The 122,500-nt window shown below is 35.9% G+C and overlaps 7 protein-coding genes and 4 non-coding genes across 20 annotated transcripts; 5 read left to right on the plus strand and 6 right to left on the minus strand.

Moving 5' to 3' along the window:
• Positions 1–926: 926 nt before the first annotated feature.
• On the minus strand, positions 927–4,857 carry LOC127961407 (beta-1,4-glucuronyltransferase 1). Its single transcript, XM_052560493.1, has 2 exons — positions 3,148–4,857; positions 927–2,350 (listed from the first exon to the last, which is right to left on the minus strand). The coding sequence occupies exons 1-2, from the start codon at positions 4,249–4,251 to the stop codon at positions 2,159–2,161; spliced, it is 1,296 nt and encodes a 431-aa protein (XP_052416453.1). The 5' UTR covers positions 4,252–4,857; the 3' UTR covers positions 927–2,158.
• trnas-gcu (transfer RNA serine (anticodon GCU)) lies at positions 4,705–4,786 on the plus strand. Its single transcript has one exon. It is a non-coding gene; the product is annotated as a tRNA-Ser (tRNA).
• A 2,072-nt stretch (positions 4,858–6,929) lies between the features above and the next one.
• Positions 6,930–9,490, minus strand: LOC127961408 (prefoldin subunit 2). Its single transcript, XM_052560494.1, has 4 exons — positions 9,281–9,490; positions 8,111–8,199; positions 7,609–7,732; positions 6,930–7,532 (listed from the first exon to the last, which is right to left on the minus strand). Exons 1-4 carry the CDS (start codon positions 9,341–9,343, stop codon positions 7,347–7,349), a joined length of 462 nt encoding a protein of 153 aa, XP_052416454.1. The 5' UTR covers positions 9,344–9,490; the 3' UTR covers positions 6,930–7,346.
• Positions 9,491–10,830: 1,340 nt separating this feature from the next.
• On the plus strand, positions 10,831–48,316 carry LOC127961406 (H(+)/Cl(-) exchange transporter 3). Of its 6 annotated transcripts, none has more exons than XM_052560487.1 (15): positions 10,831–10,999; positions 18,637–18,812; positions 26,818–26,984; positions 28,649–28,748; positions 30,215–30,402; positions 31,480–31,602; positions 34,563–34,769; positions 34,867–34,947; positions 35,124–35,376; positions 36,838–37,130; positions 38,444–38,630; positions 39,144–39,542; positions 40,261–40,477; positions 42,270–42,345; positions 46,108–48,316. In XM_052560487.1, the coding sequence occupies exons 2-15, from the start codon at positions 18,653–18,655 to the stop codon at positions 46,270–46,272; spliced, it is 2,616 nt and encodes an 871-aa protein (XP_052416447.1). In that variant the 5' UTR covers positions 10,831–10,999; positions 18,637–18,652; the 3' UTR covers positions 46,273–48,316. The 6 variants fall into 6 exon arrangements, with proteins under 6 accessions (XP_052416447.1, XP_052416450.1, XP_052416449.1 ...); XM_052560490.1 differs by lacking the exon at positions 46,108–48,316 and adding an exon at positions 43,933–45,391; XM_052560489.1 differs by lacking the exon at positions 42,270–42,345.
• A 3,892-nt stretch (positions 48,317–52,208) lies between these two features.
• LOC127962067 (microfibrillar-associated protein 3-like) lies at positions 52,209–60,244 on the minus strand. Of its 2 annotated transcripts, none has more exons than XM_052561503.1 (3): positions 59,941–60,244; positions 58,718–59,140; positions 52,209–55,563 (listed from the first exon to the last, which is right to left on the minus strand). In XM_052561503.1, the coding sequence occupies exons 2-3, from the start codon at positions 59,037–59,039 to the stop codon at positions 54,671–54,673; spliced, it is 1,215 nt and encodes a 404-aa protein (XP_052417463.1). In that variant the 5' UTR covers positions 59,040–59,140; positions 59,941–60,244; the 3' UTR covers positions 52,209–54,670. The 2 variants fall into 2 exon arrangements, with proteins under 2 accessions (XP_052417463.1, XP_052417462.1); XM_052561502.1 differs by having other exon boundaries at positions 60,044–60,243.
• A 13,689-nt stretch (positions 60,245–73,933) lies between these two features.
• Positions 73,934–95,045, minus strand: intu (inturned planar cell polarity protein). Of its 4 annotated transcripts, none has more exons than XM_052562403.1 (16): positions 94,653–95,045; positions 91,706–92,274; positions 90,301–90,386; positions 86,053–86,238; positions 83,100–83,218; positions 82,930–83,019; positions 81,631–81,708; positions 81,360–81,543; positions 81,136–81,189; positions 80,239–80,301; positions 78,715–78,933; positions 77,756–78,259; positions 76,615–76,709; positions 75,657–75,846; positions 74,880–75,019; positions 73,934–74,664 (listed from the first exon to the last, which is right to left on the minus strand). In XM_052562403.1, the coding sequence occupies exons 1-16, from the start codon at positions 94,742–94,744 to the stop codon at positions 74,553–74,555; spliced, it is 2,781 nt and encodes a 926-aa protein (XP_052418363.1). In that variant the 5' UTR covers positions 94,745–95,045; the 3' UTR covers positions 73,934–74,552. The 4 variants fall into 4 exon arrangements, with proteins under 4 accessions (XP_052418363.1, XP_052418361.1, XP_052418362.1 ...); XM_052562401.1 differs by lacking the exon at positions 94,653–95,045 and adding an exon at positions 93,906–94,165; XM_052562402.1 differs by lacking the exon at positions 94,653–95,045 and adding an exon at positions 93,906–94,151 and having other exon boundaries at positions 83,100–83,215.
• Positions 95,046–97,036: 1,991 nt separating this feature from the next.
• Positions 97,037–97,249, plus strand: LOC127962799 (small nucleolar RNA U3). Its single transcript, XR_008154664.1, has one exon. It is a non-coding gene; the product is annotated as a small nucleolar RNA U3 (small nucleolar RNA).
• Positions 97,250–99,960: 2,711 nt separating this feature from the next.
• On the plus strand, positions 99,961–100,173 carry LOC127962801 (small nucleolar RNA U3). Its single transcript, XR_008154666.1, has one exon. It is a non-coding gene; the product is annotated as a small nucleolar RNA U3 (small nucleolar RNA).
• A 2,416-nt stretch (positions 100,174–102,589) lies between these two features.
• Positions 102,590–102,802, plus strand: LOC127962800 (small nucleolar RNA U3). The gene has a single exon (XR_008154665.1). It is a non-coding gene; the product is annotated as a small nucleolar RNA U3 (small nucleolar RNA).
• A 1,370-nt stretch (positions 102,803–104,172) lies between these two features.
• trmt10b (tRNA methyltransferase 10B) lies at positions 104,173–110,367 on the minus strand. The gene is made up of 8 exons (XM_052562187.1): positions 110,065–110,367; positions 109,886–109,991; positions 108,442–108,569; positions 108,187–108,339; positions 108,007–108,085; positions 105,023–105,090; positions 104,675–104,798; positions 104,173–104,580 (listed from the first exon to the last, which is right to left on the minus strand). Exons 1-8 carry the CDS (start codon positions 110,182–110,184, stop codon positions 104,447–104,449), a joined length of 912 nt encoding a protein of 303 aa, XP_052418147.1. The 5' UTR covers positions 110,185–110,367; the 3' UTR covers positions 104,173–104,446.
• Positions 110,368–116,671: 6,304 nt separating this feature from the next.
• On the minus strand, positions 116,672–121,847 carry LOC127961396 (interleukin-8). The gene is made up of 3 exons (XM_052560479.1): positions 121,682–121,847; positions 119,449–119,584; positions 116,672–117,254 (listed from the first exon to the last, which is right to left on the minus strand). The coding sequence occupies exons 1-3, from the start codon at positions 121,734–121,736 to the stop codon at positions 117,146–117,148; spliced, it is 300 nt and encodes a 99-aa protein (XP_052416439.1). The 5' UTR covers positions 121,737–121,847; the 3' UTR covers positions 116,672–117,145.
• Positions 121,848–122,500: the final 653 nt, after the last annotated feature.

The raw sequence follows: 122,500 nt of genomic DNA on the forward strand, positions 1-122,500 counted from the left end.
TGTCAATGCAATTCACCATATTTTTAATGTAAGAGCGCGCGCGACCATTTGGTGCCACTGGCTTTCAGGATTTATTGTTGCACAAAACAACTCGTAACTGGTAACTGGTATTTCTTATCAAATTATACTGGCCTTTATATCAAATTATAAAGGCTTTATATGGAATAGTTTCAATTTGATTTGGAATAACGCAGGACGAGAAAGACATCAACAGCCAAGTCAGATACATTTTGGCATCCTGAGTTACCATAGCAACTAATTATTTCAAACAGTGTGAACATTCCAAATAGAATTGGCTGAATGTCGGCACTTTTGTCATATGACGTCTTTAATGTATCATCTTAATTATGAATAGACTACACTTTTTATATGTATAAAAAAGATGCATATAATTCAAAGTGTAAAAAAAGTGTATTATTTTACCTTTCTTTTGTGGCCTTGGTCTATCTGTTCGCATCTGTTTATTGCTTTAGCTCCAAGATTTTTCATCAACACAGTATCAAAATTGTTATAAATATACCAAAATTGTACTTAAAGTCAAACAATGTTTCAATAAGGCCAAACAATACACAAAATAGCAGTGTTTAGTTTCTTAATGTCTCTCAACTTACATTCTTTGTATAAAAAAAACAGTCCAGATTGTAGTTCTTTCTCACTTAATTTTGTCAATAGTTTGTAATAACATTTCCATGATCATCTAGTGAAATTACTGTACATCCTGTCAAACTGATCCAAAATGATCCATTCTAACTTAATGCATTTTGGTGCTAACACATCGGTCACTTGGTAGAAACTACTGAAATTAAGACAGATGGCAAGTTTTTCCTGGCTGTAAATCACTCTAGAATAGAGCTACAGTGTTGTATTATCAGAAACAAACAAATGTCCAATAATGCATCTGCTATAGAAGACTGAAAGAGACCGACACAAATGTAGTAGATTTATTGTAACTAGATACAAAACAAACAATTCAATATTAATAATAAAAACAAAACCTTAAATAATCATTCAACAAATACTGAAACTTTTAGTTAGTTTTATAAAACACTTCACAATCTTTTTTATTATTATTCATGCTTCCAATACTACACAACACTGCAGGGTAAACAGATAAATAACCAAAATGTTGCTTTTATGGCAAAATAAATAAATAAAACAATTGGCAAAATAATATAACTAATGTAAAAATGTACTTTTAATGTACATTTTCGATGTCAGGCAAGATTTTCACATCAGAAAAAAAAAATAATATAAAGTAAAAGAAAACGGATTATATTTTCCCAAAACAAAGGACAATACATACGAGCCCCATTCAGTGTAAAACACTACATATCTTGTAAATATCTGACATCTACAGATGCCTGTTCAGTCTAATCATCTGCAGACTGTACATTCCTGCATTAATCTAGTGTTGCTTAATTGTCATCTACCCCTAATCCACAGTATAATTAAAACACTAATATGATTTTCAGACGCCGCTCCCTGTGTGTGTGTGTGTGTGATATCTTCAGGCTCTGTGAGCGTCTTTAGACTTGTTATTAGCATAAAGGTGGCCTATCGACCTTAATATGTTAATAGCTTTACAACTAATCTCTGGGTCTTTACAAGACCTCGTCTCGTCAGTAACTCTGACACGCGTCACAACATGAGAACCTGGCTTTATCCAGTGTTCAGATTTATGCTCTGGAAATGTATGCAAATTAGTCAAATTTGCATATTTAAACATACCACTTTTGGAAACTTGCAACAAACAAACTTTTTTTTTTGCAATTCTTAATGTAATCAATCAGCTAGAAAATGATGGTGATATATATTAGTTCATGTTTTGTACTCTATTCATCTGAGGTGTCTTGTCTTAAATTTGGGGAAGAAAGTGGGGTAAAATACTTTGAAAACTAGCATAAAAATCTAATAAATAAATAAATTAACTTTGAAATAAAATGTAATGAAAACAACAAAGGACCATCTTTACGTAGTTTCTCTTTAGAAGCGTGAAGGATCACAATCAGTTTATTGAGAAAACATTGAGCATTCAAGAGCATCTCCTTTGACTGTAGTTTTTGATGCTTGAAATGAGATCCAAACAGGTTCTTGTTTGAGTTGTGTGCTTCTATGATCCTCACATGAAGTCAGGATGAGCTGTGCTTTCTCTCGTCTCTCAGCAGCGGCGAGGCGAGTTCGGATACTTGGCCTTCAGACTCTCCTTGAAGCTGCGGAAGAGTATGCGGTTCTTGCGGTTCTCCTCATCTTTCCTGCGGTGAAACTCTCCCTGGACCTTAAACCCTCTGTGCACCACGAAGGCATTGCTCAGCACAGAGAAGTGGTAACCAGCGATGTGAAGCTCACAGGCCTGAAGAGAGGAGAGAAATCAGGCAGAAGGTAACCCAGTTAATTAGTGAATAACAAAAATAAATTCATATTTTACACCACAGGAGGTTTATGAACTCAGTCTACTTTCTGTTCACAATAAACAAAATATTAATTAGCTTTATTGCAAGCTTTATATTAATTTATAAAATTGTCTAACTCATGTATTAAATACTTAAAAAAAATTAATAACTTTTTTTGTAATTTTCAAGCATATACATTTTGGAGGTTAAAACGTATACAAAAATTGAAATTATTTTATTATATAAATTATTTACATATATGGCATTCTGGAAACATCATATAATATGTTTAGGATATTATATTATTTATTTTAAAAGTTATTAAATTTATGTAGAATATAAAAAATAATATCATAGTTATATAATTTATATAACTACTAATAATACTCTAAATATCACAATATAGCCTAATATACACCGAACAAAATTATAAAAGCAACACTTGTTTTTGCCCCCATTTTTCATGAGATGAACTCAAAAGATCTAAGACTTTTTTTCTATGTACACAAAATGCCCATTTCTCTCAAATATTGTTCACAGATCTGTCTAAATCTGTGTTCGTGAGCACTTCTCCTTTGCCGAGATAATCCATCCACCTCACAGTTCTAGCATATCAAGATGCTGATTAGACAGCATGATTATTGCACAGGTGTACCTTAGTCTGGCCACAATAAAAGCCAACATTAGCATGATTTATTTGGTGAATTGATTGGTTGCGTATTCACTTCCTGCAGGAGTCCACCTCTCCATCCCTCACCTGACTGATGCGGTTGAAGCCGTACTGCCTGAAGTTCTCATCGTAGAGAGGAACCGTTCGAGCGCCGATGTAGAAAGGCTCCCACGGATCGGCCCAGTTTATAGTGTACGCCACTTCCAGGGGCCCGGAGCCCCTGCTGGCCAGATTGACCCACTGCGAGTAATTGGTAGGAGCCTGACAGCGAGGGCAAAGCTCATCGTAGAACGGTCTCACCTCGCCCACCTGATAGAGCTGCAGCAGCTCCGCCTTCGTCGCAGGCATCTTACGAGTGTGTCTGATCTCGAACGCAGGGAGCACCAGGACTTCGTCCGCGGCCGGTTCACGCCTCATTAGCATTGTCACGAATTGGTGGTGCAGATTGGCACTGGGTATCATGTCGATGTCGATGACCAGGATGTAAGTGGCGTCTGTGCCACTCCGGGCCACATTGCGAAGAAGGTTATTGGGGTACGAGACATTGTTCCCAATCGCGTAGTTTTTAAACTTATTTCTGTTCGATTCGAGCTTGGCGAAGACGCCGGAGCAGCCCATCTCCTCCAGACCGGCGAAATGCTCTCGATCCTGGTCTGGGAAACTGGCCATTTCACCCGAGTGGCAAACCAGATGGAAGTCCACCAACGCTTGAACCTGCGGGCAAAACAGACTGAGGGCGTAAACGAACGCCGTCGCGAACTTGACATCCTGACCGTTGGCGAAGATCGCAACGGATAGAGGATTCTGCCAGCGCTCCAACAAAGAGCTCAGATGGTGAAGGTTGTTGATGGTCGTATGCGTGACTAGAGCCAGGTGATGCGATCTGGGATCCGCTCCTGGCTTCTGATTGGTCGAGAAGTCGCTTTTAATTAGGTTCTTATACACGCGGTACTGTCCGCTCCCATCGAAGATCCCGCCTGTGGATAAAGAATACCTGAGATGTTCCCGCCTAGGGTTCTTCTCTCCTTGGTTTGCGGTCTTTTTGGAGCCGAATAGCTCAGAATACTTGTAGCGCTGCTGTTTGCCGTGCAACTTTGAGAGAAAAGACAGATATAAAAGCTGCAACAGTGCAACGATGAGAAGGGCACTGAGCACCACCTTAAACACGGAGCATTTTTTTGAGAAATGCATTACAATTACTAGCACCTTTAGGTCAATGCTAATGAAATGAAAGTGTGCTCACACAGATCAGCAAGGGTTGGCCAGCTATGCAGCCCTCATGCATGCATTGCAGCCAGATGTAGTGCAGGTCAGTTTAAACGGGAATTGGCTTGCATGTTTGGATGCATGCATTGAAAAGACGCCTGTGGACAGCAGAAGAGAAAAGCGTTCGTGAAGCGCGCACACATTGCCCATGGCGGCGCATGTTTATTTACTCTTCCGGTTAACGTTACCGTAAACACCGTAAAACGTGCTCGGCTCACTCTACTTGTGCTCTGGCGTACCGGTTTCGACTCCATAAACACTTGCTGTTAGTATCAGCCAGAAGAAACATTAGTAAACACATTTTAATAGATTAATAAAATATAGTAGTTCTGTAGATCTGTAGAATCAAAATAGTCCTGTACATATATATGTGCATCAGACGAGGTGGCCGAGTGGTTAAGGCGATGGACTGCTAATCCATTGTGCTCTGCACGCGTGGGTTCGAATCCCATCCTCGTCGAAGATCTGTTTTTCGTTAATATTTTATTTAGGACCGGAAGTCCTGTAGTTTTGGTGTATTACGCGCTAAATGTGCTCAGCAAGCGCTAATCATGAAATGCAATGATGTTTTATGTCATAGTAATGTTTAGGTTTAAATAACAAAAATATACACCAATATATATAAAAAATGTAATTAAAAAAATTAGAGTTGTTCCGATTCCGATACTAGTATCGGAAATATCTCCGATACCACAACAAATTCTGGCATCGGCATCGGCGAGTACATGAACCCATATACCGATCCGATACCATTTTCTTAAAAAAGACCTAGTTATGACCGCAAGCTTTGCCTAACCGCTGCACGGTTCTTCTTCGCTGCTCAAAATGCATTGAAAACACAGGAAGTTGTGCTGTGTTGCCACAAGCAACCCCTGTTTAGAGCAGCGAAGAAGAAATGAAAACGCGTTAGCAGCCCTTATCTATATATGACTGGATCACTCATCACATTCTAAACTGCCAAAACACAGTGAAGCCGCTACTATATTATAGATCAGTGGTTAGCAGTATGTCTCTGTAGTACCGGTAGTTACAGACTCTCGAGTATATTCAGTACCGGCAGCTGCGTTCAGTCGCTTCCGTGTAAGTCAAAGCGCAGGGCTCCAGACAGTAGCCGAATATATACTAGTGTCTGTGAATATTAAACTGCAAAATACTATTTAAATATTACTCCCGCAAAATCTACATCTCTGTGGGTGACTGGCACAGATGCGCGAGAGCTCGCTGTTTTGTAGTCTCTGCTGTGTGTCATGAGGACACGAACGCATAAACCGTCACTTCATGAGAATTTACCGTTTCATTTGAGAATACTGTCATATCATAAACACAGACACTCAAAGATCTTCATGGCAGCCCATTAAAATAAATGTTTGGTTTACATGAGTAAATTGACAATATATAAAGCTACTGTTGTAGCCTACAGTAATAATAATACGTCTCTATAATAATAATAATTATGCCTAGATGGTTGCTTGTTTTTTACTTGTTTTGTTGTAAAGAGATTATCTGATTAATAGATCTTTTTTGTTGCAGTTTTTTTATACAGTTATATTGTAAAACTTAAATACCTTTTTTAGTTTGCGGTGTTAGATTTTTGGCTGCATTTGAAGTTCTTTTTTGCATAAGAAAATAAATAATACTGTCAAATTCATGTTAGATAATAAAAATACTGTAATAAATACAGTAGTTCACCATGTATTTGTTCATGTTTTATTGAGGGATCTGTCTGAAGCACACCATAAAAAAATTCTAGCAATTTACACAGGGCTAGTAGTATATACAGCTGTATATACAGATATACACCCAGGTATCGGATCAGTACTCGGTATCGGCCGATACCCTGAGCCCAGGTATCGGAATCGGTATCGGGAAGAGAAAAAGGGTATCGGAACATCTCTAAAAAAAATAGTATTTTAATATAAAAAGGCGATCTTGAGACGGTATTTGTGAGACTTTAGAGCCCCCTACAGTTCAGCGAGTGGAATTTCCTGTCGTAAAAACTCGACGTAATTTCTTTTACTGTCTATGATAATTACAGTGCTGTGCACTTGCGTTTGTTGCTGCCATAAAACATTCAGTCCTTTTCGCGGAATTCTTTTACTGTCTATGGGAATTCGTAACTGTTTATCAAATTGTATTAAAAAAATTAAAAATTAAATAACTTGCCTACAGCTTCTTCGAAGTAGTGTCACCCACATACTACTTTATATGCATATAGTAATTGTTTGGTATCATGGTTTATATTGTAAAATATTCTATAAGAGTCGTACAATTATTGTCACACAGAAGTCACTTTCAAAACAAAGAGAAATCATGTAGTTTAGAGATGCATAATTTAGAATTGCATTAATTATTGTCTCACATATATAAACATTTAATCTCAAACATTAGTAAAAACAATTTTACCGACATTTCTAGAAACCCCGTCAATTTGAATTATAATAGCAGAATAATTTTTAGAGTCTATGAAACATGAAGACAAATATATTATAATTTCAATTTACGCTGTTAATTATTAACTTAATTAGCAACACATGCTTTTTAATTTTGCTCCAACAAGTTTGTGAATTTATGGATAAAACAAAACACGCCACACTGTGAACACATGTCATTGACTTTTGTATTTTTAATTCAATAACTAAAACCACAAAAACAAAAACAAACACAGAAAGTCTTCAGGTCCAGCATACGAGACAGCCGTCGTCTCTCTCCAAATATTAATCACTAAACATGACGTCTTCCCAAAGCAGAAGAAAGTGACAGTCAAGCCTCATCTTGAATACGGTGAATTTATGCAGTCACGCTTGTTGACTATTTATTTGCAATGAACTGGAACGAAAAGCAAATAATGGAATCGATGCATTCGTCTGTAAGTGTTCGGATAGGACAGCTGTTGTTGTGAGTTGTGTTTTGATATTATGAATGTACGAGACATGCATTACTTTCCCTCTCGTTCGTGCTTTCTGACTGGCTTCTGTCAGACTGAACAGAAACATGCCAGCTCAGTTTAACCCAGTGTTTAACTATGAGACGAGCACTCCAGCGCCTCCTTTAGAGCCTCCTTCACTCTCTTTGGCTGGACTGGCGTCCGTTTTGCTCTGTTTGTCGTCCTCTCCGACCAGTCGGATGTTGTAGCGCTCGCGGTACTCCGTCAGCTCCCGTCCTTTCACCTGCATCTGTGTGTTGAGCGACTCCACGATCTTCGTGATCTGATCAGAGGGAGATATATATATAAATATAATAATGCATGGTTTCTGGAGTGTGTGTGCCTCATTAGAGTCGTACCTGTTCTTTATTGTTTTCTAGCGCAGGCAGGACTTCTTTGACAGTCCTCTCCACAAGCACGCCGCCGACTAAACGATAGCACTTCCGCGACGGATCGACTTCCTTCAGCGTTTCGATGACGAGGCTGTGAGGAGGAAGTGATGAGCGTCAGAACAAGAGCGCAGTCCATCACGTAACATCGTGTGAAAGCTGTGTGTTTGTAAGAAACAAATCCATCATCGAGATAACGTTTATGTTCAAAGTGTTGCGTTCGACTAGAATACACGTCCAGAATCCTTAATATTGATTACAGGAGAGAACTCTGCACGGATCGAGTGGAAACCAGTGCATGTGAGAGACAAATGTGATGGATTTGTTTCTTCCAAACGTGCAGGTTTTCCCTACAGGAGATGTTAGCTGCTGGACTGGAGCGGTGTGGATTATTGGGATGTTTTTATCAGCTGTCTGTCCCTGTAGAGGATCCATGAGGGAGGTGAAGGGGAGTCTCTTTTATCAAACACACCTGTGTTCATTGATCTCCATCTCAAACTCTGCAGATTTGGAGGCCATGCTGCGCTGCTCCTGTCGCATCCTCTGGAAAGTAGCCACCACCTGATTCAGACAAGCACAGGTATTAATAACACATGCATATCAATAACAAAATAAAATAAAACTAAAAGATTATGAGGGTTCATATATACAGGTGCGTTTAGAAAAATATTTCTGTCCCCTTGATGACTTGGGTTGGGGGGGGGGGTCAAGCTTAAAAAATAGTTTTTTTAGGTAATTATAATTGTTTTAAACATGATTATTAAGTATTTAATTTCCTAAATGTTATGTAAATTTTTCCACGTTATTTTAACGTTATTATTTTAACGTTTGGACTTTCATGTAATAAACATTTATAGTTATTATTACAAATTATATTTACAGTTTATATTTATTAAATAAATAAATTATCACAGTTACAATGCAATCAAATTATTAAATATAACCTTCTAAAAATATATCACTTTAAAAAAAAAATATCACTTAAAAAATAATAATAGTTTATATAATATGTATATTTAAATATTTATAAAAAAAAAGTGTGTGTGTGGGAAAGTAACAATACCTGAATTTTATATCCAAATACACACTCACACACACACGTATATATGTATGAATATATATGTATAAATGTGTATATATATATATATATATATATATATATATATATATATGTGTGTGTGTGTGTGTGTGTTTGTATATATCAAACTGACGTTAAACAGTTTAAAATCTGCGTTAGACTAGGGGAAATGTCATTTATGAATATGAATTCGTCAGGAATGTCTCTAAATGAAGAGACCTGTGTCCTGTAAGTGCTGTCTGAAGGAACAGTGACAGAAGATGCACTTCCTTTAAAGAGACAGGAGAGCACGTGCTAGTGCAAAGATTATAACTGCAGTATCTCTCATGCAGATGATCTGAAGCTTGACTATGAAGCAGCTCGCGCGTGTCTCAATCTGTACCGACAACAATACAGATTCACACAGCACATCTACAGCGCGAGCGACGCGACAGAACCCAAACACCTCCAGCAGCACTGAGGGCGTCAGGTGCGCGCGGCTTTTGTTTACAGCAGACGCGTTTCTCGCTCGCGGCGGCGATGAAGCGTTCATGCGTTACTGTAATAAACCCGACGCGTCGTTACCTGCTCAGCAGACGGAGAGGACTGCTTTCCGCCGCTTTTACTGCTAGCGCTGTTCGCCGCCATGATAAACTACACACACAGTCCCGCAGTCAGGACCCCACCGGTCACATGACGGGCTCGCCGCGAACACTCCTGACTGAAATTACCGCTCTCTTTTTTTAAACCACACATAAAATACGCATATCCACCGGCAAGATATTTTACACGTTTCTGATGACGGTTTCTTATGAAGGGTAACTTCCACAGGAGGCGCTTTGGCGAATCCCACATTCAAATCAAAGGCGTTTAAGTCTTACTGAAGACATTTATATAATAACAATCATAATATTTTTAAATTAGTCGACTATATCAGAAATATATGGAAATCTAGATTTAAATTTAATATTTAAATAAATGTCTAGTTTTTTAAATAAGTGATCGCAACGACTCTCCTATTATTGGCCCTTCCTGCTCTGCGCTGAGAAAAGTCACAGGTCACACGTGAAAGCGCTGATTTATTCTGGATTTTAAAACTTAAACTAGATTTTTGATTAATAATATGCATCGCTAAGAACTCCATTTGGATAACCCTAAAAGCAATTTTCTGAGTATTAATGTATTTATTTATTTTGCACCCTCAGATTCCAGTATCTCGGCTAAATATTGTCCTGTCCCAACAAATATTTATTATTACAGCTTTTAGATGATGTACGAATTTCAATTTTCATTTTAACATCAGATCCTCTTTAATGATTTGTGAATCTCCATGAGAAACGTGTTAATCAATAAATGCTTTTACTTCATTTGTTGTAATTGCAATATAAATAGCCTGCAGTTTTATTAATGTCCGCGTGGTGGACATTACCACGTTGAGTCTAACATTGAGTGTAGATAAAGGAAAAATGCATTAATTACTAATGCAAGTATAACTCAACACACTTGTCACCTCTAATTCTCTTTAATGAATTAAATATCTTTATTTTATTTATTTTGTGCTTTTTATTTTATTCATGTAATCTTCATATTTTTATTTTGAGGAGTTTTCATGGAACTATACAATATTCACACCTAGATTATGCACCATTTATTTCTATATTATTAATCTTTAAAAACACAATTTTATGAATCATGATGATAAATTAATATGATGCATTGGTTTTTCATATTTCAAAAGTACTGTAATACATTTAATTAAAAAATAAATAATAAACCAGTTTAAATGAAAGGCAGAAAATACTGTCATGTTTAAATAGAGAAAATACTCATATGCAATATTTATTTATTTTTTTAAAATCTATGATGATTCATTAATAATTTTAATTAATTATGAATTACTCCCATCGTGTTTTTTTCACAAATTAAAATGTAAGTATATTTAATTTTCAGAAACATATTGTCACAATGAAAAACATTTTTTTTAATTTATTATATTTGTATTGTTTGTTTTTTACATTTAAATGATATTGAATACATTTTAAATCAGATTATATTTATTGATTAATTATTATTATTATTTTGCGTGTAAATACACGGAAGACGCGCGGATCTCGTTTGTCTCTGATGGAGGAGGAGGCGGATGGGACACCGGAAGTGAACGTCATCGACGCACGAACGGGCCAAAACAAGCAGCGCCAGCACAAGAGTGACAGTTGATTCTTGAGAGGAAGATGTCGTTGCGTGTTTTATCCGATCTTCTGGGATGATCTGTGTCTTCAGAGGTCGTTTCGAGGCATCGAAGAGGTAAGCCGCTCACATCTGTGTCGCGTTCCCGCTCCCAACGCTCGGTTCAGAAGCACCTGTCGGTTGATTTCATCGCGATGATCAGAGATGTCCCCAGCGCGAGCGTGTTTCAGCGCCTCAGTCTCATCTGAACAGAAGAGAGATGCTGCAGATGTCCAGTCAGATACTTTATGATGCTGTAGGGTTATTAAAAGCGGTTCAGTTACACGACATGACGCTAGAGACGCACACACAGCACTTTCTTAGGTGAGATGTGCTTCGCGTGTGTGTGTGTGTGTGTGTGTGTGTGTGTGTGTGTGAGATCATTAACATGCGTGTCACTGATGCGGAGGCCTCCAGCAGACGAGTGTGTGAACACTTCACAACATGACTGTAAGTCCACAGATACACAGCTCATAACTCCAGCACACATGTGCATCAGATCAAACAGAGGAGAGTTCACTCGAGGAAACAGGAAGTTACAAACCTCTCTCACTTTCCTTTGCAGAAAGTGCTTACTTAAGGTTTTATTGAGTTTTTGTCATTTTCTCCCCATGCATTTACGATAAACTAAACTTTTAAGCCTCTAAAGATTGCCTGTATAGTTCATATGAATCATTTCAAAATATTTCGAGAAAAAATAACTGTTATTTTTTTATTTATAAACAATCAATTAGTAATACATTTAGACAACAATAACATGTTATAACAATAACAATTTAATATAATACACTTAAATAATATAATTTTATAAAATAAAACAAATATGTACTAATTAAAGTAGTAAATGCTAATGCAAACTAATGCAGCTAACAATACAGTGCTGGATTGAGTGGAAAAAAATATATTTTGAACTTAATAGAAACACTTTCTTTTTTTAAAAATAAAGTTGGACTTATATAACATTCGTGAGAGAAGTATCTAAGTCATATTTCTACACTAATTGTTCAGACTGGTTTGTGAAGTGCATCGGACATTTATGATCTTATGAAGAGTGTACCAAGACAAAACAGAGAGAGAGAGAGAAGTTCAGTAAATATGAGTTTGATTTGAGTCTGAATCTCATGCCGTGCTCAGATCATATGACTTAATGGATTCAGGTCAAACATTTCATGGATTAAAACCATAAAAAATGTGTTTTACTTGATATAATTGATAACTTTAAATAAATATTGCAAAACCAAAAAAATTAATAATTATAATGAAAATAATATTTTTATATTAACACATTAAGATATTAATTACTACATTATATATATATATATATATATATATTTCTTAAATATTAAAAGCATAAGCAGTTTATTTCAGCTAACTGCAAAGACAGCATTATTAATTTTTATTTAATTTAACTTGATATATTAAAATTAGTCAAAGTCAAACTAATGAATAAAAATCACTAAAAACTATAAAATATATATTTTTTTAAACTAATAAAAATGACAAAAAGCTACAAACATATCACTAAAATTTGATCTAAAATTAAAGTCAAAACAAAATCAAAAAACAATATCTAATTCCAAATATTAACAGAAACTAAAACCGTACTGTATGTGTGATGTCAGGGGTCACAGTAATATTTAGACTTTATTCACATGGAGGAGCCAGAAGTGTTGATTTGACAGGTTGTGTTGTGTTTGAGTGGTGTGTAGTACATCTGTAAATGAAGTTTTCTGGTGTCAGCAGTAAATATAAGCCTCTTCCTCTTTCGTCTTCGAGCGTCTTCCTGCTCTGAGAGGAACTTCAGACGCCGGTCACTAGCATCACTCAGCTGTCGTCAGATAACTGTTTTTGATGGCTGTGGAGTGTATGATGTCTAGAGGTTCATTAGTGTGCTTCTCTGCCGTATCCGTGTCATTTTTACTGACGGTGGAGTAAATAAATGCTAGTGATCCCATCATTTCACACGCATCTGAAACCGCTGATTCATCTCTAAGCAACAGTCACCTAGGTGATACTTCCATGACAACAGAGAGAGAGAGAGACACACACACACACACACACACACACACACACACATAATTTGAGTGAAAATGTATTTACCAAGAAAGTGGCAAGATGAAAACCACTATTTTCTGTTTCAAACTTTCACATAGCATCTTTAAGTTATAAATTAATAACATAAAAAATTCAAATCCAGGTTTTGATTTTCAGAGATTTATTATAAAATGTTATTATTTGTTTCCTCCAAATGCAATAAATCCATGATACTTTTTTTTTCTTCAAAATGCAGTAAATCCATTGAATCAATATGAATGTTATTTTTCATATTGAAACTGATGAAGATGCACAACAAAGTGAGTTGATGCACACATGACAGCCTCTGAGAGTCTGAACTTATACAGACACTGGACTAATCATACATTCATCAGTCATCGCTTCAGAAAGGAATATAATGGGTCATCTTGTTAATGCTTAGTATAAATTAATTACAGCAATAAAAATACATTTCTTCATGAGCAAAAACATGACATCAATATCACACTCTAGACCACAGAAATTACAAAAGTGCAATCATCTTTGCCATGTTACATTCATTTAGTTGACTAGTACTATGTGTTGTATTAACGGAAACATAAATTAATGAAAACACTAAGACTGACAAGCTACAGGATATCTCGTTCATAATCGAATGTGATTCGTCTAATGAACACGGTATAGTGTAGCTTGATCTATGGCTCTGTGTATTAATGCATCTGAATAATTTCCATCTGAAAGCACGTGATGGAGATTTACCGGTGCTATTAATCACAGAACCAGTTTTACTGATGAGATGTGCTTGACATCACATGCGATTTATTGTGCTGCCATTGTTTATTGATCACAAAATACAACGTAGTTCAGGAAAACTAGGATATGGAGTGTATTCAAAGGACCGTCATTACTGTTTACACTGCGTGGAATGGTTCGCTGTGATTGGTTGTCACTGTTTACAGTGCTTGGAATGGTGCGCTGCGATTGGTCGTCACTGTTTACAGTGCGTGGAATGGTGTGCTGTGATTGGTTGAGCTGATATATCGCAATCTGTAAAAAAAAAAGGAGATTGGCATTTGTCCGTTTTGGAATAAAAGGAGAAAACATGACATGATAACTCGGCGAATATCACAATTTGCTTAAAATAAAAAATTTACTTTTCAATACCGACCAGATACAATTATGATTTCGGCAGAAATATAATTAAACAAAAAAATTGTGTTTATTGTGTTTTGGAACCAAACTCTTAATTGATGTATATATATATATATATATATTGTTTTCTCTGTGCCTTTATTGTTATAGTTGTGGTGTGGGTCTATTTTAAAATTGAGAAAAATTATCTTTATAGATATTGTGCTTGCGTGTGATCGGGCCTTAAAGGGTTAGTTCACACACCTTTCACCTTTCTGGATATGGACAGTAGAGCGTACACACAGCTTCAATGGAGGGACTGAGAGCTCTTGGGCTAAATCTAAAATATCTTTAACTGTGTTCAGGAGATAAACAGAGGTCTCAGGGGTTTGATGAGGGTGAGATATTAATGACATAATTTTAATATATGGGTGAACTATCCCTTTAAGGGTTTGGATTCAGAGCAGATTCAGACTCAATCACACAGCTGGACTAAATCCTTTAACAATCAGTGTGTGTGTAAGAACAAATCAGAGAATGGAGCAAAGCAGTACCTGACATCATATGATTCTTTTTCTGATGTGTAACTACTAGGACTGTCAGTTAAACTTGATTAACTAGCTATGATAAAATAACAGGATTAAAATATTTTAAAGCAGACATATCATGTTGTATTGTCCCACATAGTTTGTGAAATCTGAAAGTACGTGTGTGATTGAGAGACTGATCTGATTCAGATTCACACTCTGTTCCTGCTGTGACATCACCGTGTCGTTACCATGGCGACACGCTCCGTGTGATCAGGATTAGTGATGATGTCACCAGCACAGCATGAAGGCAAGCCTGCGACCTTTAGCCAAAAACACTCACAGAAAGGAGACCAGAGGTGTTTTATATTTTATATTATATGTCAATAGAGGAGAGGTTTCACTACACTTGAATAAACCGCTTTTCAGAGGAAACCGCTCATCATTTAATGAATCAACAGACTACCTGCTAATCTTCAACATGTTTCATGTTTGAGTTTACTTAAAATAAATAGCTGTTTTATAAGAGAAATATCATTTAAACTAATAAAACAATATACAACAAGATGAGTATCTGAATATTTAATAATAATAATACATAGAAGTAATAGAAGTGAGTAGAGCGAGAGAGCTGAGTGTTTATCAGCGCTGGGATTCCTCCTGAACTCCCGGATGTTTCTGGGCGTAAGAAAACACTCAAATTGAGGTAAATGAGTTGAATTGCTTGTTTGAGCTGGATGTGAGCTGGCCGTCCTCCAGACAGTTCGACTCCTTGTGCTCGAGTCCTGCAGACCAACATCAGCTAGATCCCTCGATCTCATGAATTGATTTCTAAATTAATCTCTTACTCTGAACATCCTCTTCATTCAGATGCACAGCAGCAATAGAGCGATGTCTGAAGATCATGTGACGCTGGAGACTGGAGGAATGATGCTGGAAATACAGCGGAGCATCACAGAAATAAATTACATTTGACAGTATATTACATTACAAAACTGTTATTTGAAATTGTAATAATATGTAACAATATTACTGTTTTTACTGTATTTTTTAAGTAAATGCAGCCTTGGGGAATAGAAGAGACTTAATAAGAATAATACATTTTTATTTATTATTATTTAACAACAATATATATTGTCTTTTATTATTATTATTATTATTATTATTATTATTATTATTGATAGTATTATTATTCAAACATATATGACAAATAATTTTATTTATTTAATTATTTACTATTGCTATTATGTTACACAGTAAAAATTATATTTTTATTATGTAAATAATTAAACCGCAAAACTAATATTTATATACAGTACGATGTATTATTATTTTGCTATGTACGATCTTATTATTATTATTATTATTATTATTGCTATTGTTCTTGTTGGTGTTGGTGTTGTTTACTCCCCAAAATTACATATTTGTAATTTAAATTTTTTAAACGATAATAAAATCAATTACAATATACTAATAATAATGTATCATACCTGTGAGATGCAATAATTTTTTTTTAGTTTATTTATTAATTTGATTAATAATAATAGACCCATTTTATTCATATCAAACTGTCTTTTCGATTATGAAGAAATGTCCTTACAGATCAGTGGTTCATTATTTCCTCTGGTATTATTAATAATGTGAGGCTTGTGACTGTAACTCTGCACACGAGGACTCAGGGTTCGTCTCAGAGATAAGAGGACAAAACTAGAAGAGGGAGAAACAAACAGATGGAGGAGGAAACACAGGGAGAAGAAACACTGAGAAGGAAACTCTGGTTATGGATCATTATGAGACGATTGGAGAACAAACACACACAGACTCCAGCTTCAGCAGAATAGTTTGTCTGTTTATGTCTATATTTAGCTGTTCAAAAGCACTGTCTGATATAAAATATAATTAAAGTGTGTCATATTCAGAGAAGTGTGTGACTTTGTACTTTGTACTTTTCATACACTGAACTGAATGATTAAACATTAAACAGTAAATGTGACTCTCGCTCTGTTACACACACACACACACACACACACACACACACACACACACACACACTCTGTTTTCTCTCTCTCTGTGTGTGTGAATGTTTAATACTCTGTCCAGCAGAAGGCAGCAGTGATTTAATCACAATCATGATCTCACAGCGCTCCTCTGATTTGATTTATGCATGTATGAATAATAATGTATTATTGATTATTACCAGCATTTGTATCGCTATGCATGCATGATAAATAATCTTAATTTGTTTTTGGTATTTTATATTAAATATTTAAAATATGTGATTTATAACATTTGTAATAATATTTTTGTGTATTAATAACAATAATCAAATATAATAATAATTTTTGTTATTATGTAAACCTGTATAACAATTATTTGATTATATTTTATATATATTTTAATATTTTATATTATTCTTGCTATAATTATTCAGACTTGCATGACACAAATAGTAATATTTGTGTATTTATGATGCAATAATAACAGTAATAAAAGTAATAATAATATTAGTAATAATAATAAACGTTTTATTATTAGTAGCAGTAGCAGTATTACTTATATTTTATTAATATTACGTATACATAATAATAAAATTATTGTTGTTATATTCAAACTTTTATAACATTTATATGCATTTTATAAATTTATAAATTATCTATTATTAATAATTTATATCATTGCTATTATTATTAAAACTTGCACGACACAATTAGTAATATTTATGTATTTATTAATAAAGATGATAGTATAGTAATTGTTATTATTTTTGTGATTATGATGATGAGTTGATAATTATTTATTAACAAAAATAATGTCTATGTATTATTTATATTATTAACAACAATATGTAATATTATTATTATTATTATTCATGCCTGTATGACACAATTGATTTATTTTGTCTGTTTATTCCCAGATTATTTATTTAATAATTAGAATTTTTATTATAATAATAATAATAATAATAATAATAATTCTATAAAAACACAAGGGACTGAATCAGAGACTCTGATCTGGATCCGTGGCTCATGTTTACAGGACACACGAGAAGCTTCCTGTTGTAAAATGAGCTGTCTGCTGTTGCATGTTGCATCGTTTATTGTTACTAGAGTAAAGCTTGGCATTAAACACAGCTGTCATCAACAGTAATGCTTTATTACAGCGGTTTCTGTCAGTAATGAACACTGGTGACGGGTCTGTAAGATCATTTTAATAGAAATGTTTGCTTTTATTCAGCAAGGAGGAATCATAAATAAATCACGTCATAGATATTTATAACCATTTATTTCTGTAATGTTTCTATAGTATGATTTAAATGTTCAAAATTAGTTTTATACCTGTTTAAATAACCAAACAAAATGTCAATTCATGTCTTAAAATGTGGTTAATAATAATGTAGCAGTTTTAAATCAATTTGACTTTAAATGTTATTAATAATTTGTTATTTTAATTTAACAACTTCATTTAAAAATATAAATTAACAGTGTTTTGTGTGTCCCTGGAGCACAAAACCAGTCTTAAGTAGCTGTGGTGTATTTGTAGAAATAACCAGACATGCATTGTATGGGTCAAAATTATAGATTTTTCTTTATAGATATTAAGTAAAGATCATGTTCCATTACGATATTTAGTAAATTTCCTACTATAAATTGATCAAAACTTCATTTTTGATTAGTGATATGCATTGCTAAGAATTAATTTGGACAACTTTAAAGGTGATTTTTCTCAATATATAGATTTTTTTTTTTTTGCAACCTCAGATTCCAGATTTTAAAATAGTTGTATTTCAGGAAAATATGGTCCGATTCTAATAAAACATGCATCAAACGAAAGCTTATTTATACAGCTTTCAGATTTTGTAGAAATCTCAATTGCAACAAAATTGACCCTTATGACTGGTTTTGTGCTCCAGGGTCTGTGTAGAAGAGAGATGTTCCCGCTCTGTGTGAGTTCTTCCTTCTGTTGGATGGAGGTTGTGGCTCCTCGTGAGCTGCGGTCAGCTGACGTCTGTGTTGCTCTTCTCAGGCTGTCGTGTTGCTAAATGGAGTCGGAGCAGTTGTTCAACAGAGGTTTGGGCAGGAACAGCTACAACAGCATCACCAGCGCCAGCAGCGACGAGGAGCTCCTCGATGGAGCCGGCGTCATCATGGACTTCCACACCACCGAAGACGACAACCTGCTGGACGGGGACACGTCTCCAGGTACAGCAGACGCACATCTGATGCTCTCTCACCGTCTCAGTCATGATCCAACCTGCTTTTGATTGAATAAAATTGACTTTCTGAGCAGATTCATGCCTCTTTCTCTCTTTGGGTGCTTTTTAGTGATAGTGCTATTATTATTTTTTTTGTGCTAATGCTCGTTGCTTGTCTCATATATATATTATAGATATTAGTTAACTAGATTAGCACCTCTGAAACAACTTTCCTTTTCTGATGACATCATCAAGCCCTCTTGTGGTTTTGGCCCCTCCCCTCCAGCCATCTGGAGCTATTATAATACATAACACCTCATTTTCATGATCCAGTCTTTATTTTTTAATATTGAATATTTTGTTTCACTCAGAAATACAGCACATTTTGGAAATGATATGGAATCTGAACGCAGTTTGATATTATTAAATGTGTGTTAGTATCTTTACAGTGACTGTTGTCTACAACACTGTGTCCAGCATAACTGCATGAGAAATGCTGCATGAACCACAGCTCAGCCACAAGTTGTTATTTTTAACATGCATGATGTGATATCATTTGTGGTTGATATGCATGTGTAATATTTGCACATGTTCATATTTCCGGTGCTAAAGTTCAGGTGTTACCTTTCAAAGGTTTGGGGACAGTACATTTTTATGTTTTTTTGACAGGAGTCTGTTTTGCTCATCAAGGCTAAATTTATTTGATTAAAAAACAGTAAAATCCGAAAATTTTTGAAATATTGTTACCATAAAAAAAGAAAAGTTTTCTATTTGAATACATAGTAATGTATTCTTTGATGAATAGGAACTTCAGAATAATCGCATTCATTTGAAATATAAATATTTTGTAACATGATTTCTGAGATGTGGAATCTAGTCATAAAAAGGAAATTTGTAACATTTTTTAAACATCAATACAGTAAAAGTATATACAGTAAAAGTATATAGTGATTTTAGCGACTGTCGCCTCATGTGAGTACATGAACACATAAACATAATCAAAAGAGAGTCACTTAATGAGCATTTTACCATTTATTGAGTAAAACTATCATTATATCAAATATACACAGAAACCTAAAATTATTATTAAAACTTTATTTTTAAAGACTTATAGTCAAGGCACCCTTATTCATATAGCGCTTTTAACAATACAGATTGTGACAAAGCAACTGAACAACATTAAAGAGCCAGTAAGATGAAAATTCTAAGCTTCCTATCACTGTTTATAAGTCATGTACATTACGTTTAAATCCATCCAAGGTTAAAAAACATTGTCATTTTGTCAAAATATCATTTTAAAATGACCTCAATTCTCAGAGATCCCCAAACGGTTCGCGTGAAGCTGTTCAAAAGATTCAGTTTCCTTAAACCACACCTTTCGGTAGCATACTGTGTTCTGATTGGTCAACTAACATAATTTTGATTTCCCATCTGTGTGGCTCTTTAAATAGGAAAATAGTGTCAATAATGCAAAAAGATATTTCATCATTGAATTCATTGATGTCATCATCCAGCTCAGTTCAGTTTAAATATTATTTGTGCAATATATTAGGCAGATATCGCTGGAAATTAAGTACTACTACTACTAATGTTATTATTCAAACATTATTTTTAAAGACATATTTACCTGAATTTAAACCAGAATTAAAACCACATAGTCATAAGACTAAACAACAATGGAAAAATATTATAAATGATTATTATAAAGGATTATATGATTAAATGGAATAATGAAATGATTAAATTATAAATTATTATAAATGAATGAAGAATAAATTAATATAATAGAAAGTAAAACACAACACACATGCATGATTGCTTTCTTGAAGCAAAACACACACAGTTTGCACTCAAGGATCCTCAGATCCTTCATAATTCATACTTGCTGAATAAAAGTTATTTCAAACGGTAGGGTTTTGTGCCACTTTACTGAGTGTGACTCGTCGGACGTCAACAGCCTGGTGATTTTGGTGGTTTGGCACACAAATGCACTGCTATTGGGTTTCTGACTGCAGGACACACGGCTTCTTCTGTGAGTGTGTGTCATTATTAAAGCAGTGGGATGACAACATGCATGAAAACATTGTGGTAGAGTTTTGCGCTAAGAGGTCATGAGATCTGAGAAAGGCAGCTCATTATTCATGAGTGTCTCTGCAGCAGCAGAGTATTAAAGTCCTGCAGACTTTTGTTTGCTGGATCACACTTAACAAGAGCTTTTGTGTACGTGTAACAGCAAGGAGTCGCCTTTCAGTGTCATTCTCAAACAAACTCTCATTCAGAAACATTTAACTACTGGGGTGCCTCAGGGCTCAGTTCTTGGACCACTTCTCTTTTCAGTCTAAATGGCATGATTAGGTTCTGACATTGAGAAACATGGTTTTTCATATAACTGCTATGCTGATGACACTCAACTGTACCTGTACGTCTACCTCTCATTACATCTGATGATCCGACGGTAGCTGCTTGCATCTCTGCTTGTCTAACACAAAGTCTCTCTGAAACTTATTCACACAGCTATCGGCCCCGCCCCACTCATCACAAACTTGATGCAGTTAGACTTTTGAGTCATCTCAACAATAGTTTTCTAGTTCTTCTCAGTAAAGATACTTTAAGTTGGTGTAAATTTATTCACTCATGCAATGCTGATTGTCTTATTTTGCTAAGAGAAACATTCTTGTCACAGCAACTGAAACATCAATTTATTTCCTTATTCATATAGCGCTTTTAACAATACAGATTCACATTCTACACAAACTACTGTGCGGCTCTGGACTCTGAGCATAACTTGTTTTTCTATAACAAACTATTAAATATTTGACAATAGTTTGATTTATATTAAATTGAATTACATTAATGTTATAAGCGGAGATTTAGGCTACAATAAATATTTTAACTGCTACCATGTGAAAGGTACACTGATGTAAAAAGCACCTTATTTGTTTAAAGTGTTTGCAAACCAAATGTTATCATACTTTCATTCATTTAGCAGTAGGCCTACTTTTAAATGGAAGAAAAGTGCACAATACACTATTTTTGAACTCATTATTAGTTTTTCGCATAATGCGATTAATTGCAATTAATCAAAGGCAATAGTGCGATTAATCGTGATTTTAAAAAATGTAACCGTTGCGCTAATAAAAGGCACCACATTACAGATTTTGTTTATTAACGAATGACAAACTTAGTATAGAACGTAGACAACATTGTCTTTGCTTGTAAAACAATTGAATCTACAGTAAGTAACTGAACATCCTCTAGGCCTCAAAACTAAACACAAACCTCTGCAATCATAGTTAAAAAATGAGCTCTTTAAATCACAGTACAACAAATAATGAATAATAATGACAAAACAACAACAAAAAAGTTTAAATTAAGTCAGCAAACATCAAAACAATAATCCTATAATAGTAAATGCATCATTTATTCATGCTGCACTGCATGCTGGGAACTTACAAAGCCTTGATATTTCAACAATATGCAATTCTTTGTTCAGACAAGTTGTCTGACTTTGTTTGACTCGTTGGCACAACATTTGGGGTAATTGTGTTGGCCTGACAAGGGTTTTTATGTAGTTTCAAGAAAAGAGCATTTTGTAGTATTTGAGAATCAAAAGGTTTTGTGAAAAACTGGAAAATGTGCAGTTGCATTTGTTACGGTGTGGAGAATGATGGGAAATCAGGTGTAATTAGCGTGACATAACGAGCCAGTTCGACAAGAAACATCTGAGTGAAATATGTCTTGGCTTAAAAGAAAGAAATGGCGCATGGGAACCAGTCCGGCTGCCCTGTCAGCATGAAGGCGGCGCTTCAGGAAGTTTGGGCTGACTTGCACCGGTTGTTGTGTGTGACAGCGTGTCAGATGCGGGTCGTGAGGGTGTTTGGTTTCCAGTGAGCGGTTGTGTGTGTGTGTGTGTGTGTGTGTAGGGCACTGATGTCATGTCAAGCTGAAAACACTAACCGGACTGAGACTGTGATTGCTGCTTTGATTTAAACACCATAATAAAAGCCAGTGGGTGACTGATCACATGTTCCAGAGCGGTTACCTGGCAGCAGCAGGACTATTGTTCAGGTAAATGGAGATTTTGTGGTGTGTGTGTGTTTGGTCACGTTTGGTTTGCTGTGTTCGCTGCTGATTCTTGCTCTGTCCTAGATACTGGAGTGAATCTATGAGATTATTTTGAGGCGGTCTACTTTGTTGGGCACTGAAATAAGGCACCAGGTGTGTGTGTGTGTGTGTGTGTGTGTGTGTGTAACAGGTGGCAGTGAACAGATGTAGTTGAGTTTATTTAATGATGAACTTTGGCTATGTTCAGCAGAAAACTACCTTTCCTTCTTGAATCACTGTGCAAAACATCAAATTTAAGATTCTCTAGTGCGTTTGTGTGTGTGTGTGTGTGTGTTTGTGTGTTGATTTCTGTACGTTAAATTAGTAAATTATTATACTAATGTATGTATAATTTATTATTTTATAAATGTGAATCTTATTGCATAATTGCATGATCTAATTGCATAATTAAATGATTAGGATATATATATATATATATATATATATATATATATATATATATATATATATATATATATATATATAGGGATTATTAATCATTTAATTACACAATAAGCATTTATATAAATATTTAATAATATTAAAATATATAATAATTTATAACTATATAGTTAGGTGTAATAAGTGCATTATTATGATTATATTATTTTATATAATATAAATTTGATAATATAAATTAATCTATAATAAGCTAATAAGTATAATATGCATATTTTATGATTATTTAACATTATAAATTATATTATATAAACTATACGTGTGTGGGTGGGTGTAAAAGTTCTTAAATAATAATTTTATATGCACTTACTATTTATTTAAATATTTATTATTATTATTATGGTTGTTAAAAAAATGTTAAATTTATATTTTAAAAAAATGTGTCTTGAATAATTTCTGTAATAATTTATAGAATGAAGTGTTATAAAAACTTGCTTTGTGTACTGTGTTATTCTTAACGACACTTGCCATGGCACTTGCTTATTATTGTTCTTTTGTTGGTTTTGATTGCTTCTCATCATTTGTAAGTCGAATTGGATAAATGTATGCAAGTGTGTGTGTGTGTGTGTTTTGAAATGGTCAAAGGCTTTTGAGTGCTGCTTTCATGTCGTAGTTTGGCTGAAATATCTCAGATATTCAAGAAGCGCTTATATGTATTTTGTGCACATTATTGATGTTTTTTTACGTATGAAATTGGAAGGCATCGTAGTATTATTCCAGCGTTTTATGAGGGGCACAGTAAACACAACGCGCTGACGTCACTAGCTGTCGCAGAGACGCGCTGGAGTGACGCAATCACGCTCGTGTCCTGCTCATGGCTGACGCCGCCGTCGCCGCTGCTCGAGCTCGCCCGTGATCCGCGGATCGCTGTGATCGGTATGGAGGAGGAGGACTCCGTCGACCCGTATCTCCCGTATGACGGCGGAGGGGACACGATCCCCCTGCACGAGCTCCGCGGCGCAGGTACACGCTCGCTGCACGCGATCAATGTCACCGATGCTCTGGGTGTGTTTGTTTGTGTGACAGCTTTCCACGCAATAATTAGCGCATGATGCATTGCAGTCATCGTAAACGTGTCGCATTCGTCACACACACACACACGCAGCGAGACAACACACATTCATATCTATATGTAATATGTGTGTTAATGCTGCGTGTATGATATCAGAATTAATAACATGCGTGTTTTCTTGATTCTTTATGTCGTGCGTATCTTCTGTGGCTTGCACTTGTTCTGCTTTACCACAGGCCCAAGATCAGTTAAATCAGCCTTTACTTTATAGCAAATATCTTAACATATTATGAACACTGTGTTATTGTGCTATCCCAAGGTGCCTGTTGTGTATTTCTGATGTCTGGGATAATGTATAAATATAAACCATAAACCTAAAACAGAAAAATAATCAATATATATTTTAAAGAATGATGAAAATAAGGAATCAAAATCCTAAAACTTAAAAATGTTAAATCTAATTTATAATCTGGATCTGGGTTATAATTGTCTCTGGGTGAAGCTGCAGTAAAGCCGGCTGAGATGTTGCATTCGTCTGTCATTCATAATTCATAACTCATATTGGTTTCAACAGGAGAGACTTGTTGCTGTAGTGTGCGTGCAGTAATGCATTAATGCAGGATGAAAGCCGCAGGACTTGAGGAATAATCCATCACGTTCTCTGAGAGGTGCCTCGCACCGATCCTCGTATGTCTGTGAAATCTGTCACTAGTCTTCATGATGTTCTCTCTACGTGTGCTTGGATCTTCTGCTCACGCCACGCATCACATGCATCTTAACCACTGATCTATAATATGCAGGAGAAATGACTTTAGCTTTGAAAAGAGCATCAGCTGTTGATGAGTCAGTAATGTAGAGCAGAGCACTAATATTTGACTGAATCGCTTCCTAATCACCATTGATTGGCTGGCAATGTTGTCTTTTAGTCAAACCCTGCAGAGGCTGAGCCAAACACTTAACCCTAAACCGGTTTCTAAAGAAAGTGTGATTTGTTGTGCATCGACGAATTGGTTAACCGAGTCATTTCTTCTCATCCCTCTGATTTATAGATTGCTAGTAAAGCTGTAAGCTAATGCTATGAACTATGCAAGCATGTATTCTCAATGAGCATTTTTGTTTATACTTCAAGCATTAAAAGGTCTGGCGGTGCAGATGTCCTGCGTTGTTGTTGTTGTTGTTGCTGTTTTGTGTCTTTTAGTTTAGTTTTTAATTATTAGTGAGGCATATTTTCATTGCAATGCTGGTCTAGATGTTGATCTCTGCTGTTTTCTCCTCGTCACATGACGTGCAAATACATGTTTATATTTGTAAGATGTTACACATTTTGTAAAAACAAACAAATAATGTAAGGGTTTCCAGTAGGTCATTTATGCGCGTGATCTGGTTCGGTGTCAGCTGTGTTTTGCTTTGGTTTGTCTCTAGAAAAGGGAAGCGTGTACAAATGTGTGTTTCTCTAGCGTGTGAGGTTGTGTCGTTGGTTCGTGCCTGGCTAGGTCTGAGTGCAAAAGCTGATTAGCTGCTGATTATCAGCTGACGAAACACGCGTCCAGACGACCCAGATCTCTGCTTTCATTAAGTGCAGCCAACAAAAAAGCTGTTGTAAAGACTGTTGGACATGGGTTCTGCTGCCTCAGAGAGTCCAGTCACTCACTTGAGTGATTCATTAAGGTTTGCTCAGTTCACTAGCCACGGCTAAGAAATGCTAAACAGTAGGAGTGTAATGATTCACTTCTTTTCCTTATGCAATGATTACGAATCCTGCTGATGCAAATGCAGTAATCTTAAAACAAACAAAAAATTGATTTTTTAATCATTAATCGTTAGCTTCAGTCAAGATAATTCACTCACCCTCAGGCCAGAGTTTGTTTGTTCATCAGAACAGATTTGGAGAAATGTAGCATTACATCACTTGCTCATCAATAGATGCTCTGCAGTGAATGGGTGCCATCAGAATGAGAGTCCAAACAGCTGACGAAAACATCACAATAATCCACTCAAGTCCATTAAGACATTTTTATCTTCAAACTCAAACGGAGTCATATTTTAGGCAGATGCATTTGAAGATAAAAATGTCTTCATGATGCATTTGTTTATTGCAAACATGTATCTTTTCGCTTCACAAGTCATCAACTGATGGACTGGAGTGATGTGGATTATTGTGATGTTTTTATCAGCTGTTTGGACTCATTCTGACGGCACCCATTCACTGCAGAGCACCCATTGGTGAGCAAGTGATGTTATGCTACATTAAACATTAGGAGAAGCATTTCAGTAATCCTTTGAATGCATTTAGAAAATGAGAATTAAATTGAATCTTGTGAATCAGATTAAACTGAATCGTTCTGAAAACCTGTGAATTGATTCGACCCAAAGATTCACAACAACTACGGCTCTTCTGAAAGCAGTTCTCTCTGTGTGTGTGTGTGTGTGTGTTTAGGGTCGAACTACGCCATGTCTAACGGAGGGGGCGGAGCTGGGGCCAGTAGCTCCACCCACCTGCTGGATCTGCTGGAGGAGCCCATTCCAGGTGTGGGAACCTACGACGACTTCCACACCATCGACTGGGTCCGAGAGAAGTGCAAAGACCGAGAGCGACACCGCAAGGTAACGCACCCGCTGCTATCAGTGCCCTCTGTGGCTGTGACAGAAACATTCAGTAGTTTGATGGCACACTAATACTATATACTAGTGGTCCACCAATATTGGTTTTTGAGAAGTTTGAAATCATTTGACAATGGATTAAAAAATAAATGTGTAAAATAACATAATAATATAAGTGTGTATTTGCTTAATGCTGACAGCAAACGAGAAAGTATTGTAATGTTTGCCTTTCTATTACTAATAATATAAAAGCAATCATTATAATAATACTTGTATACATTAATTCCTTTGTTTAACCATTCTATCTGAGTATTAGACAGACATCTATTCGTATTAGACAGAATTGTTAACAACGACAAAATAAAAGTCCCACCTCAAACACATCGGCCAAGCAGAAAAACTTATCGGTTGATACCGATATTTAAAAAATGCCAAATATCGGCCGATATATTCATCGACCACTACTATATCCACCTTTTTCCTCAACGCGGAAGTAAGCGTATGGGTGAGACTTTCGTTTCATTAGCAGATATAGGTAAATAACGAGGAGAATAACAACCGTTTGCAGTATAAACCAGTGTGTTCTTAAGATAACAGATGAAAATAATATGATAGGACACATCAATTGTCAGTATCAAGCAGCAAAACTTACTGATTTGTATAGCTAAAAATAGCTGGACGCAAATGAGACCGGAAGCTACACCCATATAATTTACAAATGGCGGCACCCATTTTCACGTCAGGAAAAAGGTGGATACAGTTGTCAACCTTTGAAGTGGATTAAAAAAAAATCATTAAAATTGTCCTAAAACTGAAAACCACTGTGTTCTTGTGTTAGGACAACTTTGATTTGATTTTATTTTTTCACTTCAAATGTACTTTATCACAATATAGGTAATTTTTAAAAAATATTCTAATGAATTAAAAACTTCACAGAGGAACCCAATTTCATTCATTCATTTATTATTGAACACAGTCTCAATTAGTTTATTCATTAATTTAAATTTTGGTTGTTTATTTCTATTTATTTATGCATGCATTCATGGAAACTTGAAGTCAATCTTAAGGTTTTTTTTTTTACTTGCTTTTTTATTAATGTTAAATAATAATTTGATTCATTATTTACTAAATTAAACAATTTTTAATAGATTTTTGTTTATTTACTTGAATAACTTTGAATATATATATATTTTTTTGCTTTTGGAAACTACCTCAATCATTTAATGTGTTATTTTTATTTATTTTTTTCAGTGTGCATTTATTTTCTTGTCAAAACTTCATGGATACAAAGACAGGATCAATCATAATGAATTAATAATAAAATTGCATCTTATATAATATTTGTAAAATCAGTAATACAAAAAATACGATGTAAAGTAGTTTTCTCCTTGTTCATCAAAGTCTAGTCATTTATTTCTGATTTATTATTGATTAATTATAATTATTTAATATAGTTTATTTTATTTGTTTGTTACGGTGCTGGTGCCGCTCTAAGCTAATTTTCTAGAGCACATATATTCAAGCTTAAAACATTTGAATGGAGGTTATTTTAGGCAAATGAACTTCCTGCTTAGCTGGAAGTGATACTGTGGTTTGCAAACTGACCAGCTGCAGGGATCACGTCTGCAGATCCAGAATCAGCTATCATGGTTTCTCCATCTGTGTAGATCAACAGTAAAAAGAAGGAATCGGCATGGGAATTCACCAAGAGTCTGTACGACGCCTGGTCCGGGTGGCTAGTGGTCACGCTAACTGGACTAGCATCAGGTAAACACACACACACACACAATCTTACAGTTTCACTCTAGCAGCCATTCTTTCATTCACTTTCACACTGAGCCGCCCACTATATAGTCTCTCTCTCTCTCTCACACACACACACACACACACACACACACACTGCATCAAAGGAAACTGAGGTCGTCAGATACTAGCGTAAACGACACTGTAACTCAGAATATCACTGACTGGAGACACTCATTGTATGTAGATGAGCTGAGTGAAGCTAGTCTGCAGTTGTGGAGATTCACAAGGGAGTTTTGTTACAGTGGTTGAAGATATTTCTCTGTAAATGCAGTCCCCGGATGATGTTTGGGGTGACTCAGAAGCAGAAACGGCTCTGTTGTCAGACTCGTTCAGAGCAGTGGTGGTTAATGCAGGTCCTGAGGACACACTGCTGTCTCTCTCGGTTCACTTCACGGAGCACGACTCAGTTTCTACTGGCCCTGACACAAAAAATAAAATATAGATGTTGCTCTCATTGTGTTTGACCCTGTTCTCTTGTATTATAATAAATACGCACAAATGACACCAATATTTTAGATGGCAGTTCAATTTTACAATTCTCGATTCAGAATAAAAATACAAATGAATCAATGCTTTAGGTTTTTAGGTGTTCAACTACAGAAGTTTAATAATCAAATGTACAGCAACATTGCATTTTCTTCACTGTATACATTAGATCTAGATTAATAATTGTTAAAGCTACAAAAGTTATTCAGCTAATACCAGTGAGTTTTTTTTTTTCGTATTAACATTAAGGACACATCTGTTTTAACATAAATTACCTTTGAAAACGTTTCTCTTCTGATCACCGAGGCTGCATTTATTTGATCAAAAATAGAGTGAATGAGAATTAATAATGTGAAATATTAATATAGTTTAAAATAACTGTTTTCTATTGCAATATATGTTAAAATGTAATTAAAAAAAATGTTCCTCCACCAACCTCAGTATCGTGGTCACACACACACACACACACACACACACGCACACCCCTTGAGCTGTAAGTCATGGTTTAATCTTCTGAACACATTATGCTGAGCTTGGCTTATTTCTGAATTCACCCTGAGCTTGAGCATTTGTGCTTTTAGTTATTTGCTATTTACATTTATGTTTTCTGTTATTTAGCCTTATTTTAATGTCATTTGTTCTACTGTTGTTGTTTTTTTTCATCCTTTCACACATTAAGGCCTGTGAAGGTCTTCAATCAGAGCAGAAGGTCTTGAATTCATGAAGTCATGCCATTAAATGAATATCTTCCTCCGTACTTATGTTTTTCCAAACAAATGTCTAAACAATCTTACGTTTTTTTTTTTATGCATTCTCAAAAATAAATGAATGTAAACAACTGTAGTATGAAGAGGGTGTGAATACTTTCTGAATGCACGGAGCAGATTTCTATAATTTGGCATCTAGATCATAAACTCTGCTCTTCTCCCTGGTTCCCTCAGGAGCGTTAGCTGGAGTGATCGACATCGCGGCCGACTGGCTGAACGATCTGAAGGAGGGCGTGTGTCTCAGTGCCATGTGGTTTAATCACGAGCAGTGCTGCTGGGACTCCAACGAGACCACCTTCGCCGAGAGAGACAAGTGTCCTCAGTGGAAGACGTGGGCCGAGCTGATTCTGGGTCAGGCCGAGGTCAGTGTCACGCTCTGCACACACTGCTTTCAAACCTTTGACGTCTGTACGGTTTCTTAAGAGAGGAATGGAGACTCCTATACATCAGGGATGCATTCAATTGATCTGAAGTAATGGTAAAACATTTATAATGTCAAAAACATTATATGAACATTGTTCTTTGAACTGTTTTTTAACATTGATAATAATCAGAAATGTGTCGAGCAGTAAATAAGAATGATTTCTGAAGATCATGTGACACTGAAGACTGGAGGAATGATGCTGGAAATTCAGCTTTACATCACAGGAGTAAATTATATTTTGAAATATATTAAAATATAAAGTAGTTATTTTAAATAGTAAAAATATTTCACAATTTAACTGTAGTAATTTAACAGTACAAAGCATGTCATGTTATATTAATAATGCCTTCCTTTCTTGCTGGTTAGCAACAGCAAATTGAATGCACCGCACTGGTGTCACATGATGACATGAGAAATGCAGATATACACGTTGACGCAGGAAGGACAGCATATCATAGCCCTCAGGTCCTACGCCTTCCATAGATGGTATAAATACATTTAGGCCGTGCAACTCAATGATTGTGTGTGAAGAGACTTTTAACCAGCATAACAAGAAATGCTTTTGAACCCAATCACCGACCCTGCCTTTAAAACTGGTTTCACCTCATATGTTTTACAATTTGGTGACCAGTTTTTCTAGTGGGACATTATTGACATGTTACAGCTAATCCCTAGGCTAACATTTTTATATTATTATAAAACAAACTTACTAAGACAGGTTGACAAATCTCGAATTAAATCATTTCTTTAAAATGGTCTTTCAGTTCAGTAAAAGGCTACTGAAGACTCGATGATGCTGAAAATTCAGCTTTTCGTCACGGGAATAAATTGCATTTTAAAATACATTCACATAGAAATCAGTTATTTGAAATCATAATAATATTTCACAATATTACTGATTTTACTGTAATTTTAATTAAATAAATGCAGTCTTGGTGAACTGAAGAGACTTTAGTTCACACAGATGAATGGATGCTGATGGTTTTATTAATGGCTCTGGTGTTTTGTGCTCTAGGGTCCAGGCTCTTATATAATGAACTACTTCATGTTCACGTTTTGGGCGCTGTCCTTCGCCTTCCTGGCCGTGTCTCTGGTGAAGGTGTTTGCTCCGTACGCCTGCGGCTCTGGAATACCTGAGGTAATCCTCCACATCACCCGTTTAGATCAGACATTGTCTTCAGACAGGTTTAACCTCCGATTTCACAATCAGTCAGATTTTTGGGAAACCAGTTTTGCTTGTCAGACATTATCGATGTATTAATCATTTTTTATTATTATTAAAAAAGGTTGCCAAATGCTATATTAAATGACTAGCTGTTTGAACTCTCTTTGAGCTTGAGGAGAAGGTCTTTCCTTGACCCGGACAGATGAAAGCGTTCATGCTTTATTTGCTGTGAGTGTTTGTTATAAGCAGCAGATGACGGCATGTTCTTAAGAGCTCAGGTGACCGATGGGAATGATTTCCTCAGTCTCTAGCGTAACTAAAAGAGTTATGTAAGTTTTACAAGAGCTCAGTTTAGTCCAGAGTGGTTTTATTCTGTCAAACAAAGAGAAGACATTTTCCATGAATACTGGACGATGTTTATGAAAGGTGTGCAGCCTTGTCTTGTCCACCGTGTTGCTTTATTTTTATTCAATGATTTAAAATTACATTAATTTATATTTAGAATCTAAATATATGCAGGGTATCAGGGGTGCATCATTGATAAAAAAAAGATGCATATAATTGTTTTTATTTTTATAAAACACGGTTGATAATCAAACTGTTGATTTTTCTTTAATGATAAACATGTATTTCCTGTAAAGTAGAGAGAAGTATTTTTATGATCATTTTTCTCAGCTCGGCAAATAGTCAACACAATATATGGAAATAATTTAATTAATTTAATTCTAAACTCATCTTAAAAAAAAAAAAAAAAAAACTTAATGAAATTTTTTTTAAGATTGAAAAAAAATTACTATTTATAGGCATGTTAAAAAATAATAAATATAAATAAAATGACAATTACTAAAACTTTTAATTCAATTTAAATGAAAAAAAAATATAAATTATATATATATATATATATATATATATATATATATATATATATATATATATATATATATATATATATATATATATATATATATATAAATTAGTGGTGGGCCGTTATCGCGGTTAACGTGCTTGCGTTAACGCGAGACTCTTATCGGGCGATAAAAAAAATATCGCCGTTAATCTATTCTCACCTTGATATTTTTTTAACTGACTCGCTGAGGACAGCCTAAAAAGATGCTCAGGACAGTTGACGGGCCACTGCTGCGCATCGTCACGAAAGTTTATCTTTCTCACGTGTTGTTAAGCCGTACCGCTTGTCGATTTAAACATTAAAGCATCCAAAAACTAAACGAGGAAAAGCAGAACAGAGTTGCGCGTGCCGTTAGATGCGCACGAGAGAGAGAGCCGCGTATCACAGACAGCGACACTGAACCGAGCTCTCTTCTGCGAAGTTCACCTCGAAGTTCCTCCTGCACCTGAACAAACAAATGCAAATCACAGTTTGAACAAACAAAAAGATGTGAAAGAGCCCAATTCAGCACCACAGTGTTCTGGTGTTCAGGGCTCGCTCAGAGAAAGGCATCTCAAAACACTAGAACATCGAATTTGCTTATTTTTGCTCTTGTGCCGACAAATACATACAAAATATGTCAAAATATCCACCTTGGAAATTATGCTCGGAAAAACTGTCAGTTATTTCTTAAGTACTATAGCCATCTAGTGGCTATTGATATTATTGTTTTTTGTTAATTTAATACCAAAATGAGACACCAGGTGACAGCAAAGTCACATCATCTTTAGGTTTTAGCTCTAAGAACTTATTGAAATGATATTTTAATATAGTTAAAAAAATGTAAAAAAAACAAACATTAAAATAAGCATAATTTACATAGAAAATATGGTACTTTTTGAGGTAAATAAATTCAAAAATAGATTTTTTTTTAAAAGGCATATATGGATAGACAAAACTTTATCGAAGACAGTGATATAACATTTATAATAAATAAAAAATAGGATCACACCTGAGTCCTCTGTGCCCACATTTGTCCACACTTACAGGATTAAGGGCTATGAAGTGAATACGGTTTGAGGGTTAAGAGAAAGTAAACAGTTGAGGAAAAAAATGGGATGTGTATTATATTGGATGCGTTCATGGTCTCTTAAAGTGACCGCGCCTAATTTAGCCACTGGCTGCTGTAATGTTAATCCAAGAAAATGAAAACGAAAATCACTCACTGCTCTTGACTCAATTACTTTGTAGTTTTAACAGTCAAACCAAAAATTATTCAGAAACCAGATATAATTTTTTATATGTATAGCAAAACTGTAATAATGTGAGAAATGTTGGAGGTGTCTGAATAAATGTAGGTCTGATTGTATATTTCATTTTTACATTGAAGACTATCCAGTGCTATTATTTGGTTTCTGTACCTTGACACCTACAAACTTGAAAAAAAACTTCAACATTGGTGTGAAACAGGCGTAATGTTGTTTGCACCTTGTGCAATGTGGAATAAGTTTACAGCTTTTTCAAGCAATTTGTGATGTATTTTGGAAACAGGAGATGAGCCCCTTTTCTAATGCACCATGATTTACTGTTTGTCAATTTTATTTGGGTATCACACATATTCAGAACGCCTTCGGCAGAATTCGAATGAGCCATTTTAATCTAGATTAATTTCAAGATCACAGTGAGATTAATCTAGATTAAAAAAAATGTATCTATGCCCACCTCTAATATAAATAGATCCCTGGCTATTATTTGTCCCTCCATTATACTGTAGAAAGCATCAAAATGCTGTTTCTCAGATCACAATTTTAAGGAATTATTAAATTTTTTTGCGCATTTGTGAGAAATTCAAGTGTAATTTTAATTAAAGAATACATATTGAACAGTTATCAAAAACATTAGATTTGTGCCTCTAATGCAGTAAAAGTCATTTCCAGTGGAAAGGGTCTGATGATATTTGATGGTAATCGCTCATTGATGATGTGTATCGTGTGTTTTGTACTCATAGCTGACGTCTTGGTCTCTCTCTCTCTCTTCTGTCCTGCAGATCAAAACCATCCTGAGCGGCTTCATCATCCGTGGGTATCTGGGCAAGTGGACGCTGATGATAAAGACCATCACTCTGGTTCTGGCCGTGGCGTCGGGCCTCAGTCTGGGGAAGGAAGGTCCTCTGGTCCACGTGGCCTGCTGCTGCGGAAACATCTTTTCCTACCTCTTCCCCAAATACAGCAAAAACGAGGCCAAGAAAAGAGAGGTCGGACACCATTAGTGGCTAAACAGAAACCTTTCGTCCTGTGTCTCTTCCGTCCGTGACTCTGTGTGTGTGTGTGTGTGTGTGTCTCTGCGAGCAGGTTTTGTCTGCGGCGTCGGCTGCTGGTGTGTCTGTGGCTTTCGGGGCTCCTATAGGAGGAGTTCTCTTCAGTCTGGAGGAGGTCAGTCTATTAAAATTGTGAAGTATTATTAGAATTAAAAAGAACCGTTTTCTGTGTGAATATACTATGGCTGCACGATTAATTGAATCGAATAGCTCTGCCATTATGAAAGACATGAGAACACATGACAATATCACATTTAATAACGCTTTAACTTCCCTCTCTCTCTCTCTCAGGTGAGTTATTACTTCCCTCTGAAGACTCTGTGGCGCTCGTTCTTCGCGGCTCTGGTGGCGGCGTTCGTGCTGCGCTCCATCAACCCGTTCGGAAACAGTCGTCTGGTGCTGTTTTACGTGGAGTACCACACGCCCTGGTACCTGTTCGAGCTCTTCCCCTTCATCCTCCTGGGGGTGTTCGGAGGCCTGTGGGGGGCATTCTTCATCCGGGCCAACATCGCCTGGTGCCGCCGCCGCAAGTCCACACGCTTCGGTACATACATGACGCTCGCATTAGTGCCAGTGTTTTAGTTACATTCATACACCCAGACCCGGTTTCACAGACGGGGCTTAGACTAAACCAGGATTAGGCTAAAGTTCAATTAGGACATTTAAGTCATTTTTTATTAATAATCCTTAGAAAAAACATTACTGGTGTGCATCTTGAGACAAAACAAAGGCAGTGATATGTTTTAAGATCAGTCAGTGCACGTTTCTTTCAGCTGAAACAGCAATGACTTCTGTTTTAGTCTGGGACTACTATGGCCAATTAGCTGCGTTTATGAATCCACTCAAATGTTAGCGGGAAATTTATGTTTTGTAGTGATGACACTACATACACGATTAAGGGTTTTGTTAAGAATTAGTGGCCAGTTTATTTAAAATTTATGACCAAACAAAAACAAATAATAGGTATTTTTATTTAATGGCCATAAAAGGTTAATAAAATCTGCTCTCTCCATTTTGTTTATTACAGATTATAGATAGTTTTTGTAATTTTGTTGTTTTGTCATTTTTATTCGTTTTTGTTTTTCAAAATACGTCTGTTTGTTTTAAGTTTTTATTTTTAGTTAATTCTTTTTCATTTACTTTAGTTTAAAATAAACTTGGACTTAAACTACACAAAAATGTTTAGTAGTTAAAGTAGTTAAAAACTTAAACTACTGTGAAAACTTAAAGGGGGGGGTGAAATGCTCGTTTTCACTCAATATCCTGTTAATCTTGAGTACCTATAGAGTAGTACTGCATCCTTCATAAATCCAAAAAGTCTTTATTTTTATTATATTTATAAGAGAAAGATAGTCTGTACCGATTTTTCCCGGAAAAACACGAACGGCTGGAGGCGTGACGTGTGGGCGGAGCTAAAGAATCACGAGCGCCAGTAGGCTTTTGTGTTGAGAGCGTTTGGAAGCTGTGACATTACCGTGAGGAAAAAACCATCATCCAAAACAAACCATGGCTTACAGTCTGATTCAGCCATTTATTTATGATCCAGAATCAGATCCAGAGGCTGAAACTGAACGAGAGCAGCAGCAGCAATGTAAACGTGCAGTGAAGTCTGTGCTGTGCTATACGGGAGCGCGCGCTCTTGCTGCAGAAGTGCCTTAGGACCCATTTAAGGAAATTCCGCTCCATCTAACGTCACACAGAGCCATACTCGAAAAAAACTTTCCGAAACTTGAGACAAACCGGAAGGAGTATTTTGGGAACAGAAATACTCCTTCAAACATACAACTTAATTTTTGAAACTTTGTCCATGTTTAGCATGGGAATCCAACTCTTTAACAGAGTAAAAAACGCAGTATGCATGAAATAGCATTTCACCCCCCCTTTAAATAAAATGAATTTTAAGGTTTATATATATATATATATATATATATATATATATTTTATATTTTATTTTAAGCCATGTTTTTTGTATATAGGAATAATTTTATAAGAGCATGTTTTTTAGGTAGGTATCCGGTGTTGGAGGTGATCACGGTCGCTGCCATCACGGCCATCGTGGCGTTCCCGAACCCGTACACGCGGCAGAACACCAGCGAGCTGATCAAAGAGCTGTTCACGGACTGCGGCCCGCTGGAGTCGTCCCAGCTCTGCCAGTACCGCAGCCAGATGAACGGCAGTCAGGCGTACCCCGCGGGATCGGACGCCGCCGCCACCCCCGGAGTCTACTCGGCCATGTGGCAGCTCAGCCTGGCGCTCATCTTCAAAATCATCATGACCATCTTCACCTTTGGACTCAAGGTCAGAAAACAATGCCTATGTTTGCATTTCTGTTGTGATGTCACTATTTTATGTATCTCTGAGGGGAACTGTCTTTAGCATTTATTTACTTAAGTTTATGTGGTATTTTCTTGCCTCTTGTCTCTGCACGATGCATATTAAATTAGTGTTTATAAGCGCAGCTCTGCTTTGTTTACAGCGGTAACCGGGGAAACACCGTATCGTTGCTGTTCATAAGCTCAGCTCTGCTTTGTTTACAGCGGTAACCAGGGCAACACCATATCGTTGCTGTTCATAAGCTCAGCTCTGCTTTGTTTACAGTGGTAACCAGGGAAACACCGTATCGTTGCTGTTCATGAGCGCAGCTCTGCTTTGTTTACAGCGGTAACCAGGGCAACACCGTTTCATTGCTGTTCATAAGCTCAGCTCTGCTTTGTTTACAGCGGTAACCAGGGCAACACCGTATGTTGCTGTTCATAAGCTCAGCTCTGCTTTGTTTACAGCGGTAACCAGGGCAACACCATATCGTTGCTGTTCATAAGCTCAGCTCTGCTTTGTTTACAGTGGTAACCAGGGAAACACCGTATCGTTGCTGTTCATGAGCGCAGCTCTGCTTTGTTTACAGCGGTAACCAGGGCAACACCGTTTCATTGCTGTTCATAAGCGCAGCTCTGCTTTGTTTACAGTGGTAACCAGGGCAACACCATATCGTTGCTGTTCATGAGCGCAGCTCTGCTTTGTTTACAGCGGTAACCAGGGCAACACCGTTTCATTGCTGTTCATAAGCGCAGCTCTGCTTTGTTTACAGTGGTAACCAGGGCAACACCGTGTCATTGCTGTTCATAAGCGCAGCTCTGCTTTGTTTACAGCGGTAACCAGGGCAACACCGTTTCATTGCGGTTCATAAGCGCAGCTCTGCTTTGTTTACAGCGGTAACCGGGGAAACACCGTATCATTGCTGTTCATAAGTGCCATCTGCTGGCAGAGAGTGAATCTGCGTCTAATTCAACTCGTCTGTTGTTTCCTGTGCAGGGCTGTACTATGCGACATTGTTGCACTTGCTACGAAATAACTGGTCTGTGCAATAGATAAATTTACCACTGTAGCACACGTACAGTAGTTTTGCATGTTCGTAACACATCTGTTAAATAGTATGAAGTAATTTTGTTGTGCTTGTTTGTGTGTTGTGTAAGATTGATTATACTTAGTTAGGGGTGTGCGATACGATGATTTTTGATCATGGACATGTCTCCGCGATTTGCTTTTCAAGAAATGCTATTGTATTGTATTGCATGTTTTTCCAGTGATGTGTCTTGTGTGTTTGCTGTGGTCAGGTGCCGTCGGGTCTGTTCATCCCCAGTATGGCCATCGGGGCGATCGCGGGGCGTATCGTGGGCATCGCTGTGGAGCAGCTGGCGTATTATCATCACGACTGGTTTCTGTTCAGAGAGTGGTGTGAGGTGGGCGCCGACTGCATCACGCCGGGACTCTATGCCATGGTGGGCGCCGCGGCCTGTCTGGGTGCGTACACATGCATGACCTTTTCTCTTCTAGAGATAGGCGATTTGGACTTAAATACATATTGCAATAATTTCCGATATTTATTGTGAGAACAATATCAATGATGATAATTCAGAGAATCTTCTGAGTCGACTAAGTGACAAAAAAAATCCTGTTACTTTAGAGAAAAGTATTATCTTTCCTATTTTTAAGTCATCTTTATGTATATATAGTGCTTTTAACCATACAGATGGTGTCAAAGCAGCTTTACAGTGTCTAAGAGGAAAAGAGTGTGGCAATAATGCAAAAGGACAATAGTAAACACACAATTTTCAGTTAAGGCAGTTCATCATTGAATTCACAGATATGTGTGACCCTGAGCACAAAACCAGTCTTAAGTCTCTGGGGTAAATTTGTAGCAATAGCAATAATACATTGTATATTTCAAAATTATCCATTATTCATTAGGATATTAAGTAAAAATAATGTTTCGCAAAGACTCTCTAATAACCTGTGGTGTTTGTGTTGGTGTAGGCGGCGTGACGCGGATGACGGTGTCTCTGGTGGTCATCGTGTTCGAGCTGACCGGTGGGCTGGAGTACATCGTTCCTCTCATGGCGGCAGTGATGACCAGCAAATGGGTCGGCGATGCTTTCGGGAGGGAGGGGATCTACGAAGCCCACATCCGTCTGAACGGTTACCCCTTCCTGGACGCGAAGGAAGAGTTCACACACACCACACTTGCGCGGGAAGTGATGCGTCCGCGGCGTAACGACCCACCGCTGGCCGTGCTGACGCAGGACGACATGACGCTCGCCGAGCTGCAGAACATCATGTCCCAAACCAGCTGCAACGGCTTCCCCGTCATCGTCTCCAAAGAGTCGCAGAGACTGGTGGGATTCGCGCTGCGCAGGGATATAACCATCGCTATAGGTGAGAGATCTTCACGACAGTCTTCAGTGTCACAGGATCCTTCAGAAAAACATTCTGATATACTGATTTGCCTCTTAAGAAACATTTATTAACATCAATGTTAAAAACATTTCTGCTGCTTCATATTTTTGTGCAAGCCGTGAAACATATTTATTCCTGATTTTTTTATGAAAATGGAAGTCTTTTTAACATTTATATATGTATTTATTGTCACTTTTGATCAATTTAATGCATCCTTGATGAATGAAATTATTTATTTTATTTAAAAATTTTTATTAAAAAAAAGAACTATTTGTTTTTAATGGCCATTAAAAGTAAAGAGAAAAAAAAATCTTAATTTTTTTAATTTGTATTTTTACATTTTTTACAGATTTGTTTAATTTATCTATTTTACATTTTAGGGCTAAAATAATACAATAAAATAACTATTAAAGATGTACTTACCCCAAACTTTATGTGAAGGTATCATTTAAAATATTTGTCCCATCATAATACACATTTTAAATAAGAATTGCTATTAAAAATAATTGAAAATAATCTTTATTCTTTGCAAAATGTTTTTTTTCCTCATCTATATATGGTGTAAAATATCTTCCAGAGATGTTTTCACGAAGTTCACCCATCATAATGTATTATCTTGCTGTAGAAACACACATCAGAGTTTCTCTGTCCACAAATAGTCCACTAAATGGACTGAATGATTTTCTCTTCTCTTCAGAAAACACTCGGCGTAAGCAGGAGGGAATAATGCTGAACTCGCGGGTATATTTTACCCAGCATGCCCCGACCCTCCCAGCCGACAGCCCTCGGCCGCTGAAGCTGCGCAGCATCCTGGACATGAGCCCCTTCACCGTCACCGACCACACGCCCATGGAGATCGTGGTGGACATCTTCCGCAAGCTCGGCCTGCGCCAGTGCCTCGTGACGCACAACGGGTGAGTCACACACACACACACACACACACACACACACACACACACACACACACGTCTGCTGATGAGCTTCACTCGAGGCGATACACGTCTGAGGATTCACATGCCTCTCAGCTGCTAGTCTCCTGCTAAACCACTGACGAAGCACACACACACACTCACGCACGCTCACACACACACACACACACACACACACACACACACACACACATTCACGGAGACTCTAATACACACTCATGCAGTCACACACTCGCACACACTCACACTCGCGCACTCACATATACACACACGCTCTCACACACTCACACTCACAGACACACACTCACACTCACAGAGCCTTCACCGGACCCAGTCGAGCTGATGATACTGAACATTCACAGTGAGTTTACCCAGGATGCAGAAATGTTTAAAGCTTTTATTTGTACATTAAGTTCACTAATAGTGTGTCTTTATATTAGATTCACAATCTCACATTGTCTTGAGACTTGTAAATATAAACAATTACAGTTGAGTTAATCTTCAGTTACAAATTTTGCATTAATTACTTTTTTTCTAAATAGTTTTCTTATGTTCATCAAGATTGGAGTAATAAATGTTATTTAAAATTGCATTGATTTCACAGTATTACTGTTTTTACTGTATTTTTGATCCAAAAAAAGTGACCAAACTTTTTCATTATTATTATAATCTCATTTAATTTAAATTTTATTTTTTACATTAATCTAAATTAAATTCATATTTATGCATTTGCTAGATTTTTTTTTTAATCCAAACCAACTTATTTACCAGAAGTTAAATTTTTACTACATGAGTGCCTTGGAGTATTTCATCTTTTTTATTACAATTTAATGTTGTAGTTTTGTCCTTTTGCTTAAAATGGGAAATGTTAAAGCGTCCTGCCTTCTGTAGCACATTCAAAATCTTGAATAAAAACAGACAGTCTTGGCTTTAATGCAATGAATGCAATGCAAAGATGTCTTGCATTTATTACTGCAATTTAAAAAGTAACATTAATTTTATAAATGCATGTTGTACTAATTATGAACAATTCATCCATGCAAACACCTCCATTCAAAAGTCTCTTGTGCTCACCAAGACTGCATTTATTTGATCAAAAATACATGAAAAACCTTTGAAGATAACGGTTTTCTATTAAAATATATATTGGCTGAAATTAACTGATTTTAAAGAAAAAGCACAGAACAAAAGCTGAATTTAACAGCCATTAATTACTCAAGTCCCTACTAAAGTTTATTTAATATGCAATTAATTTATCTTATTTCATAATCAAAGTTGCATGTAAGCATTTAAATTAAAATAAACTTTTTAATGATAGAATTTTTTTTCTACTCCAATTAAAACATGTAAATGGTGGCTGTTTTTTTGACATTTATTCAAACATACATTTTAATGGATTGTAAAAAGAGACACTGGCTGAGCCCAGACCTTATCCTGAGTTACAGATAGCACTATCTTCTCCAGAGAGACACTAATAATGTGACTGCAGAAGCGATTGAGTAGTTTTATTCCTGGACGGTAAAGTCTCCTGATTTAATCACAGATTCATGTTTGTTTCTCACACACACAGTGGAGGCTGATAATTCAAATTTGATTCTGTTCAGTTCATTTGTTGAATTGCAACTCAGCACCTGATTATTTTGATGATCTCCGTAAATTCTGTTCATATTGCTTCTGTTGTCCTGTTACTTTTATGTTGTTTTGATTTCTTTTTGTACTTGAGTTGTCAGTGTATTTTTTTGTTGCTGAGTGATGGTCGTCACGGTGTGTGTTGCAGGATTTTATTGGGCATCATCACAAAGAAGAATATTTTAGAGCATCTGGAAGAGCTCAAGCAGCACGTGGAGCCCTTGGTGATTAGCCCCGCCCATGCCCCGCCCACTCTGCCTGTTAGGCCCCGCCTCTTAGGAGGGACGCATGAAACTTGAGTGAAAAAAAAAAAAGAATGTTCTGGATGATGGTTGCCCTAAAATACCAAAGTTGCAATTTCAGCTAGTTAGAGATCAATTAAATATACATTTAGCATTTAAGTGAATTGGATAAATGTATTCTTATTTCCATTCGCTGATGTCTGCACGCGTTTTTATACCACCTAACTCTGAAATTGAGCTTTTGAAATTAAATGCAAACATGTATTTTGTGATAAAACTTATTTAGCAGTTCTTTCGAGGTGGAACTGTCCCGTATGTGGGGTCCAAACACTAAATAACGTCCATCAATTTGAGGCCAGTTACGCATAGGAGTATTTCACTCAAGAATGAAAATTTGTTGAAAATGTATTCACCCTCAGGCCATCCAAGATGCTTGTTTTATCAGAACAGATGTTGAGAAATGTAGCATTATATCTCTTGCTCTGCAATGGATGCTCTGTAGTGAATGGGTGCCGTCAGACTGAGACTCCAAACAGCAATCCACACCACTCCAGTCCATCAGTTAATGACTTGTGAAGCAAAAAGATGCATGTTTGTAGGAAACAAACCCATCATTAAGGTGTTTTAGCTTCAAGCCCTTGGTTCTAGCCAAAATATGTGTTTGGTATCAATAATATCGTTTCTCCAGTGGAAAAAGTCCATCCCTGTTGTCCCCTCACATTTTAAATTTTTAAGTTTTGAACTATTTGTTTGTAAATGATGCTTGATCTGTGCATATTTCTCTCCTGATTCAGACGAGACAACTTTTTTTTGTTTGTTTCTTGTTTTTTTACTATGGATTATAGACTTTTTATAGAAGCGAATTGTTTAATTTTAGCTGGAAGCAATGGTTTAATTATAATTCTAAATATCTTAATGTTAGATTTGTTTCTTACAAACACAGCTTTTCTATTCAAAAAGCATTAACTGATGGACTGGAGTGCTGTGGATTGCTTGTGATGTTTTTATCAGCTGTTTGGACTCATTCTGACGGCACCCATTCACTGCAGAGCATCCATTGCTGAGCAAGTGACTTAATGCTAAATTTACCCATATCCTTTCTGATGAAGAAGCAACCTCATCTACATCATAGAAGTGTTCAGCAGATTTTCAGGTTTGGGTGAACTGTTCCTTTAAGAGAGTCAATTTTGATGTCATCGTTTATAAACAACACTTTGATTAGTGAAGCAAGATTAAGATTATAAAGTATGAAGTTAAAAGCATTTTGGACCCTGCTTCCCGGACATAATTCCTCTGCAGACATCATGTTTCTTGTAAGATTTGCTTTCACTCAGATCGTTGCTCCTGTCCTCGGCCGTCCCTGCAGGGTTAGTCTAGTGTCACATTAGCCGTGGTGTCTTAGAAACGCCCCTTTCTTTCAGTTCTGTATTGTGCACGTGTACTCACAAAGCACATATAATACACATGCCGTGATGTCCTTCATCTGATTTTGATTTATTTGTTTTTTCCCCCTTTTGTTTATTGCTAAATTCCTCTCGGGGCGCCTGGTCTGCGTCCGCTGGGCTACAGATCGATGACATCTGACCCCTCGCGCAGCTCCGCCCTTAAATGATTGGCGAGTAACTGTCATGTGTAGCGGACTATTTTCTCCTTCACCAACATATGTACTCATCTCTGTAGTCATAGTAGTTATTAGGACGCTGTTTCGATTTGTTGTGACTCTAGAATCCTAGCACGTGTAGTATATAGTCAGCAGTTCCTCAAGTCCCACACCTTGTCCTCTTGTCTGACGTTCAACCTTTCCACTTTCTTCCTGTCGCAAACATCTTGCAGGCATTTCACCAACATTTCACAAAGGTTTGACAATCATTTCACGAGCGTTCCTTGCCTCTTATTTGGATGGACTCTCGCAATCCCAGCTCTTGTCAAAATTGTCACACCTTTTTTTCTGACACAAACTATCATCAGGCTTAAATCCCCTTTAAATCAAAAGCAAAATCAAGAGCATCTTTAGTTAACCTGCACTTTAATTCAAATTTCGATCCAGAAATTAGTGTTTGGGTAGAGATACTGTATCTAGAAAATAGTGTTTGGGGTAAAGCGTTATGTAATCACATTGTTTTAAAAGTAACATGCATTTTTAATATACTCTATAATGCTATATTAATGTAAGTTTTTTGCACAAATAAGATAAAAGAACAAAGTAAAAGTAACAATGTGATGTAATATATATATATTTTTTAAATGTAATACTTTAAGAATATTCTAACGCTACTTTAATACATAATTTTAACATTTTGTGAAAATAAATTAGTTTTTGGGTACAGATACTTTCCATTTAGAAAAACAGTGATGCGGGAAAAGTGTCACATAATAACGCATCACATAATCACATTAATTTAGAAGTAATGTCACTAGTTACGCAAAGTATCACAGAAGCTTCTGCATTATATTGTGAATTCAAAATTGTGCTTTTATACACTTAACTAATTAACATACAAAAGTAGGAGAATTTTAAATTTAAATTTGCTTTTTTCTAAATAAAGTAACACCTACTGTAATGCACATAATGTGATTGCTGTAGAAGCAGCCTGATGCTAGTTAGAAAAAAATTTAATTACTATTTTGAATTCACACAAAAATGCACAAGTTGCTTCTGTACATGCAAAAATGATTTTAACTAATTTAATTTATTTTGTTTAATTTATTTTTTTATACTTTTTATAATGCAGCACCTACTGTTTGCCAGTAATATGCTTACATTGCACATGACATTTTGTTGAACAACTAGCTATATTTTGAAAGTTTATAGAGGAAAAATTAGCATACAGATACACATGTATTAATAGATACCTTATTCACTTAGAAAATTACTGTTACAGGTAAAGCGTTACAAGTAACATTTAACAATCACACAGTTATTAAAGTAACATGCTGGTAGTTACATAAATTTTCACATTATTTAATTAACATTTTAATGACCAAGTTACTTTTGTACAAGTAATTAACGCACAAACGTAGGGGAAAATTAAGACTGTGATTTTTTATATATATATATATATATATATATATATAATTTATTTTATTTTTTTAAGTAATTCTTTTGTATATGTGAAACAACTACTGTAATGGAAGGACATTTCAAGACTCTGTCTTTGCTGCAAATGCGTGATCTGACAAAAAAAAAAATTCTCGCACTTTTTGTGAGTGGAGCAATGTAATGCTCATTGCACTTTTTCAAGTAACGTTCCCCAACACTGTAAACAAACAAAAAATGCACAATGTCTATACAGTCCATCCTTCGAAATATGCTCTTGAATTTGTATCAGGAAAAATAACTTCACTTTCTCATTCTCTAAGGCCAGAGTGTGTGGATGAGATGGAGGCATTCACGCACTCTTTCACTTCTGTTTTCGCGAAACACTTGCTTCTCACTGTGTAGGTGCTGTCGGCTCATAGAAATAACGTAGCGTTTCCTGCACTGTAACACAGCAGAATCTTCCACACTCTCTGCCTTCCTTCAAACCGGAGACTGTCAGCCGTCTGTTGCCAAGACTGAAGTATGGAGTCATCAGAATTGGAGCAAAGATTTGATTTGGAGTCAAAACGAGAATAGAGTTACACAAAATGCATTTCGTTGGGACATCCTTGCAAAACTTGGCAACAGAAGACGTCAGTGCTCTGCAAACGTCTCAAACATGCACTAGTAAATTTCTCTACCTCTTTTTCTCTCTCTTTTTTTAGGCGTCTCCTTGGTATTATTACAAAAAAAGATATCCTTCGTCATATGGCCCAGATGGCAAACCAAGACCCAGAGTCCATAATGTTCAACTAGCATCCTCCTCTTCCCGCTACGAGGAAGATGAGAGTGAAGAGGAGGTCCGTTTACTGGACAGCTCATCCCTCTGACCACACGCCCCTATGGTACCCTAAAACGCCCAAGTACAAAACAAAAGACACTACACCAGACGGGACCCCACCCTGGTCACATCCTCTGGATACTTGCACAAGACTCCAAAACGAGTCTTTCGAGGCAGAACCTGGTTGCTTGAAAAACTGTAAGAGTTTTGGGAGAAGCTCGAGTCTTGGACGCCCCAAAAGGAGGAACTTTCTCCAAACGCTAACACGCTAAACTAACTCTCACACGCGCATGCAAAAACACCCAAGACACCTCACGGGACCTGCTTGTTTGACCTCTTAGCCTCAAGCCTGAGAAAATGCATCCTAGAGAGGTGAAAGGTCAAGATGAACCGCTGGAAATAAAGCGAGGAGGGACCCCTCGCCGCAGACCGACATGACCCTCACTGCCCCACCACATCCCAAAATGCGACTCTATAACCTTCTTTACTTGTGTGTGTGTGTGTGTTTGTGTGAGAGATACAAGGAAGACAGTGATTGAGATCGTGTTTGAACGCGCCCCATCATTCCTATCAGGATCTGATGCTTTGAAGCCGAAGAAATGTTGTAAAGTGTATCGTACGTAATGGATACATTGCGAATGATCCATAGCATTCATCACTGCGAAAAGATCAAGCATACAAGCGTGGGTTTTGTGCTACCTAGTGAAAGGATGTTGGGAGGAGAACAGGGTGTACATCGTCTTAATTAATAGTCTTCATCTCAACACTACGACGGCCAGTCTTAACCGCAGTGGGATTGTAGGTAACGAGCCAGGTCTGGGTGCCCACACTTTATGAAGTTTTGTGCTGTTCGTTACTAGGAATGGAAAAACAAGACGCTTTTCTTTTACAGCTGCTATCTTGGCTATTATATTTAAATGTACTAAGCAACTCATAGTTTGAAAATCAAAAAATGTGACTTGACTGACTTTTTTTTTTTTTTTTACTTTGCAAACAAGAATTAATGTTTAACCTGGTGAATGTTGGCTCCAGTGCAGTTTAAATTTGCCACTCTCATTCTCTTGTATGCTCACATTTCGTCCCATGTGATATAACCCATGTGTCTACTGCGGTTCATCTTTGTCTGAATAATCAAATGTTTGATTGCCCTGAAATCATACATTAAACATCTCAAATTGTATATCCGCATCAGATCCAGGTCATATTTCCTCCCAAAATAAAACATGTATTTTGTCTAATGAAAATGAAGCCCATTTCGAGACCATCATTATTCAACTTATGCATATTTTACCCCTGAATTATTTTATGTGAAACAATATTGGTCCCAGTACTGATCCATCAAGCTAAATTGTCATAAAAACCATGTCAAAATGCATATAAAAAAAACTTGGTCCAAAAACCAAGCTTCATTAAGCTAAAAAGAATTTACCTTTTAATATAAGGCTAAAATATGACCCAGACAAAAACAACTAAACTGTTTTTGGAGATGCCAGATGATTCAGATTCAGGCACGACTGCACAGTTTCGTATTGGAACTGAAAAAGCGATAATGAAATTTGATGATGAAACTCTAGTTCATTTGTGCTTGCTACTGTTGGCCCCTTCATTTTTTCCTAAGATATCCATGGCACAGTTTTGTGTAAATTTGACACTTGTGGTAACCATTGCTGTATGTTAAACTGCATATACTAACCTACCAGCTACACTACCATCTGTTGTTTTTAAATTTCATTTTGAATTGCGTATTTGCATGGTCATTTCTTTTCCTAAACAAGGCCGAAGTGTTGTCTTTCAACTAATTGGTGAAATTCTGTCCTTTTGCTTTATTTCCATGTGACTGGCATTAGAACCTCCCCCCGCTGATTGATTGACAGTAAATGAGCTGTGTGGGCGGGGCTTCTGTGTTCTCATTTGATGTTCCTTTGTTAATCAGTGAAGAAAACAAAAATGTTGTTATATATTGATCTAATTTTTTTTATTTATACTAGTGCTAGAGTTGTACAATATGGAGAATTTTATGTATGATTGATGGTTTGATTGTACATTAAAAAAAAAAAAAAATGTAAAGATTAAATTGTTTTAAATGAAGTGTAGATCCTGTGTCTTCGTCTCTCAGACTGTGAACGGTGATGACGACCGTAAGCTCGGACCTCGAGACGCTGGGAGTCAGGGAGTATGAAATCATCAGCTTTAACGTTTATTAACTGACATGTCACAGGAAGTTAAATTTGCTGCTGTAATGTTTTTACATGAGTAAAGAGTTTGTCCGGATGCAGACGGAGAATTGCGTTCTACCTAAAAGGTAATGTTTAAAATGTGTGCACTCGAGCGTTTTTGGATCAGAACAAAAAACTAGTATTTTTACAGCTGTTATTAGAAATAAAGATACCAGCAGTATATTAAGGCAAGACACCACAGGTGAATAGGGTAAAAAAAAAAAAAAGACTGATAACTTAAAAAACAGTTTAGGAAGAAAAAAATAAGATTAATACATGTTGTATTTCAAGTTTTCTGCATTGCTATTAAATATTCAAATTATGCATTTAATTAAATGTGCATACATTTTCATTTATGATGTATTTAAAGTTAAATGTCTTTGTAGGGGGGATTTTAGATATTTTTGTAACTTCATAAATCAAACAAATTGTTTTGTTTTGTTTTTTCAACTTTTTTCACATTTTTGAACTTAAAATGTGTATGAAATCAGTCAAATGTAAATGAACAAACCACTTTTTTTTATTCACATCTATATTCCTAAGTTTTTTTTTTTTTTTACTAAGTTTGTATGTACTGCTGAGGTGAAGATATCTGAGAAATCAGAGGTTCCCAACCCTGGTCCTGGAGGCACCCCAAAACTGCAGATTTTGTTGGGATGCCTCCAGGACCAGGTTTGGAAACCACTGATCAATACTGATAAAAGTGCTTATAAAAAGCCAAAAAAAAAAAAAAAAAATAGAATAGTTGAAATAGTGTGTTGAAATAAAATGCATAAACATGCCTATATTATAGCGACAGAAAAACATTACTAGTAGATCTGGTTTCAAAAATAATAATACTACACTACTTTAGTTCCTTGTCTGGGGCAACTATATGGTTTCTAACCTGTATCAGGTTTCTGATTGGAGATAAAAAAAAGTACTAAAGACAATGTCTACTTAAATGACAGCTAATTTCACACGGTGTAATGTGATCTGAAAGCAGAATTCCCACAATCTTCTCTAAATGTGTGATGTATGAATCCGTGCAGCAGCGAGAGGTTGTACCACACCGGGAGCAAGCGTGTGGTTTCTCTGTGGTTGCACAGGTCATTAGCGTCAGCGCCAGACTTTCCTGTCTGAGGACTGACTGTCTACATTCACACACACACATCTACATTTGTATACTGAGACGAGCTACCCAAAGGCACAGAAAGGGGGAAGCCTTGTATGATGAGAGATGAAGAAAATCAATTTAAAACTGGTTTACTTTTAAGATCAGTTTATTTTGAACTCTACTTGCAAAACCAAATTAATATGGATCTCTAATTCTTGTCTTGAATACGGATGAACAAATCATTTTATGACTTCAACTACTTGATGACAAAACGAATGGTAAATGTTAACCATTTTTGGCTTTTTTATGGATTTAGTGTTAAAATGGTTTATGCATATTTCCTTGCATTTGGTGTCTGTTTTCAAGGAAATGCAAATTGCTAATTTTCATAAGCCAAAACCCATCAGTTAACTATCTTTAAATATTAAAGCCTTTTCCCATTTATTTGTAAACTAAAATGTAATTTGTAAATCATTTGAAAGATGTTTTACAACATTTAGTCAAAATTTGAGATTCAAATTGAGTTCATTTGGCATTTTACAAAACAATACATCTTCCTAGCATTCATTTTAAATGTATCTGTAGTAATCAACTTTTTCCTGTTTGGAAGTGAAGTCTCAAGCAGTACGTGAGTATTGTTTTATCACCATCTGGCTGCTCAAAGGGACTTTTCCAGTGTGTTTTTGGCTGTTCCCAGAGGAAACATCTCACATTTAAAAGCCTCTCATTTGAATGGGTTTTCAGAAGAGCTTTCAGCTTCTTTTCATCTGCAAATGCTTTGCTCTCTGAACATGTAAATGGATCATCGCAGTGTTTGAGCAGGTGGAGCTGCAGATGCTCTGGATACTGTGCAAAATCTGTAAGTCTATTTTTCCAGTATATAAGCATCAGAATGTGTTTTAAGGTGGCCTTTTTTGGTCTTTTCTTGCAAAATAGGTTTGGTAACGTGACATCCATGTTTGATATGGTTGCACAAAGACACTGCTCCCATTCTAAGTGTATTTTCTTCTTATGAGTCACTTCAAAACTCCTACCATACTGAAAGAACATAGGTTCCCTCCTGTAGACATATTAATGGCTCCTGAGGCTTTATAATTAAGACGTGAACAGTACAAATAACCACTTACCTCTAACCACTGATCTGCTAACACGAACAACTAACAAAACCTCACGAGATACATCAATATAAGATCAACTTCTGCCTAATTTTATTTTTCATTGTAATATTACATTCTAATCTACATCATTTCGTGGTTACCCAGAAACTGTAATTAGCTGTTGTTAATCCAAGATATGTCACTTAAAACGGTTTTCTACGATTTACTTTGCCGATTCAAGTAACGTTAAATCTGAAACACAGCTTTGCATTCGTTCTTCTGATCAAAGCAATATAATGGTTTTACTCGTATTATTTTAATAAAAATAATAAATATCATTTTAAAAAACCGTGTCGCCTCAGAAAAGCGCGCCATTCCGGTCAGATAATGCGCACGCACTAGTCAGTGGCTACTTGGGCGGGATTTTTACTAAGGTCAGCGTAAGGTTGATATTTTCATGCGTCATTCTACAAAACGTCTACTTTTATGGAAAGATGTCTTAAAATGTATTTCTTTTCTTTCTTTTTTTTTTTACATTTAAACTTTATTATTTCGCCTACATTATTAGATTACCCTTTGGCTTCATGAATACATATAAATGACATCTTATTTATTGTTTTTTTAATCTTTCTTGTGCATTTATTTAAAAAAAAAAAATGGCGGCCATTTTAGACGTTTTTATGAAATATTTCTTTTTTTTTCAGCACGTGGTCAGAGTTGCAGAAAAGTAATGATATTGCAACAGAGAAAGAGATTGTGTTTTATTTTAACCAGGTTTTTGTTATAACAATATTTGTAAATATTCGGAAAAAAAAGTTATAAACATTTAATGATGCAATCATTTTGTATCTTAACCCTTGAGATACAATAAAATGAAATGTGTTTAATGTAACACCAGTGATGCAATTAATCGCAGTCACATATATACAATGTAAACCTAAAGTGTTTTTCAAGTGTAAGGCAAGGGTCAGAAAAAATGACATTTCCATAGAATTACCTGTGTATAATGATGATAATTATAAATTACATACTTATAGCTTTTTTTTATTGCTGCTTAATAAATTTAATTCATTGAAATTATATTTTATTCCCTTAATTTCAGTGAATCTATTCTGTATGGCTATTACAAGTGCAAGTCCAATTAAACATTCGACCAAAATTCATAAAATACATATATTAAAAGAAAAGTCTACTTCTCTCTGAGCAACACGATGGCAATAATAGTTATTTTTTCATTTTGCATTAACTATTCCTTAAAACCAGACATTTTCATTCACATATGCAACTCTGTAAGCACTTGCACACACAAATCTGATTGAATTAAATCAATGATGCATTAAGCTCAGTACTTCAAATATCTAGATAGGGTGTTTATTCAAGCATTTCAGCACTTGAATATCCAACACCATTTAATTAACTTATCTGAATATTACATCACTAAAATACTAGACATTGTTCTTCAAACAACATGAAATGATCTGCAATAGATCAACAAGTGCCTACAGAGAGTTATGATGAAATTTTTGATGATACAAAGGCTTATCAAAGATCAGAGTCAATGAAGACAAACAGGGAATCATGGGTACACAGCAGCTTTATTTCACTACTTCTAAAACAGCGATTTGAAGAGCACCATGGCCATCGCTTCCTCACACAATCCTGACCAGGAACATTTGTAATGACGAGCGCTTAACCGGTTTAGCTAGCTATCAGCGGTGCAGAGAACTGCTAGGTGACTCCGGAAGAGCCCAAAAAAGCAAGATCAACACGGAAGAATTCCAACTTGTTTGCACAAACTAAAAGGTGAGCCTTTTAAACCGAAGCATGTCCAGTGTTTCGGACATCAGAAGAGATTAAACATTATTATCGTAACTCTCTGTTGGATTCTCAAAAAGACAGGTTGAAATAAAACAAAAACACTCAAAGAAAGAAACCTAGCTGTGCATTGGAAATCAAAAGTAATATTTACTGTTCTTCTAGTCAAGTGATAATACTATCATTACAGTAACAGTATAAGACTCCAGTGGAAACTCAACTGAATAAAATGCCTCGTAATCTCATTTACCGTGTTTACCTGATACAGAAGATAAATAACACATAGTCAGACAAGATCACACAAACACTCTCCGAGTCCAGCACTGAAGACAGATCGACATGCATTCTTCATGCATTATAAGAGGGAGCTAGATTTGAGAAATTACTGTGCACATCACTTCAGAAAACTTATTTAAAATGTTGGATTTCTATGGAATGAAAAAATGCACTTCAGCCAAATGTGTTGATTCTCATTCATTCCTGAAATGGATAATCCTGAACTACATCCACCCTATGTCTGATGATTGAGACGCAAGATGTGAGCTTTGTATCCCTCAAGAGCCCTGGTTTCTAGAGAGTATGAGGAAAAAAATATATCATGGGATTTTCTAAATAAATAGTGAACTTTACCCAAAATACATTCAGCATGAGTATTCATTGTCATGGGAAACATAACTTAAACAGGTCAATCTCACAAAGAAATGACAAGGCTATATTTTAAACCAAAATTTAAGGAGGGGAAAAATTGCATAAATTAACAATTTTTAGGACTATTAATAATTTTGGGGGTTTGTGTTTGTATTTTAGGCAAATTTTGCCTTCAACATCACACTAATGTACAGCAAAATAACAATAAGAAAATATTAATGTAAATACACAGTAAATGTAAATATTTATACTTTTTTACATAATTGCAAAAGTGCTAACAATTATTCTGTTCAATTTTAATTTAAATAGGGATGCAACGATTAACCGCGAGTTGGTTGAAAATCAATTTAAATATGTGATGATTCAAATCAGTTGAGATGCTAAACAAATCTTGATTCATTTAGGTGCAGTTTATATGAATGTATATCTGAGGGGAATGTACGGTCTTTAGGAAAGTTTAGGGTTTTTTTTTTCATCTTGCCTCTGTATAATGCACATTAAAGTTCATAAGTGCAGCACTGCTTTGTTTACATCGGTAACCATGGAAAAGCTTTAAGCTCCACTTGCTGCAGTGTTCATAAGTGCTTTGTTTACAGCGGTAACCATGGAAACACACGTTTCATGCAGATATTTAATGTATAGTTTAACAAAACTTAAGTCAAATCATTGTTTTTGCTTAAATTTTCGAAATTATACAATCTAATTTATATTAAAAACTGTTAATGTTAAGTGTATGCAGCATCTTTGTTTGGATCATGATTAAAATGCAGTGGTTGCCTCTAATTTTAAATGGAAAGAGCACAGACAGTGCCTTAATTTTGTTTTTTTTTAATACAAGAATTTATTTTTTGTTATTTGACTTGGAGCTTGTTTTAAAATTTCAATATTTCATGTTTTATTTACATTAAATTTACATTTAGTCATTTAGCAGACACTATCCAGAGCGACTTACAAATGAGGACCATAGAAGCAATCCAAACCAACGATATACAATTTCACAAAGAAATGTGCAGGATTTTGTCCGAGCAATAATAAATGGACATTTAATTTATTATTTGTTATTAATTTATTAAATCTCTTTTTGTATTTAAAAAAAAAATAGATTCAAATCATAAAATCAAAATTGTGAATTGAATTGAGTTCAGTGAACCGTTACATCCCTAAAATCAACCTAAATTAAATTCAGTCGTCACAAATATAACCAAGATGTATAATATATATATTGAGTGTTTAAAATTTGAAAAATAAATTTTTAAAATTGTACAGTAATGAGAACATTTTATGAATTACAATAGCTTCGAAAAATTGAGGGATAATTTCATTAAAATATCACAACACGGTGCAGAAACTGGAAAATAGGATTTATTTTCTTTAAGCAAGATACAATTTCTCCCCCCCAATAAATTTTTAGGTAAAATATATATATATTTTTGCGAGATTTTCCCGAACACAAATGCATCTTTTCTTAATCTTTCCTAGGATGACTAACAGAAAGCAACTTCTGAGACGAAAAACAAATCTTGACCTTTTCGTTCCCCAAGAAAATGCATAGCAAGGTCATTATCCTTCAGGATATTACACATGGCTTTCATAAATGACTTGGGTTTTCTGTGCAGCACCACCTCCTTGTACAGACTCCACCTTGTTTTCATTCTCCTCAGACTCCGCCTCCAGAGGCACCTGAGCCAATGGGGGCTCAGAGGAGACTATTTCAGAAAGAGGCGGAGCTTCCTCGCTACAGCATCCTGCAGCAGCTAACTGCGGATGAACCGAAACCTGAATGGCTATGTGTTGAGGTTGCTCGTGAAGCGATGCGTCGTCCGAGTCCACGGCGGGAGAATCGCTGCGCTCCCTCGCCCTCTCCCTCGCCCGCTCTCTTTCGTGCAAGATAGTGAAAACATCATCAGAAGTGCCAGCAGCTCCATCACCGTGACTCTCAGGTGCTTGTCGGACAAAAGTGTGTCTCATTTCCTCTACGCCGACGACCTCGAGGATCTCCTCCATGAAGGTGCGGCAGTTCATGATCAGTGGCGGCAGCGGTATGCTACGTGCTAACTCCTCGATGTAGCGCGCAAACTCCATGGTCTTGAACTGCGTGACCTTCGCCAGCTCCAGCGTTTTTGCTGAAGTAATGATAGGAATTCTCTTCGCAATCTCGAAGGCCTTCTGGAGCTTTTCCGCGCCTTCCGTGCGAAAGAACTCGTTGATGGCCTTCTCAGTTTTCTTCAGATGGCTGCTCATCATGCAAAGGCGAGTGATATTCAGAATCATGATGATGGTAAACGTCACCAGACACACCACCATGTAGTAAACACCCATATCTCCGTTGGTGAAGACCACACGCAGCGTCACTGTGCAGTTGGCCTTGCCGTGCGCATTGGAGGCCGTGCATGTGTATTTGCCGCGGTCTGAGAACGTGATGCTGGTGATGTTGAGGACGCCATTGTCCAGAATCCACCATTTACCATCTGCAGAAAAAGACCAAGAAAAATCACTTTTTTAAATTAAAAACAGATGGAGTAAACTTGAGTGAAATCCAAAGACTTTAACAACAAAATGAGGTTACTTAAAATTAATAAAAACCTTTTACTTTTGGCATAGTCTACTCCAATTTTCAGTACATTGTGGCCAAGAATGGTCGTCTTATGGTGCGTTCAACTCAAGATCACATTTAAGAGTTAGGCCTAAATGTACATGAATGTCACCACAAAGTTAAATTAACAATGGTGAATTGATCTCAAATTACCCAACTTGGTGAAAGCAATGGATAAAGTATCTGTATCAATGGTAAAATTGTTACAATTATTTTTTTATTTTACCATGAAACTATCATTTCATGCGCAAATTACCATAGTACTGCTCAATAACGACAGAAAATATGATTCAATTTAGAGCATTATTAAAATAAAAAAAACTCAAATTCTTCATTTTATTTTGTAGATATAAAGTTGAAAAATCTTGTTTAATTTCATTAAAAAGTGTTTAAACCTGAAGTGATTTGAACGCATCTGAGGCTGTAATTACGACTTCCCAAAGACGACTTGAACGCACCATTAAATATAAAGAGATAGTTTGAAAAACACATAAGTGACCAGCCACTTTTTGGTTTTATGTTCAATTAGGGTCGTTTATGGGAAATAATTAATTCCAGCATAAAACAGCACAGAGAAAAAAAAAAAGTCAAATGAAAACAGAAGTGTCTATCTGTGACTGGCTATATAATTAAAAAAAACGTGAAGAAATGTGTCTAGACTTAGTAATCATAATTTCTGATCAGCCGAAAGCAATGAGTACTAAAATAACTCCAAGCAAAACCTGCGGTTCTGATCACGAATAACTAGCGTTTCTTATGATTATGTTTTAAGATCTGAGATCTAGATCTGATGCCAGTAACCTGACAAATGATTAAATACAGCGATTAACCCATCTGCAAAACTGATGAATATCATAACTCATAAACAGTTTCATAGAAGTCCACCAATCACATTAGTCTGTGCCAGATCACAATCAAGATACCAGAACAGATGCTTCTAAAATAACTGGTGCATGTTAACACCTTCTTTTTTTTTTGTAAGCCCAGTTCCTCAAGATGAAAGCACAAATGTAGTTCTGTGAACAATGCAGCCTTTGCATAACCCACAGACAACTATGCAACTACATAAAGGCCAGTTTCTGCATTGTTTGTGCAGGAACTCTTAAACTGTCCACCTTCTCTAATAGGACGCACATACATAATGCACAAGTCGCCTGTGTTTAATGTGCTGATGGGAATTTATAAACTCCAAATCAATAACTCCATTTTTGGCCCCAGTCCACCAACGCATCACTTACTGATAGCAACCTGAGGTCTTTTAATCGTTATGAAACAATTCAGCAATGCATTATGCATAAAGTAAATCATCTGATCTTTAACTGCTGGCTATTAGCTGTGCAAAGTCAATAGTATGAAATTAAAATGTACTATATTGAGTTTAATAATTGAAATCCTGGTCTTATTGTGAATTTACAACATGCAATGATAAATCAAATTAGCCGTCCTTCAGCTGATGCAATCTAGGCCAAGGGTGCTGCCTATTTTTAAGAGTGCTGGTAGTCTTTCAGGAAGTAGTTAGTCCTCCACAACAAGATGGTTAAAATGAAGTTCCACTTCACATTTTTTTTAAATATCCAGTTTCACTGAAATACGACAGTAAAACAGGTTGCAAATACTTAGTACGTATTTAATGTGTATGTCAAAGCTAACAACAATGTCCAACCATCCTGGGATTTTGTTTAACAGAATCTTAGCATTACATCACTTTCTAAGCAATGGATGCTCTGCAGTGAATGGGTGCCGTCAGACTGAGACTCCAAACAGCGGATAAAAACATCACAATAATCCACACCACTCCAGTCCATCAGTTAACATCTTGTGAAGTGAAAAGCTGCATGTTTGCAAGAAACAAATAATTAAGGAGTAATAACTTTAAAACCTTAAGCTAAAATACAAGTTTATAATCCTAAATAACACATCCTTTAGTGAAAAGTCTGTATATACTTTGTTTACTTGTAAACAGTGCTTGATCTGTGCATATTTCTCTCCCGATTCAGATAAGATGACTTTAAGAGGATATAGGATTTTTGTGGATTATAGACTCTTTGAATTCAAAAGCTCCTTAATGATGCATTCGTTTCTTAATTTTTCACTTCACAAGACATAAACTGATGGACTGGAGTGCTGTGGATTAGTCATGTATTATTGCAATGTTTTTACTCTCATTCTAACGGCACCCATTCATTTCAGAGCATCCATTGAGTTGTAAATTATGTAAGGCTACATTTCTCCAAATTTGTTCTGATTAACAAACTCATCTATATCTTAGAGAGAGTCTTTTTTTTTCAGCAAATTTACATTTTTGGGTGAACTATTCCTTCAATATAAATTGAAGCCTGCGGTGTCATTCTTTTCACAAATGCTGTGCAAGATGAAACCCGTCGAATAGTCTTTAGTTCACACTAATTCTTCACACAGTAACACACCCCATCCAATTCACCCAGGCTCAACTGAATAGCATGAATGTTTCCATGTCACTTCAGTGAAAGCGTTGTTAGTATTTTTCATTACCCAAGCTTGCACGATACCATCAGTAATCCTCCAAAAGTCACTCATCATCAGGAACTCTATAACACTCCAGCTGGGAATTACGGAGACATCACCAGATTTAAAGATCAAATTGTTGCATAACGGATTCATCTCAAATAAAAAAAAGTGCATGTATTAAATAATAATGGAAAACATCCACTGTGATCATTGCCAAAATAATTATACATTAAGCATGTTTATACATAAAAAATAAAAAACATGTTAAAGAAATTTGCATCAGAATATTAGAATGACTTCTGAAGGATCACGTGACAGTGAAGACGGGAGTAATGATGCTATTATATAAAATTGTAATAATATTACAAATTAAAATGTTATATTAATGCAACTTTGGGGAGCAGAATGTACAAAAAAAAAAGAGTGTATAAATGGTGTACACCTACAAAATCAAATAAACGTATAAAGTGACCAAGTGTAGGTCCAGTGATATGAGAATGCATTGGTGTCAGAAGCTGTTTTTTTTTAAAGAATAAACGTACCACTTTTCTCAGTATCAAGCAGGTGTCCATGCGAGTTGAACCACTGGATGTCTGGAAAAGGGTCGCCGGTGATATTACAGTCAATTAAAGCACAGTTCCCCTCGCGGGCGATGATCTGGCTTACTTTGGTGAGCACCAGGGGAACCGAGCCACCTCCATCCGCCTCGGTCTCATTCTCTCTTCCATTTCCATCCACTGCAGAGATGTTCAAAGCCTCTGCCCCGCAGAAACTAATCACAGACACTAAATAAATGATCATGTATCCGTATGCCCCGTTCATTTTCTCTGGCTTTCTGTAACAACCCTCAGGATCAGGTATCATTCTCCACCGGTCCTCATGTTACGGTCACTGGTTATCTGAAAGCCGGCAAGCACAGAGAACAAAAACCACTGGTGCACATGGCCCTTCCTGCAGATGCATCACTGAGAAGACAAAACAAAAAGGGAAGAGTAATAAAAAAATATACTTGATTTGCCACAATGGCAATGGTATTCATCACGCATAAGCTGTGACTCCTCCTCTTCTTAGTGCGATCTTATCCAACAAGAATAACAAGGCGTGCAAAAATAAGAAATGACTCATATTTGTAAGGCGGAAATAATAATTTAATGCTTAAAAAGTCACAAAGCCATTTAATAGTGTTAATTTTTGACACTTAACGTTTGTTGTACATTCAAACCATTTGCAATCTTATTATTGCATTCATGAAGCAAATGAAAAACTGGACATAAACACATTACCAAACAAATGGTAACCCGCACGCATTAGCCTAATGTCATTTTAAAAGCTTCAACGCGCAACAAAGCGACAGAATCACTAAACATAAACATATAAACCAACCAAGACTAGGTTTATGTTGTTTGATAGTGACATCCACACCGTTTAAATGCCTCAATCATATCTGACACGTTAAAATGTGTTGCTAACAACAGCTAACTAACGTTAGTCATATGACGGGTCACCATCCGCAACTCAAGACGCATAAAATACAGATTTTTCCACATTCAGTGGCTTTAACTCATACAATTCAACATTTTGAAATGAAATATAACACCTAAAGCTTACATGTATTCTACGTGAATGTTATGAAACAGGCGCGTGCCCGCTGAACACACCGCTAGCCTGATAGCCAAAACAGCTGCATTTCCTTTTGTTCAATTTCGCTAAACGGTTACAAATTCGGCGATACTTGCGCGATTAGCAACGTAATAAACTAACTTACACCCGCTGTTTGTTCCCCCGCTGTTATTATCTCTCGACGTTTGTCCTGAAGCGTGTGTCGACGCTCATTTGAGGATCTGGGTTTGGTTTTAACTGTGACTTACTTGACTTAGTTGATGATCTCTCGAGAAATTCACGGATCCCAAAATGATGTACTGTGAATGAAATAAGACAGACAGAATCGAGGAAAGCGTTGTGTTCGGTCCTTAAACTCCTCCTATCATCTCTGCCTAATCTGCTTTCTGTTCCTCCCCTATCCTTTTCCCCCTTTTACTCAACTGACCCAGTTTTTTCCAGTAATTGGTTGAGAATTTGAGCTAACTTCGTCACCCAGTTTGGTTTATTTCCTCATTTACCTAGTTTTGCATACACAGAAAATGTGTGGTTTATGCTGGCCTTTTGCTGGTTTATGCTGGTCCTTTGTTGGTTTATGACGGTCCTTTGCTGGTTTATGATGGTCCTTTTCTGGATTAAGATGGGCCTTTGCTGGTTTAAAGTGATCCTTTGCTGGTTTATAACGGTCCTTTGCTGGTTTATGATGGTCCTTTGTTGGTTTATTATGGTCCTTTGTTGGTTTACTATGGTCATTTGCTGGTTTAAACTGGTTCTTTATTGGTTTATGATGGTTAAATATGGTCCTTTATTGGTTTATGCTGGTCCTTTGCTGGTTTAAGATGGTCCTTTGCTGGTTTAAACTGGTTCTTTATTGGTTTATGATGGTCCTTTGCTGGTTTAAGATAGTCCTTTACTGGTTTATGCTGGTCCTTAGCTGGTTTATGCTGGTCCTTTGCTGGTTTAAGATGGTCCTTTGCTGGTTTAAACTGGTTCTTTATTGGTTTATGATGGTCCTTTGCTGGTTTAAGATAGTCCTTTACTGGTTTATGCTGGTCCTTAGCTGGTTTAAACTGGTTTATGCTGGTCCTTAGCTGGTTTAAGCTGGTCCTTTATTGGTTTATGCTGGTCTTTGGCTGGTTTATGATTTTTGATTTTTGGCATTAAAGAAACATCAATAACTTTTTTTTTTTGTGTTCGGTCCTTAAACTCCTCCTATCATTAATCTGCTTTCTGTTCCTCCCCTATCTTTTTCCCCCTTTTACTCAACTGACCCAGTTTTTCCAGTAATTGGTTGAGAATTTGGGCTAACTTCGTCACCCAGTTTGGTTTATTTCCTCATTTACCTAGTTTTGCATACACAGAAAATGTGTGGTTTATGACGGCCCTTTGCTGGTTTATGATGGTCCTTTCTTGGATTAAGATGGTCCTTTGTTGGTTTATTATGGTCCTTTGTTGGTTTTCTATGGTCGTTTGCTGGTTTAAACTGGTTCTTTATTGGTTTATGATGGTTAAATATGGTCCTTTGCTGGATTAAGATGGGCCTTTGCTGGTTTAAAGTGGTCCTTTGCTGGTTTATAACGGCCCTTTGCTGGTTTATGATGGTCCTTTGCTGGATTAAGATGGTCCTTTGTTGGTTTATTATGGTCCTTTGTTGGTTTTCTATGGTCGTTTGCTGGTTTAAACTGGTTCTTTATTGGTTTATGATGGTTAAATATGGTCCTTTGCTGGTTTAAGATGGTCCTTTGCTGGTCATATCATTTCAAAGTACTATGTGATATCACCTCTGTACTGCTATATTTATACACATAAAGAAACAATAATCTGTGTTTAAGCGTGTGCCATTACTTTTATAATTTTTTTTGTTTACAAAATCAACCCTGTAAAGGTCAGCTGATGTGCATGGGGCAAATGGCAATGTGTATCTTTCCACTTCTGTCACACTAGATTGAACATTCAGACTTAAGAAATCCAGTTTAAGAATTAACTGCCCTTGTTGGTCAATGTTAAACCACATCACTTTGACCATATGTTATAACCAGCGTGTTACACTAATAAAAGCCCAGGAAACTCACGTACATGCTATTAATCTTGCTTTTAAAACACTTATGATTGCATAACTCAGAGTTTCTGCACAATCACACAAAGATTATAGCAGCTGTCAAAGTGTGTGTGTGAGCCCTTCGTAAACACTTTCCCTGAGTAGTGTGCACAAAGACTCTGTTGTCACTGAAACAACACACACCATGTCAAATCCAGTACTCTAATTAATTTGTTCAGAAGTTAAGGACTTACATTCTGCATTGCTAAAATCTACAAGTTCTCTATTGAAAAACATTGGAACAGATGGTTCATCCAAAAATGGAAGATTCTGTCATCACTGTATGCTTTCTTTTTATTCTGTGAAGCACCAAAGAAGATACATTGAAGAATGTGGGTAAGCAAACCGTTTTGGCTCCAATCGACTTACGGTACATATATTTCACTATCCATAATATGGAAGTCAATGGGTGTCGAAAACATTTGGTCACCAACATTCAAAATATCTTCTTTAAAAAAGATGAAAGAACTGTAATTTTTTTGGGTGGACCGTCCTAAGAAATAAAGCAAAGATTTGGTAAAAGCATAAAGCTGAGCGAGAATCATCATTATTTACAGTACAATAATGCAGTTTATCGACTTATTGAACCATTTTAGGTCCAAATGGACCAACTTGCAGTTTTCACATTTCCAGAAATGTAACGGTGTATATATGGAAGTCCAATGCGAATATAATTTTTGCATTACTATTTCAAAATTACTCCAAAAGCATGAGCAAAAAAATCCAATAATGCATTCCTATGTTTTTCCAAAATCTGAAAAAAACAAAGATGTATTCAAGTAAGTGCAGAAATTCGTCATTACAGTCTGTGATAAGAGTCCATCAGGAGTCTAATGCCATTTTAAAAGCTTCTGCGAGCAACATACACATACTACGAGAATATTAAAATAAAGGACTATTGCAATAAAATACATCCACTTGACTTTGACCTTTTCATGGTTAAATATTTTACACATTAAACCAGTTTTAAAATCCCTTGATTTCCCCCTCCTGGAAATCAGCCGCTCCCATGGCATCCTTCATAAGATCGGCCAGACTCCTGAAAGCCTGGATGAAGAGGAATGAGTCATAAATGCAAAGTAAGGCCTTATCCTGAAGTACAGATCAACATCAGATGCACTCGAGTCTATGAGGCATAATATAAAACGAGAACTTATAAGACTGATCTTAAATGCTCTAGCAACATTGTACTATACATCTATAATAAATGATAAACAATGAAATATTGCAGTAAAAAAAAATCTGAGAAGGATTTTTCTTTTCAAGAAAATTCATACTTTTAATGCAGTAAACTGATCAAAAACAGGAGCTGAGCTGTTGATGTTGAAACTCAAATAAACACACACACACACGACAACGTCTCAACAGAAACAGATGCTGTATTGAATGTGTATTGGGAGGCAAACCATGTGGTGTCTTTTCAGGATCACCCTCAGGTGCTTCAGTTCATTTATGTAAACACACACACACACACACACACACACACATCATTCAAACTTTGCTTTGGCAAAAAGCCCCAGCAAACCTGCTGCACTGTATCATAAAGCAACAGCCCTTAAAAATGACTGACTCACAGGTGATGTTTGCAGTGATGAAGGAAAGTGGTTTCATACAGAAGTGAGTATTTGTTCATGCAGCAACTGAAAACATTCATATCATCACATTCAGCCCAAATGTAAACTCTATGAGTTTTTGTGTACGTGTGAATTACACAGATGTGTGTGAGTGTGTTGAAGCTCTCTCCATTTTCACCATCTGTGTGTCTTTAACGCCCTTGAGTTTAATCCACGGGAACATGTCGGCCATGGGAGGATGCCACTCAACTACACAACACACGTAATTAAAGTAATTAAAGGAACAGATCAGCCAAAAATGACAATTTTCTGAAGATGTACTCACCCTCAGGCCATCAAAGATGTTGATGAGTTTGGTTCTTCTTCTTCAGATGTTGAGAAATCTAGCATTATATAATTTGCTCAGCAATAGATGTTCACCAGTGAATGGGTGCCGTCAGAATGAGAGTACAACATCACAATAATCCACACCACTCCAGTCCATCAGTTAATGACTTGTGAAGTGAGTTTTTGCTTTAAACTGCTAAAATATGAGTCCATAATGTTGGTTTCACCAGTTAACTTCTTGTCTGAATAAGGAGTGAAATCTGCACAGACCAAGCACTGTTTACAAGCCAAAACAGTTGATGGATCTTAATGTTTTACAAAACAGAAAAGATGTTAATTGATGCACGGCACCCATTGACTGCAGATGTTCCATTGGTGAGCAAGTGATGCAATGCTTCAGATCTAGTATACAGTTTAAATACTGTAATCTGGACTCTGACATTCAAATATATAAGAATTTACTTATTCCAAAAAAAAAAAAGCCTTGTGTTTTATCTCAATACAACATAAGATGTATGGACAACATCTGTGGCACATGGTCGATTACTAGAGAAGATCATTTAGACTTGACTCACCGTTTGCAATTTTTGTATAAAAAATGATATCAGGCATTGCATTGGGATCAATGTTAAAATAGAGTTGCACAAGACTAATATGATAGTGTCAACAACAGATGAGTCCAACCTTTGAGCCATTTATCTGCCGAGGAGAGCAAGGCATTCCTCTGAGATCTGTAAAACTCAATCACCCTGAGGAAGAGCAAAAACTAAAGACAGCCACATGCACATCTCAACTTAAATAAAACCTGTTTCAATATTTAACAGCTAACCAAAGGTCCAACTGAAGTCTATAAAAGTTTACAATATGGAATAAAATACAGTTATGAAACAACCATTTTAATATAGTAAGCAGAGCAGAACCCTGTGGTCATTTCTATAATCACACAGGAATTTGACCGAACTCTTAGAGTTGTTAAAATCACAAATCTCCGGCTCAACCTTCAATGTGCTTGAGAAGACCCTCTGGACCCCAGCTATGAAGCAGCTGAGAAACCATGAGCTGAACACACACAGAGAGAGAGGAGAGGAGAAACAAACAGACTCGGCATGTCATTACACAATATGACTAACAACAGGCTTCCTTATTCTATTTGGGCTTTAGACTCATAAACATAATATGTTTTCCTGTATTTTTCAGATCACAATATATCAGATATGGTATAGAAATGATGAAAACAAAAGAAAAACAATGCACTTTATACATTAATGTATACACTGTAAAAAAAAAAAAAAAAAAAAAAACATCAGCTGTGGTTGCTGGAATTTTACTGTAAAAAATACGGTAGCAACATTTTAGGTTTCAAAGTTTTTACTTTAATATACAGTTAAATACTGTAATTTCATTAACTAATATAATGTTAATAATGTCTTGTTAAGGTTATTCACTGTAAATGATATGGTCTTTTTCACTTCCAAAATGGTATACTACTGTAAAATTACATGTAATGTCCAATACAGTTTTTTGTCGTATACAGTAGGGGAATTTAACGTTAACCATTTAACAGGTTTTTACTATGGCATTTTGTCAGTATTTTACCGTTAAATTCACAGTACTTTTTTTGTGTCATCAATCATCTCTCTACAGCTAAAAAAAGTAAACATTATTTAAAAAAATAAAACAAATAATAGCAATTATTAATAAAGTAAATATTATCTAAGATTATTTAATATTTCTTATTTTGCAAATCATTCCACCAAAGTGAAAAACAGGAATCAACATTATTATGTATTATTTAATGTATTAAATAAATCTGAATAATTACCAGAATAAACATTACTTAATATTTATTTAACATTAATTAATGACTGGTAATCTTAATTAAATAGTATTTCGCAAATTGTCCCACCACAGTGACAAAATAGAAAACATATACACAATATATATATTAAAAAAAAATTACCTAAATATTTGAATATTTATCCAACAGTATTTAATTCATTTTTAGCAACAAAATAAAACAATGTGTTATACATTTAATATATAAAATACATCTACTGTTTAGATGAAGATGCTTTATTAATACTAATATATAAAGTAAATATTACAAGAATTACCATTCAAATAAATATTTATTATTATTTGATATTGATTAAACATGAATTAATGACTCATTATTTGTCAGACCCTCCCGGCGCAGCTGAAACAGAGTCTCGTGGCTGTTAAAGCACCTGTGAATCTCACGCTTGTTTTTCTCGCTGCATCTCTTCTCCTGAGATTCACACTGTGAGAATAATTAACAGTTCAGATTCGTCCCAAACGCACGAACAGTACAAACACACCTCCTGCTCTCATGAATCCACTCCTGCTCCTGAATATATATATATATATATATATATATATATATATATATATGAATGATTAATGGTGCAATATATTATAGGACTGGATGACAGCAGAGCAACAGAAGCAGAGAGCGGAGGATTGACTTGATTTCTTTATTACTGAGTTTTATCTTATCACAGCAGCAATAGAGAGGCTATCAGAGAGGTCAGTGAATGCTAATCTATCACACAATACAAACAGAGAGATAAATCAGAGCTATTTACTTTCTACAACTGTAGGAAGTAATACGGGTCGTCCTCAATGATAAGCAAATCATATTTCCTGGCAAGGTGCAAATTAAAAACATAACAGTAAGCACATTCAACACTGGCTGTCTGCTATTGGTCGGAAAAACAAACGGACTCATGCCATTGGTTGAGAACAAACTTAACTACAAACTTTGATAGTTGTCTTTTTTATATTAAATTTTTTTACATTAAAAAATCATTTTATAGAAAAATAACATAGTAGAATAGAACTAGATTATATTATTAATAATTTTTCGTATTGGTATTGATTTTTATATACTTGCACATAAATTTTTTTTTTTTTTTTTCAGCTGTCATTTTAATTCAGTTCAGTTCAGTCAACAGTGTATATATAAATATTATGAAATAACTTTTAGCTAAATATTTTCAGCTTTTGTTGTAAGTTCAGTTTTATTTATGTATATACTAGTATACATATTGATATTCTAAATGAGCTTTTATGTTAATATTTTTAGTTTTCTTTTAGTAGCCTATTATTTATAAACCAAGCATATACTGAGATTTTGAATTATATTTTAGTTAAACATTTTCAGTTTGTTTCGTCTTAGTATTATTTCTATACTAGTACACTAAATATATTAATATTCTGAATTAGATTTTATTTGATAATTTTTTCATTTTAGTTAAGTATTGTTTACATAAAAGTATAATACAGGCGAATACAAATTATTTTAGGATTTCCAGTATAATTTTTTAAGTGATATGCAACATACTTTTGTAATCTTTATTCATTTGGGGGGAATTTATATATATATATTTTTTGCCGATTTTCCTGAAACGTCTGCTATAGCTTTAGTTAATTTTTTATTTAAGTTTAAAAAAAAATTTGCATGTAAACTTCAAATGAATTATTTCATTTAGTTGACAAGGAACATTTTTATATTTAATTTTACATTTATTTTAATCATCATTCTTGTATTATTCTTAATGCATTATTCATTATTCTAATCATTAAAATACATTAAATATATTACCTTTTTAATATATTAAGTATAATAATATACAAATTATACAAAAAGGAAGTAAACTGTGGGTCCTGTGTGTGTATTAAATACATTTCACTAGTTCAATAATTTTCTCTGCGTCATTCCATTTTTGTTTTACACATAACTTAATTTCTGAACTTATTTCTTTAGTTTTCTTTGTATGTGTGTATAACTTGAATTGTCACCGACATCTGGTGAAATTTTCAAGTCAACAGCACCTTTAGAAACATATTTACTGAGAAAGATGTCGAGGTGTTTGTATGTGTGCACTGAGGAATGAACTCTGCTGACCTCACAGACGTCCTGTTTCCTCTCTCATGGACGCTCCGGTGGGGTTGCCTCAGTTTGGGATGTTGTACAGGGTCCCAGCGCTCCAGGAGCTTCCTCAGGTCTACAGGGATCACGTTAATGAGGTTACAGCCCAACTGTTGATGAAAGAGCTGGTAATGTTTACATGTAACGGGTCGAGAGAGAGAGAGAGAGAAAGAGAGAGAATGGACCAGCATCTAAAAAATTTGGTGATCAGAGTGAAGAGGAAAATTACCATTCGATTTGGTGCCACATAATTCAATATGCATATCCCTTGTAACATCAAGATGCTGTAAAATGTACTTGTTATGAAATACAGACATACTGGTATATTACTGTAATGATATTTAACAGTAATAGGCTATTACTGCGGACAGAAGAGGGATCTTTAAGAGTTATTTATGGTATGTTTAAAGCAATTTGTTAATCTTTTACACTTTTACATTTCCTTTTCATGATCGATGGTTGAAGGGTGAGTAAAATAATGTAAACTCATTGTACAACTGCTCATTATTGTGTTCATAGAGCGAACCTTTTGCTAATGTAAACATTAGTTACTGCTATAGATTTGAGCAAAGTGTCACGAGGCGTAGGAAAAAGGTGGATAACCAACAAAGTCTGATCACGATGTACATTAGAGATTCACGGACAGATAATAAAAGAAAAGTTATTTAATTTTTGTGCACCTGTATTAAAATGTTTGTTATAAAATTCCACAAAATAAATGTAAACTGAGTTTCTATCATAATTTAGAAGCAATCCTAATGGGTTTTTAAATAGTATTTATGATAATAATAGAAAAAATATAGAATATATATATTTGTTTTTGTGAAAACTTAAATACTGAGCCCTTTATTGACTATGGTATTCTACATGAGCTTTTTACAAAGGAGCTGAGCTCATTATTTTCTAAATATGACATTAAATATTTTTTCCTATAGACAAAAATAAATAAATAAAATAAATAAATTTTAAATTTAGCGCATATATTTTAACAAACCAAATAGAATTGATTAGTTGTGTAACAGAATCAAAGTTGTTGATTATGCAAGGTAAAAAAAAAGGGGGGGGGGGGTGATGACCGTCTCCCGCAATGCATTCTAGAGAATGTAGTTTTCTTTCTTCGAGAGAAACGTAAATAGTTGTTCAATTTTCCGTTTCAGAAGGCGAATCTTACATTGAACTATAGTCACTATTCGTTCTTTCTGGAGATTTATATTAGCTGAAAACGAACGTTCACGTTTATTAATTGCAGATGCGTACTAGAGATGCAAACGAAACTATTGTGATTGGCCAAACCTGAGCTGCGCTGAGAAAAGTAACAGGCAACACATGACCTCGTCATCGCCACAACATAACACGTCATTTACAGCTAGCAAAAACTTGTTTTAGAGGTTTGCAGCTACTAAATTATAATTATATTTTAAATGTTTTGAAAATATAACAAATATATAACAAAATAAAAACAGTATTTCAGAAAGAAAGATAATTTATTCATAAAAACAAACAGCTCCGTTGTAACATGCAACACGAACGTGTCATAGTTACGGAAGTTCTAAGCGGCCATGCATTATAATATTTTTTCTTCTTGTTTTCTCGTTATAATGACTTAATTTTCTCGTTTTCTCGACATAACGAAGTTCATTTTCTCGTTATAACGACTTCATTTTCTCGTTTTCTCGACAGAACGAAGTTCGTTTTCTCGACATAACGAAGTTCGTTTTCTCGTTATAACGACTTAATTTTCTCTAAGAAGTTACAAAACTGCGCCAGCAGGTGGCACTATAGACCTGAATATAACTGATGGGGCGTTGTAAACTATCCACTTTACTGTATGCGGACCTTCCTCATGATCGCTATACTTTGTGCAGTCTTCATTACTGACATTTAATTAATTCATGAATGTTAAATGCTTGAATCAATATGAATATTTTGTGTATTAAGTTCCTACTAGATGCATGAGTTTCACCAACGCGTTCTGTGTCAATAACTGCTATCAAAACCTAGGTTGACGTCACTGTATTCTGTTTATCTACAGTAGGACGGGATTTAACGATGTAGGCTGATGTGCTTCTTTTCCTTATAACTAATCCTTATTGTTAACCATATTGATGAGAAATGTGATATGTAAAATCCATAGGCTAATTTAATTCAGTTTTGTTCTATAATGTTGTAATCGTTTTTTTCTACACACACACACACACACACTACATGTACACATGGACGCTCTTTTCAAACAGAAGCTTGTAACACACATGGTATCTGCCACATCATATAATGAGTACTACAAATTACAAATTATATATAATTTTAATTCAAATAAAGGGAAAATGAAAAGTGAGTTTAATCAGCAGCTAATTTCGCGGTGTTGCCATTTAAACATGTTAATTACAAAAACAAAACGTTCGTTGTACTGTCTCTGGAAAAATCAACAGTGATTGATCAGCCTTTATTTATATACAGAATTGTAGACTTTATTACCTAGGCGAAGCTAAATTTGCTGAAATATAGGCTACAGTAAGAGCGCCTGCATGGCTGTCCATCAGATGCCTGTCAAAGTTGAGTTCGTTACTATAGCAACAGTAAAACTGTCATGTCATTATAAAGAGAAAACAAACTTTCGTTATGTCGAGATAACGAGAAAAATAAGTCGTTATAACGAAAAAACGAACTTCGTTATGTCGAGATAATGAGAAAATTAAGTCGTTATAACGAGAAAACAAAAAGAAAAAAAATATATAATGCATGGCCGCTTAGAACTTCCGTACATAGTTGATATTTCGTTTTATTACCGAAGGTATTATTCTTTCACAGGTTTAGTTTATACAGGTTTTGTTTATAAACAGAACGCTTTCATTCAGTAAGCGGGCAGTTTGCACATAAATTAACACATTTGCATTCATCTGATCTGATCTGCAGTTGGAGAAAACGCATTCAGCATGATTATTGTGATGATTAATTAAGGCCAGACTCATTTATTTCTCCAGGGGGAAACGCAAAGACATGACCTCATATGTATAGCTGGTAAGTCTCATTTATAGGGGAGAGAGTGATAGAATCGAGTTTTTCTTCACCCACGTGTCTCTTTGAGTAATAAAAACGCATTTCTTAACATGCACGGTAAGGTAATGACCTCATGTTAACCATGACTGACTTCATTTATTCCGTTTTTTTTTGTGTCTTTTTTTTCTTCTTCTAATTAACAATGTGCAGTTTTGGGAAGTAACTAGTTACAAATAACAAAATACATTTAATCAGTTAAAGTTAATAAGAAATAATGTATGGTTAAATTGCAGTTACTTATGCAAATGTTAACTATTAAAAAGGGGGTTAACATCTGAATAATTTTACACACACAAATTTAATTGACTTCTTTCCATAAACTGTATTGACTAAAATATGAGACACCAGTGTTTCAGGAGTTTAGGACACATGCTTATTTAATAACTGATTTATTTCCTATTTGTGTTTATGTATATGCTTTATTTTTTTTAAGATTAACTGTTAGATGCCAGTGTTTCTTGTCAAAGCAGTGCAAAGATTTGATTTCAAAAACAGTATCATAGCTATTAAACTATTATGATTTTAAATCTGCATTTAACCTGTATTTAACCAGCAAGATCAGCATTAAATCAATAGATCACCCCAAAAAATAACAAATATATTTTTGGGTGAATTATTGATAAGGCATAAAGATCTGGGCTAGTGACCAAACATTTGGATGTTCGAACCCAGAAAGAGCTGATTTGTTTGCTGTATGTTGGCTATTTATATTAGATATTGTTCTATGCAATCCAGGCAGGTGATTTTTCATAGCGCAATAACGTCTGATTTAAACTGAAGAACTCAAGTATTACGAGAACATATAATTTACCACAGTTAGTAGAAAAGTAGAGGTAGAGATGACTGTCATCAGCATAGCAGTGATATGAAAAGCCATGTTTCTGAATGACAGAACCTAGTGATGCCATGTAAACAGAGAAAAGAAGTGGTCGGAGAACTGAGCCCTGAGGCACCCCAGTAGTTAGATGTTGAGTGTAATGTGAGTCACCTTTAATAAATGAATGTTCTTCTTGTTTCGGTGGGCCCACATTCACAGTGATCTGGGACTCTCTGTGCTCAGTTTCACCTCTGAACGTAGAGAGTGATGATGAAGATGACTCTCGTGATGACGAGCCATTAGGGGAAGTTCCTATAGAACAGTACTGAACCTGGCTGGGTGACTGAAACGCTTGAAATGTATTTATTTATTTTAATTCAGTGACTTGCAGCCAGTTTTAATATGCATGAGTGTGTTTTTGTTGGTAATACTAGATGAAGACAGTTACATGGACTCGTCTCCTGTGATGGACATGGACTCGCTGCTGAATGAGGAGCAGCGATGGCTGGATGCGCTAGAGAAAGGACAGCTGGATGATAATAGAGAGCTGAAGGAAGAGATGGATGAGTCTCTGCTCACAGCAAGACAGGTGTCATATAAACCACCCTCACAATCAACTTTCATTCAACCTAATGAAAAGAACAAAAAAAAAATCTCTATAAATGAGACAGTGTTGTGAAGATACGCAAACCTTACCTTAACCCGACAAGGGTTATTATTGGTAACTAAAAGGAGAAATAATAAAAGTTAAATAATAGAACAAAATATTAGATTTAACAAATATTTTTCAGTTAGTGTTATTTCTAATTACAAGACACTTCTATTTGGAATAAATGTTGTTCTTTAGAACGTTCTATTTTTTAAAGAATCCTGAAATAAAATGCATCTCAGTTTTCACCAAAATATGAACCAGCACAACTGAATATATTCAGTTTTATTAAAAAAAAATTTACACAACAGAAATATTTATTGAGCAACAAATCAGCATATTAGAATGATATGTGACACTGAAGACTGGAGTAATGATGCTGAAAATTCAGCTTTGATCAGAGGAATACATTACATTTTACAATATATTCGCATAGAAAACAGTTATCTGAAATTCCAATAATATAATTTTTTTTTTACAACAGTTACCATATTTATTTATCAAATAAATTGGAGCTGCCCATGGTATACAAGTAGAAGGATCTGACGGCCGAAAGCAAGAAGCGTGCCCGCAAGAGACGCCTACAGGCCGCCAAGAAACCCGAGAGACTGACCAAGACCAGCAAGGCCAAGATCAAGAGCATGCAGCCTGGAGTACTACGGGAAGAACCTGAGGCTGGTGCAGGAAGTCTGTCAATGGTGTGTGTTTAGTAGGTCATTGCAATTGTGTTGAACAGCAGACACAAAATTCTTTGATTAATCAGCGTAAAATCATGCTGAACTTTATTTTGTGCAATTCATGAAACACAAGCTGTAACATTTTATGGTACGCCTCAATTTGGTAATATTAGGTTTCCTGAACTAACAACGAACAATTATTTAACTTATACATGTGAATGTATAAATATTATATACACACACACACACCCATATATCTATATAAATTAATAAATGATTTATAGTATTTTCATTGTGAGTTTGATATCTAATGTTAACAAATCCAAGTGATGCCCAAATTAAATGTGACAGTTAATTACAAATTATCATCATGAAGAATCATGACAATACATTTTTGTGCAAATAATTTTGAACTGAGAGTAACAGCATAATGGCAAATATATTTATTAATCATTCTGTAAACAACTCAAGTTGTTGCATTGAATTTGTGTGTACTAATGTTTTATAACACATTCATTCTGCTTGTGTTTGATGAATGAAGCTCACTATCATTAAAACTTATAAGCACAGTTTTATTAGTGTAAATCTGGCTTAATTTATGCATTTCAAGCCACAAAGCGTCATTCTAAACCAAAACTAAACCGAATTTATGAAAGTACAGTTTAATTTATTATCATTAGTTTGATAATAAACTTACCATAAAGTGTTTACAAAATTATTATTTTTTAAATTCAGTTCATTGCGACAATTAAGAATCGCAAATTATTTACAAAGAAATTCAGGAATCATGATAATGAATGTGTACATAGTTAATAAAACCACTTTGAATTGATATATTTCTCTGTAAAGGTTTCTGTAAAAACATTATTGCATTGAATTTGAATTATAAAATGTTTTATAATATGTTCATTCTTGTTTAATTATGTAGCAGCCTCATTGATGAAACTACCCAGACTTAAGAGCGCAGCCTTATTTTTGTACAAAGACTGAAATAAAGAACAGATGAAGTAAATCTGCTTTCATTTATTTGATAAATGATGCACATTTGTTGGATGAACAATGCATTACAAAGTTTTAACGAGGAACATGGAGTTCCACACCTTCAATAAAACACAAAATCATTTCATATCACAAAGTTCAGAAGTGTTGTTAAGGCTTTTGTCATAAAAGCTGCTTAGAAAACGATTTCACTTGATCCAGCAAGGAAAAGTCAAGTGAAAACATCATTTCATGAGTGTTCAGAAGCCTGTAGCTTGTGCTCGTTGAAGGAATCCAGCGAAGTTTGAGGTAATGAAGTTTATCATTTCAATGCATTTTACTGCCTGATTCATCAGACTGCTTCATTAGTTTATTGCTGCAGACGTTGCTGCCGGTTTTGAACTTCCATTGTGCAAAATAACATACGATTAAAACAAGGATAGTCATTTTATCTTTAAGGAATGCTTAAACCAGAAATTAAATGTCCTCCCCCTAATCCAACAAACTCATGGACATCTTGAATGGCCTGAGAGTGAGGACATCTTTGGCTGCTCTTTCCCTTTAAACATGAACCAGTAGTTTTCTGTCCGCGTCTAGTGGATTTACCTCCTAAAAGACTGCTGTCTGACGCTGGGCTGGTGTTACAGTGCTACACGGCCAAGCCGAACGACAGCCGGAAGGCCATTTCCACAGGAACTTCAGCCACGGAGTCATGGAAGCACACGTAAAACTCCTGAGGAACGGGTTCCAGGAGCATTCGCCTGCAACGCAAACGAGAGATTGGAAAACATCAGACTTCCTTCTGTATGCATGTCAGCGTCTCACACATCTAAGCTCATTTCTTATGCTTTGCATTTACAGAAAGGTGCACGATGGGAGAACGTTTGGAAATGCAGTCCGTAATGGAAGACGGTGCATGTGAGATGTGAACACGTGTGAATCATTGTGTCGATCACTTGTCTGAAGGGACACGCACCCGATCACCCAGTAGGTCATGGTGGGCGCTGGTTTCTTCTGATCGGTCCAGTTCTCCGGTTTGCACTGAAACAAAACACCATGTTCTTTGACGGGACCCAAACCCCGAGTGCTCTGCGGCCGCTCCGACCCTCGGCGCTCCTGAAACACATTTACACATGCATGAGATGACCAAACCGTGCAAATACTAATAAAGCAGAGAAATATATTATAATTAATTAATTATAATGCATTAATTAATTATGCTTAGACACTGTTTAATAGATTGGTTGAAATACACAGGAACAGGTAAGAACTACTACAAATTATGGCCAGTAATTGTAATAAAGCTTGAATGAAAAACTACAAATTAACTCAATGAAATACTGTAAAAATGATCAATTAAAAAAAAAAAAAAAATTATATATATATATATATATATTTTTTTTTTGTAAAAATGGACACTTCTAATTTAAATGAGGTATAAAAAATTAAGTTACATTTAAAAAATAAATAAATTTTACATTTTATATGAAAAAAACAAATACTCATTTTAAATTATTTAGAAAATGAAATGCACTACTGTTGATTTTTTTTTGTCTCTTATGCTCACCTAGACTAATTATTAGATCAAAAATACAGTAAAAACCATAAACAATTGTGAAATATCATTACAATTTAAAACAGCTGTTTTCTATGTGAATATCTGTTCAAATGTAATTTATTCCTGTATTTTCAGCACCATTCCTCCAGTCTTCAGTGTCACGTGATCGTCAGAAGTGATGCTGATGTGTGTTACCCGTGAGGGCAGGCTCTGCTGGAAGGCCTGGCGTATGGACAGACAGCAGTGGTAGAAGTTCTGGATGAGCTGTGGGTGGATGGAGCCGCTCAGATGATTCATTTCTCTGTGTGTGGGAGCGATGAAGATGCCCTGCACCGTCTCCATCAGCACGTAATGGAACAGTGTGTTCTCAGCGCCCGCCGTCAGTCTGTCACACACACACACACACACACACACACACACAGTGATCGCCTACACAGAACCATACTGATATAAAAATACAAAGAGTTAGAAAATAGATTCCATTGCGAGTTTAATGAAAAGCTAATAATGAATTAAATCATAAAAATGTCACATTCAAATAAAGCATTTTAAATGTATGCATTTAGAAATTAAATTCATGCCTTTAGCAGACGCTTTTATTCAAAGCAACTTACAGTGCATTCAGGCTATACATTTTTTTTTTTATCTAACATGTGTTCCCCTGGGTATCAAACCCACTACCTTTTGCGCTGCTGATGCAATGCTCTACCACTGAGCCACAGGAACATTTCAAAAAGAACAAAAAAAAAATATATATTTGATTTGTTTACCTGCATGTCATGTGACCACCGACCAACGGCAGCAACATGCAAATGAGATACTTAATTATAAAAATATTTATTTTAAAATCTCAAGAGGCACTTCAAGTAAACATATGAGGCCAAAGAGGTTTGGCCGACAAAGAAGTCTGGGAAATAACATTAATTTGTAGATTTTAATGTGTCCGAGAGAAAAAATCCTTCCAAAGTAACTCAAAGTAATCATGTTATCAATAAAAATGCAACTGTAGTCTGATTACATGGATTTTAAAATGTCCTAATTTCTGGAATCTGATTACGTAATCCAAATTTGTTTACAACCCTATATAACATATAACAAGGTAAAAATGACACAAAACCTAATAAAAGTAGTTCATACGACTGGATGAACTCACTTGAGAACGTTGTGCATCTCCTCTGTCTCTCTGTCAGTCAGACTCTTCCTCAACGAGCCCAAATAGAAAGGGTTAGGATGCTTTAACCTGGGAATCTGACCAACACACACATACACAAATTTTATTATTTTGACTTGTTTGGAATTTGGTAACAAAATAATTCAAAGAATCATAATCTGTTTAAGTAAGTATAGGGTATATGATAAAATATCAACATGAAGAAACACGCTATAAATAATAACAATCTTTAAAAAATAAATGTATAAAATCTGCATAAATGAATTTATCTGAATGAATTCATTTTCAGTATGATAAATATATACTACTATGAAATATTCCTACAACTGTATTTTAATCATGAAGTAAAATATACTTTAGAATTGAAATAGTACACTATAATACACAATACAATCAAGACATGTTCCTACCATTAAACTTCAATTATGAAGCAAAATAACTCATTTAAATATAAACTATTATAATATTTGCTATAAATATCTGCATAAATACATATATTAAAAAAATCTGCATTCATTAAAGTACAATAAAAGTATAAAATATTCCTACTGAACTTCAACAGTGAAGTGAACTCTAATGTAAAATTTAAATAATATATTAAAATATATACCATGAATAACAGATAAATTAATTCATTAAAAAAAAACACTTCCATTACATTTTCAACTGATAAGATTACAAAGATTAAATAAGTGTTTTATTTTTACTCTGAAACATGAAATGTTGAGTTTCCTGTTGGAGTTATCTACTTTTGCTATAAAACAACTTTTTATACACACACACACACACACACACACACACATATACTTCCAATGAACTTTAATTGTGTAAGCTACCTGTATTTAAGTTATAATTTAATCAAAACAACCCAACTGCAGTTTGATTATTATTACTTGGAATGCACATGAAAAAAAAAAGTTACCTATTTTTGCAAATACACTCTTCATATATTTCTACATTACTGTAGGTAGGTAATTTTATTAATGCATAATGTAATTTATTATTTTATTTGTTTGATTTCAGGACGAAATATGGCCTTTATGTTTTTTTTAGACTGACCTCTTTAAAACGCACTACTAGTGAAACAGCAGGACATGAACTGTGATTACTGTAAGAGAAAGACCTTGAAGAATCCTGCGCTGCCCAGGCTGCCGTCGGACCCTCCCGAGCCCAGGGAGTCTCTGCGTGTGCCACTAGAGGGCGTCCGGCGCACTGTGTCCGGTGTGAATGACGGCGTCCCATCAGTGTGACCCTCGCTGCCGCTGTCAGACAGACTCCTCTGTGGACTCGGCCTCCGTCCTCTCAGACTCGACGACCCTGACCCCGCCTCCCCAAACAGACTCCGCCCTATCCCGCCCGGCGACGGGGGTTTGATGGCTGCCGTCAAACGGCTGAGGATCGGCGAGTCCTGTCGGTCCCGCCTTCCGGCAGGAAGGAACCAGTCGGCACAGGAGAGGCAGGGAGTGGGCGGAGCTGAGAGCCGCTCCTCAATGGCGGCGTCCAGACTCTCCAGCTGAAGGAGTGTGGCTTTGACCTGATCCACATAGACACAGTCTGGACCTGGAGATCCCCGAGCGGGCGAAGCACAACCACCAGCCTCCAGCAACACACACTGCATGAAGTGCCTCTGGAAACATCAGTTAGAAAGAAAAAAAAAAACATGTTATACACTGGGTGTGCATTATATATATATATAACTGTTTTAAACTGCTTTCACTTTGGTAATCGGTGCTTGATCTGTGCATATTTCTCTCCTGATCCAGATGAGATGGACTTTTCCACTGGAGGAAGTGTTATTATGGATTATGGACTGGTACTTTAGCCAGAAGTAATGGTTTGAAGACGCAAAAGTCTGAATGATGGATTTGTTTCTTACAAACATGCGACTTTTCTCTTCACGAGACATTAACTGATGGACAGGAGTGGTGTGGATTACTTGTGGATTATTGTGATGTTTTTATCAGCTTTTTGGACTCTGATCTGCTGCTCGAGAAACATTTATATACTTCATACTTTGTAGAAACTACATTTTATTTTCAGTTTCTTTGATGAATATAAAGTTGAGAGAACAGCATGTCTCACCAGTCCCACTATGAGCAGGAAGTGTCTTCCGTACGGTTCACAGTATCCAGGATGTGACGCGGTGTTGTTCTGTGTCCTGCGCTGTGGAAACACCTCCCTCCACACCACCAGCTGCCCCACGCGCTGCTCCGACGCCAGCGGCAGCAGACAGTAGTGCTGACAGTACAGACACACGTCCAGAAGGTCTTCTTTCGGCAGGTGGTTCGCTATGAGATATCCCTGCCACACAAATAACAGATCTGTGTCCCTGGCCTTCAGCAGTGTACAAGAGAAAATAAACACTGCTAACTAAGCCCATTTCCACCACTGAAGAAAAAATAAAACATGACTTTTTATCAAGTTTGTATCTCACAATTCTGACATTTTACTCGCAATTGCGAGTTTATCTCACAATTATAACTTTTTTCTCATAACTGAGTTTATATCTCCCAAATCTGACGTTAGTTTTGCAACTGACTTGTTTCTTGCAATTGCAAGTTTATATTTCAGAGTTATAAATTTTTTCTCGTAATTGCGAGTTTATATCTCACAAAATGACTTTTTTCTCACATTTGCGAGTTTTTTCTCGTAACTGAGTTTATATCTCCCAATTCTGACATTAGTTTTGCAGTTCTGACTTATAAACTTGCATTGCAAGTTTTTTCTCGCAAATGCGAGTTTATATCTTACAATTATTACTTTTTTCTTACAATATCTCCCAATTGTGACATTTTTCTTGTAATTGAGTTTATATCTAATCATTCTGAATTTAGTCTTGTAATTTTACATTTTTCTTGCCATTGCAAGTTCATATTTCGTAATTCTGACTTTCTTCTTGCAATTGCGAGTTTATATCGAACAATTATGACTTTTTTCTAGCAATTTCAAGTTTATATCTCAATTCAGACATTAGTTTTGCAATTTTAACTTGTTTCTTGCAATGCAAGTTTACATCTCGGAGTAATTAATTTTTTCTCGCAATTGCGAATTTATATCTCACAATTCTGACATTTTTCTTGTAACTTTGTTTATATCTAATAATTCTGAATTAAGTCTTGCAATATGACTTTTTCTCGCAATTTCAAGTTTATATCTCACAATTCTGACTTCTTTTCTCAGAACTGAATTCACATTTGTGATTTATAAAGTGCAATTATGTAAGTTTATTATATAAGAATGCTGATAACCAAACAGTTCACGGTAGCCATTGAAACTGGGAAAATAATGCTATGCTATGGCTAACGTCAACTGATCGGTTACCAACATTTTTCAAAACATCTTCTTTGTTCGACATTTGAAAGAAATTCATAAAGGTGTGGAATCACTTGTGGGTCAGTATATGAGGACAGTATTCATCTCTTTAAGGAGAAACAGGTGGAGACTAAACTAATCAATCCTCTTCACATCATCATTCAGCTGACAGCTCCATTCACAAGAAGCAGCGCGTCACACTTCTGTCAAACTCCTTTCCAAGCACGTTTGAGTTTCAGCAGTGACACGTGACGGTGCTTGAATTTACACGTCTTCAGGAGGTTCATCACTCACCTTGTAAAACAGACAGGAGCCCAAGATGACGTACAGACGCCTCATGCCATAGAAATCCTCAGACTGACCGAGAGAACAGACACAGTGTTACTTCAGTATCATTGCTATACTATCACAGTTTATTATGGTTCTGTATTATTGGTTTTAGATTAAGTTAACGATAATAACCTTGCTTAGGACTGTACATTTATAATGAGAGAGACCATTTATAAGCTTTCCCTGCCGCAAACCGTACCCCTTCAGGTTGAAACTGTTAATCAGGCATTTAAAAGTATTTCCATCCAGTTTTTACAGAAACTCAACATCAGCCATATCAGACTCATTTCACTTTTAGTTTAAGATTTGGTGAATTTTTTTCTGCGATCTTTTGCAATTTTTATTGGATTCTACACACACAATATTAATAAAAAATTACTTTTTATTATTGTATTATTAATTATAATTATAATATATTAAGTTGAGCTTTTAATATTATTTATATTTAATATATATATATATGTATAATTTTGTTTTGATTTTTCATTAAAAAAAATTTTATGTGCTTTCGTCAATTCTACGTTTTATTTAGATTTTATATTTTAATTTCAGTAACTTATTTTTTGTGCTTTAAGTTAAATAAATAATTTTTTTTAACAAATTATAATTATTGCCTTGACAACTTTTAAGTTCTCATTTAATATTTCTATTTAGTTTATTCAATAAATATATAAATAAAGATATGCATGTTTATTTCAAGTGCCAAAACTATCTTTTAATAATTTTAGTTAAGGATAATCACTACAGTATCTCTGCAAAACACAATCTGACATCAATTCATACACTGATTTTATTCCTTAATGTTTTCCCATAGCTATCATAATAAAAATCATGTTTTCTGAGCTCAATAACTCATCTCACCATGTCACCAAAATCCGACGACTCAAAGTCTGAGAGCACAGTGTCCACTTCCACCTTGAGAAACAGCCAAAACATAATAAACACATTGATATTACCCCCATATTATACCAGTTTCATGAGGATGTTCACTGAAAGGTGAGTTACTGACAGAATTGTGTTAAACAGTCCTTTAAACGAATGCATGAGGCATTACATAGAGCTCAAGCATCTTTCAGTAGTCACACCTTTATGTCTGCAGGTAAAGTGAGCCAGCGCACGGCTGGGAGTCCGTCTAAGAACAGGCTCCCGGAGATGTCAGGGCTGGGGGGTCTGGAGCTGTCAATCAAACGCCAGGGCTGGACGAGCTGCTGGAAGAAGAGGCAGAAGAAGTGATCCAGACGAGGAGCGTTCTCCTCCTCACAGAAGCAGCTGAAGAGAGAGGTTAAACATCAGGTCATCAGCTGCTGTGTCCACACACACATAACGCTCTCCAGAAACACACACACACACACACACCTGTCAAGAGAGCCATGCATGACCTTGAGTGTTCGGACAAGTCCCTCAATCACAGTCTGCAGACACAACAGAGGAACCCTGCGGGACAGACGCACACTACACTCAGGGACTAATTCACCGCAAAACAATAATATTACTGAAAACTCATCTCAAGCGGTTAATCCTAACAGAGAAATCATCCAACACCAGCGACAAAAATGAGGAATTAAACAAAAACCATGATAAAAGCTGGCAATAAAATAAGAAGATGGAAAGATGAAAACTCCAGTTAAATTAAACAAACTTTAAAAAATAATAATAAGATTTAATATTACTGTTACTATTATTATAGTTAACCTGGATTTAAAATTAACACAAAAGGAAAGACACTCAATAAAATAAATATCCAAAAAAAAAAAAAAAATTGATGCTTTTGTATTAATTAAAAAAAAATAAAAAAAAAATAATAATAATATATATATATATATATATATATATATATATATATATATAAAATAGGTAAAAATTGATAGCCTGAATGCACTGTAAGGCACTGTAAAAGCGTCTGCTAAATGCATAAATTTATGGAGGCATTATATATAAACTAAAGCAAAACAACACTAAAGCTCAATAAAAAATTTGAAATACTATGAAACTGAAAATTGTAATAAAAATTATTTAGTAAAAATAATAATACTAATATTAATACATTTTCTTGTTGTTTAACATGAATTTAACATGAATTTAACACAACATTTAAAAATTATAATTATATATATATCTTTTTAAAAATCTAAACCAAAAAGTCTGAACATCCACTCAGAGATTAATAAAAATAAATCTAGAAATCTCATGTTTTTGTAAAATAAATAAATAAATAAATTTTATATATATATATATATTATATATATATATATATATATATATATATATATATTTTTTTTTTTTTTTTTTTTTTTTTTTTTTTAAGTATTCCTGATTACTTGAGAGACGTCATTTTTGTGTCGTTCTTCATTTTGGAGCAATAAACAGCGCTGGTCATGAACGAGCTGAACATCTGGGATCACGGATCCGGTTACTGAGATTATTGATTATTACTGAGAAGATGACGTCCAAGATCATGTGTCATCAGACGAGCTGATTATAAAGATCAATACCAATTACAATCACTGCAGTTATTATCTAGACTACAGATACTGGTGTGCGGACGGGATGATTATAGAGATTAATGTTTGGTCTTAGGAGCAGAGCTGATTATAATGAGAGTTATTATAGTTCTTATCTGGATTAGAGCGGGATGGTTATGAGGATGAGAGTCACCTGCTGGCTGGTACAGCGATCACCAGCAGACGGGAGCCTTCCTTCCAGTAGCCCACATGAACCAACTGCTGCTGGAGCCACAGAGACGAGCTACACACACACACAGTTATTTAAACTGTAATAATATTTCACTGTTTTTGAAGCATTTGTGATTAAATAAAGCCCCTGACCTGACTATCTGTCCTCCCGTGACGTTCTCCAGCATGTCACACAGCGTCAGGAAAATACCCCTCACCGCTTTGAGCTGAACCGCGGCTTCAGACGCCGGATACTGGAACAAGATCTCCTGCTGCAGAGAGGAACACAGATAATACTGGCCACGAACCATTACACAGCATGTGTGCATAATCATGAGAAACCTGAATTAATCATCTATGAATTATATTTCAGACCATTTCGCTTAAAAGTGTTTCTCTTGTCAATAATGGTACATGATAATAATTAAAATAATAATAAATATCTTAGAGAATAAATATCTTAATAAATATATTAGAGAATGAACATCTCGCAAAAATAAATAAAAAATGTGAACATTTTACCAGAAAGTGTACATTTTTTAAATAAAGATTTTAATCTTTTTTTTTTTTTTTTATAAGATCTGATGACACTTTTGTAATAATGCCTGCAAGCACATCATATAGAATATATTAATAAATAAAATAAAAATGTAAAAAAACAAAAAAACAAACAAATATGAAGCATGATTTGTTCATAATTGAGTCGGAAGTTGGTTAAATAAATAAATTAATTACAAATAAAATATTTCAGTAAAAATCTATTATAAAATTAAAAAGTAATCAACTAATAACAAATGTAACTACAAATTAAATATTATTTTGCATAAAGAAATGTAAACTAGTTTTACTGATTTTAATTTTTTTAAATAAATATCTTAGAGAATAGATATCTTAATAAATATATTAGAGAATGAACATCTCGCAAAAAAATAAATAAATAATAAATGTGAAAATTTTACCAGAAAGTGTAATTTTTTTATATACATTTTTTTATCTTTTTAAAAAAAAATGTTTTATTAGATCTGATGACACTTTTGTAATAATGCCATGCAAGCACATCATATAGAATATATCAATAAATAAAATAAAAATTTTATAAAAAACAACAACAACAACAAAAAAATAAGAAGCATGAATTGTTCATAACTGAGTCTGAGGTTTGTTAAATAAATAAATTAAAAATTTAATATTACACATTTTAAGAAGTTTGAATTGTTCATGAGATTAGGAACATTTATTAAGTAAATTTGGTACAATAAAATAAAAGAACATCAATTACATGAAATTAAAAATAAAACTATTTTTTGAAGAAGCAGGAACATGTAGGAACATGTAAATCAGCCATCTTTCATAAGTTCTGTTCTTCTTCGACGAAACACATTGACTTTAAATTACGACTAGCTCACAGCTCATAACTCTGCCCAAACCCACACATGTTCCCATGAGGAGCCGCTATTCTCCTTCGGATGCGAGACGCTTGAGGTTTGTCTGCAGGAGGGAACGAAGCCGAGGGACGCTTCTTTTGTCATTTTGATTAGTATGCGGAGCAGGAACGATTCGACCTGGCAGCGCTTTCAGACCACGAGCGCTTGAGTTTGTGCTGTCCTCCTCCACACACACACACACACACACACACATCTCTTATCTCTAAACGCTCCCGCCAGCGATCAGAGGTGGTTGTTTTGGCTCGAGGCAGCACTGCGGCCTGTGGTTTGAGAGCAGCAGCACATAAAAACACACATTATGAACACTCAAACTCACATTAGAGCTCGGCGCGGTATCAATCACTGCAGACAGAATGAGGTTTTTAAGAGAGTCCGAGCGCAAACGCTTCCACTGAGAGAGATTTAGTGCTGCTCTGAACTATCAGCACCTGGACGGAGGCATTTACACAAGCGGCTTCGATGGGTTCAACACTTCAGCCTGACAGGAGCCGTCTGGGGGCCAAAAAACTGCTTCAATCGTTGTAGAGGGTGTAAATCTGTGCAAGAGGAAGTCAGAGCTCCTCATTCCTGCAGGGTTTAGGTTTCAACGTGATCCAACACACCTGGCTGCAGTTTTCAAGCAAAGCCAGAGACTCTGATTAGTTTATCCGAGTGTGTTTAGTGTTATTAGATGGAGCTACACTTCACAGCAAAGAAAAAAAAAACTGGTAAATCAAATCCAAAATCGCTGAACTAAGCTGAGTAAAAAAATACTAAAAAAAAAATAAAAAATAAAGTAATCAAAATGAAATATTATTTTGCATAAACAAATTTGAGCTAGTTTATACAGATTTTAATTTAAAATTGCAATATACTTTATTACAAAAATATTACAAGAATATTTAGCATTAAATAACAAAGCAAAGTTTTGAAAAAAAAAAACATTTACGCTGATTTAAATAGAAATACATATTTATGATAAAATATTTAAGAAATAACTGTAATTTGTTTAATGTTTTATATTTAAATTTTTTATATTTTAATGAATCACAACAATATAATTTCACTCTCTTACAGTTTCAGTATCTTTTATTACTGAGTTCCACACATATATATATTTTTTTTCTATTTGTTTACAATATTTTTATCATGTTTAATATATGTTTAGATTGTGATTTAGTTTTTTTTTAAGGACAAAATGCGTTTAACTGTCTAGAAAAAAATAACTATAGTAAAAAATAAAAAAAACATTAATGCCTTTAAATATATTTCTATCTACAATTTTCTTATTTTAAATATGTTTTTTGTTTTTCTACACATGCTCTGTGCAGGTTTTGTGAAAGTCATCCTGCTGCATTTCCACCCAATCTTAACTTTTCATTCACATTTTGCTTCTCTTTATGAAATGAGTAATTCAAGCCTTTAAAAAGAAAACTTTCCAAAGTGCTGCCGAGTGTTTTTTCTCTCTAGCAGTGAATTATTGAGCCAGGCGCAGGCAAACGTCTCGCTCTCTTCCCCTGTTTCCTCACAGCAGAGTCATTCATGCTCAATCCTGACTGATTTCACTGGGGAAACTCTTGGATGTTGATGGATCAAGCGCTGAATAACTCCACACACTCTGCCCAGTTCTCACAAGCTGAACATGACACCGTGTTCCTCTGAATGAAGTCAAAAGCACTGACCTCGTCCTGCGGCGCATCGGAGTCCAGTTTGAGCGAGAGGTACATGATGATGTGCGGGACATGTGCGATGGACATCTGCAGCTCGACGGTGTCCTCGCCCCACAGCAGACGCACCAGCTGACTGACCACAGGAGCCGCTTTAGCTCTGCTCCCGGTGGGACAGACCGTCTCCAGAGTCAACCTCACCTGAGGAACACCGAGGAACAACCTCAAGGTCAAGCAAAATTACACTTAAAATAATAATAGAGCACATTGAGCACAGCCGTATAATAATGGTTGATATTGCCAGGGTTGTATTACTTGGCATAAATAAGTATAACTTATATTTTTGGTTCAACAGCCTGACATCAAGCTTCACTTAAGTAAATAACCTCAGAAAGGCTGAATGATGATGGTGTAAAGAGATGTGGTTGTGTAAAAAGAGATTCGCTGTGCTCTATCACACGTTGCTCTAGTAATTCAGAAACAGAAACCGTTTTTACAGTAATACAGTGCCATTCCTCCACATCTGAGCTCTTTGTGACTGATTTCTCACATGCAAATGTATGATCATGTGACACAGAAGACTGGAGTAATGATGCTGAAAATTCAGCTTTGATCACAGGAATAAACTGCATTTTAAAATAAAAAGAAACTAGCTATTTTAAACTGTAATAGTATTTCACACTCTAACTTTTTCATCAAATAAATGCATCCTTGTTGAGCAGAAGACCTGAAGCATAATCTCCACAAATAAGATTCAAGATTCAATTTAAACATGTTGCTCCAAAGCCAGCCACATATTGCTACTAACAAACAAACCGTAGCTTTCTAAGATTGTGCAGATCATAAAAGCCATGCACTCAGAGATCAAGGAGAGCAGCAGCTCACAGAGAGCGGTGTATTCACTGCACGCGGCTGTTTAACATGCAGAGCCGAGCACACACGAGTGTCTGCTGACCGCAAACATCTGGACGCAGCGCTGAGCGGGAGAAACATGACAGCCTGTCATTAGAGCAGCTTCCACACGAGCTCAGTCACATCACACCTCATCTGGAAGACATCTCTGCATGAAAGCGGCTGCTAAATGAACAAATGTAAATGTATGATGTCTTCACGGAGTAGGCCCAAAAGAGGTCTGACTTTTAAGAGCTATTATTAAAAAAAGTGTTATATATAAAAAAAATATTTCATTACTGTAAGATTTAGTCTCTTCTGCTTACCAGGGCTGCATTATTTGACCATACAATTTTCTACAATTTAAAATTTCAATTCAAATTCTAAAATATTTTTTCTTCATGTGAAGGTAAAGCTGAATTCATTTGATCAAAAATACACTATAAAAATATGAAATCAATGTCAATTTTATTTTCAGATTTTCCATTCATCAGATTATTTCCATCAAATTCAACTTCATTTATTAATTAACACCTTGGCCTTAATTTTTTAAGTCAGTTTAATATCATTCAAGTTCAAATAACTTCTCCAGCCAGTTTGATTATGAATGTTTTAAATTAAAGAAATCGTAGTGTACACTAAAAACTGTAACAATAATTATAATTAAAATATATATATTATTACAATTTAAAATATCAGTTTTCTATTTAAATAGGTTTTAAAATCTAATTTATTCCTGTGATGCAAAGCTGAATTGAGCATCATTCCTCCAGTCTTCAGTGTCACATGATCTTCAGAAATCAGTCTACGTTTCTTACTATTATCGATGTTGAAAACGGGTGATGATTAATGTTTTATTCTAGATTCTTTGATGAATAGATAGTTAAAAGGAACAGTGTTTATTTGAAATAAAAATCACTGACAATGTTATAAATGCCTATTTTGATCAGTTTAACGCATCCTTTCTATAAAACCATTACTTTCTTTAAAAGAAAAAACAAAAACATAAAAACAATCTGACCCTGTGTTGGTGTCCAAAGAAAGGCTGCTGTCAGTGGACATAATGGTTTTGTTCCTGTGGTTTAGTAACTCTTTGGATCGGTTTTCACATTGAAAGTCAAAGATCAAGCAACTCTTACCTCATAATTTCACCAGCCGAGGCAAAGCTCATTTTAAAACCCTGGCAAGCCTTTTGTAACCTCACAAGAGCACAGTTCCTCTACCCTAATATCATAATAGTCTCGGCTGTCCCATTTTGTCCGACGGTGTAATTTGCTATCGGTTCTCGGCCTTTAATCACTTTCTCCCTCTCTCCTCTCCACAGGATAATGGCTCTTTTCCTGTGGCCTACAAAAACAAGCGTTACCGTAACCGCCGTTGCTGCCGGGCGACGCAACTCTGTAATTAGGACATTCCTCTTTCAGCCAACTGAGCGCACACAACCAGCTTGAGAAGTGATCAAATGGAAAGCATTCTCAGAAAGAAGCGGCGTGCAGAAAAACATGGCTGCAGACCGTCAGTGTTTGACTGAACTCCACATCTTCTGTGAGTGACGCTTGCTTGTGAGAAACTCATCCACACACTTAAAAAATAAAGGGTTTTTATTGGCATCTATAGTTCTGTGAAGAGCTTTTAACAAGCTTTCCAATGCAAAGGCTCTTTATGGTAGATATAGTAGATTTTTTACATGTTCTTAACTTGAAGAAATATGGATCTTTAAAGAACGGTTCAAAGGTTCTGCACAGCACCAAAATGATTAATCAATGGAATTACTGAAATACCCATTTCGGGACCTTTTTTCAAGAAAGCATAGCAAAAAAAGGACTAGGCTAATATATGGCTAAAAGGCCTAAAAACACTACTTAAGATGTCGGTTTGTGTAAGAGCATCTTTTACAGGAGTGTATGTTGACTTTCTGCAATGGATTTGTTTCAAACTAGTTAAAAAGCAGATTCTTCTGTTCACCAAGGCTGCTTTCATTTGATCAAAAATACAGTGATTTCTATTTTTTCAATATTTTATAACATAATTTATTCCTGTGATCAAAGCTGAAATTTGAGCATTGCTCCAGTCTTCAGTGTCACGTGATCCTTTAGAAATATGATATACTTGTTCCCTGCCCAAGAAAAATTTCTGATTACTATCAATGTTGAAAACCATTTTGCTGCTTCATATATTTGTGGAAAACTTTTTTTTATCAGGATACTTCCAAAAAGTTCAAAAGAGCAGCATTTATTTGAAAGGTAAATCATGTCACATCACTTTTGATCAGTTGAATGCAACCTTGATGAATGAAAAAAAATATATATTCTGATCTCTATATGGCTCAAAACTCTCATCTAAGACAAAAATCTTAAAACTGATCGATCAGTCTAGTTCATGATTGCATGAATAGTGCGTGACACATTGCATGACAAAAAGTTAAGCAGTTGAGGTTATCGTTTTAAACATGCATTTCTGAAATAAAAAAATATGATTTTTGCAACTGTTTTTAGTTTATATACTTTAATTTCAAACACCAGTTGATTTGAGTTTGGAGCTCATTTGCATTGTGCATTCAGACTTCACACAGCTTCTGGCTTTAGGGTTTAGTTGAAGCGTTTTGGGTCGATATCAGTAACTATTTTAAGTCGAAAATAAAATTTAAAACTGCAAACTTATCCAACATTTTGCAACAAGCAACAGCCAACCCGCCCCAAAGAGATCAGCGGCAGCTTACGACATGAGGAAACTATCAAAGCTTAATGCACATCGACAGTCCATTAGTCTTGTTTATGACAAGATTACCGCCAATATTTCAGCATGCACATTTAACCAAATTAGGTTTAACTCTTAACAATTTGCAGAATTATTTGTTACATGTAAAAAAATACTGTTAGTCTGGAGGGTTTTCTGGAAAAGAGCGCTTACTTGCAAGCCCAAGAGGCACAGACCAGAAACCAAAACCACTTTTAGAAAGTGCTCATCTGAAACGATTATGTCTTGTTAAAAAACTCTCTCATTTCAAGCCAATTAAGTCAAATTAATCCCTTAAAAACAGACCTCAGATCTCAAAATGTAGAGTTGACCTGATGTGCCCTCAGCCTTTGTGAGTTTATGGGAGGTCTGCGGGCAGGAAAACTGAGCGTTTGTCTACAAGTGGTGAAAAGCATCTGAGATTTAAGGTTTTTCTTTGCTTTCATCCTTATATTTACCTCAGGGTTGAACTATTTGACTGCTGGAGACAACTACAGAGCCAAACAAACATCGTGAGCAATACTTTTGTTCATTTTCATTGTTCAAACTTCAAAAAGACTTTGGCTCATTGTTTCAAGCATTTAGTCTGAGAAAGATGCTAATTTGCAAGGAAAAGACACAAAAACTTGCACTTACCTGTGTGGGGCCCGGTATACATGACAAAACCCTCTCAATGTTTTCTGAAGTAACATCCACATCGTCTACAGCAACCAGGGCATCACCTACAGAAAACATGAAAAACTAACATCTGCAACTTGTCGCCTGATTCTCCAGTGTGCAAACAGCTTAGGAAAATGATATCTCTATCACAAGATAAAAACAAATGCACATCAAACAGCGCCTCCACCTGCCTTCGGTAGATTTGCACACTCTTCCCTTTGCGGCATGCAAAGATTTCCCTCAGTTATTTCAGATAAACGGTCTAATTGCTTTAGTATGGACGGGCGTTTGAGAAACAATCGTAAAAAGCTGCTGGGGAAAGAGTTTTCCGGGTGGTGTAACTCGTTTGGAATTTCTTTGGTCTGTTTTGGGTAGAAAATGACTGTGGGTTCCCCTTGAATGTCGCTTTAGGACATCAACAGAAAAACATTCACTGTAAATATAAAGTGCAATTGAAAAAACAGCTTCCAATTGCATGATTTCATTACCAAATTTGCTAGGGACATAAAACTAGAGTGTTTAACAGGCAGTCGTGAGAGAGAATATGAGTAAAACCAACCACAGCACCAAGCTGTAACTTGACTATACATGTAATTTGACTTAACAGATTAAAAAAATAGCTTTTTTTGTAGGAAACTCACCAGGTGTTTGAATGAAAGCAAGTTGTTTCCAATAAGTTTGCTAATAAGTTAATTAATTGATCTGAGAGACACCTATTTGTACAAATTGGTACGTATCTGCCAAACGCAATGTCCAAACATAACGAAACTTGAAACAAGCTGACCACAGGCCATTTTGAGGACACACACCAAATTTCGTCCAATTTCGCCTATAGGGGGCACTAAAACTGGAAAACTAGTGATGTATGCTTTCAAAACAGTGCTTTGTGAAGCTTTGAAACCTCTGTGAATCATTTGTTTCGATCCAATGGTTCAGAGTGCATATTACATTTTAAAAAATCACATTATTTCTGTAATTTCTAATGACACATTGTTTTAATAAAAAGAAAAAGAAATAGTTAATATTTTCTTACTGGCCTGTTTAGCCAAGCCCTCCATAAAACAAGCCTTGCAAAATAATAAAAGTACATGTGCTAAACAGACACTTCATATTTAATGGTACTTGATGATTTCATTGAATAGATTACACTTTCAATAAAATATTTGCACGTTTTTATGCATGTCTGGCCTGCATTTAAACAGCTTTGACCAGCAGGCATCAAATGTTTCTAGCACTCTGAAGCAGTGAATCATTTTGCGACGCAATTGATTCAATTGATTCAAAGTAAAAAAAAAATTGTACTGGACATTTGAACTGTAGTGCAAGTAAAAATACTAATACATTTTCCTAGCTGAGTCACTCACTGTCTAGCTGCGCTTACCAATAAGAATTTCGGCACACTTGCTAGCGGGACTGTGAGGGACCAGACCATGGATGATGAGTTTTCCCCCTTTTGTCCCTGGATTTCCCCCTGGACGGTGAACGACGCCCAGCAAGGCCTCTAACAAACCACCTCTCTCAGGAGACGGAGGCGAGGAACCACCGAGACGTTTGGGGTTCAGATACACGCACACGTCCTTCAGACGCTGCTGCTGGACCACGACACCTGGCCGCTGGCCCGCTTGATTCTTCAAGATGGAGGTGGGACGCTGGGAAGACCCTGCGTCTTTCCCATCAGAGGCTTTCCTTTGAGATGGTCGCCGCTTTCGCCTCAGGATCTTGGTGAACTTCTTGAGCTTTGCTTCAGTTTTCTTGCTGGAGGACGCTTGCTTTTTGCCATTGTCTGTGATGATCTCCGCCTCCTTTTCGCTGAAGCGGACGTGATTGGTGGCAGCGGAGTGACTGGCAGAGACCTGGGCCAGCAGAGCTTCTTCCTCTCCCTCACTCAGCTCCAGATAGAAGAGTTCACCATTTTTCTGGACGTCATCCAGCCATTCAGGCTCCAGGTCACTGTGACACAAAACAAAGAGTACATTAGAGCAAGTGATGAAATCCAGAAAACAGTAGCCTCAAAAAAGTATGGACAATAAAAATGTCTGACTGTCATTAATCTCAGAACTAACTTTTCTGAGTCAGCCCATCTTATTTTCCTAATATCTATCCATTCCAAAAGCTGTGAATAAATAGGAACTAACTAAAACAATTCAACCAACTACCTAAAGTAGAAATAGACTGTAGGATTTATTTTGATATTATTTACATACAACATTGTACTGGATTATGTTGTATAAGAAAATACCATGTCAGTCTTTGTACTTCAAAAATACATGTTGTGACAATCTAATGTAATTTAAATGTGTTACTTGCTGTTTCTTTGTAATTAATTGGGGATTTTACTAGTAATTTCTGGGTGAAAATGGTTTCAAAAGCCATTTTTGTGTAGTATTTATTAATATTTTTAATAAGCTTTGATTTCACATTTTCAGTTATAATTTTTTATCAAGTTTTTGTATTTTTTATGTTCTTTAGTCATTTTAATTTTTCCAAACATTCCTATTTAGCTTAATTTCTATTACTTTAGTTTAAGCAATTTTAATACTTAAAACTTTCTGTTTTGTTTTGTTAGTTGCATTTTTTATAATGATTTTAGTTTTAGTTAACAGTAACAACACTGGACATTAACTATTCACCATTATCGCAAATCTAAGGTCAAGTTTTTTTATAAAAGCATATATTAGACTTGGACAACTGATTGGTATTTACTTTGGAGGCTTTACAATTGTGACAAATTTATTTAAAAATTAACACTCTATGTAGTTTCTCAAATTATAAAAGCACAAAATGCATGAAGACATAATTATGCAAAAAAACAGACAAAATAAAGAAAATGATCAACTGCATGTCTCACAAACACAGTATAAGAAAACATTTTTTGTTTTATAGGCATGTGAAAATATTGCAGTCCCTCACTTTTTGCAACAGACTGCATTTCAGCCTCAGTAATGAAGCAATACGTGATAGAAGAATGTCTTGAAACTCAAACTAAACACTACAAAAGCAATGAGTCAGAATGCTGCGGGGAAAGCCACACATCTCAAAGCTTTGAAACCCAATCCTCTCCTTCATTCCAGAACAACTCAACTCAATGCTCAGCCAGACATTATGTTTTCTTCCCCATTTCTAAATTAAGCCACACTACTCTGGCGGTTAGCTCTTGGCAACTATGTCCATAAATTCACTAAAGATGGTGAATAGCATATAATTATTTATGATGGCTGACTTTCCAAATTGGAAACAGAAAATCCCCTTAAAAAATGAGAGAGGGCAGAGAATGGACAATGTCTATTTTCCTTTTTCATAAGCCTCTCCTTCTAGATGTGGGTCAGAAGAGACCACTCCACTGAAATGAGTGTTGAACTTAAACTAGCTCTAATATATTTTGCTATTTTAATAGACTTCAATAATAATAAAACAAAAACTAATCGGTCTAATGTGTTTACATACAGCAGGAGAATGCATCCAAGTTTACAACGATGTAAATAAAAAACGTACGTTTATAGCGAAGCATGCAAAATGCTAGATATCTAATTAGCAATCCACTTATTAATAATGACAGTTTTTGAATTTGTTTATGCTCTTACTCGGAGTAATCTGAGCAACTGTAACATGATGCATCAGAATCAGTTTCGCTCCCTCCTTCTTCCTCCGTGTTATTTTCGCGTATGTCGCACTCAAAATCCGCTTCGGTTTCATCTTTAACATGTCTAGAAGCCATTAGAGCATTTTTCTACTCAATAAACGGCGCTCGTGTCCGTTTAGATCTGTTTCAGGAGGCGCATTCTTCTTTTGAAAGGCTACAGTGTCTTGCCATGTCATCCGCATACGGGTCTCTCTAACGACCACGTGATGCGTTTCTCAAACAGCGATTGGTGGAATCGAGTCGTATCTATAGCAACAAGGAAGCTTTTGTTGAACGGCGTGGAAAGTTGTTACGCGTCGCGTTACAAACGGCGACAACACAATCGCCTAGCGACTTCAGAATCATTAATAGTGTTTTAATATAATTAATTAAGCAGAATTAAAAACAAATATCATAATAATGAAATAATAAATATTAAGAAATCTTCGTTTTAAAATTAACTAGACGTTTATAATGACAGCTGAATAAATTAGCTATTTTGTCATTTTGATATAAAGGTCGTTTAAAAGCCGTATTTAAAATATAAAAATGTGTCTGAACTCAAGTGGCCCCCCAAAACCGCACGAGGTCTTTAAATCCTGTCCGGCATGCGAGAAAAAGCTGCTCGGGATTCAACTATTCTGTCGCGGAGAAAAGCAACAAACAAACAACACACAATATATGATCAAATAAAACGAATCCTACGAACCTGTACAGAAGCACACTCCGTATAGAATCAAAATCCTCCAAGTTATTAGAGAACGACTGAAAAGATCTTCCATCCGAGCAGTTATTAAACATTATTTATGCCTCATACTTATATCAAAACGGTCTCGTCGTAGTAAATAAATGAGATCATAGAATCCTATCCGATTGTTAAATTCCTCAGTTTGAATAGATTAGCGATTCAATGAAGAAATGGTTAGGATTCTCTTTTGAAAGACTGTTATTAAGAGTTCAGGAGCTCCATTTATGACACGAGCAGACGATGGCGAGTCCAGTTTCTGTAAAGAAGCAAGGAAAGAAGTATGTGGTCTTGAGTATTTCTCCAGACGACGACAGACAGAGACTGACTGCATGAGCCGATGCTTGTCAAGGCTGATGGAGCATGTGCTTGTGTGTGTGTGTGTGTGTGTGTGTGTGTGTGTGTGAGAGAGAGAGAGAGAGAGAGAGAGAGAGAGATGCAGCTGCCTCCAATACGAAGCCAAACACAAAATAAATGTTTGATCCGTGTAAAAAGTCATAATGTTCATAATGAATTCATATATCCATCATATATCCTCAGTCTGTCTGGCATGAAATAGAAAACATATGTGGGCATAAGAGCTTAGTGCCCAAATTCACACGTTATATCTATCAACTAACTCATAAGTCCTCAAATCCCAGATCATAAGAACTATCCTCATCATACTAACACGACCCTGCTTTCTTTATTTATTCAAAGATTAAATCAGACATCTGTCATTTAGATGACTTTTAGATTCTGATCTTTGGATATCTAAAGCCACAAACAAACAAACATATAAATAGATATCAGTTTTAGATTACATTATTATTTTGATACCTGGATAACCAAGGTCATCAATAAATAGATAAATAAATAAATGAATAAAGTTTAGATCACATTTAGATTGCGATCCCTGGGTATTCTAGACCATTTTTAAAAAATAAAATAGACAATATTAAAATAAATAAATAAATACAGTTTAGATCACATTCAGATTGTCATCCATGGGTATCCAAGGCAATAAATAAATAAATAAATAATGTTTAGATCAAATTTAGATTGTGATCCCTAGGTATCCTAAACCATGTTTTTCTAAATAAAATAAACAATATTATTATAAATAAATAAATAGACAGACAGAGAGACAAATAAATAAATAAATAAATAAATAAATAAATAAATAAATAAATAAATAAATAAATAAATAAATAAATAAATACAGATTAGATCACATTTAGATTGTGATCTCTGGGTATCCAAGGGAATAAATGAATAAATAAATAAATGCATTTTAGATCACATTAGTATAATGATCCTTAGATATTCAAGGCCAAAATAAATAAATAAATAAAGTTTAGATCACATTCAGACTGTGATCCCTGGGTATCCAAGGCCATTTTTTCAAAATAAAATAAATAATATTAAATAAGATAAATAAATAAAGTTTAAATCACATTAAGATTGTGATCCCTGGATATCCAAGGCCATAAATAAATAAAAAATCCGAGGCCATATATATATATATATATATATATACCTTTTATATTTTAAATGACACTGAGCACTGAGAATCATATTCTTACTGCTTCTGTCAAATGCTAGACACCGTGGTAGTATGCTATTCTGAACTTGGCCAACCTCCTCGAATCTTCTCTAGTCTATATAATTAATTTAGACAGTAGAGTAAGCACCTAGTGTGTGAAATATGTAACTACAGTTTATTTTCATCCCGGAACTAGTCGAGTTGCATGACAGGATTTAGTTCTGAAGCACCACTATCTGCGTAACACATTTATATGCTGTTTCCTCTACAATTCAGATTTACTAATATGTATTACAATTTTTAAACGTAGCTGTATTAACTTTAACGTACTCGGTTTAACACACACATGCCTGCTCACCAAAGGAAGGCTGACACCGAGGAGGATTGTGGGTAATGGTAACATTTTCAAGCTTAGTTTATTTTTTACATGCTTTATTGAACGAAATTGAACTTTATTGAACATTTAATTAATCTAAAAAGAGATTAAAATATAATAATGAATGTACTGTCACACAAAGTTAAGGGTTGGTGGAATTCAACACATGATGTTTAAGTCATCGCTGCTTCATCAGAAACCACTGAAGTCACGTTTAACTTTGGGGACTTTATCAAATAGTTCCATTTACATCATTTTGCATTGAATATTTGCGGTCCTAAAGTATGGGCCATGCTCTTTTATGTTGATATGGCCTCTTAAATCGAGGAGTTTGGCGCGTTGTTTTAATCACCAGTTCGCAGTCGCCGCGGTGACGTCATCGCGCACCACCGTCTGCGAGCCTCATGTGGTCTTTGAACTGGTCCCCACCGTGCGCTTTGTAAAGTTAAGACTATACTTTCAGGGATCATTTCTATAGTTCTTGACTAGGAAATGTGTTTCGAAAGTGTTGCGTCTCTCAAACCACGATGATGAGTGAAAGTGTATTCCTCTGAGCGTGAATCGGATAATAATTAGTGATTTAATCACGGATTATTATTATTGATGAACGTTCATCGATTCGGTCTGAATCTTTGAGGGGGAGTGCATGATCCGAGTGGTTTCTTATAAAATGTTAAATATTAAAATATGATGTTGCGTTTCATGTAACACATTAATTGAATACAAAGTTTAAACATGTAATAATTAATGTACTGTCATTACAGTTGGATAGATAATCAAATCAATATCCGATTTCACTACAAACTCTGTAGTCAGTAATACAATCTCTTACATTAAACATTTTTGGTAATGTAATCTGATTACTTTTGAATTACATTTAGATTACATTTGTGCTAACCCTTATTTGATATCACATATATTCAGTTAGCATAATCTTGTATTTTTTTTGAAAATATATTAAAATATACAAACACACCAAAAAGAGCCACAATAGCGTTTTGTGTCTTTACACATACTTGTGTCTTTAATCTAAAAAAAAAAAAAAACTGGAAGTGAATATGACTGTATCAATGAAAAACATCAAACAATAGCTACATTGCAACAATAATTATGAAAAAGACTAAACTCACACAGCGATGACATTTCTATCCATCTCAAACCATTTTGAGTGCATAGTAACAATGAGGAAAAGAAAAACAATAACAACATTTAATAAATGAGTTTTAAAGAGGATAAAAACTCACTACAATAACATTGTTAATACAGGGCTCCACATTAAGTTTTTTACATGAGCTTGTCATGTAAAAAGTAAATAAATAATTCACTTTAAAAAAGTTACTCTTTTTTTGTAGTTTTGTTTTTTGGCACAAATTTTATATATTCTGAAACGTTCTCATCAGTGCTCTATCAGGCATTATTTTAATCAACATATTTTTTTATATTTGCCTTAAATTGATTGCTGTTACACTTTTTAACTTTATAGAGGAAAATATTTTCCTAAACTGATTAAATGTAGATGTCTACACTTATTTTGAATTCTTACATGTGATCAATAGGCTACATTAATGATAAGACAGTATGGTTGTTATTAAAATGAAAACAGTATCAACAAACTCCATCTGTCCAAATGAATAAAGTATGTTATTAGATTAATGTTTTACTTTTTTGACATACAAAATATGAAATGTTGGAAAAATGCAATGATACTTTTAAATATGACATTAAACCACCGGTAGGTGGTGGCAAGTCACTTTCTTAATGAGTGAATCATTGATTCAACCGATTTGGTCAAACGGCTGATTCATTCAATAAATGAAGCAAGCAACCGTTTTTATAAATGGCTCACTGAATCATTGACTCGTTTAAAAATTAGTAATTTAGTAACAAAAGACTTGTGGGACCCACTTTATATTAAGTGGCCTTAACTACTATGTACTTACATTTTAACTAATAATTTAGTACAATGTACTTATTGTGTACATACATGTTTTTACATTGTACTTATATTCTAAAAAATAAACTACATGTAATTACATCTGTATTTAATTTCTGTAATAACAAATCTATAATTACACTGTTGACCCATACTTTACACCTTAACCCACCCTTAAACTTACTCATACCTCCAACCCTCTCCCTAACCTTACCCCTATCCCACCTCAATAGCAGCAAAAGTGTTTTACAATACAATATGAACACAATAAGTACATTGTACGTATTTTTGTATGTAAGTACATAGTAGTTAAGGCCACCTAATATAAAGTGGGACTGACTTGTGTTTTGCTTGGGGATGCGGGACTGTTCTGCTGTGGCTTTGCTTATAATTATTTGTGTTTGAAATGAAGTAAAAACGATCCACAATGTCTCTAAAATGTAAGTCAGTTAACATTACTTGTTATTTAACTGAAGATGTATAAAATCAATATCACATTTGCAATCGAGCTGAAAGTCGGGAAAACATCACTCCTGGTCGTGTGATGTTGCAAATATTATACAGAATATTTAGATTTTTTTCTACCGCAGTATGTTTGTTCATGCTGTTACGCTTATAATGTTGATTTCTCCATGTGTCAGACAGCTGCATGAATCTCAACTGCCTTGCCCTTGATACTGTCAATAATTTATCTGTTATCAGTCACCATTTACACTGAAAGTAATAAAATCAGAATCATTCTCGTCAAATTGTGCTGCCCTAGTTATTGTTTGTTATTAAAATTGTGATAAGGTTACTTGTCCGTTCGGGCAAGTAAAATTCTCATTCACTTGCCCCTTCACAAAATCCACTTGTCCCGGAATGTCGAGCCCCGGCTAATATATTAAGACTATTTCCAGGTCAAATATTTAATCTCAAAACACTTGAAGTGCAGGTAGTAGCTAACAATGAAGAAAAATCAACATTACAAAAATATATTAAAGAACATGAAATTCCCAGCATTAACTTTGCTAGGTCAAAGATTTCCATGGACAGCAAATTGGTAGTCTGAGTTTACACTGAATAGTGATTTTTTTCTGTGTCTTTCTTTAAAAATTAAATGATGTCTGAACATCCAGTGATTAAAGGCTGCATTCCCCTCATAGACTGTTTAAAACCAGCTTCCCCTCCATTTTCCATTATCTTGTTACTGAAACCAGTGAAGTCACGTTTAACTTTTGGGGACTTAATAGTTCCACTTACATCATTTTGCATTGAATATTTGCTGTCCTAAAGTATGGGCCATGCTCTTTTATGTTGATATGGCCTCATAAATCGATGAGTTGGCGCGTTGTTTTAATCATCAGTTCGAAGTCGCCGCGGTGACGTCATCGCGCACCACCGTCTGCGAGCCTCATGTGGTCTTTGAACTCGTCCCCACCGCGCGCTTTGTAAAGTTAAGACTATACTTTCAGGGATCATTTCTATAGTTCTTGACTAGGAAATGTGTTTCGAAAGTGTTGCGTCTCTCAAACCACAATGATGAGTGAAAGTGTATTCCTCTGAGCGTGAATCGGATAATAGTTGGTGATTTAATCACGGATTATTATTATTGATGAACGTTCAATGATTCGGTCTGAATCTTTGAGGGGGAGTACATGATCCGAGTAGTTTTTAAAATATGTTAAAGATTAGAAGAAGTATGAATATCACTAGAATCACAGTGATTAATTTCAAAGTTTGAACATATAATATTTAATGTACTGTCACTCAAAGTTACAAGTTGATGCAATGAAACTCTTAATGTTTAAGTAATCGCTGCTTCATCAGACACCACTCAATTCACGTTTAACTTTGGGGATTTTATTAAATAGTTCAATTTACATAATTTTGCATTGAATATGTGCGGTCCTAAAGTATGGGCCATGCTCTTTTATGCAGGGCTGGACTGGGACAAAAAATCAGCCCTGGACTTCATCCAGACTGGCCCACCATGCATGTAAACATGCGCGCACACACACACACACACACACACACACGCACACTACATGTCTATACATACATTAATCTGGATGTAAAATTACTGATTAGAATGTATTACTATCAAAACCAAGAAAAAACTATTAAAATAATAAACAAAGAAAATGTAAATTATTTTATCAGGCTTTATTTTAAATATCTAAAGGTCTTATTTTATGTGCTTCTTATTATTCTAATAGAAATATTAATGCTTAGGGTACACATTTTCTGCTGTAACTATATTTCATGTGCTGCAACATAACACTTTTTTTTTATATTAATTCACACAAATTACCTCTGACCTGTTGGCTGCTTATAGTAGGCTAGTATTAAGACCACTGAACTATAGTAAGCATTATTTATAAAGACCACTGATCTACAATAAAATAAAAGAGTAATTAAGACAAAGAACGTTGTGTAGTGATTTATTTTAAATTTTTCATAACATAATCAAAGGCCTTTAAAAAGCTGCAGCATAAATGATGCCCACTGCGCCGGGTGTGTGTTCACAGTGTGTGTGTGTGTTCACTGCTCTGTGTGTGTGTGCACTTCGGATGGGTTAAATGCAGAGCACGGATTCTGAGTGTGGGTCACCATACTTGGCTGTATGTGTCACGTCACTTTATTCAAATGCAGAGCTCAATGCTAGGGTTCAGAACTTTTCTTGCCCTGCCAAAAAATAAATACATAAACAGAGATAAAAATAAAATTGCTATTGTTTTCTTTGTAAATAATCTGCAATCTCATTTCACAATTGTAATTTCAATACCACAATAAACATTAACTATTAAGTTCAAACATTAATGAAGACAAGTGAACAGTCAGTAATAAAAATGTTTAAAAAATTATCATAAATAGCACCGTTTTCAGGTACAGATATTGCATAATCAAATGTAAAATACTTCAGGTGAAAATATAATAAGTATGTACTGTAGTGCACATATTTAGCAAAATACTCCTTTCTTATGGCTATTTTTCAATCTCAACTAACCTGCTATGGTCTTTAAAGGGCTTTCTTGAGGTAAATGTAACATTCTGTGAAATAATTGTTCTCCTGCTGTTTTGACTGATAATTGATCGATATTATTTCTGAGGCATATATAAATTTCTGTAAGGTGTACTGTATCTTTAAACAGAAAGTAACAGATGATCGGTTTACTTGAACTGAGGCGCTAAAGCGATCTGTCACGACACATTCTCTGACGCCAAAACAGTATTGTCTGAATTTTGTAATAAAATAGACAGAACTTGAGAGCTGAGAATTTTAAATGCAATTTATATAGATCAGTGAGTGGTGGCATATTACAGCTAGAATATCCTAACTTTTTGAAACAAAACAATGCAGTAGCCTCCGTGTATCATTACATTTCTGTCTCACCTCAGCAGTCAAGTCCCGCCCTGAGGACGTCTTCACTAAGTCTTTTGCCTTCCAGCAAATAATTTATTTATCTTGACACATTTGGTGGCATCTGCCTCAAGTGCTTGTCGTTTTCTCTCTCTCAACCTTCGGCCCCTCATTTACGCCTAGATATTTTATTATTTAACATATTGAATTTCGTCGCAGTTGTAATGGGCCGCTTTTCAAGGCTAGAACTTGATTCTGATTGGCCAATGAGCAGTGAACACGTCACGTCTCGCAGCTCGCATCAGCATCATGCGCACGCGTCGTTTTATCTGTTCTTTATACTGCTTTTTGTAATGTTTTAAATAAATTATTGTGACTAACGTAAAAAAAAAAAAAGCATCTTGCGGCTTCATGAAAGAGACACGTAAGGCCGGAATTGGACTGTACAAAAATATACTTACGAATATATTTGCGATAAATAATGATTTAAAAACAAAATACATAACGCACCGGCCCAACCAGACCGCGGCCCACCGGGAATCTCCCGGTAGTCCCGATGGCCAGTACATGCCTGCTTTTATGTTGAAATGGCCTCATAAATCGATGACTTGGCGCGTTGTTTTAATCATCAGTTCGAAGTCGCCGCGGTGACGTCATCGCGCACCACCGTCTGCGAGCCTCATGTGGTCTTTGAACTGGTCCCCACCGCGCGCTTTGTAAAGTTAAGACTATACTTTCAGGGATCATTTCTATAGTTCTTGACTAGGAAATGTGTTTCGAAAGTGTTGCGTCTCTCAAACCACGATGATGAGTGAAAGTGTACTCCTCTGAGCGTGAATCGGATAATAGTTGGTGATTTAATCACGGATTATTATTATTGATGAACGTTCATCGATTCGGTTTGAGTCTTTGAGGGAGAGTGCATGATCCGAGTGGTTTTTTAAATATGTTAAATATTAGAGTATGACTATCACTAGTAACACATTAATTGATTTCGAAGTAAGTGCATTGATAGTAAAAATGCTGGAATGAATAATATTAAATCACCTTTATTTTTGAATGTTTTAAGTATATTGTGATTAAATGAAATAGGAGTGTGCTGCATATTAACATTAAAGAAAATTTGATTCAGGAGCTTTTTTGTTAAAAGTTAGCGATGTGAATTTGGCATGATACATTATATTTCCCTGAAAGCACTAAAATCTGCCTCCATCTGTAGGTTATAATTATGTAAGTGCACCAATATCTCAACATAAACTTGATATACGTTTCATAAACAATTGCAAATGCTCTCTTGATAACAAATCTTATCAAATGCTACCTACATTAATTAAATGCCATTAAAGACGAATGTTTCTGTGTTTAGGTTCGTTCATATGTAAGACTTGTTTCTGTGTTATTAGGCAAGGATTGAAAACCTAGATTGATCGGAAGAGATGAAATATAATTCTCTCTTTTTAAATTATACACGTTAAATAATAACATGGATTTAGTTAATTGAAAATGAACTTGAATTATAAAACTGTCACAAGATCAGTTAAATCCACAAGACAGTCATTCATGGGTTCACCAGATCCATTATCCACTAGGAGTTTTAGAGAAATCTGTTTTTTATTCAAAAATTTAGATAAACAGCAAATTTATGTTTAAATAACAAACCAAAAAACGGTAAACAAAAATAATTCTAAATGCAAACAGTCCGGTGGAAACTTAGCGCGTTACATTTTAAATCACAGTATATTTTACAAATCGGCATTTTGAAGGATTATAAGATGATTCAAGGTGTTTACATAAATAGTTCATTATAGAGAATTTGTTTAAACATCTTATTGATGGATTTGTTTCTTACATAGATTTTCGCTTCGCAGGTCAACTGATGGACTGGAGTGGTGTGGATTATTGTGATGTTTTTATCAGCTGTTTGGACTCTCATTCTGATGGCACCCATTCATTGCAGAGCACCCATTGCTGAGCAAGTGATGCAATGATACATTTCTCCAAATCTGATGAAGATACAAACTCATCTACATCTGGGATGACTTGAGAGAGAGTACACGGTCAGCAAAAACTAATCTTTATAAACACGGTCAGCAAAAACGAATCTTTATAAACTTGCCTTCCTTCTTCATTGGGCTTTGTTGAAGGCAATACATCATGCAATTACAAACATCAACCAACAGGTCGAGCTGATGCTCAACTAAATGATTTTGTTTGTCAAGATTGGTTATAACAAAGACAAAGACCCAATGTAATGTTCCTAATGCGTTAGATTAAACATTGTAAAACATTAACGCACACAGACATTACTTTACTTGTAATGTGATCCTTGCATATATCAGTTTAAACCAGTGGCGCTTTATTGCTGACAAAATATCAGTCAGCTCAGTATTTAGACTGTGCCAAAACCCAACTGAATTAGAGAATTTCAAAATAAAAGAAATGTGACATAAAAGATGCAGTCAAGTATTTTCAATATTTTTCATTCAGTCAAACATGAAGTTGTGTAATATATAGAGGAGTTCATAAAACTATCATAGGCTCAAAGTCTTATAAACTCTATAAAAGGAAAGTCTGTGTGTGTCTACAACTCTTCCGGGGTGTTTCTGTCTGTAGATGCCGCTGATGCCACCATGTAACCTTTTCCTGGAGGTATTCCAGCCGCAAAAGCTTTAGTCCAGTCTCTAGTGTCCCGAAATGTCAGAAGGATTTCAAACACTGAAACACATCAGACACATGCCAATTACACACAGAGTTTCACAACAAGATTATGAAGGCAGTGTGTGAACGCAGAGTCAGAGAATGTGATCACCTTGATTAATGGCTAGGATTTTGGAGTGGAAATTTTTTGGGTTTGGTCTCTTCACCATGTACTCATCAATCGGCAGCCGCGCCGTGGGAACGCCGAGCTCTTTCGCCCTCGTGTAGCTTATTTTCTTAAAGAATACAGCATGAGATCATGTTTAGTTAAGCGGTTTCTATATTCTCAAATCTCCCAAGAATACAGCATGAGATCATGTTTAGTTAAGCGGTTTCTATATTCTCAAATCTCCCAAGAATACAGCATGAGATCATGTTTAGTTAAGCGGTTTCTATATTCTCAATTCTCCCAGTAATGTACCTTTAATAAATAACGATATGACCACAGTAAGAGTTTCACCTTTTGTATGGTTTCATCCACTAAACCTCCAAGGATGTAGACTTTATCTTCCTCCACATACTCTAAAGCTAACAGGGAAACATTACATATTTACATAGAGCTAAAATGAAAGAAATAGGTTACTTATTGTAGCATTCACATTAATTTTATCTTATCTTTACGACTCAAATAGTTTTACGTATGACTCATTCATGATCAGAAAACAATAGTCAATGTGGAAAAATGACACAGATATCGTTTAAGGCAGTGTTATAGTTAACTAAAATGCTTTTCGGTAACTGAATCAAAGCTGAAGTTAAAATATAAACAGATGAAAAACGAACACGTATAAAAAGAAGAAAAACGTTATAATATACAAGCGATTAAAATGCTAAGAAATACTATAATAATATATAAATTATATTAAAGTGGTTTCATATTACATATTTTGAAAACAGAGTTCGTACAGAAACTGCAAAATGAAATTCCAGGACTTTCAAAAGCACTACTTTTTTGGTTTTCAAGGACGAAAATCAGAAATCTCACTAAACATAAAAACCTTTATGTTTAGTCACTCCCTCGCACAAATAAAGGGCAGCAATAAATCAACTTTAACATTTGCAAGGATGTTATGGCAAAATTATTGCTTTCCTTATACAAACGTTTTTTTATTTATTTATTTATGAACATGATTGACCTGAAGAATGAAAGCTGTATCATAAATCACCACTTATCAAAACTAGGTCGTGTGTGACAATACACGTAACTCATGAGATATACAGATAACTTGTTTCACTGGAATGAGACAATACTTTAATACTATTTTTAAGATTTATTTTTTTAAATGACAGTATGTTTTTTTAAATATTGTAACTAATCTAGGGTTGTAACTAATGATTATTTTGACAATTGAGTAATCTAAAATACTTTTTTAGTAACACAAATAGACTTAAGTGAAAAACAGGCTTTAGTATGACTTTTTATAAATAAACTAACGATGAAGCAATAATAATTGGTTCGAATAAAGTGTCAAAACCAAGTAATTACATAGTTTTTTTTAATAATCCTTATAAAATAGGCCTACATAATGTAATATGTCTACACAAAATATAAACATAACATATTATTATAATTTATGTATTATAACAAACACCTGCAGAGGGCACAAACGGCCTGGCCATGCTTCACTTTACAGCGTGATTCAAGGACTTTAAAGGGGGGGTGAAATGCTATTTCATGCATACTGAGTTTTTTACACTGTTAAAGAGTTGGATTCCCATGCTAAACATGGACAAAGTTTCAAAAATTAAGTTGTACGTTTGAAGGAGTATTTTTGTTCCAAAAAAACCTCTTCCGGTTTGTCACAAGTTTCGGAAAGTTTTTTTCGAGTATGGCTCTGTGTGACGTTAGATGGAGCGGAATTTCCTCATATGGGTCCTAAGGCACTTCTGCCGGAAGAGCGCGCGCTCCCGTATAGCAGAGCACTGAGAGGCTGAGCACAGCCAGATCAGAGCGAGAGCGTCGCGAAAAGTCACAAAAGGAGTGTGTTTTTGGTTGCCAGGGCAAGACAACCCTGCACAGATTACCAAAAGAGAAACAGCATTAAGGGACCAGTGGATGGAGTTTATAGTTACAGAGCATCAACGGAGTTGTGCAAGTGTTTTTGTTTGTTCCCTGCATTTCGGATTGCACATCCTTTATTTCTTGAGGATAATGCAGTCCCAACGAAAAAGGGTCACGATTGTGTGTTGGAACCGCATGCGGTGAGTAAAACTGCTTCAAATATCTCTGTGTTGTTAACTTAGCTATCGCAGTGTAAGCACATCAAGTAAACAACATGCCATGTTGTCATCAAACTGCACTTTTCACATGTACAGCTTAAAAAAAAAAACGACATAAAGTGGAACTTAGTCATTTTCCAAAACCGCTAAGCAAATATATACAGTTTCAGTACATACCACATAGCATACCGCCTTTGCTGATGCTGCTCTTGTTAAATTTCAGCCTCTGGATCTGTGTCACAGCTTCCACATGCTCTCAACTCAAAAGCCTACTGGCGCTTGTGATTCTTTAGCTCCGCGCCTCTAGGCGCTCGTGTTTTTCCGGGAAAAATCGGTACAGACTATCTTTCTCTTATAAATATAATAAAAATAAAGACTTTTTGGAGTTATGAAGGATGCAGTACTACTCTATTGGTACTCAAGATTAACAGGATATTGAGTGAAAATGAGCATTTCACCCCCCCCTTTAATATTAGCCCACCTGCAAACTCATACTTTTGAAATCACGATGTACAACAAATCTCATACTTAAGAAATATGTTGATGTATTCTTCTGTGTTGGCAAAGTTGGTTTATACATAATTTACATTACAAGTTTAAGCAACACAAAAAGAGTTTGTGGAACAAGCGGCTGAGATAGAGACGTGTGAATTAAAAAAAAAAACACGTAAGATTTTATATGCGTTGCCAAAAGAAACCCAAACTAACAGCACTTACAATAAAAGAACGTAAAAAATAATGCAAGCACAATCAAAAGTTTTACCACAAACACAACTTTACTTACTAATATCGAGAGACCGCTTTTTACCTAAAAGAGTAATATTGCGAGATCTCGTGCGCTGCTAAAAGCCAGGTGAAACGGCTCTGTATTAATATCAGTCTGCATCGTTTATTTTGTGTAAAAATACTATTTTATCGAGGAAAAGCAATAACACTTATTTCATATATACTGTCCTTTAAAAATACAAGTATTTTTCAAGTAGTACTTTCTCAAAAATATGGACTTAAATTTCAAAAAGTCAAATTCAAACACTTTAAGCACCTTGTACGAACCCTGTGATAAAAAATCCACATTTTCAACATGCATGCCAATGAATCATACACAATAAAACCATGACCGTGCACTTAAAAAACAGTCAGTATATTAAATTTTATATTAAATGTTGATGTTTTGTTGACCTTGTACTTATTCTTAATGCAATATAGAATGTGCACGACATGAACCTTCACTTGCGTCTGGTGTTAAATATATCACATCTTCAGAGGGAAACAGATGAAACCAGCTCTCCTCAGTCACATCAATCTGTGGGATTCAGAGACACCATAATAAAACTTGTTTGCTGTATATCATTTCTGTGATTCTGCTTTGACTATTGAAGGTTTTAAAACTAAGAGAAGACTAACCAAATAATTCATGAAGCCATCGTTCATCCGAACACACTCTTTATACAGCAGACTGCCCTCGTTTAACTCCGTCAGAAATATGCGGAAAGGCTTCAAGGCTTTCTTATTGCATCCGTAGAGGCGCCTGATCTGACATGCAAGGCGGCTGATTTCCTGTGAGAAACAAATGAACACATAAAATTCTCACTCTACTTATCAAGCCAGCAGGTCAGGTATCAACCTGCCAGACTGCAGTGTTTGTTTAGTAAACCTCACTTTGGCAGAGAGACAGTCAGTCATGCTGAGATCAACACACAGGCCAGGTCCTGCTTCTCTGGCCTCCCTCAGTCTCTCTTTGGTAATCGCTTTAATGACACGTTTACTGAGCTGCAACTCATTCATATCTGCAAGATAAACATCTTATCCGTTAAGAAGCAGTCATTAATCCAGAATGTAATCGAATAAACACTACTGTTCAGACGTTTGGGCTTAGTAAGAAGTTTCTGAGAGTCTCTTCTGCTCACCAAGGGTGTATTTACTTCATAAAAAAAAAAACAACAAACAACAACAGTTAAATATTATTACAACTGAGCATTGCGTAAGCACTAGCAGCGCAAAAGGTCATGGGTTCAATTCCCAGGGAACATACATATGGGTAAAAAAATAAAAACATTTATAACCTGAATGCACTGTAAGTCACTTTGTATAAAAGCGTCTGATAAATGCATAACTGTAAATAAAAATAATATTACAAGTTGAAAATGAAATTTTTTTAAATGTATGCTGAAATGAAATGTAATTCTGTGATCAAATACATATATATATATATATATATATATATATATATATATATATATATATAATTATTATTTATTTTCTAAGGATGCTTTAATGAATAGCAAGTTCAAAAGAAAATCTTTTTTTTGAAATGGAAAACTTTGATGACATAAACAGGACTAACCTGCCACTTTTGATCAATTTGAATGCATCCTTGATAAATAATTTTAAATAAAATTAATTTGTTTTGTGTTATCAAACGATTAACGCAATTAAACGCATCCAAAATTTAACGTTTTTGTTTACATAATATATGCGTGTATACTATGTATAATTATTTTGCATGTAAATTTATTTAAGATAGGGTATGTTTATATATTATATATTAAATATACAATATAAAATATAGGAATATAAACATATGAATGTAAATACATGCAAATATTTTCTAAATATATACTGTATGTGTCTGTATTTTTATAAACATGAACACATGATAGGTAAAAATTGATAGCCTGAATGCACTGGGAGTCGCTTTGGATAAAAGCGTCTGCTAAATGCATAAATGTAATTTAATTTTTATTTTAATATATACACACAATATACATGACAGCACTATTTTTTTAATACTCCAATCTACATCTAGCAGTATGTAAAATGAGTGTTTATGCATTAAAACATATAGCTGCTTTTCTCAATTTAACAGGAAGTTTAAAAGAACCATATTTATAATGTTGTTTGTAGAATAACAAATGCCTTTAAGTCTTTAAACAAATGTATATGCATGTATTTAAATGGAATAACAATGAATTCCATAATATTTTAAATGTAATTAGAATATTTTAAGTTGTAAAGTCAATATATGCATGTATGAATGGGACATGAAAATGTACTTCACACAGTAAGATTGTCAGGTAACATGATGTATTAAAACCCATATCACCTTTATTTTGTTTGTTGAGCTTCTTTCTTAGTTTCTCCTCTCTTCTTTTGCTTCTCTTCGCCTCCAGTCTCCTCTCCCAGTTCCGCTGCTTGCGCAGGACATTCTTCTGCAGAAGCAGAAAAACGAGTGACACACTAGTAATTAATCTATCTCGGTATAATGACTGTTTGTCATCTTACAGAGCACGTGGTCTCCTCTCGGTCACACAAGGGCTCGAGCTCCACATCGATGCGCAGGAGCGACAATAAATCCGCGTTCACTTTGGACACGGCTTCTGCACAACTGCTCTCTTCTTCCATTCGGTTTAGTGTCTAAAGTGGGACCTATATATATATACCATCTCCGTCAAACTGAAAGAGGAAGCAGCAAGGAATAACCGACATCTAAGTGTCAAAAACCTTTCCTAAAGCTTGTAAACCACACAAGCGTCTCGAGTGTTTAGGTGATCCTCTACAGCTGGCGCATTGTGATGACGCAACAACCACGCTGTCGCACTTACTATTGTAACCTTTGCGCAGAAAGATCAACGGTGTTCAATTTGGATTAGTAATAGAAGACACTTTAAACTTTTATACTTGTAATAACAGAATTAGAATAATTCCAGTCCTAAATAGATGAAAAAAGGGCGTATTTTTAAACTACTATTAAAATTTTTTTTTGCATAATATGTGTGTGTACTATTTATATGTGTTATTTATATAGAAATACACATGCATGCATATATTTCAGAAAGAAATATATGCAATATATTTTTTATATAAATTATATGAGTATGCCCTAAATATAGACGTGCAAATATTTTCTAAATATGTAATATATGTTTGTGTGTTTATATATACATCATAAATGTACACAGAACAAACACATATGTATATTATGCGAACGAAAACCTTTATTTTGGATGCGATTAATCGTTTGACAGCACTACTTAACAATAAATTCTCAATAAACCCAATATGGTTTTATATGATATAACCGATATACCTTTAATTTTGTGTTATTTGATTTATTTGTTTCTGAACATCTGCTTGTGGATTATTGTTAAAATGTTTAAAACGAGCAAATGAACATGCATATCTTGCATGCAAAATATGTCAAAATACCCGTCTTGGAATGTATGGTCGAAAAAAACTCGGTTATGTCTTGGGTGAAAGTAAACAGTTGAGAAAAACATCGGATGTGTATTATATTGGATGCATTCATTGTCTCTTAAAGTGACCGTGCCTAATTTACTAGCTGTTTTAATTTAATTTAATTTAATTTAAAGAGCCAGTAAGATGGAAATTCTAAGCTTCCTATCACTGTTTATAAGTCCTGTACATTAGGTTTAAATCCATCCAAGGTTAAAAAACATTTTGTCAAAATATCATTTTAAAATTACCTAAATTCTCAGAGATCCCCAAACAGTTCGTGCGAAGCTGTTCAAAAGATCCATGCTGAGTCCCAATTCGCCTACTTATACTACGACCTAAAAGTATTTACTTTTTTTGTGAGGAAAAAGTACATACTTTTGAGTGTGTAGCAAAATAGTATGCAGGTTCTGGGACATACTTCGATGACGTCATGCAATGTGAACGACAACGTGGTTGCCTAGTTACGCACACCACAACTGTTAATGTTTCATTCATTCTTTATGTCCAATAACATTTTAATGTTTAAACGTTTGTGAGGCGACTGGTTCTGACGTTCATGTGCAATGTGTGTAACGAAATAAAATATAACTTTAATTAGGGTTAAACATTTGAATTCTTACACTTAAAAGCTGAGGGCACATCTCCGCTGCTGCACCCGGCTGCCATGTTTACATCACTACAAAGCCATCGCAAAGCTCCTCCCTCCCGTACTCAATGGGTTGTGGGCAATATTAGCACTTAGAGTGTGCATTGATCTGCACTTCGAATTCTAACCGGAAATAGTAGACCATCCGGGTATCTTTGGAATACTCTTTTCAACATACTACGATTTGGGACGTACTAATTCTAGTTTCGCATACTATTTAGGACGGATAGTATGCGAATTGGGACTCAGCACCAGTTTCCTTAACCTTCCTTAACCCCACCTTTCGGTAGCATACTGTGTTCTGATTGGTCAACTAACATAGTCAGGTTTGTTGTTCCGCACACACCTCCACAGTAAACTATGCGTTAGCATCTGTTTGGGGTGAATTATGTCTTATTCCTTTCACCGCGAAGCAAACAGAAAAATAAAAAACTTGAACAGTCTCGCTGCTTTTTCTTCTGTGTGGGTGTATTCAAGCCGCGCGCTTCAGTTTGAATCTGAATAGCACGTTCAGCGCGGGGGCGTGGTCACGAAGGGAGACATGAAAAATAGACATTGCGTTGTTTTCATATGGATTACTTTATCACAGAATATCTGTTAGATATTCATGGTGAGAGGCGGAGGGCTGGAGTGGGTTTGCTAATAGCCCCCCAGCTCAGCCGCCATGTGTTGGAGTTTACCCCGGTGAACGAGAGGGTCGCTTCCCTGCGGCTTCGAGTCGGGGATAGGTCTCTCACTGTCGTTTGTGCCTACGGGCCGAACGGCAGTGCGGACTACCCGGCCTTCTTGGAGTCTCTGGGAGGGGTGCTGGAAAGTGCTCCGACTGGAGACTCCGTCGTTCTACTGGGGGACTTCAACGCTCACGTGGGCAGTGACAGTGACACCTGGAGGGGCGTGATTGGGAGGAACGGCCCCCCTGACCTGAACCCGAGCGGTGTTCTGTTATTGGATTTCTGTGCTAACCACGGTTTGTCCATAGCAAACACCATGTTCAAGCATAAGGGTGTCCATCAGTGCATGTGGCACCAGGACACCCTAGGCCGGAGGTCGATGATCGACTTTGTGGTCGTGTCATCAGACCTTCGGCCATATGTCTTGGACACTCGGGTGAAGAGAGGGGCGGAGCTGTCAACTGATCACCACCTGGTGGTGAGTTGGATCCGATGGCGGAGGAGGAAGCTGGACAGACTCGGCAGACCCAAACGTACTGTGAGGGTCTGTTGGGAACGTTTGGCCGAGCCCCCTGTCAGAGAGATCTTCAACTCCCACCTCCGGCAGAGCTTCGACCGGATCCCGAGGGAGTCTGGAGATATTGAGTCCGAGTGGACCATGTTCTCCACCTCCATTGTCGCTGCGGCTGCTCAAAGCTGTGGCCGTAAGATCTCCGGTGCCTGTCGAGGCGGCAATCCCCGAACCTGGTGGTGGACACCGGAAGTAAGGGATGCTGTCAAGCTGAAGAAGGAGTCCTATCGGGCCTGGATGGCTTGTGGGACTCCAGAGGCAGCTGACAGGTACCGGCAGGCCAAGCGGACTGCAGCTCGGTAGTCGTGGAGGCAAAAACTCGGGCCTGGGAGGAGTTCGGTGAGGCCATGGAGAAAGACTATAGGTTGGCCTCGAAGAGATTCTGGCAAACTGTTCGACGCCTCAGGAGGGGGAAGCAGTGCCCTACCAACACTGTTTAGAGTAGAGATGGGCACCTGTTGACCTCAACTGGGGATATCGTCGGGCGGTGGAAGGAATACTTCGAGGATCTCCTCAATCCCACCGACTTGTGTTCCGTTGAGGAAGCAGTGGCTGGGGACTCGGAGGAGCACTCGTCCATCACCTGGGCTGAAGTCATCGAGGTAGTTAAAAAGCTCCTCGGTGGCAAGGCACCGGGGGTGGATGAGATCCGCCCCGAGTACCTCAAGTCTCTGGATGTTGTGGGGCTGTCTTGGCTGACACGCCTCTGCAACATCGCATGGCGGTTGGGGACAGTACCTCTGGACTGGCAGACCGGGGTGGTGGTCCCTCTTTTCAAGAAGGGGGACCAGAGAGTGTGTTCCAACTATAGGGGGATCACACTTCTCAGCCTCCCTGGGAAAGTCTATGCCATGGTACTGGAGAGGAGAATTCGGCCGATAGTGGAACCTCAGATTCAGGAGGAACAGTGTGGTTTTCGTCCCGGTCGTGGAACACTGGACCAGCTCTATACCCTTTCCAGGGTGCTGGAGGGTTCATGGGAGTTTGCCCAACCAGTCCACATGTGGTTTGTGGACTTGGAGAAGGCATTCGACCGTGTTCCTCGCGACATCCTGTGGAGGGTGCTCCGGGAGTATGGGGTCGGCGGCTCCCTACTTAGGGCTGTTCGGTCGCTGTACAACCGGAGCAAGAGCTTGGTTCACATTGCCGGCAGTAAGTCAGACCTGTTCCCGGTGCATGTTGGACTCCGGCAGGGCTCACCGGTTCTGTTCATAATTTTTATGGACAGAATTTCTAGGCGCAGCCAAGGGCCGGAGAGTGTCCGGTTTGGGGACCATATGATTTCGTCGCTGCTTTTTGCGGATGATGTTGTCGTGTTGGCCTCCTCAGACCAGGACCTTCAGCGTGCACTGGGACGGTTTGCAGCCGAGTGTGAATCGGCTGGGATGAGAATCAGCACCTCCAAGTCCGAGGCCATGGTTCTCAGTCGGAAAAGGGTGGATTGCCCACTTCAGGTTGGTGGAGAGTTCCTGCCTCAAGTGGTGGAGTTCAGGTATCTTGGGGTCTTGTTCACGAGTGAGGGAAGGATGGAACGTGAGATTGACAGACGGATCGGTGCAGCTTCTGCAGTAATGCGGTCCCTGTACCAGTCTGTCGTGGTGAAGAAGGAGCTGAGCTGTAAGGCAAAGCTCTCGATTTACCGGTCAATCTAAGTTCCTACTCTCACCTATGGTCATGAGCTGTGGGTAATGACCGAAAGGACAAGATCCCGGATACAGGCGGCCGAAATGAACTTTCTCCGTCGGGTGGCTGGGCGCTCCCTTAGAGATAGGGTGAGAAGCTCGGTCACTCGGGAGGAGCTCAGAGTAGAGCCGTTGCTCCTCCACATCGAGAGAAGCCAGCTGAGGTGGCTCGGGCACCTATTTCGGATGCCTCCTGGACGCCTTCCCAGGGAGGTGTTCCAGGCACGTCTCACCGGGAGGAGGCCCCGGGGAAGACCTAGGACACGCTGGAGGGACTATGTCTCCCGGCTGGCCTGGGAACGTCTCGGGGTCCCCCCGGAAGAGCTGGAAGAAGTGGCTAGGGAGAGGGAAGTCTGGGCGTCTCTGCTTAGACTGTTGCCCCCGCGACCCGGCCCCGGATAAGCGGAAGATGATGGATGGATGGATGGATATCTGTTAGAAGCACTTGTTTAGTTTTAAAGTAGACATGTCAAGCTTTCTATAGATATCTCTCTCATGTCTCTTCGTTGAGTATTCACGGAGTTACACTTCATTTTAATGACGTGTTTGTAAATGATGATCAGCACAAACAAAGGCTGCAGACAGCACACATACGTTACTGATAAGACGCTTGGGAGAAAACAGACACATAACTTCATAATCATACTTCGCGTTGTGATGCTCGTTGGTCTAAATAAAGTTTGTAATGAATCCTCTTTTATGGCCAAAGGCTTTGAAAATCCCGCTGTACTCACCGAGATTAGAAAAGCAGTCATCAGTGAAATGTTGTGAACACAACAAAAGGGATTTGTTGTACTGCTCTGGTATTGTGGTGAAAATGAATTTTAGGCATTGGTTCTTCTGATCTTCATTCTTTGGCAGTGAAAATAAAACAAACGGTCTCCTCGACATGATGCTCTCAAACTAACCTGAGCGTCTGTGTATGTGGGGGGGGGGGCAGGTCAGAGTTCCGTTTCTCTCAGGACTGTAGGCGGAGATTATTATGCAAAGTGTTCTAGTGACGTACATAGAGATGGGCAAAAGATTTGAAATCTATAACGACTCGTTTCAGCGATTCAGAGTCGACTCCTTACTTTAGAAGCCAATAACTTTATAAATCGTGTACTTTTTGGTTTAATTATTTGCACATTGTTTACACAGATGGACAGCAACATCATACACTGTAATACAGGTAATTTTTGATTTCCCATCTGTGTGGCTCTTTAATTTATATATGCACTTCATTTATGTAAGTGAGTATAGCAAAAATAATATGAACTGTGACATATTATACTCAAAAATTCTACATACAGTGTACTATAATATATATATTGCTTGGTAATTGGTCAACAAAGTACTGTTAGTTGTGTAAATATTGTCATACCAACATTGATGGTGTCTGAATACATTTTGGTTTGACTGTGGATTTTATTTTACAGTGAAGACTATGTGGTGCTAATTTAAATGTTATTATTCAGTTTCTGGACAACTACAAACTTGAAAAAATGTAAACAGCAAAAAAAAAAAAAAAAAACCTACAGATTAAGCACTTTCAAACAGGGCCCACTGTTATGACCTGAAAACCCCACGGCCTGCTTACATGTATTATTTACAAGAAGCTTTTATGATCCAAAGGAATTTACAAGACAGGAGTGCAGCCTATAAATGTAAGTGATTCATAATCACAATAAAGTTATGAAATCAGTGCATTATATTGCAAACCCTTATACAAATCCTAGAAACTGCATTCAAGGTTCAGAGGCATTCACGATAAGTGTCTTTGTTAAGCAATCCCAGAGTTGGCATGTGACAAAGGATGTTTTTGTGACTGAGAAGCTGTGGTGGAGGTTTTGTGGCGGATGTAGCGTGCAGTAGTCATTAATCATATATCTGTTGAATGATCTTTCACATACAAATGCAATCAAACTGATAACAAGATAAAATTGGCTGCATCCTGCTTCTGTGAATCAAAATGATAAGCACTACTTTCTCATGAGAAATAAAGTCATACCCCAATTTTTTTCGTAAGTGGACTGTAAATATTTCCCGCAATACTTATGTTTTAGATAATGAATGAGAACTGTGAATAAGTGACTGTATCAGGCTCACATTTCAGCTCCATCTGGAATGAAATCACGCATTGTGAAATGTCATATGCAAGAAAACCTGCTGGGGAACATTTGGTCATTTTCTTGAGAAAATGGATAATCTCCTCAAAGTACAATAAACAGAATGGATTATTTTAAAAGAAAACATTTATTTAAAAAAAAAACTTTTCCCCAGAGAAACGGCAATTAAAAGCAACACCAAAAACTTTGATCGTATCAGTGCAAAATTAAAACAGTCAGCATATAAGTCAGTGTGTAGTGTAGGAGACACATATTTTCAGTTCATCTTGAAATGATTTTCAGGAAAAACACATATAAATCACAATGAGAGGCTCAGGATACAAGAAAAACAAAGCAGAAATCTAATTCTGCAGGAAGATGTCAGAGATGGCAAAACTATAGCATGCAAGTGTTATAAACTCTTCTTGTGAGTCTCTCGAGTAATCAAAAGGTTACAACATGAACGTCTTCTACTCTTTCTTGGTCGCTCGCTCCTTTCTCTCGATGAAGACAATGAGTTTTTTAACCCATGGTGTGCTGGGGTTCAGACAGATCCTCTCTCCACTCGATAAATCAGCACTGAAAAGATAAAAAATAATAAATGATATTTCTGTTATGTCTAGGGTCATAAAAAAGTTATAAATGTTTTACTCAGAACAGCTGCATTCAATTGTTTAAAAGTAAATGTGACAAAAGATTTATATTTCAAATAAACACTGTCCTTTTGAATTTATTATTCATCAAAACATCCTACGCAGCATAAAGCCTTTCAGTAATAATTTTTTTTTTTTTGTATTACGAGAATAAATTACATTTCAAAATGTATTCTAATAGATAACATTTATTTTACATTTTAATAATTGTTAATTATTATTTTGCATTTTTGATCAAATAAGTGCAGCCTTGGCACAGTCCAGCGTTGCCAACTTAGCAATTTTGTTACTACATTAATCAACTATTCACACTACCATAGCAACTTTTTCTTCCAAAAGCACGTAGCAACAAATTTAGCTATTTTTATAATTTATTTTGGCAACTTTTAGCAACTTTTGATAAGTCTCAAACAATAAAGGCCCACATTTTAGAGGAAAGCAAAAGATGCCTGGCAGTGCACACATCACATGAACAAAGTTAGCTGCTATTTGCAATTGGTTAATTTAATAATTATAATTTAATAATTAAATAATTGTTCATTTACGATACACCTTGTTAGTAGCCGATCACACAAAATACAATGCACAATTTAATATACAAGTAAAAAACCTGGGAAAAATCAATGCGGAAAATTCCTTCACATTAACATAGTAGATTGTGTCCTATTTTTACAGACTTTGGTTAGCGTGTAGCATACTAACTGCTAATACACTGCTTAAAACTATAATTGTAGTTTTACTTACTAGTAAAAAAAAAAAAACAACTTAAATTGTTATTGTTCCAAAAGGTGTAAGTGTTCAATAATCCAGTGTTGGTTTTAAAAATCCAGTTATGTTTTATTGTTACTTTACGTTATGTTATTTTTCAAATAAATCTAAATTATGATATGTCAAATATATAATTTTTGTTGAGCCGTGATGTAGTGACACAGTGGGCCCTATCTTGCACCCAGCGCAATTGACTTTGTACACCGACGCATGTGTCATTCCTATTTTGCACCCGCGCAAAGCGCGCTTTTCCCTCCACAGAAGCACGTCGCTAAACTACTGAATGAACTTGCGCTCCCTGGGCGGTTCAGCGCAAAAAAGGAGGCGTGTTCCGGCGCAAACAATCCCTGGTGCTATTTTGCTGTTCCATTATACAATTGCGCCACTGACCAGAAAAAACCTAGTCTAAAGTCAGTGGCGCGTTGCGCGTTGTTCATTCTGCTATTTTAAGGGCGCATGCTTGACCATAATGTAACGCGCATACACTTTGCTCATGTAATCTACACAGATGCAACAGTTATTTTTGCAAATCATAAATTGTTACACTAAAAAAATATTAACACATGAGATGACGGAAATCATTGTGAAATCTTGCTTACAAATTATTCAGGCTAATTGTAGTAATTAAGGATCAGACCTGTTTGCCCGATAGTGGCAAGACATATATGTATATAAGGACATCTGACAAATGTGTTTGTCCGTCAAGAACCAGGAAAAAAAAAATCGATGAAACAATTGTGGCTATTTCCTCCCACGCCTGTTTAACCGACGCTATTTTGGGTGGGTTTCTCCCATCCCCATACAACACAACTTCTCTGTCTTTCACTGCTCTTACAAGAACATCAGTCTCCTCGGCTGTGAACCGCTCCTGGTGTGCGCCTGGTAAATACGCCATAATAATAGCAATCCATAATGGAACTTGCGCACCTGCTTTTAAAGGGAATGTTGGATGACGCTCCGATTGGTTTATTTCACGTTACGCCCAAACCACACCTATGAATAATGAAGCTACTTCAGACCAACCCATTTTAGATTTGCGCCGGGCGCAAGAGCCATTTATCCCGCCGGGAAAATAGCAACAGCGCCGAGACCCGCCCACAAACTTACTTGCGCTTCGCGCTTTGACACTTGCGTTTCAGATCGTTAAAATAGGGCCCAGTGTTGCATTTTAATTAGCCTACATAATGATGTCATGATGCAATGACATGACAAGGTCATTTAGCAAATTTTGGCAACAAATCAACCTTCCTTTCGCAACTTCCCCTGAAACAATGGGTAACACTGAGGCTCCAGTCTCATAACTGAGAGGTGAAATAAAACACTTTGGCCAGACTGGTGTGTGATATACTTACATAACCTCAGTGGTCTTGCAGTGTGGTCCTCTGGGCAGGATCTCCACTCGGCGCAGGTGTCCCCGAGGGATGATCCTCGACTCCAGCCTCAGACACACGCAGCGGCTGTTGTATCCCGGACCCAGAGGCTGCACGGCTGGGGAGGAACACACGACTGTCAGCTTCTGCTGGGAAACTGTGTCCAGCACTTACACAACTGACATGTGATCGAACGGTCTTGTGCCACAGTATGCAACAGTTTTGAGGAAATGTGAAACAAGGCCATCACGGTTCCATGGAAGATGCTGAAATGTGGATGATGTACAGGGACTCACACGGGAGTCACTGGCCACATTTCGAGTAAAACAAACATTTTGATGAAAGTTTTTGGCTCGAAATAGTAAAGTAAGTTTACTTTTAAAAACAATGCATTGCAATATTGCGTTACTCCCTAAAAAAGTAACTAATTACATAATGTTACTTTTGAGTTACTTTTTGAATCTGGGCAGGGCTTGCTTGTTTGTTTTTAATATGAAAAGTTATTTTACAAATGTAAAAGCCTTTTCACTACAAAAGTGAAGTGAATGCCCTCAGGCTGAAGGAAATGTGAATTCATGTCTAAACAGTAGAGGGCATTATAGAAGCCCATTTCTGCCACTCAATAAAAAATAAAAAGTGTAATAGCTTTTTTTCTCACAATTCTAACTTTATTTTTGCATTTGCGAGTTTACATCTCAGAATTGTATCATAGAAACTTGCACTTTTGACTTTTTTCTCACAATTGTGAGATATAAATTCACATTTTTGTCTTTTTTTCTGAAAAAAAAATCAGAATTGCGAGTTTGTATCAGACAATTGTGAGATGTAAATTCAAAATTGTGAGAAAAAAGTCAGAATTGTGAGATAAAATGTTGCAATTATCTTTTTTATTTTTATTTTTTATTTAGTGGCAGAAACGGGGCTTCCATTGGGCACAGCTCAAGAAAATTGCATGAAGAACACGACACATTAATTTGGCTGATTAATTAAATGAGATTAAATACATAAATTATATTTTTTTAATTGAACATATTTAATTATTTGTATAAAATTCAGAGTTTGTATTTTATTCATTTTGAGGAACACTGAATCTGTTTTTTTTTTCCAGCTGAGATGAGTAAACATATTCATATTTAGTCTAGAACTACAGTAAGCATCATGTTCACACAGCGCTCACATTGCCTCTGCACTTACTCCTGATTTCTCTTAACATGGCAACACGAGAGCTGTAAGTCAATACATGGGAGACAAAGTAAATGATGATACTAATTTGAAAAAGTAACTCCGATATTTCCTTCTAAATTAAAAAGTAATGCATTACTTCAATACTCACTTAAAAAAAGGTAATCTGATTACTTAACTCACGTTACTTGTAATCCATTAACCCCAACACTGGAAATATCAGTTTCAAAATCACTGTGATGTTTGCTTTCACAGCACTGCTTCATGAAGCTTTGAAACATAGCGGTTACAGTCGCTAGTGGACACTCTCTGTGAATCCAGTAATTAAAGACTCGGGGCCAGTATTTGCCTATGCATTTGTCAACATTTTATGACATGACACATTTGTATAATAAAAAAGAAAGCATAGTAGTAGTTATTAGTTATTAGTTTTTGCTGCATTTACACTGTTTTGACCAGCACAGGGAATCAATTGGTTCAACTGATTCAAACAGCTTCGTTTCTCCCATCACTACCCACTCAGTGAGTGGGACCGTAATGCAGCAAAAAGCGTGGATTGGTTTACGTCAGCAACAAATTTACATATACAGCCACACTATAATTTCGACAGCGAATCCCAGTCACCCGTCTTTGTTAAAATAATAATAGGGTTGAGAGTATTTTTTACAAATAACGTTAAATATTTGTTCTGCTGGACATCTAGCTAATTAGTGATTGAAGTTAAATGCTTCTGCTGAAACAACAACAAATTAAACAATAGAAACCATCTAATGGTTTCAACTACAAATACCATTACAAACCATCAGTTTTTATCCATAAAAAATGGTTTTCTGTAGTGTGATATTTAGTGGTTTTAACAAGCCACCAGTGGAAGGCAACCAATTACCAGTAGAGACCAATAGACATCATGAAAGTTACCAATAAAACCACCAGTACAAGCCCCATTATAACCATTAAACCCATTACAAATTCTGTGATGGTTTCTATAGTTTTTTTTTCAGCAGAGATGACAAATACTGAAGAAAAATCTTACCATTGGACAGAACAATGCTGGCTCCAATAACAGTTAACATCAGGAAGGCGTTCATGATGGTTGATGCTTCTGCAGGTGATTTCTGTGTAGAAACTCTGAAGATAATATGCTGCTATTTGGGATGCTGCATGGCTTTATATGATTATGATTTCAAAGGCCTCGTGATCCACAGAGTAGTGACTTTATTTCACTTCCTCTTTCGTTCTCTGTGTGTTTGGGTCTGTTGGTGTGCGTGTGAAGGCTCATGTGTAAATATGTGGTTTGAATCTGTTCACATGTTCATCAGCCGTGGGTTATATGGGCACATCTCATGTTCGGCCCGGTTACCACATTCAAAATCCCCACTGGAGTCCCAGACTGTTTTTACCAAAAAATGATGCGTCAACTTCTTGAGTTGCATTTGACTGCTGACCACAGGTGGAAATGTCTTCAATAGCCCAAACATGCAAGAATAATTATATTAAGAATTAATTATAATATATATATATATATATATATATATATATATATATATATATATATATATAATAAAATGATAAATATAATAGTATCAATTATTAATAATATATTCATATCAGGACAAACACAAATCGCCAGACCAGTTTTAAATATAAAAAGACAAACAATGTTTATTTTAAATTAATTAGAGGGATACAAACACAAGGCTTCAGGAGGGGAAAAACCCAAAATAACAAACAAAAGGAATTCTAATCTCTATCTATCTATCTATCTATCTATCTATCTATCTATCTATCTATCTATCTATCTATCTATCTATCTATCTATCTATCTATCTATCTATCTATCTATCTATCTGTC

The sequence above is a fragment of the Carassius gibelio genome, chromosome B7 (genome assembly GCF_023724105.1).
Source record: "Carassius gibelio isolate Cgi1373 ecotype wild population from Czech Republic chromosome B7, carGib1.2-hapl.c, whole genome shotgun sequence".
Classification (NCBI taxonomy): Eukaryota; Metazoa; Chordata; class Actinopteri; order Cypriniformes; family Cyprinidae; genus Carassius; species Carassius gibelio.

What these genes read in the sequence shown, in the direction of transcription:
- LOC127962067 (XM_052561503.1), bottom strand. Translation starts at nt 59,039, where the DNA reads ATGATACCTGATCCTGAGGGTTGTTACAGAAAGCCAGAGAAAATGAAC. An exon ending in GCTTGATACTGAGAAAAGTG is followed by an intron (nt 55,564 to 58,717) that starts GTACGTTTATTC and finishes CTTTTTCTGCAG; the next exon opens with ATGGTAAATGGTGGATTCTG.
- LOC127961406 (XM_052560487.1), top strand. Translation starts at nt 18,653, where the DNA reads ATGGAGTCGGAGCAGTTGTTCAACAGAGGTTTGGGCAGGAACAGCTAC. An exon ending in GCGGCTCTGGAATACCTGAG is followed by an intron (nt 31,603 to 34,562) that starts GTAATCCTCCAC and finishes TCTGTCCTGCAG; the next exon opens with ATCAAAACCATCCTGAGCGG. An exon ending in GGGCGCCGCGGCCTGTCTGG is followed by an intron (nt 38,631 to 39,143) that starts GTGCGTACACAT and finishes GTGTTGGTGTAG; the next exon opens with GCGGCGTGACGCGGATGACG.
- LOC127961396 (XM_052560479.1), bottom strand. Translation starts at nt 121,736, where the DNA reads ATGAACGCCTTCCTGATGTTAACTGTTATTGGAGCCAGCATTGTTCTG. An exon ending in CAGCATTGTTCTGTCCAATG is followed by an intron (nt 119,585 to 121,681) that starts GTAAGATTTTTC and finishes GTTCCTCCCCAG; the next exon opens with CCGTGCAGCCTCTGGGTCCG. An exon ending in TGCAAGACCACTGAGGTTAT is followed by an intron (nt 117,255 to 119,448) that starts GTAAGTATATCA and finishes TTATCTTTTCAG; the next exon opens with TGCTGATTTATCGAGTGGAG.
- intu (XM_052562401.1), bottom strand. Translation starts at nt 94,039, where the DNA reads ATGGCTTCTAGACATGTTAAAGATGAAACCGAAGCGGATTTTGAGTGC. An exon ending in ATGCATGGCTCTCTTGACAG is followed by an intron (nt 81,544 to 81,630) that starts GTGTGTGTGTGT and finishes CTCTCTCTTCAG; the next exon opens with CTGCTTCTGTGAGGAGGAGA. An exon ending in GCAGCGCAGGATTCTTCAAG is followed by an intron (nt 76,710 to 77,755) that starts GTCTTTCTCTTA and finishes TGTGTTGGTCAG; the next exon opens with ATTCCCAGGTTAAAGCATCC.
- LOC127961408 (XM_052560494.1), bottom strand. Translation starts at nt 9,343, where the DNA reads ATGGCGGCGAACAGCGCTAGCAGTAAAAGCGGCGGAAAGCAGTCCTCT. An exon ending in CCTCTCCGTCTGCTGAGCAG is followed by an intron (nt 8,200 to 9,280) that starts GTAACGACGCGT and finishes TGTCTGAATCAG; the next exon opens with GTGGTGGCTACTTTCCAGAG. An exon ending in TAGAAAACAATAAAGAACAG is followed by an intron (nt 7,533 to 7,608) that starts GTACGACTCTAA and finishes CCCTCTGATCAG; the next exon opens with ATCACGAAGATCGTGGAGTC.
- LOC127961407 (XM_052560493.1), bottom strand. Translation starts at nt 4,251, where the DNA reads ATGCATTTCTCAAAAAAATGCTCCGTGTTTAAGGTGGTGCTCAGTGCC. An exon ending in GCTTCAACCGCATCAGTCAG is followed by an intron (nt 2,351 to 3,147) that starts GTGAGGGATGGA and finishes TCCTCTCTTCAG; the next exon opens with GCCTGTGAGCTTCACATCGC.
- trmt10b (XM_052562187.1), bottom strand. Translation starts at nt 110,184, where the DNA reads ATGGAAGAAGAGAGCAGTTGTGCAGAAGCCGTGTCCAAAGTGAACGCG. An exon ending in CTGACTGTCTCTCTGCCAAA is followed by an intron (nt 108,340 to 108,441) that starts GTGAGGTTTACT and finishes TGTTTCTCACAG; the next exon opens with GAAATCAGCCGCCTTGCATG. An exon ending in AACACCAGACGCAAGTGAAG is followed by an intron (nt 105,091 to 108,006) that starts GTTCATGTCGTG and finishes TTTCCCTGTTAG; the next exon opens with CTTTAGAGTATGTGGAGGAA.